The following is a 144,179-nucleotide window of genomic DNA, read 5'->3' on the forward strand; positions in this document are numbered from 1 at the left end:
TGAAGATTCAAATAATGACATGGCATTTTTGGATCTAGATGTCTTTGGCTAAGCATTTGTTAGAGCTATAAAAGCATCCTGATGATTACTGTCATCGAGGTCACTCCACTCAGGGGTTTTTCTCATAAACCCTCATAAACGGGGGAAGATATTTTCCCCCGTGACTGTTTTAGGAATTTCAGTGGCTATGTATCCTTCTAATTTTATCCACTTGCTCAGCATATGTTCCATAATTGGGTTGTTTTACCTTTTGATAAATAGCTAGTGATAGCAACAACTATAAACAAGTTAAAGTACTTCTAATCCAAGTTTATTCATTCTCAAATACTCATGGAGCACCTCTTGTGTATAAAAAATGTTAACTCTATGTTGGAAATGTGTTGAGATAACTAGTAATAATTACTAACATTTATTGGTTGTTTTCTAAGTGCCAGGCACTGTCCTAAGGGCTTTGTAGTCATTATTTTATTAATCCTTATACTCATTCTATAAGGTAGGTATTATTACTCCTATTTTACAGATAAGAAAACTGAACTGTGGAAAAATTAAGTAGCTTGCCAAGTCACATAGTTCTGATGGGGCTGGATAACCAAATAGTGGAATAAGACTCCAAAGTTTATCATTTTGTCCAAATACAATCATTGCCTTTAAAATACTTAAAGTAACAGAAATTAAACAGCAACCCATAATAAAACAAATAATCCAATTTAAAAATGGGCAAAGGATCTGATAGACATTTATTCAAAGAAGATGTACAAACAGCCAGTAAATTCATGAAAAGATGCTCAATATGATTAACAAATGCAAATCAAAACTACAAAGAGATACCTTTCACAACCACTAGGATGGCTAAAACCAAAAAATAATGCATGTGAGTGAGGATGTAGAGAAATTGGAACCCTCCTGCACTGCTGCTGAGGATATAATATGGTGTAATTACTCTGGAAACCAGGCTGGTATTTCCTCAAAAGGTTAATTTAAAAAAAAAAAAAAAAGAATTACCATGTAACCCAGCAGTTCCACTCATAGGTATAGATCCAAGAGAACTGAAAACATGTTCACAAAAAAATTTATACAGAAATGTTCATGGTGGCATTATTTATCATAGCCAAAACATGGAAACAACTCAAAGTTGTATCAACTGATACATAAAATGACAAATAAAATGTGGTTATCCATACAATGGAATTTTACTTGGCAATAAAAATAAATGAAGTGCTAACACGTGTTGTAGCATGGATAAATTTTGAAAACCTTATGAGAACATGTAAGTGAAAGAAACCAGTCACAAAAGACCATATAATGTGTCATTCCATTTATAGGAAGTGTCCAAAATAGGAAAATCTATAAAAACAGAAAATAGATTAGTAGCTGCCAGGAGCTGAGGGAGGAGGGAATGAGGAGTGACTGGTTGACACAGAGTTTCTTTTCAGGGTGATGAAAATGTTCTGAAGTTGAGTGCGATGTTGGTTGTACAACTTGTGAATATACTAAAAAACCATGGAATTATGTACGCTTTAGGTAAACAAATTGTATGGTATATGAATTTTATCTCAATAAAACTATTATAAATCTAAAGTTACTGAAATAGAAAGTAGCATTTGGTAGCTGGCATACAGATGCATAACCAAATACTATGAAAATTCAGAGTAAAGGCAACTTTCCAGGCTGCTGCAATTAGAAAGCTTTTGATAGAAATAGGACGAGACATATGGAATTGGAGGAAAGGAAAAGAAGGTATTTCTTGAGAAAGAATGACAAAAACAAGAAGGAAATGACAGCCTGTGTCTGGGAAATGGTGAAGTGTCTGGTTTGGCCCCTGTGCTTTGTGCCAGTGGTTACAATAGCCAAATGTTGCCACACTTTGGAGAATAATGAAAGTATTTAAAATTGTGACTTTGCCCCCCAAATCTAGAGTGTGCTGTTATGATATGGTGTAAAGGAAGAGTGAAGCTTGAAATGACAAATTGGTCTAGATCATGGTGGGAGAGGTATGAATACAGGTGAGGAGACTATCTCTGATTCTTTTCTTTCTGGAAGCTCTCTATCCCGTTTCCTTATTAGTTCATGTAGATATACATGAAAAGATTACCAGGCTTGGGGCAGTCTGTGGAAAGTAGCACCTCTAGAAAGAACCTTATATTTGAGTACAATGTATTCTTCCTGGTTTCTTGTTACTGTTTCTTGGTAGCGTCAGGATGTTCCTCCTCTGCGTCAGGGGGGTAGTCAAATGTATGTCAAGCCTCAAGCCCTATAGCATGAGTTAGTGATATAAACTGATCACAGTTATTTCACTCATTTATGTTCCCTTTCATAGTTATTTTATTGAGCATGTCATGTAAAAACTAATCTATGCTAGATGTTGTAGGAGCTTAAAAAAAGACATCACTCATGTTAATGGATGTAGTTCTGTTTATTTTGAAACTTCATAGGTGTTTTCTTCACTCAGCCACTAAAGCGATTGGAGGAACTGAGAGGTTCTGAAGATCCAAAGCAAGGAACTAACTGCTTTGTATATGGTCAGGTGGGGTGAGGGATTCAGGGCGAGGCTGTCCCTGGCCCCCATCTCCAGCAGGAGGCCTCCTGTTCCCGTCTTTTTGGCTTTGTTTATCAAGTCTACTTACAAGGAGAAGTGTTCTTTTTTTTTTTTTTTAAGATTTTATTTATTTATTTGACAGAGACACAGCGAGAGAGGGAACACAAGCAGGGAGAGTGGGAGAGGGAGAAGCAGGCCTCCCGCCAAGCCAAACGGAGAGCCCGACACAGGGCTCGATCCCAGGATCCCAGGACCATGACCTGAGCCGAAGGCAGACGCCCAACGACTGAGCCACCCAGGTGCCCCAAGGAGAAGTGTTCTTGAGACTCTGGCCTAGAGTCCACCTGGGCTATGCAGTGAGTGTAAGGACGAGGCAGCCCAATTCAGACCCAGACCCAGTAATCCATATGCTGTGGGGGAAATGCACCCTAATAAAAAGATGGCCACTATAGAACTTGGGCTTACAGGTTAATGGAGATAAAAATCATACTTATCCTTAAGAAGATAGAGACTAAATTTCATTTCCTCTCCTTCCTGTACCTTCACTATCTATACATTATGGATATAAGTTCTATTTCCTTATTTTTCCATTTATAATATATTTATCATAATGTAAATATAAAAGGTCACTATAGAAAACTCAGAAATATGTAATGAAAACTACTAAAATCACACATAATCTCACCATCCAGAAGTAACCAGTGCAAACCTTTTGGCATATTTCTTTCCTTTTCTAGATGCACATATTTTTTTCCCCACAAGGTTGAAATCATACATACGTGTAAACACATATTGTTTTGTATTTTTATTTCTCACTAAAAATTGTATAGTGAGCATTTCTGTGCCATTTAATTCTTTTACAAAAATGTGATTTTTTTTAATGGGCACAGAATGATTCCCCAGTATTGGACATTATGCTGTTCTTTGGGTTTCACTCTTTTCACCATAATGCCTTGCAAACACTTCCTTTTTTAGCCAACAAATGCAGCTATTAGAAATACTAAGTCTCATGGAGATCTTTACTGACCTTTTGCTGCAACAGCTTGGTGGTAACAGTATCACCAAGGCTTCTCCCTGGGGACTACCACACAACTGTTCTTTCGAAGACATGCTGACTCCTCCTCACTTTCTTCATGCCTGGTTGATCAGAGGGACCAGCCACGATACAGGTAAGCTCTTTCAATAAACAGACTATTTAGAGAGGTTGTTGGCTATGATTGTGAACTGGGAGCCAAATGAAGGGTAATGTGACGGAAGCATTTAGCTGTCCACTCCAACTGTATCTGGTTCCTTTACACGTATGTTTCTGAATAGAGCTCATTCATAGACTTCTCATAGTTGCTCTGTAAACAAGAGGTGCAAACGGTAGCAGCCCTAGAAGCAATACTTGCGTACACTGTTGGAGTTCTCTTTTTCAGTATAGTTAATAGTCTTCTTTACTAGGGTGTGAAGTTGCCTTTTTTCTGTGTTTTTTTTTCCTTTCACTTTCCTGTTATATAGTAAACTTTGTAACCCCAGATCCAGTTTAATTTTGATTATGTGTTAAATTACTTATGGGCACCTCAAACATATGGAACACCATAATGGACATATGGAAGACAAAGAGAACCCACCCTTGCCCTTAGGGAACTTACAGTCCAGTAGAGGTGTTAAGGTAAGCATACAAATAATTATATAATAAAGTAAACCAGGTTGTAAGAATATTTTTAGTGATGATTTGACAAATGCTCACAAAAGAGTGTCATACATTTAAGCTGGACACTTAAATGTGTATACAAACTGAGTTCTCTTTAAAAAAGTACACTTTTTCTCTTAAAAAAAGTATATAAAAGATTGAAAGAGAATATTCCAAAATGCTAATAGTGGTTGTCTGGGTGATGGACTTAAAGAAAATTGTAATATTCTTTCAAACATGTTTTTACAGTGAATCTGTATTACTATTATAATGAATCTAATTATTATTAGAGTAAAATATGCTTTATTAAATGAGGGAGTACTGTATAAAAATACAAAATATAATAGAAGTAGGGAAGAACAAAGAGTATATCTACAGGGGTGGGACAATTGAGAAGGCTTTAAGATTTATGTCTTTCCTAATGATGAAAAACTTTCCCTGGAAATAAATATCTTGGAAATAGATAATGAAATTGTATTGAGTTGAAAAGGCATATTGCATTCCTACAACTTTTTTTTTCTCCATGACTTTTGTCTGCAATCTCTCTTTCTCTCTCTCTGTTGACTATAGCTCTGGTAGCTGTTAGCTGCATATTGCCTTTTAAATTTTGTATTACTTTAGATATGTTTTTCAAATTTTTTACTGTGTATACAACAGGGAGATATTTTCTGAATCTAGTCATTCACTAGTCATATTCCTAGTCAGAATATATAAGCTTGGTAAAGAATCTTGCCACTTGTCCCACTGACCCCAGAAGTGTTTTATTTGATCATTGGCTGGTGAGCGCCGTTCCTTTATTCTCTTGTTCTTCTGTATCTGTTAATATTCAAGCCACAGAATGCATATTCTCCAGGACCTAATAAGACTCTAGAAAAGAGACTTACTGTAATACTCCACAATCTACCTGCTTCATCAATGGATGGGCTCTTCTTCTCTTGCTGGATGCTCTGGGTAATAGGACTTCCCACAGAGTGTGGTGAAGTTGCAGAACTTTGTCAGGACAGAATTTAGGTGACATGCAGTTTTCAGCTAACCTGAAAGGTGAGAGTCTTGATTCTGCATGACCTTGGATGAATTATTTACCCTCTCTATGCTTTAGTTTCTTCACTTGTAAATGGGAACAATAATAGCACCTATTTCATGGGCTTATTTTTAAGATTAAATTTATCATTCATAGGCATGCGATATATAGTTGCTATTAGTATGGTGTATCATAGACCTCGAAGACTGTTGTGGATTTTTTTTCCCCTTAATAAATTATAGGAAGAAGAGGAGGCAGGAAAGTATGCTGAAAGGATATGGTCATCTTAATCTTTCTTTCTTTCTCCAAAATAGTAAGGGCCAAAAGAACATGTACAGAAATAATTGCTATATAATGTGATCTATGCAAAGACAAAAGTATATTCAAAATATAGAAGGGGGAATGAGGAACCAGACTGGGATCAGGGAGGACTTTGGGAAGAAGTGCTAGTTGGGCAGAGTTCCGAATGATAAGTGGGTATGGAGAGGGGCAGGTGAGGGTGGTGATGATGGGGAATGTGCCAGTTGAGGAAGGTTGGGTTAGCACCATGACTTAGGGATGGTACTGGTGGAACTTGGACTGTGGGAGCATCTTGAGAGGGAGGGAGATTGGATCTAGCCAGTAAGTAAGATTGACTTCACCCATATGGAGATGTACATTTGTGTCAGGGTTTCTCAAAAGGACTGAGTGCTCCCTGAGCCCTTTCTCCTACCTCTTCCAGAGCTGCCCTAAGCTTGTTAATTCCATTCCTATTAAAATGAAGCCCTGGCTGGGCAGACTGATTTAGTACTGTCTCTTGGTCGTTTTTCTCTGTTTGGGAAGCATCACTCCATAACCTCTCAGACACACCTGCGTATTTACTCTTAAACCTCCTCCACTGCTAACTTTCCCCTGGCAACATCCAGAAGGTCAGCAACAATTGGAAAGCTCTTCCTGACCCCTCAAATATTATCTTGCAGCTTACTCTGATCCAGATGAATTCAAATGTGACTCACCCAGAGAGACAGATTTGGACATTATAGAAATAGAGTTCCGGGTTCATAGAGCAAATCCAACAAATAAGCCTAGTATCGGCCTGAGTGACCTGGACTCAGGGGGTATCCCACGGAGAATGCTGAGGTGTGGCAGCCTGTCTGCTGACAGTACGTGTGGTGGGTGTGCAGCCTGGAGGGGGTGCCCGTGAGGCCTTCCTCACACCCAGCAGGACGTGGCTGGGTTATGCTGGCTAATACTCTTTCTTGGCTCAGACAAATTTTCTACCTTTCTTTTTGTTCCTTACAGAATGTCTTTCTTTTTGGTGATTGTTGACATACTACTGCTTGTTCACGATGCAGGTGAGTCACTTTTCAAAGAAACTTTGTGGATATTTCTGAAACAGTTTTGGGAATAATGAGGAAAATAGTGATTTGGAGATTTAAAAAAGAATAAGCAAATGATTTAATCTCTCTGAACCTCAGTCTTTTCTTTTGTTAAATGGGAATAACAATGCTATATTAGTTTCACAGGTAATAGTGAAGAACAGATGGCAAAATCTAACAGATACAAATTGTAAAACTTTAAAAAAAAAGATTTTACTTATTTATTTGAGAGAGAGAGAGAGACAGAGACAGAGAGATAGAGAGAGAGGGGAGCTCAGCAGGGAGAGGGAGAAGCAGGCTCAACATGGGGCTTGATTCCAGGATCCTGGGATCATGACCTGAGCTGAAGGCAGATCCTTAACTAACTGAGCCACCCAGGTGCCCCAAAAAGTGTTGTTTATTTTTTTTTTTAATGAGAACCACCACCAATTTGGTTTGTCCATTTGAGTCTTTATTAGGTAATTACAGTTATTCACACCCATAATTGGAACTTCTCTAACCAAAACAAAAATTTCTAGATATTCCTCCCCACTTAAAGTGACTTTGACAAGTGTTGGCTAAGGGTACAGTATCACAGAATATTTGAAATCTGGCCTGTCCTGAAAAATCTGGATAGGCAGTCAATGCAGGGTTTTTTGGTAATTCTTCGTTCTCAGTTCTTCAGAAATAGTGGGATGAACAGGGTACAGAAATTGAAACTCTTAATGTAGTTCAACGAACCAAAAGTATCTATGCAAAAATGCTTTATAGAAACACATATGTCCAAAACCTGCAATATAACTAACTCTACAAAGTGATCAAACATATTTACAGATTTCAGGCATAGGCCATCTCTCAGGGACCTGCAGCAGTTCTGCCAAAAGTAGCAGCAGCTTGAAGACGTCCTCAAGCTCCAGAGTTCTACTCAGAGTTAGTGCAAGGCCTGGTCCATCCGAATTACATTTACTGGCTCTTTTCTTTTGATGCTTGATTACTCTGTGTTTGTATGTAAGGAGGCAATCCCCTCATAGCCAAGAAAAACCAACCAGATAAAAGAATGAGGTGTGTATATAGGTGAGAAAGAGAAGGGTGTATTAGTTCTAATAATTTTAAAATTGTTTTTATAGCAATATTGTTAGCCTAATACTGTGTGCTAGGTATTATAGTGAGTGCTCTAGACACAGTACCTTTCTACAGTTTTGAAAGTGTATTCTCACATTATTAGCTGTTTGCTGAGCTTTTGCCTCAATTTCTTAGGCACTGGGACGCTAAAGACACAATGTTCTAGAAATAGCAGATTGAGATAGACAAAAGAGTGATTCAGATTTAAGTAGTACCATCTGCAGACACATCAGTCAGAAGCTGGCCTTTATATTACCAATTACATCATCAGTAGATTGTGTTTCATGATTTTTTGCCCAGAGTCTTCAGATTCCCGAGTCTGAGACCCTTTCCCTTGGGACCAGACCAGAAGGGTTCAGTTGCAGAGGGCTTCCTGGGTATAACCTGAGAAGCTAGAATTAGGGACTCTCATGAGTAAGCTACATATTTTTATGAGAGATTGGGAAGAGGGGCAGCTTGCTAAGGTATCCACCCATCTGGTCCTCTCTTTCTGTCTCTCTGGTAAATGACAGAGCCATCTCATATAAAAACAGCCCCTAAGGTCCTGGGGTATTTTGTAACAGCCCCAGGGGAGGTATTTTTATCATAATTATACACTAGGAAAGTGTAACTCAGAGAGAATAAGTAACTTGCCCATTGCCAAATGACAGTAAGAGGGGCTTAGAACTAGAACATAGGGGGTGCCTGGGTGGCTTAGTCAGTTAAGGATCTGCCTCTCGATCTCAGCTTTGGTCTTGAGCCCAGGGTTGTGAGTTTGAGCCCCACTAAGGGTTCTGCGATGGGCATAGAGCTTATTAAGGAAAAAAAAAAAAAAAAAGAATGAGAACTTAGATTTCAAATCTTCAGACAGGAATTTTTTAATAACTATAATCCACCGTTTCTTGATTATAACCACATCAGAGAAATAACAATTTAATCAAGAAAATATTTCATGTTTTATATGCATATCCATATCCATCCTTCTGAAGGTTATGTAGGTTGTTTCTCCTTGCCTTCTTCTTTCCTTTCTCATCCGTCTTCCTTTATATTCATCCATCTATTTAATTAGACGTTGATTCATTCATCAAGTTTAGGATGGTTGTTTACTGTTAGATGGAAGAACACAGTTCAGATGGAGGCCTGTGGGGCCAGACTGCCTGGGTTTGAATCATAGCTCTACCACTTACTAGCTGTGTGTCCCTAAGCAACTTACTTCATCCCACTGTGCCTTGGTTTTCTCGGTAGTAAATTGGGGATAATAAGAGAACCTACCTTGGTGTTAGTGTACAGATTACATGAATTAAATTCAGGAAAATCTCTTAGAATATGTCTGATGCATTGTAAACACTTAATAAATGTCACCTGCTATATTAGTCAGAATTCTCAGAGCAACAGAACAAATAAAATCTATATGAAGAGATCATGTGATTATGGAGGTGAGAAGTCCCAGGATCTCTGCAGTGGGCAAGCTGAGACCCAGAAAGTGATGATATAGTTCCAGTCCAAGTCTGAAGGCTTAAAACCCGAAAAGAGTCTATCTGTGTTTCAGTTTGAAGTCCAGCTTAAACAGCCAGACTGCAGTTCCCTATTACTCAAGGGAGGGCCAGCCTTTTTGTTTCATTCAGGCCGTTGACTGATTGATTGAGGGCCACCCACCTTAGAGAGGGCCGTCAGCTTAGTTTATCAGCTCAAATATTGATCTCATCCAAAAATACCTTCAAAGACATGCCCAGAATAATGTTTGACCAAATGCCTGGGCACCCTGTGACTCAGTCACATTGGCACAGAAAATCATACTGGGTATTTTTTTTTTTTAACCTTGTCAAGTCCTGTGCTGGGCACTGGTGAAACAGGACGGTTAAGATATGGTCTCTGCACTCTGGGAACTGTCTATGCCCAGCCCCACCAAGAGCCACATGATTGCTGCTGATGAAGGAGCCGATTGCATCTGTCGTTCAGTTGGAATGTACCCTACTGCATATCTCTCTGGCTGTTTCTTCGCTGGGTGGGTGAAACTTCCTTGCCTATGAACTTTCACCATTTGGATTTTCCCTTGGTGCTTCACCTGTTTTTTCTTATATTTCATATTACCTCATTTTATCAGACATTCTCCTCAGAAGCCCAATTTCTAAAGTAAAAATTAGAAAGGGTGGTTCTGATTGTATTGGTGAAGGGGTGGAGGTCTCACTGATTTGGTCTTTCCCTGTCTGTCAGTAACAACTTCTGGTGAGGGCTTTAGAAAAAACGGTTTTGAAAAGATTGAATCAAATGATCTCTAAGCCTTCCTCCAGCTCCAACATATCAGGAATGTATTCCATGTCATGAGTCCATGAATAATACTGAGTGTTTGGCTGTGTTCCTCAAAGCCCTCAGCTCCTACTCATGAATACTCTGCCCAGACCAGTAGATATTTGTGGCAGGTAGAATAGACTGACTTGCTAAAAATCTGTTTCTGCCTTTCTGATTTGCCTTCCTGGCTTGCTGAGACTGGAGAGTAAAAAACTACATTTCCAAGATTGCTTTACAGTTTGGGTTCTGGGGATGGCTTAAACTCTGCCAGTCAGATACATTTGCTCGAGCATTAAACTGCCAAGTGATTAAAGTGGGGGGAATGGTGATGGTGCACCCAGCACACATGCGCTTTCTCTTGCCAATATGAATCTAGCAGAGGCAGTTTGGCTCTGGAGTCCCTACTTGCAGTGATGACTTCCTGATTTGCCAGCTTCCTGGTATGGCAGAGACAGCAGCTGCCCTGGCAGACCAGCTGTGAAATGCTGCCCTGAGCCCAGGATAATGTGAGTCAGGACAGGACACACACACTGCTAGTCTTACCTTCTGTGCCTTACTTTGGGCTTGTTTCTCCAGCTTTCCAATGATTTTGTAAACGTCTAATTTTCTGTACTAAATTTATTCCTGCTTGAAATAGCTAGAATGATTTGTTTTACCTGTTATTAAAGTCTACCTGATACAGCATTCAATGGCCTTTATAAACACTTCACTAACTTCCTCTCCTCTTTGAGATTCTCACTGTGTACAAAAGAGTCACGGGTCCACCCTTCCATGGATGTTACCCTCTCCTGCCATTTCTCCTTTGGGGAGGGCATAGGAAATCTCGAGTTTTCTTGGGAAAGAGAAGACTTCCAAGAGGAATATGAGGTAGAAGAAGATAAAGTCTATTACCACGTTCTCAGGTACTATGATTTTTTTTTGAAGTTTCCCCAAAGTTGGTTTACCAGTTTCATAATAACCAGCAACTAGAGGATAATAATAATAGACTATAGAGGATAATAATGAGGAACTAGAGGATCAGAGCTCCTTGTATGAGGGAAGAGACGCTGTGGGTTGGGCTGAAATTTCTGAGGGGACTCTAGCAGTTTTACTGAGAAATGTGAATTTCATGGATGAAGCTGTTCTGTAAGTGCTCAGCCATCGCACCAAATGGAAGAGGCGAAAGTACAGTTAAGCTAATAGTAGAATGTAAGGGAATTCATTGGATGAACTTGGGTTCAAGCTCTGTCTCTGTTTATAGGGATAAATTTTAAGTTTCCTCTTCTGGTGGTCTCAGTTTTTCCTCTTCTCAAGTTGTTATGGGCTCTTCTCATATCCATCGTAAGATTCGGCTATTTGCCCTGCCTGTTCATCTTAGCTGAGAATACTGTTCTGAACAAAAGTTGCTCTGTCTGCACCCGTCTGTATTACCCGTTCATTCAGACAAGCAAACAAAATATATATACCAAAACACAAACAAACAACAACAAAAAAAAACCCAACCCACAACGCATTGGCCTTATCCCAGACTCACCAAACCATCGTTAACACTGAAAACCTAAAATGTTACATAACGTAATTCTCTGTGAAAACCCTGAGATATGAAATGTGGTTTAGTGAAAATAGCCGTATGCTGGGAGTGAGGAGGCCCAAGTTCTAATTCTGGATGACTCTGACAATTTGTTTAGCTTTTCTAGGCTTCATTTTCTCACTGTTAAAATGTGGGTTGGACCAGTGGATTTCCATAGTGCCCAAGGATGCTCACCCTTCTCAGGATTACACGGAGAGTGGTCTTTTCCCTGCCAGAGATCTGTGGGTAGAGGGAGGTGTGTAGCAGAATCCTTCCGGAGAAAGTGCTGGAGGAGATGAGAAAGTGGCAGTGAGAACCATTTGTTACCATCTGTGATTCTCAGCAGGGTGTCTGAGGTCAGCTTAGAGTCTGCAGTGAAGCTCTGAAGAGGGAATGATTCCACAAGTAAATACAGTGGTGCTAGATGAGACCTGCAGGACTGAGCAGATGTGTATTGTGATTTTCTCTCAATGCCTCAATCAAAAATTTAACTACGGTGAACCTCAATCTGTTGCCTCTAGAAGGATTAATGTAAAAACTCAGGGCAAGATTTCTGCTTGCTTGATCCTCCCCAGGTGGAAATAAAGAAGGAACTAATCGTTTTGTTACTTTATCCTGCCAGACTTTGAAATGCCCCAGGTGGAGTTTGATAGGGTTGATGATGGGGACGTGGCAAGATGCATCTCTAAGGGCTGGTTCCTCATGCCCAGCGTGACCTGGCTTGACCCGGGCAGAGAGGGACGTGAGCAACAACAGTACCAAGGAGGTCCTGGAGGAACAGATGAATGGCTCCTGCATGGTGCTGTCTGGTTCCTCATGCCCAGCGTGACCTGGCTTGACCTGGCAGAGAGGGACGTGAGCAACCACAGTACCATGGAGGTCCTGGAGGAACAGATGAATGGCTCCTGCATGGTGCTGTCTGTCCTGAAATACCTTGTCAAGTTAAATGAGAAATATGTCTGCTGCTAACAGAGACAAATGTGAACAACCAGCCCTTCAGAATCATCCACAAATACCCAAGTAAGTGAGTGAAAGCAGGGTATATTTCACCACAAAGAAAGGAAGTGTAATAATAATAATAATAATAATTAGTAGCAGCAGTAGTAGTAGTAACAATTACTTATTTTTGCACGATAGGATTATAGACAATTTTTATGTTCTTCTTTATACTTGTCTGTCTTATACAACATTCTATAATGAACATACATTATCTTTATAGTCCAAAAAAGCTGTACTTTAAAAATCTTTTTAAACATCTTTATGAAATATAATTCACATGCCATATAATTTACCCATTTAAAATGTACAATTCATCATTTTAGTATATCCACAGTTGTTCATCCATCACCACTATCTAATTTTAGAACATTTTCATTACCCTAAAAAGAAACCCCATATCCATCATCAGTTACTCTCCATTCCTATCATCATTCTGTCCCCTAGTCATAGGCAAACACTAATGTATTTTCTGATGATATAGATTTGCCTATTTGGACCTTTCATGTAAATGGAATGATACAATAAGGGGTAACTGACGTATTTCATTCAGCATGGTGTTTTCAAGGTTTATCATGTCGTAGCATGTACTGGCAGTTCATTTATTTTTATTGCTGAGTAATATTCCATTGTATGGCTATACCATATTCCATTTATCCATTAATCAGGCGATGGAAATTTGGGCTGTTTCTATCTATTGGCTGCAATAAATGATGCTGCTATGAACGTTGGTGTATAAATTTTTGTGTGAATATGTGTTTTCATTTGTCTTGGTTTATTCCTAGGAGTGGAATTGCTAGATCATATGGTAACTATTTTTAACCTTTTGTGGAATTGCTGGGCTATTTTCCAAAGTAGCTGCTCATTTACACTCTGCCAATGAAGGTTCCAATTTCTCAACATTCTTGTCAGCATTCATTATTTTTTTTTTAATTTTAGTTATTCTAATGGATATAGGTAATAGCTCATTGTGATTTTGATTTGCACTTCCCTGATGGCTAATGACGTTGAGCATCTTTCCACATGCTTATTGGTGATTTGTATATCTTCTTTGAAAAAATACCTATTCAAGTCCTTTGCCCATGAAAAAAATGAGTTATCTTTTTTATTATTAAGTTGTAAGATTTCTTTATATATTTTGGATACCAGTCCCTTATCCAATGTATGATTTGCAAATACTTCCTCTGCTTCTGTGAGTCATCTTTTTACTTCTTGATGATGTCCTTTTGAGCAGTAAAATTTCTGATTTTTGTAAAGTCCAATTTATCTATTTTTGTTGTCACTTGTGCTTTTTGATGTCATATCTAAGAAATAATTGCCTAATCCAAGATCACAAGATTTACTGCTATGTTTTCTTCTGAGAGTCTTATGGTTTTAGCTTCTACATTCAGGTCTATGACCCATTTAAGTTAATTTTTATGTATGATATGAGATAGCAGTCCAACATCATTTTTTATGTAGAGATATTCAGTCTTCCCAGGATCACTTATTGAAAAGACTATTCTTTCTCCATCAAATTGTCTTGACTTCCTGGTCAAAAATCACCTGACCATAAATATAGGGTTTATTCCTGGACTCTCAATTCTATTTCACCGAACTATGTGTCTGTCCTTATGCCAGGCCACACTGTCTTGATTGGTATAGTTTTTTTTAGTAAATTCTGACACAGGGAAGTGTCAGTCCTCCAAACTTGTTCTTCTTTTTCAAGATTTTCTCTATCTATTTTTTTTTTAAAGATTTCTTTTTTTAAAAAAATTTGATTTTAAGTAGGCCCCACACCCAGTGTGGGGTTTGAACTCACGACCCTGAGATCAATAGTTCCATGCTTTACCTACTGAGCCAGCCAGGCACCCCTGTTTTGGCTATTCTTGTTTTGATATTTCTTTATGAACTTTAGGATTGACTTCTCAATTTCTGCAAAAAAAGCATCTGGGATTTTAATAAGGAAATGTGTTGAATCTATACATAATTTTTGGAGCACTGCCATCTTAACAATAGTGTCTTCTAACCTATGAACATAGATGTCTTTCCATTTATTTAGGTCTTCTTTAATTTCTTTTCAATGATGTTTTGTAATTTTCAATGTATAATTTTTGTACTTATTTTGTTAAATTTATTCCTAGGTATTTTATTCTTGTTGATGTTTGCAAATGCAGTTGTTTTCTTAATTTTATTTTTGGACTGTTCATTGCTAGCATAAAGAAATACAATTGATTTTTGTTTGCTGATTTTGATTCTTGCAACCTTGTTGAATTTATTTATTAGTTGTAATAGTATTTTTTATGGATTCCTTAGTATTTTCTGTATGCAAATCATGTTATCTATGAATATAGTTTTTTTCATTTCCAATCTTGATTACTTATATTTAATTTTCTTGTCTAAGAGGCCTGACTAGAACACAGTGTTGAACAGAAGTAAGAGTAAAAATTTTTGGTTTGTTCCTGATCTCAGTGACAAAGCGTTCATTCTTTAATAATTAAATGTGGTGGCAGCTGTGGATTTTTTGTTGTTGTTGTTGATGGACTCTTACCAAGTTGAGAATGTTGTCTTTTATTACCAGTTTTGCTGAGTGTTTTCATCATGAAAGAATTTTAGGATTTTGCCAAATGAATTTCTTGCATTTATTCAGATGATTGTGTTATCTTTGTCCTTTTTTCTGTTGAGATGGTATATTACACTGATTTTTGCATATTGAACTAGCCTTGTATTCCTGCAATATATCACATTTAACCATGGCATATAATCTTTCTATGTTACTGGATTCTGTTTGCAGGCATTTTGTTAAAGATTTTTGCATTTATATTTATAAAAGATATTGGCCTGTTTTCTTGTGATGTCTTTGTCTGGTTTTGGTATCAGGATAATACTGGCCTTATAGAATAAGTTGAAATGCCTTCCTTTATCTTCTGTGTTGAGTGGAGGAGAGTTTGTGAAGGATTGGTGTTCTTTAATTCTTCAAATTTGGGGCTTATTTATTTTCCCCATTGCTTTCCTGTTCTCTATTTCATTTATTTCACTCTAGTCTTTATTATTTTCTTCCCTCTGCTTGCTTTGGGTTTAGTTTTGTTTTCTTTTCCTAGTAACTTAAGGTTGAAGGTTAGGTTATTGATTTAAGATCTTTCCTCTTTTTTATGTTTATATTTTTAAAAGATTCATTTATTTGAGAGAGAGAGAACTTGATCAGAGAGAGGGACAGAATGGAGAGGGAAAGGAGAGAGAGAATCTCAGGTAGACTCCCCTCTGAGTGTGGGCCTGGATGCTAGACTAAGTCCCATGACCATGAGATCACAAGCTGGGCTGAAGTCAAGAGTCAGATGCTTAACCAACGGAGCCACCGAGATGCCCTTCTTTCTTCTTTTTAAATATGGGCATTTACAGTAGTAAATACCTTTGAGCACTGATTTAGCTGCATCCCATACATTTTTGGTATATTATGCTTTCATTTTTATTCTTCCCAGAGTATTTTCTAATTTCCTTGAGATTTGTTTTTTGACCTATTGGTAATTTAGGATTGTTCTGTTTAATTTCCATATACATTTTATTTCCTAAATTTCATTCTGTTATTGAGTTCTGATTTCATCACATTCTAATAAGCTTTGAAAATGTGAAGTGTGAATTCTCCAATTTGTTCCTTTCTTTTTTTTAACCCATCCCCCAACCTACCTCCCCTCTGGCAACCACCAGTTTGTTCTCTGTATTTGAGGGGTGGGGTTTTTTTTGGTCTCTTTTTGTCTTTGTTTGTTCATAACTTTGTTCTTGTTTTCAAAGTTGTTTTGGCTATTCTGTAGCCCTTGTCTTTCCATATGAATTTTATAATCAACATGTCAACTTCTAATCAAAAGCAAGGTGAGATTTTGATAGGGATAGCAATGAATCTGTAGATTAATTTGGATAGCATTGTCATTTTAACAATATTAAGATTTTGACCCATGAACATGTGATACCTTACCATTTATTTAAAGGTATACTTTTTTAAAAATGTGGAGTAAAATGTGGAGGCCATGAGGTTAAGTTAACTTGGTGAGAAAAAAGACCGCTATGGGACATACTAGAGAAGTAAAGCAACTTTAATATAATTTTGCTCCTGTTGTACTGCAAGGAAGGAAGAAAGAGAAGAGAAAAAAAAAGAGGAAGAGAAAGAGAGGAATGAAGGGAAGACAAGAGAGAAGGATATAGGTATGGAGAGAGAGAATGCAACATGTATTGACAGGTTAGATAAAGTCAGAAGATGTTTATCTCATTTAGTGGCTTGCAGATCTTTCACGACCTTAGTGAAATGTTCAGTGGAGCAAATACCGAGCAACCAGAGAAGAAAAGATTGAGGATTGATAATAATTGTCTTTTTCCTGGCATTTCTTATGAGGATTAAAAGATTTAATAAAGTTAAACTTCTTAGTATAGTTCCTGGACATAGTACAATAACAATAAATGTTAAGTGTTATTGTCACTAAAAATGTTCTTGTTTTTATTTTTATTACTTCAACATATTAAGAATGTTTTTAAGAGGGTAGGGTTATAGGTTGTATCCTTTATACTTTGCTCCAGAGTCATAAAATCACTAGTAATGGGCAAAATTTAAAGTAAAAATCATGAAAATCTGTTTAAATAAGCTGGTCAGGTGTAATTGTCTGAGTATAAAAAGACAAAAACAAGAAAAGGAAACCCTAAAAAAAAAAAAAACGCATATGTTTATTTTATTTTACATATGTACTGATTATGGAAAATTCAGACAATAATGCAAGAAGAAAGAATAATTTTTCCTTCCTATGAATTTGTAATAATAAATTTGTACTTTCCTAATTAAAGAAAAAATATAATGTGGAGGAATTAGTCATCAGAGAAGAGAAACAGATTCATATAGTAAAAGATCAAATAATTAGAAGCTTACCCTAAGATGAAAAGATTAGGAGATTATTTTATTTAGGCCTTAATTATTTAAAGGACCTTTATAAAATAGATACTGACTTGTTTATGATATTTATGGAAGAGATAATAAAATGACATAGTCATAAAGTAAAATATCAAGATTTTAAAATATCATTTAAAAATTTTTCAAAACTGGAGTAGGTTAATGAAAAAAAGCCATTGAATCTCTAGCCAGTTTGTGTATGTATGTGTGTGTGTTTTCTATGGGTACAATAAACATAATAGCGAATATTTCAATAGAGCTTTTACTTGATTTTGGTTGCTGTTCTAGGATTTTACATATATTTGCTTATTTAATCATTGTGGGAACCAAATGAGATTAAGTCACTTTATTATCCACATATAAATAGGTTTACCAGATTTAGTAAATAAAAATAGAGGATGCCCTGTTAAATGTGAATTTTAGATAAACAACAAATATTGTTACATATGTCAAAATATTATTTGTTATTGATCTAAAATTCAAATTTAACAGTGTCCTGTATTTTATCTGGTAAACCTGTATCTAATAGATGGGAAGGCTGAAGCTCAGGGATGGTGGGGTTGGAACATTCAAACCTCACTGCAAGAACACAAAGAAGAAACTAAAGAACTACCACTCGTTCATGCTTTCTGTGCTTATCTGTAGAAGAGAGGGAGTTGGAACCAAGTTCCTTGAAGGCCCCTTCCTCTCCCATAGTTCTGTGTCTTTGGGAAGCTAATTGGAGCCATCTATTAATTCAACAAATATTAGTAAAATGCTAAGTTGGTGCCAGACATTGGCACTGTACCACGAAGATAAACAAGACTGAAGTAGCTCCTGCCCTTTGGGCTGTGGACAAGTTAGTGGGGAAGACACAGATTAAATGAGTGCCCACTGCAGGAGAAGGGAATTCTGGAGAGAAATTGGGTGCAGCAGGAACAAGCAGAGGGCCTCGTCACCTGGTTCAGGAGGATAGCATTGAGTAGGGTGATGACTCTCAAGCCACGCCCTACACTAGCAACACTGGCACCACCTGGGAGCTTGTTGGAAATGCAGATTTTCAGGCCCCCCCTCCAAGACCCACTGAATCAAAAACTCTGGGGGTAGGCCTAGCTAGCAATTTGTGTTTTAATGAGGCTTCCAGGTGATTCTGACCTACTCTCAGGTTCAAGAACCTCTGATGTAGGGCATGAGCCCCCAGGGATGTTGAAGACACTAAAAGCATCACTGGCCTATCCTTCCCACCACACAAGATGGGGTGTCATCTCCTCAAAGTCATGGACAGCAGGTTAGGAGAGCAGAGCTGCTGGCTCCTTGCTCCATTCCAGTAAAACAAGGATAATTAGATAGACTCAGGGATACAAATGTCCTATTTTGAGTTGTCCTTTCCCTTAAATGGGAAAAAAGTGGGGGTTACTTATTCCCCAGACTATTAAGCCTTTCTGACTATTTCCAGAAATAGAGGTCTCTAACCATTACAGTGGGGGGGGGCATAGACTCTTTCCTGAGACACTACAAAGGATTATTAATAAGCTGACTTCAAAGAAATCCCTGTTTTGTGTCCCCCTAAATGTCAATGCCTAAAAATGCCTAGTGTCCTGGAAATGCCTAGAAGGCCCCTAGATTTTACTTTTCTTCCTTTCTAACTCCATTCAAGGACTTATTTGTATGAAGCCCTTTGAGATCTGGCATCTGCCTATTTTTCTACCCTCATAACTCGCTGGTTTTCAACACATGGCTATTGCCATTGCTTTCAGCTGACTGACTTTTCATGGTTTTTAGACTGTGTTTCGTTTTTCATTCTGCCAAGTCACCGCAGACTCTGCCTATGCTTAGGCCGCTTTCTTTTTTGGACTGCCTCGAGGACTTCAAGTCATCCTTCAGGATTTGGCTTTTAAATCTCCTAGTCTCATTTCCATCTGTTCAGTATTTCATTCATTCATCAAATATTTGCCGGACTGCAACTCTGTGCCTTATACTTTTTTAGGCTTTGGATAAAAAGCAATAAACAAAACAAATCCCTTCCCTCATGGACCTTACCTGTTGGTAGTGAGGTGAAATAGGCAGTAAATAAATAGATCATTAAAATATGTGGCAGGCCACTGTAGGAGTCCACTTATGTGTAATACAAAAACAGGCAGAATCAGTCTGGGCTGTTAGAATAATGCGGGGTGCCTGGGTGGCTCAGTTGGTTAAGGCTCTGCCTTCAGCTCAGGTCATGATCCCAGGGTTCTGGGATCAAGCCCCTCATCAGGCTCTCTGCTCAGTGGGGAGCCTGCTTCCTCCTCTCTCTCTCTCTGCCTGTCTCTCTGCCTACTTGTGATCTCTGTCTGTCAAATAAATAAAATCTTTAAAAAAAAAAAGTTAGAATAATGCATACCCTTGGAGTGTGAGAGGGAATTGTGGCTAGGAGAGAGCACAGGGAGTATCTGGAGGGGTTGGTAATATTCTGTTTATTGGTCTGGTTGCTGGTTACATGGTTGTATTCAGTTTGTGGAGATTATTTGAGGTGGACACTTGCATACACTTTTCTGTGTGTATTTTATATTTCAATATGAAGTACATATGTAGTAAATCAGATGGTGAAGAGTCATATAGAGAAAAATAAAGCAGGGAAGGCAGATTGGAAAAAGGAGAGTGGAGCGGGGAGGGAAGGAGGGTTGTGATTCTACATGGGCTGTCCAGAGAAAGCCTTACTGAGAAACTAAATCTTAACAAGGATTTGTAGGAGGTAAGGAAGCCAGGCCTTGGAATAGGCAAAGACTGATGGATTTGAGGAACAGCAAGGAGGCTACTGGTTGGAATGGAGAGAATATGAGGAGAGTGTTAAGAGATCATATCAGAAAGATAGCAGGAGGCTGGAATGCATGGTGCTTTGAAGGCCACTGTAAGGGTTTTGACTTTTGGTCATACTATGAGAAGAGATGGAAAACTCTTAGCAAGTTTTCAACAGAGGAGTGAAATGACCTGACTTATTTTTTTTTTTTCTGACTTATATTTTTAAAGTATATTTATGGCCACTTTTGAGAGAGCACCCAAGAGAGACAACAGTGAGAGGAGTGCAACCAGTTGGGAGGTTGTTACAATAATCCAGGTAAGAAAAGATGATGACTCGTCCAAGATGGTAGTAGTGGAATTGGTGAGAAGAGAGTGGGTTATGCACATATTTTTGAAGGCAGAGCAGGTAGGATTTGCAAACAGATTAAATGATAGGTGTATGGGGAAAGAGAGAAGTTAATGATGACTAAAGCTTTTGCCTGGAGCAACTGGGAGAATGGAGTCACCATTTATTCTGATCAGGAAGTCCGGAATTTGGTTTGGGATCTGTTAAGTTAGAGATGCCCATTTCAGACAATTGAGGGGCCATGTTAAGTTGAAGGTTGAATATGAAATTGGAGTTTAAGAGGGAAGTCCAGGCTTGAAACAGACAATTGAGAATTGTTAATGTACAGATGGTATTTCAAATTATAAGATTAGATGGGCTTACAAGAGAGCAGTCATCGATGGAAAAGAGTAGAGGTCTAGGGACTGAACCCTGGGGCCCTCCCTCCCAACATGTGTAGAGCAGGCAGATGAAGAGAAACCAGCAAAGGAAAATGAGAAGGAAAGGATAGTAAAATAGAAGGGAAACTAGGAATGTGTTATGACCTGGAAACCAAATGAAGGAGTGATCACTTGTGTCAAAAGCTGCACATAGGTCAATAAGAGGAGGACTAAGAATAGATCATTTGAGAGAAGGAACATGGGTAGCTTTGGAGGGCTAAGAATAGATAACTGGAGAGGTAGCACAGAGGATACTTTGCTTCAGAGGGGAGCAGCAGAGAAATGTGTGTTAACCAAGAGAGTTATATATTTTCAGTTTTTCTTTTTTTAAAAAAAGATTTTATTTATTTATTTATTTATTTATTTATTTATTTATTTATTTGACAGAGAGGGAGATACAGTGAAAGAGGGCACACAAGCAGGGAGAGTGGGAGAAGGAGAAGTAGGCTTCCCACTGAGAAGGGAGGCTCATGGGGGGCTCAGTCCCAGGTTCCTGGGGTCATAACCTGAGCTGAAGACAGATGTTTAACAGCTAAGCCACTTAGGCGCCCCTCACTTTTTCTTTTATTAGATGAGAGGAATAACAGCATGTTTGTATGTTGGTAATGAACAAACGGAGAGGGTAAAGTTGATGTAGGAGAGGAGGAAGAATTACTCAGGAATGTCTCTCAATAGGCAGAGGGATGGGGCCTATGCACAGGTTTTGCCAAGATTATGTAAAGGGGGTAAGGCAGAGTACGTGGGCACTGATGAGAAAGGTGAATAGTGTGGTAGTGGGAGCTTGTAGCAATTCTCTTCTGCTTGCTTCTAATATTAGTGAAATAGGAGACAAATTCTCAGCTGAATATGAAGCTAAGAATGATGGTATTGGACATGTGAGGAGAAAGGATGAAATAGTCATCTAGGAGAGGAGATGAGAGTAACTGAAAAGAAACATAATGGGTTTCCTGAGCAACACAGAAGGTACATTTAAGGTTTATGTTAGTAAATTTAATAAAGTGAGAATACTTAGTGTGGCTGTGTGTTTTTCTCCAGCCACATTCAGTTGTTTGTGTGTAAGCACAGAATGGGAGAAGAGTAGGGTTATCCAGGTGTTGGGGTTTTGCCATGCAGGTATGACGAAGGAAGACAGATACGTGCTAGCAAGTGATGATATACTCAGTTAGGGGATCTAAGCTGGGCTAGAAAGAATAAGGGAAGTGAGGCAGGGGAAAAGACAGTGAGAAAGTGATAGGATCATTGGGTTCCAAGTCCTAATGAGAGCCAAAGCACTTTTAGAGTCAGGTACTAAAGATAGTGAGCAGGAGGGGTAGATGATAATGGCTAAAGAGTTTCAATAGTTGAAATTGAGATAATAGAAAGGTTATGGTTATTGCTAATGACAAAATCTAAGCTCTAACGATGGAGAGGGTGACTAAGGTAGAAAGGAGAACAGGGTGCTTGGAGGAAAGAAGGTCCAGGTCCAAAGAAGGTCAGTCATACGTGGGTCGATCATACATGAGATAGTGATACTAAGAATTATGACGGAAGTAATGTTGGATAGCTTGGCAGGGCCAGCAGCTAAATGGTGGTGGGGAGCAGCAGAAGACTGTAACATGGAAGGGTAGTGAATAGAAAAATCTAATGAGATGAGATTTTAAGCTAGAAGTGTGCAGAGAGGAGGGAGAGAGAATGATCTGGAAGCCACAACGAGAAGGAATTCACTTATGTCATGTATATGAAGGATGTTAGAAAGAAAACTAGCACCTCTTGAAAGGGATTGAGGGAGGAAGTGTCCTCAGAGGAGGGACGGATTTCAGTTAGAGCAGGAAGGTGAAGGAAATGTTAACAAAAGTTGAGAAGAGAAGGGCTTTGCTGATGATTGATAGCAAGTTCCAAAGGGCACAGTTGAAGAGGTTCAGAACTTGAGAATGGGTTGGAAATAGGGTGAGAAAAAGGAGGGTAAGAGCCATATGGGGCTCAGAGTGAGGATATACCGGGGGTCTTGGTCTTCTTATCATGTTAAACAAGAATAGGGAAAAAGATAGGATGAGATTAGATACAATTGTTTCAAGACAGACCCTGGTGGCAAAACAGTGAATGTTGTGGAGGGAAAGAAGGTGAGGGTGTTGTCAGGAACACACAGAGTTCTGAGGTCCCCTCTTCACTCTCTAAGATGAAGGAGTGGAGGCCAGGGTTGAACAGACTTATCTGGAGCATGTGGAAATCTGGGAGTCCCATTCGATTCTTGTGGGTGATGGTGTGGAAGCTGGAAAAAGAGCAGTAAGACAACCATATACAGTAGCTCAGGTTGTGCATATTATAAGTCACGGGTACTTCATTTACATAGACTCTACTGGGACAGACCCTCCTGGAGGAGTGCAGTGTGAGTGCCCTGGAGAAATACACTCTCCACAGCACCTCAAATACATCATATTTGTAAACTTTCAACATTGCTAAGATTTGTTATTATTCATCTTGTCACAAATCCCTCACAAGCAGGAACCATCTCTCTTTTCTGGCCCCTGAAACATAGTAGGCATTTGGAATATGTGTTGTTAGCTCTTAATTCCTGAGTCTTATCATCACGGCTCCAGAGGTGCAAGATAATGGAGCCTTGATATGGAAATATGTGACCTCTTTATTCCATTCCCCAGGTCACATCAGGAGCACCATCCTTCTTTCTCCCTCTGTGGACTCACAAGGTAATAAACAGACCCTACCTGGGAGTCGTTCCCTCCAGAGAATACTGAAACATGCTGGGATTTGCTGAATGGTGACATCAGCTCCTCTTACCTGGGTCTCAGTCCCACAAACTTAACAGAAGCAGTCTTGCAATTTCAAGGCCCTAAGGCCTATTTTGCTTCTGTTTCCCCCTTTCTGAAAGCTGGTAGAAAATATCCCATCTACTTCCCCTTTCTCTTTTTGCTTCTCTAAGTGTTCCCTAAACAATATTGTTGAACTAATGAATGAGTAAATCAAAATTCTGCCTCATAGATTGAAGAGAACTACTATGGTGAATGGGGGTTATTTGAATGCTACTGCTCTCAGGGGGAACAGAGAGCAGAGAAAATTCCTTTTTCTCAACTGTTCTTTCCTCTGAAACTTTCAGAGATGCGTTGTAGCTGAATGGAGGGTTTGCCTCTAGTACAAAACCCCAGCTTACTACATTTTCTTTCTTTTTTTTTAAAATCTTATTTTATTTTTTCAGTGTTCCAAGAGTCATTGTTTACGCACCACACCCAGTGCTCCATGCAATACGTGCCTTCCTTAATACCCACCACCAGGCTTACCATTTTCTTTCTTTTTTATGGAGAGTAAGTATCCCTGTGTGTATGACTACTATTAAGAAATTTGAATAATGTCTGCCTGTGGACCAAACTGCTTTGCCTTTAGCCTGTGGAGCTCCTGTTTTTCTCTTGTGGATGATACTCTTTTCTGTTCCAGGCACCTATCCTAAACAGAGAAAAATCAAGGGGGTAACAGGCCCAGCATGTTGGATGTTGACTGAAACTACAGAGCTCCCCCATTTGTCTCTCTTAGGCCTAAATGTCAAAGTCTTGTTTCTTTATCTCTAATTCTGTTTTATGTATGAGATTTTCTTTCTTTTTTTTTCTTAAGATTTTACTCATTTGAGAGAACGAGAGAGAGAAAGTGCACAAGCAGGAGCAGGGAAGAAGCAGAGGGAGAGGGAGAAGCAGACACCCCGCTGAGCAGGGAGCCCGATGCAGAGCTTGATCCCAGGACCTGGCGATCATGACCTGAGCTGAAGGCAGATGCTCAACCCTCTGAGCACCCTGGCACCTCTCCCTATAAGATTTACTTTCATTTGATCTTATGCCTCTCACATGTTAAATGCTCTGAGTAGAATTTAAAAATCCTAACTGCAAAAAAAAAAAAGATGATTAAAAGCCTGATGAGCTGTCTACATTGTGTATGTTTCGTTGATGTGGTACTTCAGTGACAGTCTGTTGGAGAGTTCAGGGCATAGCGGGTTTCCTCTAAGCCACTTTTTCCTTTTTGGTGATGATATTACACGGGCATTTTGCTGATATAAAGGATACCTGAGTAAGGGAAATCTTGCTAAAACTGGTTATGGTTGAGATCATTATATTTGTAAAATCCTTCTCTGGGCATTACTGGACAAAGGCTATGGAAATCTTGGAAAGTCAAAGAAAGTGAGACTAACTTGAAATTCTCTAACTTGCCCAATTGATTGAAATCAACTCTTTATTTTTCCCACATCTCACCTTCAAATCTCTCCTCTCTCTATGCTCTTTGTACAGATTCTCCCCCTCTGTTCTTTCGGAAGTGGTAGGGGTTGGAGGAGGATATCTTTCCTGGGCCTTGTAGGAATCAAGATTAGGTTATGAGAGAGAGAGGAGGAAAAAGCATGTAAGAGAAAAGCCAACACAGAAAACTGTCTAAGAACCAGGCATTTTAATTGGTGCACAACTCAATTTTTTTGGATCAGTGGATTCAGGTGATAAAATAATTTCAGTGGAGATAAGATGTATATCCGCTTCTAAAACCTCTGTGTAGAATGTCACCAGAAGCAGGCACAGCAAGGAGATTGATATCTGCATTCTGAAGGAATTTTTCACCAGACCAAAACTTTGTTATGTGTGCTGGAGGTCGTGGGGGATAACAATGGCTGGCATGTCTCTTGGATGTATCATCTCTGGGGAGACCAAGTTGGACTGGGGATCATGTTTACAGGAACTTCAGAGGCCTGGCCTGAACTGCACTCACATATCTACTTAAACAAACAAAGTGAAAAGATGTGCAGATAGTTGTTAGAACTAAATGAAGGAACTTACGAATTACCTTTATGTGCTCAGTAATTAAGTAATAGAGAATACTAATTAGGAATTAATGATTCATGCTGATGTGATGGTTTTTAAAATAAACGGAAATATTGCAGCAAGGTAGAATGGGTATGAGAAGGACCCAGGTTTGAATCCTCGACCCTGTTCTTTGCTAGTTGTATGGCCTTTAGACAAGTTCCTGAAATTTTTTAAATGTATGTTCCTTATCTAGCAAACCATTTTTTCACAGGGTCATTGCGAGAATTATAAGGATCTCTAATAGGTGAAAATAATTGGTAATAATAATGATACCTGACACTGACACAGCACTCTCTTTGTGCCAGAGACTATTCAAAAAAATTGTATATTCATTGAATTATATGCTCATTGAATCCTCAAAGAAAAGAAAAAGAATGAGTTATGTACTATTATTGTGCCACTTTAAGGAGGAACAAGATGCAAAAAGGTTAAATAACTTCCAGAAGTATAAAGGGCCTGGTCAAGCTGGGCCAGGATTTAAACCCAGGAAGGCTGGTTTTAAACATACATTACATTGTCTTACAATAGGGTATCAATCACAAGAACGTTGTTTTGATAGGGGTCGATTAGAAAGAAGTTGAAACATGAGAACAAGGATGACTGGCATTTATGAAAGACAGAGAGCATGTGAGAATATAAATATTACTGGCAACCAGCTATAGCTGTGGAGTCTGGTGGAAGAATTTTGGAGCAGACATTTTGTTTTAAGTTATCCCTGCTCCCTGGAAAATAACAAATTCTGCTAACGTGTATAATTTAAAACTAGGCTAGGAACTAGAAGAATAAAGTCCCTTTTCTCTTGAAGGCAAAAAGTTCCTTTCAAACATGTTTCATCCTTTTGACAATTTTATACAAACTTCCTGGTTAAATATTATATTCTTATTCATTAACAATCTTGTCTCTTATTTTCCTGACAATACCTTCTTTTTACGGGCCCTAATTATTGTCCAGTTTCTGCGTGTTTCATATCTGACCACAGCAGGTGAGATAAGACCTGTGCATTCCAGTGCTGCCCAGCAGGCTGCATTTCCTGTTCCATTCTCCTGTACTCACATAGCCTGTTCTCCTCCTGTATTACTTGGTTTCATATGTGTATGGAGCTTCTGTCTCAGTTTCGATCTCTCCATAGAATCCACAGTATCATTTCCCATCTGAATTGTCTACATGTTGTATAAACTTATCTCATATATGAGCCCAGCCCATTATACCTTATTTATAACTTGTGTACACTTTCTGTTAATGATGCCATGAGAAAGCAGAACAAATAGGCAAACCCAAGTTTCTCAAAAGAGCTATCTTTCTTTATGATGGACCCTCTCAACTCAACATTTTTTCCCTTTTTTTCCTCACTTGATACATTTTTCATAGACCATCTTGTCTACACAAAGGAATGCTATCTCTGCACTATTACCCGATCTGTACTTCCAGCCCAGAGCTCTTCCAGAAACCCTCTGTCTACCTTGCTCACAAGGTATCTCCATTTGGATGTCTTTAGGAAACTCAGATTCAACCTGTGCAAAATCTAATTTATCATTTTCCATTCCTTCCTTCCTTCCCCAGCCGTGTGCCTTCTCCTATTCTCTTACCAATCTCAGGAAATAGCATAACTATATACCAAGTTGTCCAAGTTGGAACCTTGGAGTCATTCTTGACTTCTTTAACTCTCTTCTTTAAGTCTTCTTTAACTCTCATATCTAATTAATACACAACTTCTGTTAATGCTACCTCCTGGACCTTCTGTTCATCCCCACTGCCCATCATCTTAATTCAAGTCACCATATTCTCACCTCATTCCTGACCATAATCTTTTATCCAGGCTACCACAGCCATGTCTTGCCACCCTTGTGACAGACAAAGGGCTAATAACAATATATGAAGGATTATTACAAACCACTTAGAAAAAGACCAAAAGGCAATAGAAAAATGAATAAAAGGTATGAAAGAAAAAGGCAAGAACCAATAATCCACAGAAAGTTGAGATTTTCTCACAAAGGGAGTATTAAAATAAATTTAAAATAAAACAAGTTACCACTTTTGCTCTATAAGAGGCCCAAAGTTTAAAGACACCGTGTTTGCAAAAATGTAGGTAAATAGTTATCAGTGTCCATATATTTGGTGGGAATGTAAATGGGTGCAACTTCTTTGAAGGACAATTGGTAATTCCAAGCAATAAATGTACACACCCTCTAAGAGGATGGATCTTTAATTGTATTTTCTTTGACACAACTTTTATTTTTTTTTAACCATGTGCATAGATTACTTTCTCAATAAGAAATGTGTTAAAAAATTGACTTCTGTTGACAGGAAGACCCTCTCATTAGGGCAGCAGCATGATGCTTCCTGTGTTCTAATCATGGCACAGCCCCCAGCAGCACCCTTAGGTTCCTGCCTTCACATCACACATCCATTCTGCATCTCCTCAGGAGCTCTGATGACATCTGCTTGGAGCGATCCACTCATTCATTCTTTTTCTTTCCTCCCACCTCTCCCTTATTTCAGAGATAATTCGAGAGGACTGATAGGGGTTCATACAGGTGCTCTAAAACTAAAGCTAATCAAAGTAATTTGTATTAATTTGCACAATTCATAGTATTACATTTTGATTATAAGAAACCATTTGAAATAAGCTTCTTTCAGGCTATTTTTATTTTTTTTAAGAGATTTTATTTACTTATTTGACAGAGAGAGAGAGCACAAGCAGGGGGAGCTGCAGGCAGAGGGAGAGGGAGAAGCAGACTCCCTGCTGAGCAAGGAGCCCAATGCAGGACTGGATCCCAAGACCCTGAGATCATTACCTGAGCTGAAGGCAGATGCTTACTGGCTGAGCCACCCAAGCACCCCCAGGCTATTTTTAACTCATTTTCACTTGCTAGCACATACATATTGTAATAGGAGTGTTCCCAGAACATGGTGGAAGATTGTGAGAGGGCAGCCAGGATTTATAAGTAGTGGTGGACAAGGTACTCTTCAAATTGGGTTTAAAATTCCCTTATGAGAATAAAAATTTGAAGAACCAAATTGATTAGTGAGACCAGTAATCTGTAGCAATAACAATCAGAGATTCCCTTTTAATATTTGATTAACACTTGAGTGATACCCCAAATCCAATCAAGGTGATCTGACTGTAATTTTAGAGCAACAAGGGTTCTCCACATAGGACTAAAATTAAGAAAGCTTAAGCCTCATCAGCCAGAATGAGCGATTTTGGAAGACAGAATTATTGGGATTATGGAGTGGACGATAGCTGTAAGACTTGCACAGGGAGGTGGAAAGCAAGTATTGATCATGTGTCCCCAAGATGAAGCAGAACAGAAGGTTTTAACCAGCCAACAGTCAGTTCACTTGGAAATGTTTACCCTTATGGGGTATGTATCAGACGAAAGCCATTAAGGCTGTCTGGTCGGAGCCTGGCCCCCTGGGTCACTTTCCCAGGTTTACTTGGCCTCTCAGTTTCACCGGCAGCCAGCCTCACTGCGCATCATTCCAGTCTCACAAGACCTTCAGGGGCTTTAGGAGCCATTTACTTTAACCTCTTCCCAGTATAGGAGTGCTCCCTGACTTCCCTTCCTACTTCAGACCCGAGGTCCAGGATTCATTTAAATAAACTTGTTCTATGGGTCCTTGAGTAAACTTGCCCTCCCAGTGGCAGTCCCACACTTTATTAGGAGAAACTCTTCAGGTCTCTTTTAAGGCTCCTGAAGGCCAAATCCACTTTATGAGGTAAATGGTTAATGTTCTCACAACTTTATTTGGTCTTGACCTGGGGCGGCGGAGGAAAACAATATAATGACTATTTTAATTTCTTTATTTATCAATAGTATCCAAAAAAAAAAAAAAAAGGGAACAACAACAACAAAAAAGAATCAAGAGTTACAAAAACAAGTTAAATGCAATATGGAAGCCTACTAATACAAATACATTTCACAAACACATATGCAACGGAAACCTGTTCAAATTTGCTTCTGGAGATTTGATTATCTAAAAACTTATGTGTAAAGGAAAGACATTCAGATTTGTCCACATGGGCTTATTAGCAGGTGGAGGAGACCTGCTTTCCAAAAAACAGTGATGGAATCCAGAGTCATGGCATGTGAAAAGGTTTCCATGAACACTGAATCTTAACAGATGCTGTAATATGTTAATAAAATCACGTACACACCGAGAAAGCCCTAGGAAGCTTGCAGTCTAAGCCCCGTGCTTGTACAGAGTTGGAGGAACTGAACCTGGTTTAATCCTATTTGCTCCATGCAAAGCTCTATGCAACGCTCCCCAAACTAGGCTACTTAGCAGCTTTCCATGAATGGTCATCAGATAGTGTGATTCTATGGTGCAGACAATAGCGGCCCTATTTACAGGAGGAATGCAGAGTTATTCTTGGCGATTCCATGTTGCAGGGTAGGGTAGTCTTAGATTGCAACCACTGTCCTGAATGTAACTGGGGAGGAGACACTCTGGCTTCTTGCTTTAAACAAATTGGTACTCCTACCCTCGCTCTCAGTGTCCAGGGGCTGGCAAAACTCAGTCAAGGTGTGCTGTTGGGAGTTCTCCGAGGTGACTGGATAGGAAGGTGCATTTCAGCGTGCACAAGTGGGGCTCAAAGAGACTTTTTAAATGGGATGTATATAAAAGCTCAGAATTCTAAACAAAATGGAATGCTGTCCTTTCAAAGGAGAACAAAGAAATTTGTTTAGAAGGAATTCCACATTCAAGCACAACCTTCTCAGAGTTGCCTGGGCAGTGCAATCTACCTAATTTCCCTCTCATAGTCTGTAATCTACTTTCTGAAAATGAGCTCTTAAGTGTTTAATCTTTGTTGTTCCAAGTGCATCTTATATATGGTAAATAGTGAGGTTAATAATCAGGGTCCAAAAGATAGGAATGATGGACTTCTTCCCAATCATGGTTTGAAGACTCCATTTCCATTCCCTCCTGCCTCCTTAAAATGTGAAGCCATCTTTTGTCCTCATCTTGAAAGGAAAAGCTATTTCTGTTTCCAAGAAGGTTAAGAATGGAGTGCAATAGTGAGGGCAAAGTGGAGGGGTTCTCTTTCCCATTCTCTTCCTGGATAGACTTTACCCGAGAGGGCTCTACATCACAGCACAACCCGTACAGCCTCCGAGACAGAGGTCAGATTTGGTCATCTTGTTTTTAGCTGTCAGACCCTTTTAACAGTAAAGTTTCCCTTATCCTAAGGAGAAGAGAAATCATAGGTACCTATATCCTTCTGGACCAACTATCAGAACCACAGAATTTATAATTTATCAGATTGAAAGGTTAATGCATTCCTACTTGCTCACTGAGGAAACTGAGGCCCCAAAATAGGAAGAGACTGGGCCAAAGTCCCCCTCCTAGCTAGTGGTAGATCAAAGAGCATATCGATAGGCTAAGCCTTGCTTGGCTGCACTTGTCTCCATCCTTTGGAACGCTGATTTGCATGAATGTATCAGAATAAAATGGAAACAAATTAGCTTTTTGGACCTCAAAAGCTTTGTATGGAGATGCTCCGTATTCCCCTGGCTTCTGTCTGAGGCACCCACTGGCAGACTGCTGATCCACTGCAAGCTGGGGGACAGAACTTTGGGCTGCGTCTAATATGTGGCAAGGTGGGTGGGGTCTGGGTTATAGCGGTCCCTGCACCAGAAAGAACCCCAAACTCTCCCGCCCCTGAAATGGTAGGACTACTGAAAAATAATTACAAAAGCTTAATTTCTAGTCAAGAAAATAAAATACTAAACAACAACAATAATATAATGATAATAACTGAAGAATGAAGTCAACTTGCCAACAAAAGTTTTACAGAAAAATAGCACCTTTGGTAAAAAGTATTTTAAAAATTTGGTTCGGTCTCTAAGGGGCTCAAAGGTGGACAAGTATCTGCATCATTTGCATGTACCCCCCCAAATTCTCAAGTCTAAGGGACACCGGGTACCTGGAAGGATGGCTGCGTTATCTAGAGGCAGTGGTTGAGGCCGTGAGAAGCACAGATGCTGGAGGTCTGTTAGGCTGATGGCGACAGGAAGGGCTGGATGCAGAATGCCTTCCTCTCCACTGAGCCTCCAAAACCCCCCCTCTGGGGCAGCCTGTGAAGTTCTGGCTGGCATTGCCTGCACTCCCCGTAGTGTGCTTACTGCCGTGGCAGACTGGGGTTCAGATCTGGGTCCACTCCTCTCCCAACCCCGATGCAGTTTCCTTACTTGTCTCCAGCCCCTGAGCACCATTTACAGTTTCTCTCAAAGCACTCCTAGAAATGAAGGCTATGGCCCTGCCCCTCCTAGCCAGCCACCCCCATTTCCTTTATTGCAAAACAAATAGACAAAATAAAAACTCATTGCTACACAAGCATATACTGGTGATTGGGTGATTGTAGCAGACACTTGCATATACTGGACTCAGCGCAGAAGTGGAAGAGAAGGTGCCAGGCTCTGGACACCCTTCCCAGGTGCCTCCTCTTTAGATCTCTTTGGTGCTAATTTTCTTGGTCTTTTCAGCTGTTTCCTTTGAGAAGCAGGAGAAAATAAACATTGTGAATTATAAAAAAAGAATCACTGGTACCTATCTAGTCTTCAAGATTTTATACAGCATTGGCAGAGACATGCTTCTGCTAAATTTTCGTTCTGTTACTTGTCTGTCTCTTCCGTGGATGAGAACAACCTGAGGGCAAAGATCATGTGTTCTTTTTGACATGGTCACACAGGGGCTGTCGTTAAGAGCTGAGCCTATTTGAACACCTGTGAAACCACAGGTCAGACACGATTATCCCCATTTTAAAGATGAAGAAAAGGATGCTAAGTGCAAGTACTACAAGATGTGCCAAAAATCCTAGTCCAGAAAGGGGTTAAGGGCAATTGGCTCTGGAGGCAGACAGTCTGAACTTCAGTCAGGGATGTACTCCTTTCTGGAGGACTTCGGGCAAATTATAAAAACTGTGCCTCAGTGTCTTCATCTACAAGACGAGGGTAATAAAGGACCACCTCTTACAACATGTCACATTCCTCCAAAGAAGACATTCTTACTTATGGTCAGTAAGCACATGAGAAAATGTTCAACATCATTGGTCGTTAGGGGAATACAAGTCAAAACTACAATGATATACCACTTCACACCCACTGGGCTGGCTAAAAGAAAACATAAGGGACAATGACAAATGCGGTAAGTTGTGGAAAAACAGGAACACTGCTGGCGAGGACGTAAATGGTACAGCCGCTTGGAAAACAGTCCAGCGGTTCCTTGAAAGATGATCACCATATGATCCTGCAATTGCACCCTACAGACCCAAGAGCCCTGAAAATGTATGTCCACACAGAGACTTGAACAAGAATGTTCACCGCAGCACTATTCATCATAGCCGAAAAGGGGTAACAACCAAAATATCTGTCAGCTGGTGAACAGACCCACCAAATGTGGCTCATCCACACAATGGAATGTTATGTAGCCATGAAGAGGAGTGAAGTACTGACAGATCAAGGACTGACTGATCAAAACAAGGACAAGCCTTGAACGCATTATGCTGGGTGAAGGAAGTCACATCAAAAATACCATATAGTGTATGATTCCATTTGTCTGTCTACATCCAGAATAGGCAAAGCTGTAGAGCTGGAACGTAGATGAGTGGCTGCCAGGGGCTGGGAGAAGAGAGAATGGGGAGTCACTTCTAATGGGCCCGGGGTTTCTTTCTGGGCTGATGAAAATGTTCCGGAAATAGTAGTGATGGTTGATCATCTAGTGAATATACTAAAAACCACTGGGTTGTATACTTTAAAAGGGTGAATTTTATGGTATATAAATTATATCTCAATAAAAAACTAATTAGGAAATAAAAAACAACAGTGCCTGGCATCTAGCAGACACTGTTGGCTTCCCGTCCGCATTCCCCTTTAGCGTTTCAGTACTGGCATGGCTTCTTCCTGCCAGCACCTGCACCGCTTGGCCTGAGACTTTTTCTGGCTGCTGGAGCCTGCTCTGCCCACACATTCTGGCGGGCCAGAGATGCTCGGGAATTCATGCTGCTGGTGGTGGCCCTCGCCAACGGCAGCTGGGGAGTTTGTGGAGGAATACTCCTGCTCCCTTCCCCCTCAGGCTCGGGAACTCCGGTCTCAGCCCTCCGCAGGAGGACTAAGCGCCACCCGCCCACTGTGGTAACATGCCTGGATACACACTCTTTATTGCTTCCTTCCTTTCCTGGGCTTGCTTCCCAACTCCCCTTCTGATGTCTCCTAGGATTGCTAAATCAACTATTTGTACTCGAGTCCTTGCCTTAGCGTCTACTTTCTGAGAGAACTCACATAAAAGGCATAAAAATGTGAGCTATTATAATTCACTCCCTACTGTCTACTCTGATCATTTCCCCACCCCAGAGGAAAAGAATTCCTATTAAGTTCTTTTTTTGTTTTATGTGGTTGGACTTGTCTGGAGACTCAAGGCTGATGAAATATGGAAAAACAGAAGGTCAGGAGCTTCTGCTTTGGCTTAAAAAACTGACATGAAGTTTCTGTTATCAGTGACAATAGTGACAAAATGCGTGTTAAAAACCACCAATATGAGCAATTATTATTTTTGAGCACTTAATATTAATAATTATTTTCAAGTCAAATACTTCATTGCAACAGCAGTTCTTGTGACTGTTACATTCCCTCAGAACTTAAGTCAGACAGAAGGCTTATATACCAGACCCAGTCTGCAGACAGGTGACCTGCGGCCCAATATCCTTTGTTAACTACTCGGTAAGCCAGAGGGAAAATAGGCCCTTAGAGGCCACATATCCGTGTTTTCCCTCCAGCCCTTACCAAAGTATGTCAGTGAATCCCTATTCTGCCAAGAGCCTTTTTCCCAGGGAGGCCTTCAACTTAATGACATAGCACCTGAGCAGAATTTTTATTTATTATCTTCTCGTCTCCAGGAAGCAGAACCTCTAAGTACTCTGGCCTTGTCAATCCCAGGCTGTTTTCTAACCAGCTTGGCATTTAACTGAAATCCTTTCTGCTGTGGTCCATGTTCACTAATTTCCTGTTCACTGCCCCCAAGGAGCTCCTAGTCTTTGGGTTTGGGCACTGCTCGTGATAGGAAACAGTAATACTGCTCATTTGCAAACCACTGTCGACCAATTTACAGATCACCACCTGCCTAATTCTTACCTATAAAGCAACTTACCAAGTTGTAGCCTCTATCTGCTGAGACCTGCTGGACCCTGGAGGGACTCCACCAGGGAACTATCTAGATCATGGTTTGATACGTGGGTTTCCATTCAGGACTTATTGTAAGGACCAGAGTGGTGCCTTGGTCTCCGGGAGCATTAGGCAGTATCTGAATGGTGGAAGGGCCGAATGGCGGCAGCTGAACCCGAGCCAGCATGGACGCGGCCACTCACCTGGTGCTTTTGGAGCTCCTGGACATATCTGGTCATCTCCTCTTCTGTCTGGCTCTGGGCCCCCTTCTGATTCTTTCCTGTAAGAAGAACCAAAGCTCAGAGCTGGGGACACTGAGGGAAGCGAGTTCAGAATCCCACCAATAGCTACCTTTTAGGGTCTCGATTTCCTCTCCCATTAACCTATGGAAGGAAGGGTGAACTGCCTGCATTTCTGTGAATATGAAGTGTCCCAGTGCAACGGACACCTTCAGAGGAACACTGAACAAATCAATCTCCTTCACTTTCCCCTGGCCTCTGCACCTGGTGTCTCCTTCCCCCACTTCTGGGGCAGTCATGCTGGGGCAGGGCCGGCAGGGAAAGCTATGGGGAGTTAGCTGGGTCCTGACTCAGGAGATCCTCCAGACCAGTGATTCTCAACCATTCCCACACCTGCAAAATGTCCTATAGAACTTTTCAAGATACCATTGTTTAAGTTCTACTTTTAGATTCTGGTTTAACTGTTGTTGGGCACCAGGATTTTATAAAGGCTCTAGGTGATTCTAATGTACAGCTGGGGTTGATAACCACTGTACCGAGCAATGTTTCCCAAATTTACAGGGTGGCTAAAAAAATAAATAAACAATAAATCATAGAATACATCCTAAAAATGTAGGTTCCCAAGCTATCCTTTTGTGGATTCTGATTCACTAGGTTTGGGGTGGAATCTGTACGTTTACTGAGCACAGTGTTTGCTGTGAGGAAACACCACTCCGCCATGCTTCTCGATTCTGGCATTAATCTGCCCCTCGTGGCAGTTTCCCTCTGGCTCCCCCTGGTTTCACATCTCGATGCCACCTTTTTCTTTGCCCCATTGGAATGTGTGGTCTAAGACCAGACTGCCTTTCAGGTACTGACTTTGGAATGCTGCCTCTGCAATGTATGCTCAGATCCATGGCCCACCCACCAAGATAGGCTCACTCTGGGGCACCCCCATTTCCAGGGCTGTTCCACAGAGGGCTGTGAACCTGGGCCATTTGGAGAGGGATGATGAGCTGTCCAGTGTGGCTGTGGAAATGGGCATTGTCCCATGGAGGCCATCATTTGGGTTTTGTCTGATGCATGTGATGGGGCTCATTATCCAGATGATCGAGCTTATTCTGTAAGCCAGCTAGCTATTTAACAATTGCCTGTGTCTTGGAAATGGATGGCTACCCTTCCAAAATCAGACTAGCCGCAGTTAGGTGTTGAGATCTACCGCAGGGGTTTTGGGAAGATAAGTGTGGGTTACTTCTTGATTGAGGCATGTTGGGTAGAGTTTTGAGACATTCTCTCTTGGCTTCAAAGCTATAGTGTGCTTAGCCTGGCTACACTGACTTCGTTTTGACTTCCAGCAACTTCTAGGATTTATAGTTTCTAAACAGCCTCTTCCCACTCTTCCATTAGTCTCTGGAATTGTGTTGGCTTCTCGCCTTCCCACATGGAAGAGGGACTTGATCCCAGGCAGTGACAGACTAGGGCTCTCCTAGTAGGTCTGAGCTCATTTTGCACTGTTGCTGCTGCCTAAGCTTCTTATCTAGAACCACCTTTTCTGGGTCCTTAACCTCTGTCTCCCAGTTACCATCTTTCCTGACCTTTCTGAATATGATCCTAAGACCAGCCTGTTCTTTTTTGTCTCAGTTTTTTAAAGATATAATTTTAAATTCACCCTATCTGGTATAAATTTTGGGCTTGGTTCCTACCAACTGACCTTTCTTCTCAAACCCAGTGTGACTCTCCAGTTTAGAACTGGCTTCAACCTCACTCTCTTTCCTCTAATCTGAATGGTGCTTGTTTTCCCCTATGACCTGGCTCCCATTTAAGTGTTTCTTTTGATCTTTGGCATCATTCCAACATGCCATGGGTTTTCTGCTCTGGTCCCTCAAACTCTCTGATGTCTCTATCTCCTCAACCCACTCTGACCATACTCAACTTTTTTTTCTTAGGGATTACCTAAGTCTGTTAATTCAAAGAGGGCCTGTAAACAGTTCTCCTTTTTCTGCTGGGTGCGGATGGCAAGGAGGAGACATTCTGTCTTCCAACCACATGAGTCTTTTTCACAGAGGATTTCCTAAGCTGTCCTAAGGATTAAGTGGGTTAATATGTAAAGTGCGTAAAAGAGTGCCTGGCGCACAGCTCTCACTAAGTATTTGCTTTCATCATTATTATTATTACTATTTCTACCATGATGAGGCCAGCCTTATATCAACATTTGATCTTGCCCTGCATCTTAAGCCTCTCTGCTGCCACACCTCTGGAGCGAGTACTGGACATAATACATCTAGCAGAAGTGCTTTGCTCTTGATGCTGCCCACGGGGCGCTCGGACACTACAAATGGAGTCTGTTCCTTGCTCCTAGTCCCTGCACTCTTCTCCGTCATCCCCACCCTGACTTCTCCTATGTTGAGTTCACAAAGGAAGCTCTCTCCCCGCCCTGCCTTTCTTCTGCCTGAGGGTCAGCTCACCGTCACAGGTCATGGCTGTGCAGACCCAGTTTCCGCAGGCACAGACACAACGGTTACAGTCCACCTCGGTCTCTGCTCCATCTGCATAGGTCTCATCCTCCAGGGCACACTCTGTTGGGACCGGAATAAGGGGCAACGGTTTAGGGTGAGGATGGAACAGGACATGCTGGCTACTCTCTGTGCACTTTACCCCTTTCCCAGATAAGACCTGCTTCTGCTTATCCTTCAGAGGCAACATATCTGGGTAAATGACGTCATCGATCCAAAGATTTTTGGACCCTGAACTCAGCATGTTGATGATGGGCTAGGGCCCAGTCTAAAATTGTGGGAGGCAAACCATAAAAGACTCAATCTCAAGAAACAGACTGAGGGTTGCTGGGGGGAGGGGGGACGGGAGAGGGTGGTGGGGAAATGGACATTGGGGAGGGTATGTGCTATGATGAGTGCTGTGAAATGTGTAAACCTGGCGATTCACAGACCTGTACCCCTGGGGATAAAAATACATTATATGTTTATTAAAATAAAAAAATTAAAAATTTAAAAAAAAATTTAAAAAAAATTGTGGGAGGGAATTTTCTTAGCAAGCTCTGCAAAATTCCATCAAGTCTCTCTCTCTTGGCCCTCCCCAAGGCCCCCATTCCCTACAGCTTCATATTTCTTAGGTGAAGCATACTCTTCTCTGGAGGATTGAAGGTCGGGTTGAGGCACTTGAGGAACTCTTGGAAGCTGAGTTTCCAGTCAGCATTTTCATCAGACAGTTCGATGAGAGCATCAACACAGAGTCCTCTGGAACAAAACACAGGAGAAATGTGTCAGCAAGACCTCAGCTTCACTCCCACAGAAAGGAACTAAACATCGGGATCACATACTCCTGGGGCCTCCAGAGGAGGCCAAGGGGGCGACTATTAACTGAAGAACTTTCTGCACTGTCTTCCCATAAGCATCACCCATCCTGGCTCCTGTGAGCGTCCAACATTTATTTTGTTATACTTGTCAGATCATTCACATGGTTCAAACGTTCTGCCCAAGAAGACTAAAGTTTGCTGAAAGGTTTTGTCCACTTTGACTGACAAATGTTCTCACTGCCCATGCTTCCATGAGCAACTGCCTTTCCCGCAGTATTGGTTAGGTCAGCCAAACTAGGGAAATCAAAACAGAAGGGAGATGAATAGATGACAGGAATGGAATGTGTGACGGAGTTCAAGTAGGCATCATCACCATCACTACTCTAGAAAAATAAACATATGTTCAGAAAAGTTTTACAGAACTCCAGTTCCCTCATGCTCCCCTTGACCTGGATTTGAGCCCTGGTTCAATCACTTCCTACCCAAATGGCCTTGAGCTAACTCTTCAACTTTTCTGAGCCTGTTTCCTCATCTGTAAAACGAGGACGGGGAGCCCTCCTTCACTGGGATGTTAGAAGATCAAACATTGAACTTTTAAAATATTATCTAATTTCAAGTTATCAAAATCTGAAGGATTTTCAGGTATGATACTGTAAGGTCATGGACTGCTAAGAAAGAATCATTCCAGAATCTGGGCTTCATGTTTCGATTTCTTCTGAACAAAAGAGGTGCTGTTCCTATTTTTAATTCTTGCTGATGTATTGGAACTACACTGGAAGTTTCTGAGGGGTTAATTTTGATTAATATTTAGTCTGGAATAATGTCAGAAAAGGACAAGGACACGCTCTCATTTGTGACAATTAGGGTTCTCTATGTGAAATGGCACCAATTATCTTAAAAGTCAGAACTAAAGCTATTTTAGACTTGGGGTTAAATAATACAGTAATGTAATTCCGTTAGAAAATTAACCATTAAAACATTATGCACGATACTCAGGAACACTTTTGCTCTGATATGACCTTGATAATTTAAGATTACATTCTACTGCTTGCAAGTTCTGGCCAAAAACTAACTACTTGATCAGATACCAGGGGTGCTCAACATGTTAGTTCATAATGTTCACAAAATAGACCAGGACAGAATCCCTATTTTTGCTTTTTACTTTTCATTTGCCCTGGCGGCTCCTTGCAGGTAGGAAAGGGTTCAAATTCCGCTCCTATCCAGCCTTTGCCTCGTGGACCACCCCCTGAGCCCTCAACTCCACTCACCTAAGCAGTTTGTTGTTCTCCTGGTCTGCATACGTGGTGATGTTGACGGCAGTTTCATTCTGCTCCACAAATTTCAGTAATTCGCTAGAGTCCAAACGAGAGTCACCATTATCGACGTTCTAGAAAGGGGAAGAAGAACTCTTTCAGGAACACTTTGTACAACTGTCTCCCATTCAGCTTGACCCATCTTTGGTTCATCCTGCTCATTCCAACCCTGCCCTGGCCTCAGAGCTCCAGCAACACAGGCTTGGAAATGTGAGACGGCACCTGCACCCTAAGATGAGAGAGTGGAGGTGTGCGGACAGAGGCCACTGAGGGCCTTTCAAACCCAGACCCTGCTCAGAGCAGCAGCTGGGACACAGGCCTGTGTTTGCCCAAGCGGACTGGGGTGCTTGAGGGCACTCTGTGGCTCAGCCCTGACACTGTCCTGCAGACATTCTCCAGGGAACATCTGGGTTCAGGCAGCCACCATACCCTGTCCTCAAACCTCAGTGGACATGTAACAACAACGTTCTGAATCAGAATCTGCGGCAGAGCCTAGGACGTGTATTTCTAACCAGCTGCTTGGGAACAGCAATGCAGGTGACCCTCCGAGCTCACTCTGGGAGTCACAAGACCACTTTTTGCTGCTTGATTTCCCTGGCATGCTCTCACACCTAATGTTCACACTGGTACCCCTGACCAAACACATCAGTGAGAAGTCACAAGTAAAGGCCCTGAATTGATAACCTGCAGGCAGAGGTGGTGCAAACCCCTCCCCCACCCCTCTGCTCTGGGCTGGGGGCCCCACTGCAGATGTGTGCAAGGTCCTTGGCTTACAGAGCGCAGGCTGTCCTCATGACCCAGCTGACATCCCACAAGCACAAGGTGAGGGTACAGTGAGCTCAGGTATTACCCCTCTTTGGCAAGATGCTAAACCTAAACCATTTGGGACCATTAAACATGCTCAGGCCCCCACTGCAGGAGGAGGGTGTCAAGGTCAAGGTCTTATCAAATTCTAAGTTGATATTGCTGCTCTCCTAAATAGTTCTGGTGGCGGAAAATTGTTTTTGAAAAATTCTTCTTCTCTAGGCTGTCTTGTCCTGCTGCCTTGGGAAATATTCAGCATTCCCATGTTACTTTAAGGGTGGCTCCCCAGATGGTATAAGGGCTTCTGGAAGAAAAGCCTGTCCAGGCTCCCAGGTAGAAGGGTCTCTCCTCCCATGACTATCATGTGTCACATACAGTCTACTCTAAGGTTGTAAATCTTTCCATAGTATGTATAGTGCCAGGTATGTCTAAAACAAAGCATGCCAGCCCTTGCTTAATGCCTTTTCATCATTCTTGTCTCCATTCCCAGCAACAGGTCTCAGATGTTCTCTAGTCCCTATACATCCACCCTGAGGAAACCGCCATTCACCTTGTAAAGGCTTGATTAACTAATGGAGAGAAAGGAAATAAAGTTGGCCAGGGGTCATTCTTAGCAGTGCAGAACATTCTTGAATCCAAATGTTCCAACCAGTGCTGGACAGACAGAAGCAGCCCTCACAGATCCCAACAGCTTCACAGCCTGATAAGAGAGTGAGCCTGATGAGGAGCTGCACAGCCATGGTGGCAGACCTGGGGCCATGTGGCCCCTGGGGGCACCAGGAACCTGCCACTATGGCCCAGGCAGCTCCCAAAAGGCAGTGCTAAGTGCCCACACTGCCCATTCAGCAGGGCCAGAATCCAGGCCTGAAGCTGAGGGGAGAGCCAGCCAGCCTGAACGCTCATCTCAGGAGGACCAGACAGGCCTCCCAAGCCAGCTCTGCATGTGGATCCAAAGGAAAACAGAGGCTGGTACCTGCCCCAGAACTAGCCTGGACTGCCTGGGGGCCTGCCTCAGAGGCCATGATCTTGGACCATGAACCAAACTAATTTACTTGGCCTCTGTTCAGCCAAGCAGTGACAGAAGGCACAGTACCTCGTGTGCCTGTTGTCCCAGCTTTATGTATACTTTATGTACACTTGAGCACCCTTTTCTTCTGTGTAACTCCAGGGTTCTAGCAAGGCAAGAAGGTGTGTGATACAAAACCCATGTTTGGGGCTTATTGCCAAGTCTGGAAAACGTTCAGAGGATGGGCTAGGACAGGCACTTGCTCACATACAGCTGCTGTGGTGATGGGGGACATGATACCTGGGTAACGGAGGTAAGAAGTCTGGCTTCAGCTGTGGCCCTGGCCACCAGGGGTATGCCACCAGGAGTCCAGCGTGTGTCTATGACGTGGGCCATGACCGGCTCTCTCTACCTGGGTCTGTTACACTTTCACTGGAGAAATCATGAATGAATCACTAGGTGAAGTGAGAGTCTGGTTTTGGTCTTAACCAAATTCTCATTAGATTTTCTTTTCAACTAATTTTGATATTAGGAATACCAGCTGGGCTGGAGGGCAGTTCCTGGTTCAGAAACCGTTTCTGTGAGATAGCCACTCTCTCACCAACAGGCAGTTATGTGCGTAGTGGAAGGCATGTCCCTTTGAAGACTGCACAACACAGGACTCTTACTAGATGGCTATTACCATCAAAAAGTAGATACTGAATCCCCTATTTTCTCAGAGGACACTGCCAGAGTACCTGGGAAAAGCAGGCCTTATTGTGTGTGTCAGTCATGATCAAGCTTTCGTGGTCAGGAGCGAGAATGCCCTAGAGGAAGCTACTTTCTCAAGGGAGCCTACTGGAGAAGTTACTGCCGGGGCAGGTGGAAAGGTGTTGGGGGAAGGGTATGGGACCCAGCTACTCGGGAGTCAAATTAATAGCAGGTGCCATTGATGGACACAAAGGGGCCACTAAGAATGACTACAGGTCCCAAGGGGAACTTTGGAAAGAGTGTTCTGGGTCTCCTAGGCCCTCGTGGCCATGGCCAAGTCACTGCATGCAACGACCTGGCAGGTGTTGCTCACTCAGCTTCTAAAAAATCATTTCCCTCAAGTTAGTTTCTGTTCCTGTGTGACTGTCCTGTCTTTGCACAATTGTGTTTCTCTGGAGATGAGGAGCCCCCCTCTGCCCCAAGGGCCTTGTAATGCTGGCAGATTGAGACAGAGGGTAGACTGAGAAGGGCTGGGCCTTCTCAGCCAGGTGTGATCTCAAACACTTGGAACCCAGAGAGACATACTTTCTGCCAAGGGAGAGACAACTCACTGAAGAAAGAAACACAAGCGAAGTCTTAAATGACCAAATATGCAATCCAGTATTTCTCCATCTGTGGGGTCCATAAAGTCAGTTAGGAAGAGGAATCCCCAGACTAGGCTGGTTTTTACCACCTGTGGTGGCCACAGAGCCACCAAGAAATCCCTCATGTGCCTGGGGTTGCTTCTGAGTCCAGGCTGGTTATGGTCTTGGACAGCAGGCCCTGGAGACATGTGAGAACATGTTCATCTGACAGCATCTACCTAGAGATGTGTGCTTGTCAGTACAGGGGGCTTTCTGCTTAGATGGCAGAGTGAGCATGTGAATGTGTGTCTGGGAGGAGGCTGTGTCTGTGTGGGGTGTGCATCTCTGTATGTGGGATGTGTGTGTGTGGTGTGCATGCTTCTGCTTGTAGTATTTCTCTCTGGGTGTGCTGTACATAGGTGTGTGTCTGTGTTCTTGTCAATTAGCTGGCAGAGTATCTTTAACTGCTTCATTCATGATGTCTCAGGCTCTCTGAAAAATCTCCAAGCCATGGAAGCCCTACTCATCACTAACTACTAATTCCGACCTTTTTCAAGGAAGCATCTCTCCTGTCTCCCATTGGAACAACCTGTCTCTTGAACTAAGTGATGGGACAAGCAATATGTAGACTTCGCAAAGAATCCTGGACCCATGGAACGCCAGTCCATGGATTCTTCTCAGATGCTGAGGAGCTCTACACGCCAGGGACGATCAAGTTAATGACTTAAAGAAATGTCAAACTGGGTGGGAAACGCCTGGATCTGGGTGAGGTCAGAAGGTATACTATATCAACAGCGAGCTCTGCGAGGTAGAGGGTAGGGGATACATACAGGGTAGGGGGATAGAGCCTGGCCATATACATGAGCAGTAGATCCCAAAGCCTCTACTGCTGGAATCTCACTTATCAAACTCATCAGAAAGCAACCATCATAGCTTCATGGGATGATGGGAAGATGTGATCAGGCAATGCAAGAGGAAGTCTCCCCCTTTGAAGAGTATTTGACCCCAACTCTGGATTACCTTAAAGTACTTGTCTAGGATTTCACTGTAGTTGCTGCCTTTAGAGAACCAGCCATCTGGAATAATCTCTGCTTCCAGCCACTGGATGATGCGACGCCGGAGCTCATCACGGTTGGACTGATAGCAAACGACTGCAGGAAGGGGAGGGAGGTCAGCTGAGCGGTGAGGACCCCAATGTCACCCAGCATCCACTACATGGGAGGTTCTGTGCTGGGGGCCCTGCATGCAACGTTGCATTGAATTTTCATAGTGTTCCAGGGACACAGAATTATCACACATATTTTATAGAAGTCAACACAGGGTAGACAACTGGAAAGTGACTAAACCAGGATTCAAGCTTATGTTTCTAAAACACTTAAAAGAATTGAGAATATTGAAAGAGAGAGACTATGTTGCTTAGGTGAGAAAAACAGCAGCAGAAAAATAAAGGACATTTTCATTAACTTTAGGAAGCCGAGGGGGAAAAATCAATCAATCAATAAACAGCTCTTTCGGCTCAAAGATGAGCTGAACTAATAAGAATGAAGGAGCACATTATAATTTTTCATGCCACCAGATCTTAAATTCTCTATAGCTTTTTCCTCTTAACAACTGGGTTTATCAAACTCTCCCACTTAAAATTTTACCCTGTCTGCATTACCCCTTATTCTAAACCACAGAAAACAAGGTCAAGAAAGGGCCATGCTGAAACTCTGCTCTGGACAGCTGTTGCAAGACACATGGCAATACCAGGTGCAGTTGGCAATACCAGTCAGGTAGATGGGGGACAGGGGAGGGAGAGCCTTGGCAAGAGGAAATTCCTGGAAGACAACACACACTGGGATGTGCTAAGGGCCCTGAGCCAGGAGAACGGAAATCTGGGCTGCCACTTCCAAGCTGTGTAATGCAGGGAAATTCACTTAACCTGAACCTCGATTTCATCATCTATGAGGCCATTACAATGAGGTCATTACAATAAGGTTTGCCTCCCAAGATTACTGTAAAGATCTAAGGAAAAGCATACGATAAAGGTTCTGTAACTATAATGATGAAATTTTAATTTCAATTCATAGAAAACCATGGAAAAAGTCCTACTGGCATTTCCATTATCTCCTTTCAAAAAAAGTTGTGCCTTCTGATTCTGTGCCTTCTGTGACATCAGCCTATGTTACAGAGCATTGAAGGAAAGATTCAGTGACTTTCCTGTCCTTTTAATGCAGTCACTACTCAGCAAAAACTGAAAACACAGCCAACATTCGGACCCAACCAGCCACTTCAAATGTCAAGCACCATAAACACACACACACACACACACACACACACACACACACACACACACACACACACACACACAGAGGCAGTTTTGCAGCTTTTCTGAGCTGTGTTGAGGCATGACCAGTTCTGGGTCACAAATTCTGACACACAGATCTTGTGAGCTTCAGCAGGGAATGTGAAACACAAAATTCCGTCACAAAAAGAATTTCTTCCCTAAAAGGCACCCTGGAGAAAAAACAGGTTCTCACCTGGGCTGGCAGATGGACTTACGGATTTCTTCTCTGCAAGACAAAAAGGAGAAAATGCGTAAGGCCAAGTGAGGACCAAAGAACACATCCATGTATCACTGGGATTAAAATCATCCTATGCTGGGCACCTGGGTGGCTCAGTGGGTTAAGCCACTGCCTTCGGCTCAGGTCATGATCTCAGGGTCCTGGAATCGAGTCCCGAATCGGGCTCTCTGCTCGGCAGGGAGCCTGCTTCCCTCTCTCTCTCTCTGCCTGCCTGTCTACTTGTGATCTCTCTCTGACAAATAAATAAATAAAATCTTAAAAAAAAAAAAACTATTCTGAAAGAGAAAAAGAACATTAAAAAAAAAATCATCCTATGCTAAGGGGACCACTCACAATCTTTTCATCATTTTGTCCTAGTTGCCTGTCTCCCTTCCTTCTTCTAGGGCCTAAGAATGGAGATCTCTTCTCCCCTGCTTTATTTGACCTTTTTGGGCTACTAAGTTGCCCTCCTGGTCTCATTCCTTCTCCTTTCAGGTTGAGGGGTGGGGATAGGTTGCTGGGACTTTGAGAATTCCCATGGAATCATTATATAGAAGGTAGTGGAGTGGAGACCCACACGTGGAAAGAGTTTTTTGTTTCACCAGGGCAGTTCAAGGCTGGGAGGGGCTGAGTGGGGCTGCGGCTTGGCAGGGTGCTGGTGTCTAATTAGCAATGAGCTTGGGACCCCCTCCCTCTTATCCTAATGGCAATGGTTTGAGTACAAAATAGAGGAAATATATATACCAAAGCTGAGAGGTGCCCAAATTTAAAAAGTGAAATTCAGGTTGCCTGGGTGGTTCAGTCAGTTAAGTACCTGAGTCTTCGTTTTGGCTCAGGTTGTGGTATCATTCATGAGATCGAGCCCTGCGTGGGGCTCTGTGCTCAGTGGGAGGTCTGCTTGATCTTCTCTTTCTCCCTCTCGCTTTGCCCACACCCCACCGTACTCTCTCTCTAAAATAAATAAATAAATCTTTAAAAAATAAATAAAAAATGAAATTCGCCTGCTTTTTAAAAAGACATAGAGTTCGTTTAAACACTTCCTTATTCTGTTGATTATTGATGTGGTTCCCTACCCACTGCAGACAGTACTGGACGCTCCCCTGGGAGGTTGATGCAGGAAACCCCACGCAAAGCCAGTATCCACGGCAAAGCCAGCAGGCTCATGAGCACCAAGAGGACGCATCTCCAAGTAGCTGGGTGGTGTCCATGACCCTAGTGGAAAGCAGTGTGGGACATCCCCTGGCTCCTCTGCTGGACCTGGGAGATGGTGGTAACAGCACTCTTTACCTTTGCAGTGTCCATCGTAATCCACCTGGATTTTGGACCCAGTGAGGCAGGCGTCTCGATGCAGCTCACAGTGGTTGAGGTAGGTCTTGCCGTTGCTGCCGCACACTGGCCTCTTGTGAGGTTTGCATTGCTGAAACAGACCCGAGGAGGAGATCTGTGCAGTCAGGGTGCCAACCCATGCACACGAGCACGCACATGCACACACGTGCAGCCTGTGGGTACACCCTGGTAGGGAGCCTCAGCTCTGGCCATCAGTGACTCTATCCCGCTCAGCATTGGAGGCACCCCCTCACTTTGCAGCCCTGCACAGACCCCCGTGCTGATGCCAGTTCATGGCCATCTCCTCTATTCAGTGAAGGAATGGACAACCCTGACCCTTTCGAATTAGCAGGAAGAGCATTTTATTAGAAGCCAGGAATCTGGACACTCTGCTTCTTTGGGGAAAGTCACTCGATGTCTTTGGATGATCTCAGATCCCTTAAAACACCAACATTTGGGCGCCTGGGTGGCTCAGTGGGTTAAAGCCTCTGCCTTCAGCTCGGGTCATGATCTCAGGGTCCTGGGATAGAGCCCCGCATCAGGCTCTCTGCTCAGCAGGGAGCCTGCTTCCTCCTCTCTCTCTGCCTGCCTCTCTGCCTACTTGTGATCTCTCTCTGTCAAATAATAAATAAAATCTTAAAAAAAAAAAAACCCACCAACATTCTATGACGCAAGAGCCAGAGCTGAGAGTGGGAGATGTGGAAACTGACAGGCAGGTGCACAGACAGGCACGTGTGCACACACACATACACACACACCCCAATGCTTCAATTCTTCGGGGGCTTAACTAGAAGGATCTTTGCTCTCTTGCTCTGTGTAGTATTTGGGGGCCATTTTGTTTTCCTCTTGATCTTGCAAGGGCTGTTGTGAGGCAAGGCTGGGGATGCTGGGTCTCTGTGAAGTACTGCAGAAAATCGTTATGGACAGGGAAATGGACTTAAGTTCACTTGGCAACTCAGCTCTACAGTGGCTATTTAAAAGGCCATGGTCACAGGCAAGCTCGGTTTCTTTAGAATTTTGTGGATTTTGAAAGGCGGTAAGGGGCAAGCAAGTTCAGCTCAGCCCTAATGAAGGCACCAAAGCCAGAAAGAGCAGATGCGGGAAGAAGAAACACAGAACACTGGAGCTGGAAGGCAGCCCTGCTTCTCCAATTTTAGATAAAAATACCAAAGTCTGGGACGACAAACTATTTAACCAATATTTATTAGGGAGTTCTTACTAAATATTCTACATGCTGGGCAAACATGGTCTCTGTCTTCGCAGCATCCAGCGGCAACTAACTTGTTCGAAATCACACAAATGTATGTGGTTAAGGCGAGACTAGAAATCAGGTTTCCTGACTCTAAGTACAGGCTCACATCACCACACCGTGGCCAGCTACATTCTGGGGAGGGCCTCCTAGGGTTCCCAATGGATTTGGCTATCACATTTCTAAGTTGGGGGACTTCCTTTCTGAGACAATGAATCAGATTCTTCACCTGGGGACTAAATTAGGTGTATTTATTTGCAGAAAGGCAGATATATTTCTAGGCTTGTGTTGGTTTGACAGAAAGGGGAAGGATGGGATTTATGTTTGTCTGAAGAGTGAGAACTTGTCAGAATCCTGCTTACAAAAGAAGTAGTCCTCAAAAGCTCACACTCCTTTTTAAACCTCATTAAAAACAAATAAATGAAAACCCCTAAAAAAAAAATCTTCATTTCATCTAGAAGTTTTCTAAAAATGTGCATATCCTTTGACTTGGCAAGCCTATAGAAATAAAGGCTACAGCATGTAAGGATATTTGCACAAGGGTGTTATTGTTTCCAGTGGCAAACAACTCAGGAAACAACCTAATGTCCACCTATGGGAAAATTATTGCATAAATATGCCATTACAAAATATCTATTATGATCCCATTTTTGTATAAAATGGGGGGGGACCCTGTATGTTTATAGGGGCATAGAAAAGCAAGTGGAATAATATATACCGAACTGTGAACACTGGTCATCTCAGACTAATTAGATTTGAAGGTTATTGGGAAAATGATTAATTTTATGTTTATACAAATGTCTGTATTACTTCACTTATATATAAAGCATTATTAAAATTTTGACTTAAAAACCTTATAAAACTAAACATCTTTTTAAAAAAGAAAGAATATCCCTGCATTTGCATCTGGTTTTTAACTTCTGGGATCAAAATCCCTTGTCCTTCAGATAGACACGGTATGCTTTTATAAAGGTGATGAAATTGTTGGCTCTGCCGTGCTGACTAGTGGCTCCAGCAAGGTCACCATTTAACCTTGGCTATTGTCCTCTGGCTCCTGAGCTCAGGACTTACCTCAATGCAGAGGCAGGTGGGCTCTCCCTTCTCTGTGACTGCACATTCCCGGCCAGCTCCACAAAACACATTGGCACAGATCTTGGATTTGCTCCTTAGTTCTTCCTGAAACACAAAATCATAAAGGAAACCATGTCATGGAGATGAGACTGTCAGGGTGTAAGCCAGTAGTTATGGCAGTTACTTTCCTTACTTAGGTCATGGTCTGGAGTTGCAGCTCAGGGTTCTTGGAGAGTCCTGAAACAGCTAGAAGCCATCCCCAAGAGTCAGCCCCAGACTTGCTGGCACTGCTCCAGCCTAGGACCAGCTATCTCGAAGTCCCTCAGATTGTTTCTCAAAGAGCAAGAGACCCTTTCTTACGTGCTTCCTTTCTCTTAGAAGTGGTTATTGAACACCCCTTCTATGTGAACACTACAGTAAAGAGCCATAAAGGCAGTCTCTGTTCTCAGAAGCTCCATGGCTCCCTGAGGAAGCTCCCAAACAGAGACTTAGAAACATGGAGATGCAGGAACAGGAACACTAGGAGTCAGAGGGGAGAAGGAGGGCAAGAATCAAATGAGGCTTTCTGAAGAGAGGATGCCTTAACTAATTCCTAAAGGATGAGAAGAGTAAACTAGACAGAAATAGAGACATGTGAGAGAAATACGGCTATCTGAAGGACCAAAATCTCACTGAGTAGTGTTCAAGGTCATATCATTTCAAAAGTTAAAAGAAAGAGAGCTAACGCACTGGGAATGTGGATTTGCTATTATTCAGTATGGTCTTATTCAGCCCCCATCTGCCTCTGGCTTCAAGACCAAGAGGGCCAACCCGGCCGACAGAATTATCCTCAAACCACTTGTGGTCACACATTCCTGTTCAGACGTGCTCAGCAGAACCTGCAGGCAGGGAATGGTCCCAGTCTACGCCACTGAAAATGAGAGTGTCTGTAGGCACTAATCTGTTGGTGACACATTCCTTCTCTCACATTAATTGGTGGCTAAAAAGCAGCCCCACCTCATTTGCCACGCAGGCCAACAGCAGTGGTGGTTGAACAAAGGAGAATGTGATTCCTCCAGCCTCTGTCTGACTGCTGAGCAGGCAGTCACCACAGGCCTCCCGCCCCCCCCCCCCCCCCGGGGGTAGCAATGACTGTGACAAAACCAACAAAGATGGCAGGAGCTGAGGGAGGTGTCAGTAAAGGCAGAGGAGGAACCTCAGATTCCACCCTTCAGACCATGCAACTCACACTCACAAAGCTCGTAATACTAAAATTCTTGTGGTCGGTAAATGTTTCATATCTAAGAAGAGGTCAAAGAAAACAAAAAACAAAGTAGATATTGAGAGCTGAGGGCTGTGCCCAATACAGCTGGTCTGCTGCCACCTGGAGGCTGCTTTGCAAACTCCAGGTTATTATTGTCTCCCCTCAGCCATCTTGCCTGTCTTGCAGGGATCCCATTGGTCCAGAAACTCGCGCCATGCTCACATTTCATTGGTTCACAGGCTGTTGCTAAACCCATTCTTTTTTGGATGTTGCTAAGGGGAATTCAATAAAGCTGGCAAGCAGGGAAGAAAAGAGGAAGTAATTCCCAGACTGATGGGATGACTGGAGAGCTGTTGTTTCCTAAACCAGGAGTGGAGATAAAATCAAGCATATTCCCCGGGCAGGCCCTAACTGTGCCTGGGAAGGGAAAGCAGCTCTAAAAAAGGAAGAGGCTATCGCTGACCAGTGTAAAAAATCTCAGATAAGACCACCTTCTCGCTCCTTCATGAAACAACACTCTAACCAAGAGATACAGACAAATAAATTCATAAAAAGGCATGCCCTGACATAGGCCTGCACTCAAAAGACACCAGTATACAGCTCCATGGGCAGACCTTTTACACTCGGCTGCACCTCTGTAACTAGTCGCTTTAATTCTTTGAACCTCAGTTTCCTCATCTGTAAAATAGGGGTAAATACCAGCCCTGCCTTGCGAAGATGAAACCGTGTATTTGGAAGGGCATCATAAACTGAAAAGCAAGCAGCTTCCTGCAGAATAGCCTGCGGCATGCACAAGCTCCTTTTACCTTCTGTTGCTGCTTTTAGTGAATATTAAAGAGAAATGCTTTTCCTTCCAAGTTGAATTCAACCTAAGTCATTTTTTTCAGAAATAGTTCTCTAAAATCATTTGAGGAAACTGATACTCTCTATTTAAAATATAAAGCCTCATATTGAACAGTCCAGTTCAAATTTACAAACTGTTTTCACACATTTGATTTCATCTCACTGAATGAACAACCCTGCAAGAACATGTCTATTATTAACCTCATTTTATAGGGGAGGGAACTGAAGATCAGAAAGGTCAAGTGACTTGCCCAAAGGTCCCAGAGCTATAACTGAGAGGAGCTAGGATTCCAACGTGGAACTTCAGACAACAGATGAGTAAGTTCCCACTTACCAATACCTGGCACTTTGCAGGCTCATTTGGATTACACGTTATCTCACTTAAGCCCTATGGTAACACCATGAGTTAGACATCATAAGGTTCCCCATTTCATAGATGAGGGAACTGAGCCTGAGAGTTTAAATAACTAGAACATGACAGAGCTGAACTCCTACCCAACCAAAGGGAAAGCAGTTCCTTTATATTTGATTGACTTTCACAGCTTGAAAATTTAAGGTTAAGGAGATTGTGATAACGATGTGACTTGCATAATTAGCAAATGTGAGAAAGCACTTACAAGTGCGTCAGAGAGCTAGATTTGAATTCCCACGTCCCACGTCTGCTCCTTCCTTGCGACAGCCATGGGCAAGGTACTTACTTTAGACCTCAGTTTCCTCACTTGTGAAATGGGACCTCTCATCCCCGCGAGGGGTGTGTGAGCAGTAAATGAGAGATACCGCCTGCAGTAGCGTGCCTGCCACATAGCTGAGAGCTGCCATGGTTACTGACTCTCAGACAATTTCCCTGCTGAGTGCTGTTCCCACCTTGGCTGCCATGTCCCCCACCCAGCTGCGGTTACCCTGAAATGATAATACTGAAAGCGGCAGGACTGACTGAATGGAAAAAAACAAGGGCTAACCATCCACCTCCTTGCCCGGTTAAGACCAGAGAGAAGGGGGGGGGGGGGGCCCTGCTAGTCACACAGGCATTCCTCTTTGCAGGTGGCACATCTGTCAATAGGTGGCAATCTCCCTCTTTGTCTTGCAGAAGCCGCCGCCGCAATGCAGAGATGCAGCCTTGGCTCCTGCAGCTCCAGGCTCCCACCCCGGGAGCTCTGGGGCAGGAGGTGGGAGAGTGGGGTGGGGCGAGCACCCTACAGCCCAGGCAGCAGGTACAAAGAGCAGGATTTTTGCCAACTTGGGAAATAAGGTTCTACCTGAAGCCTTCCATCCTCCCCAGTTCTTCCCATTCACAGGCGTGCTTCCACGCAGAAAACAACAATGAAAATTTTCTACCTAGAGGGGGCCTCTTTGTACCATAGAAAGCCCTTCAAGCCCTCTCTTCTGGGGGAACAGGTTTTCAGGAGCACCCCTGAGGCTCCTAGAAAGTCCATTAGCATGGTGGGTGGCCCTACCCCTCTGCTCAGCAGAGGGGAAGAGCATCTTGAGAGGAGATACATATGGCATAAACTGGCTCCCGGGACAGGGCAATCGATGGCTGTCTTTTGGGGAGACGTCTGGTGAGCGACCCAGAAATGAGGCAGGGCAGCAGGTGACAGGGAGAATGTGGTGCTTTGGAACATTAATTTGTGTCTGGTCCCTTCCACCTCAGAAATTCTGACTCAAAGTACAGGGCAGCCTGGATGGAGAGAGGCTGGAGGCAGGGGAAGCTGCCAAGTGGAAAGTTGTGATCTAGTGGGGGTGACAAGGGCCTAAGGTCCAATGCTAATATTAATTACAGCACAAACAACTGAGTGAGACTCTTCATAGTGATCTCTGTCCTCACAATGTCTGTTCAAGTTTCCATATTTTTAGTCCCATCTAACAGATGGGGAGAATTCAAGAGTCAGAAAAGCTCTGTAACATACAGAGGCCACATAATGAGGGAGAGCTGAGTCAGGACCGGAAGGCAGGTCAGCCTGACTCTGGAACCTCAGGGACCAGTCAAGGTAGGGAGCTGTGAGCAGAGGGGACAGCTACAAGGGCTGGCACAGTGAGAGGCCACAGAGCACAAGGCAGTTCCTTTAGAAATTAGGTCCCAAGGCTATATGAGAATTTCATCCTTGACTAGATAACCACATTGGCATATGAATTTGCTCTAGGAATGGGAGGTCACAGGTGTACAAACTCCTAAGTCTGAAAGTACCTGTGAAAACGTGACAGACTGAATGGGGGTGGGGAGGGGGGGCATGTTCTGAAAGTGTGGACACTGATATGTTGAAAAAAAGTCAACAGAATACTTGCTCCAAGTGGAGAAACACTGGATTTCTAGCTTTGACTTTCTGCATCATCGCCCTGACCTGCTTCTGTGTAGTCCCCTTGGTGAAAGACTGACAGAACATTGCTAACTTTCACTAGGTGAAAAACTCGCTCTCTGAGCAACTGTTAGACATTGCATGATAATAATACTTTATACTAGCACAGCAATTTCAACTAGTCTGTAATTTTCACTATCATTTTTAATTCTCAAAACCCTTTAGGGTAGGCGGGCAGGGATTACCTCTAAGGCACTTCCAGACTCAACATCCAACGACGAAGAAGAAACTGAGGCTCGGGGCTACCTGTGACTGGTCCAAGCCCTCACAGTTGCAGAGCTGGGTCCTGGCCTAAGGTCTCCAGACTTTAATTCCAGCCCTCTTTCCACAAACCACTTTGCCTCCTTACAAATCAAAGCTAGAAAAGGTGTTGCTGTGGGTCCAAGGTCTAAAAAAACAAATTAGTTTTGCAATTAAAAAAGATCCTTTGCAAACAAAGTCCAAAGCAACTTATTTGCAAAACCGCCAGAAAAGGTGTTGGTGCGTCTGAGTCGCCGGGCCGACCAGCATTACATCCAAACGCAAACTACACTTGAATGTTTAGAAAAAAAAAAGTCTTCTGAAGTCAAACAGTTTCTGGAAGAACAGTGTGCTTTGGCAGGGGAGGAAGCTTGTAAGCAAAACCATAAAACTGTCAGCCTAATAGATCATCATTTCACTAAAGCGAACTGGGTCAGCTCTGAAACCCCCATCTCTTTCCTCCTTCCCAACTTTCTTTTTGGAGGAAAAAAAAAAAAAGCCCTACTTGCGCCAAGGTGGAATTTTGGCTCCGCTGGCCACTATTTTGTGACAGAGCGGCTTTGTTGACGTGAGAAAGGCTCTCCTTGCTTTGCCAGAATTAGTCATGGAAACTTCACAGGAACACCAGGGCCCCTCGGAGACATTGAGCACCACGGAGTTTGGGACAAAGGAATTCACAGAACTAGGGAGAGCCTGGGGGAGGCCTGGGTGGGGCACAGGGTGGGATGCTGGCTGCTCTCAGGCGTTCTGAAATGGAACCCAGTAGCACAGGCTTGAGAGAGCCAAACCTCTTCAGGACCTTGAAATCTAGCTGGAGCCCCATGTGACCTTGCTCAAGTCTCTCTGATTCTTTTGCTCTGAAAAGGAATATCTTGCTGCATCCCACTTACGCTAAGGAAAGAGGTGGAAGGCGTGTTCTGAAGGCCGGGGCAGGAGCTCTGCATCTGCAGGGACGGTATGCCTCCCCAGACGTGCTCACAACCAGCCCCTCACCTCAAGGTGAATGCACCAGGGCCAGATCTGGGTTTGAGGGATCCTGAAGCTTAAACAATTTGAGGGGCCTTCCCTGAGGAAAAGAATACACAATTATGCAAAATTGGGCTTGGGGACTTGTGAGTAAGGTCTGAAACTAAAGCTTAATTAGCTCACAATAAATCTGACTCTCTACCTACCCTATTATTTTCTTCATAAACAAGAAGGTCTTGGGGCCTTTAGTCTATTAGAACCCTCTTTAATATTTTATACACATATAGCTTATCTCAAGTGAACTCCAAGTGTCTGCACATTTTGGCTTCTGACACACCCACCACAGTGCCCTGCCTGAGAAAATCCACAATAAATGTTTTTTACATTAAATTGCACTGGCAGGGGGGAGGGGTCCAAGTTAGTGCCAATGTCAGCGGCCGGTGACAGTGGCACTCAGGGTATTTGGGGGAAAGTGTGGTTGGCCTTTGTGACATCAAAATAAGGGATGTATCACCCCAAGAGGATTAGCTTTAGGATTAAAAAAAAAATTATGCACCTGTCATTTAAGAACCACTAATTCTCCTTTGTATTAATTTCTTCTTCTTAACAAGATCTTATTTACTCATTTGTCTGAGAGAGAGCATGAGCAGGGTGAGCGGCAGGCAGAGGGAGAAGCAGGCTTCCAGCAGAGCAAGGAGCCCCATGAGGGACTCGATCCCTGGAGACTGGGATCATGACCTGAGCTGAAGGCAAATGCTTAACTGACTGAGCCACCCAGGAGCCCCTTTGTATAATTTCTATGTTTAGCTTCTATCACAGCTTATGGGATTAACATGTTCCTGACATTTTTGTCTCACTATGTGATAATGTATTGTGTGTCCAGAAATTACTACTTTCAAATTTCCAAAGGGACAAGGCTGTTTACCTTAACCATTATCTTACGGATTCTGTCACATTCTCTTGTGTCTGTCTTGTCAGACTCAAGGATCTAAACTGCTCCTAGGGAAGCTCCCTCATTCTCCCAGTGGCACATTCACCATCCCTGGAATGACTCCCACTTCATATACTTAGGTCTTTCTTGACATGGCCCAGCCCCAGCATGGCAGCCTAGATGCTTGGTTTCTATTCAATGCTAAGTTCCATTTTCTGTGATGGCCTTGTTAAGTCCTAGCAGAAGTATAGCAGCATTTAGTAAACACAGAGTTGGAAATATGTTAGGTTCTTTCACCCAGGACTGAGAAAAATCCCACATGGGTCTATGAGGTCTGAGAATTCATCCCTGTTGGCAGTGAGGAGGCTCTGACTCTAGCACTCCAGGAGGGCGCTTCTACTCTCACGCCCTCACAGCATGGGTCACAGTGATGCACTGGGGTGTCCCTGGGGAGTGCCACACTGTCTCCCCAACTTAGGCACATCAGTGACTCCACTCTGACTGACAGGGTCTACCAGGCTCCCCGGTATCCGTCTACGGTTCTCAGAGGGATTCCTGGGAGTTTCCAAGATATCCTGTCAGTCTTCCTAAGAAGTGTTTTTGGTAAGGCCCCTAGTCGTACAATTGTACCCTTCAGTTTCTTTAGAATTCCTTGGTGGGAACTTTTAAGCCAAACCACTTTTTGCCCTGAATTAGTTTGTTAGGTTTGATCATGGTACTCATTTTCCATTCTCCAATCATCCGCCTAGGACCTGTCTACTTTAAAGGACAATGTTTGGGGTATGGATAGTCCTACAGTCTTCTTTAGTAAAGACCAGGGCAAGTAATTCAAATCCACTAGAGAGCATATTTGATAAGTGCCTATTAAAAAACCCACGAATGATAAGAGCCTGTGACCGGTGTGATGCAAGCTCCATGTACTAAACCTGAAAGGAGGGCAGGATGTGGCCTCCACCTTCTCAGGAGTTTCTAACCTTGGTAGGGGTAGTGAAACTCACAAACACAGATCAAAGTGCAGTCCTGAGTAAAGGGGACTGCTGACTCCAGGAGATGGGGCTTCATGGATGAGAGGGGACATGAGCTGAGCCCTAAAAAATGGTAGGATCTAGATGGAAAAACTGTAGGTTTTTTGAGCAAGAGGGTCTTAAGTCTAGTTTGGTAGTGGTACACAGGAGGAAGTGGGTGAGGCGGAATTGGGGGCACAAGGAAACCAGGTAGAAAGTGCCTGGAATGATGAAAGTCTCATGTACGGTGGTGGCATGGATACAGAGAAAGGAGGGAATTCAGGAGAAAGTTCTAAAGAACAGAGATCTGGCAACAAAGCAGATAGAAGAGAGGAAGGTGAGAATCTAGGGAACTGCCAACATCCTTGGCTTTGAGAGGCTGAAGTTTGGCAGCGTGTCTTCCAGAATCAGAGACGAGGCAGAGACTGAGGAGGGGAGGGGTCGGTGAGGATGAGTCAGTTATGGACTTAAGTCTAAGAGGACAATACAGCATCCCACTGACAGCTGAGAATAAAGGATTAGAGAAGCACATCTGGACATGATCCAGGTAGGAGTGAGAAATGGGGCCAAGGGAACAAATGAACTCAGGAAGCAAGGGTGGGCATGGAGGCCTGAGGGTGGCCAAGGAGCAGGAAGAAGAGGCCGCCACCCCAGCTCCCACCTGGGGGGGTTCTGCAAAGAAAAGGTGCCTTCCCACCAAAGCAGATGTGACCCTGGACCAGGTTACAGGGCTCAGCAAGCCACGCAGGTTGGATTTCAGCCCCCTTCCCCTCCTCATGCAGTGAACAGCATGTATGACTGTCAGGAGGACTCTGAGGGCAAAGCAGCCAAGAAGGCAGAGCAGGCACACTGAGAAAACTGGGAGCAAAATCAGGACGTCTAGAGAGCTCCAAGAAATGGATGAGGAATGCCATTGTAGGAGAAATGATTTGGCAAATGTTGGGATGAATCAGCAAAAACAAATCAAAACAAAGCAAACAAAAAACTACAGAACAACTTTGAAACTTCTGTCGAAATCTGAACCAGAAGCCAGACCAGACAGAGGGACGGAGGCGGTGAGGTCCTATGTAAGGAGAGCCTCCACAGGAACCTGGAGAGAGGCCCTGAACATACCTCTCTCTGCCTCCAATAGTGTGTGACTTAGGGCAAGGTGCCCGATTTCTCGGGGCCTCAGTTTCCCCATCCATAAAAGAATTGTAGATGATGCCCAAGTCCCTTAAACTATTAAGATTCTCTTAACTAGAAAACACAGACATTTGCCATTTCAGATATTCTTGAGTCTCAAACTTTAATCTCCTGAAGAAGTTAATCTAGAAGCCCAGACTAGAGACTGGTTATGTACAGAGCCTCCTGTGAGTATTTCAGGGTTTTTGCTGGTTTTCGGTGGTGGAATTAAAGTTGAGTTTGTAGTCAAAGGATTTTCATAAGCAATGTCTTTTTCATTCCCTCCTGGGTCATGACAGAGGAAATTAGAGGAACAGTAATGGGACCCCAACTGAGTGGCCTGATTTCACTCTTAGTTGACTGGTTGAAACCCTCTCCTCCCTTTGAATGCCATTAATGACATTTTTATTCTATTTGTGTTTGCCTTGCAAGAAGAAAAGGGAGAGAATAGCTAAAGGAAATTCACATGAGATTCACAATTCTTCATTCCTGCCAAGAACCTGTCACTGAAGTATGTCTGGGACTGCCAGGGCTCACATTTACTCAGCATCCATGCTCTAATTATTTCCACATGTAGTTCAAGGCAAATGGTTGATTAAAAGTTAAAAAAAAAAACACAAACCCAACAACAACAAACACCCACACACCTAAATCCCAGTACCCTCCACTAAGATGATGGGGGAGGAGCTCCAGGGCAGCTCCAAGAGGTTTCTGAGAGAACGTTTTGGAAGTGTCCCCTGTAGAGCCAGCCACATCACACCAACATCCCCACACATTCCCAGCACTCCATCCCAAGCCAATCCTCCATCTCTCCAAGCTTCCCCAAGCACTGAACTAAACACAATGCATATTCTTTGAACTTCTGAGTGGAATGTAGGATTTATTCCTGCTTTGGTGGAAGGCCTAAGAGATGGACATAGGCTAAGAGCCACAGGTTCTTTTCACCACTTTTGCCCTGGGCTCTACTGAATTTAGGTAGATCCTGGGTAGTTCCTGATATCATATACTAGGGAAGAAATCCAGGGTGTGGAGAACAGTGGTAGCTTCCCCAAGTGTGAGAACAGTCCCCACATCTTCAACTCCTTTCCATGATCCCAATTTGCAAATGGCTTCCGCTAAAACCAACCGGAAGTTAACCCACTGTTTCCCAAGGTGGTTCACGTGAACTGGCACTGATTCAGATGCCTGACACTGTCATCTACTGATATCTACTTGGCCGTATTTAACAAGGCCTTTGGCCGTGACTCAGTCTTCTTCCTGTCTCCTGGGTGATTTCATTGTTTATGTGGCCTCAAGATCCTTGACCTCCTCACCTCCAGTAAGCCTCACTTCTGAGGTCCTCTGGCTATAGGGAGCTTCAGGAAGTGTCTGTGAGTACAGCAGGTAACTGTAGCAGACTAAAATAAAGGGTACAGGGCTCCTGAGGTCCTACATTTTGAAATGAAAATTCATTACCCTTTGAAAATGTCAGCACCGTGAAGTATTGTTAGATGCCTCTCTAACCTTCAAATGGGCAGAGAATGTCCCAAAGGACCAGCTAAAAAAACAATGTCACCATCTGGGAAGTCTGATTTATTGTCTGAATTACACGAATTCTTCCTGTCCTTCAAGGCTCAGCTCAAGTTACACAACTCTATCCTCGGTGACCTTTCCCTCTGAGTGTTATGAGCTCCTCCTTCCATCTCTAAATTTTCATTCTTCTCTGCACAAACTCATTTGATCACTTTCTAAAAAATGTAATTGATTATGCAGACTTTGTCTTCCCAGCTGAACTCTAAGTTCCTAGAGGACAAGGCTTATATTCTAAAGTCTTCCATAGGTCCAGGCATAGTACACGGTGCCATGCCATCAACCTTTGCTGAAAGTATCCAAGAGCAACTGAGCCACGCTGCCCTAAGGACCTAGAGCAGGAGCGGAAAGACAGCCCCTGGGCCAATTCCTCTCTTAGGGCTGCCTCCTTTCAGGATCAGGGGTTTTTTTGGTGGGGGGAGGGGGGAAATAACCTAAAGAACCCACCCTTCTCCACAGGCCATAAATATTCAGCCAGTAATCTCCCTAATGAGAGATTGTTTTTGACCAACCGAAACACACTGGGATATGTGGTGGGGGGGGGGGGGTGGATAGGAGAGCAATGGGGGGTGGAAAAGGCTTTCAGTCATTTCCTTTGTCCACAATTAATGTATAATCTAGGAGTTGTGCTGAGGGAATGAGAATGGGAAAAGGGAAAAGAATGGAAGAGGAGGCAATGTGGGAAGGCAGGGTACTTCTAAGGAAGGCAAAAGTGGGTGGGACTTCAGAGTGTAGGGTAGAGATTGACAGAGAGCTGACTGCCACCTTGGTGACCTATACAAGGGAGAAGCAGAGACAAAGATAAGTAAGAGGGGCCAAGAGAAATTGTGAAAATGGGCCTACTACCCAAGGCAACTGTTTTGTGTTAACGCTTCTCAGGAACACTGCTCTTACATTGTCCTGCGGTAGTAGGGAGGCAAGATGGTCAGTCTGCCTAGACATGAGAAAGAATAAATTGCCATTGTCTTATCCCACCCCTCCCCCATGTGCAGAAGGTTCTGGGCGTCTCCAAGCACTCCCTTCTGGCTCATCTGCTAGGATGACTTTACTGTGGGCTGGAATACACTGAAATGGGAGTGGCCAGGGAATGGCTAGACTTTTGCTGTGCCCAAGCGTTTTATTTTCCAGGGTGCTGGGCATCTTGAAAGGAACTGTGCTGTCCAACCGAGAGCTGAGACCATGTGACAGATGGGCGGGGGTCAAGAGGGAAGATAGCAAGGAGGTGAGGGTTGACTGGAACAAAATGGAGCAGAGAGACCCCAGAGACCAGTGTGAATCTCTACTTTTAAAACACAGACAAAGCCCTGGGACTCCGGGGGCAGTGTGGCTCCAAGGCAGCTGTCAAGTTTCTAGCATCCCGGCAATTATTCTCCAGCCCGTGGAATGCATAAGGGTTAAAACACAGCAAGAAACTCCATGCTAAATGAAGTCACCATATGTGTGGCTCCGTATGGTTCTAGGAGAAGCAGACAGATGTAATTAGAAGTTCTTAAGACACTGTGTTGCCATGGCAACTGTCGGCCAGGAGAACCTGGAGTCCAAGGAATACACTCTTCCAAGGAAATGCCAGAGGCGGGTGGTGGTCATCATCCTCCGGTTCCACAGGCAGGGCCTCTCTACCCCCACCCCCCCGACCCTGTTTCCCTACCCTTGCCCGGTCCTACACTCTTGGGGACCCTCCCTCTCCAATTCCTTTTCATCCCCACTTCCTAGGTCCCAGATAGGCACCCAGAGCAACTTCAAATGCAGACGAAGCACTCCCTTCAGATGGCATCCAAAGGCAGCAATTAAGGAGAAGTTGAATCTTGGGAGAGTTTGTGCAGGTGACATTGTTCTCTGGGCAGTCTCTGGTCCCAGGGGCTTTCTAGATCTGAGTGTGGGGATCACTAAGAGAAGTTGAAAGCTTAATTTACATATCACTCTGGAACCCAGCTCCTCTATGAGGCAGAGGCTGGATGCGTACTACAGGACAAGTAGGGGTATGTGAGTTTGAGCAGGGGAATGTCTGCTCTTAGTAGGCAACCCTGCATTTTATCAGCCAAACTGGAACATTTTGAGAGTAAAGGGGGACCTTTAAAATAGATCTACTTGGACAACAGGCATAGACTGGGACATCTGGTCACCTCAATTAACAGGCTGCCTAAGGGGGAAATTATTACTTTTATTTTACAGAGTGGAAATTTTAACCTGGTGTCTATGAGCCCAGCTATGGATTTTGGGACTGGATTTTCCTACAGCATAACCTAGGAAAGATGAGAAACTCAAAGAAAGTACTACTCTGGGCATGAACTGCCTTAATCTCTCAATTCGACGGCAACAGGATATTCATGGGGTTCTGCTGTTGCAAAGCTGGGGAGCCTGAGCAGACGGGACCACTTTCCTTCAAAATCTCTTTGTCATTACAAATCCTTCTAACTGCTTCTCTAAAGAGAGAAACATTCATTTCACACATTGTTGCCAAAGAGGGACGTTTCTCTACGGATTTATGGCACTAATGTGGTCAGTAGAGTGGGATCATTCCACAGCAGAGAGACCTAATAAATCTCCCCCTGAAGAGTGGAGGTTTCCAGGTGTACATTCTTACACATTCCTTGACAACTGAACCGGAAACAGTGGCTCAGGGATTCTGTGGTAACAAAACCCAAGGAAAGGTTAGACTCTCCCAGGGAACCAGCAGAAATGGCTGTATTTTCGGCACAATATAACCAGCCCAGAAATTATGAGAATGTGGTTCACCCACAAGCTCAGTTACAGAACTGCGGGAGGTTCAGAGGGTAAGGCCCACCCAGGGTGCATCCCCTAGCATTTTCTCAGGGACTGTGGGAATGACAGCCATTCGATAAAAGTTTCTGGCAGTTTCTTGACAACCGTGACTAATAATGGGCCTCTTCTCTCGACCCTGGCTCAAGGTCGGGGAACCACTGGCGCCAACTTGCCTTACTTACCTGCACCTAAATGCAGACAGGTCCTAGACACTGGAGTGCCAAACTCTGAACTTAATGCGGAGTTTCCCCAAGATTTTTGGATGGCAATAAAAGACTCCTTACAACCTGTAATCATCAATTAACACCACTGTTCTCTGCTAGGCGTGTATGGTGGGAAGTCCTGACACCCACTGCACCTCCCCTGCATTTTAATACTCCACTTTAGAGGAACATTAACCTTTCTGGAACAAATTAAGAACTTGATAAAATCAATCCCTTTGGGGGGAAAAAACCCAACAACACTGCAGGTACAAATTAATCTGCATTTCCTTATCACTGTCCAAAGTAGAATTGGACAGAACCTATTTCCAAGCAAGTAATTGAGCAACAGAATACTAACCATCAAGCTAGATGCTGGGGACTCAAGGAAGAATCAAGCACAGTCCATGTCCCTAAGCTGCTGACAGTTTAGTCGAGGAGTTGAGGAGATGGGATACAAATACATGGAAATAAATAAACAAGCAAATAAATAAATAAATAAATAAATAATTTATTCATTCTATTATTTATTTATTTATTTATTGAGAGGGAGAGAGAGGGTAGGAGGGGAATAGGAAGTGGAGGAGGGAGAGAGAAAATCCCAAGCAGGCTCCACACCCAGCATGACTTATGATCTCACAAACCTGAGATCATGACCTGAGCCAAAATCAAGAGTCCATCACTTCACTGACTGAGCCATCCAGGCGCCCCAATATATGAAATTTTATTTTGTTTATTTTTATTTTTGTTTGAGATTTTCTTTATTTGGTTGAGAGGGAGAGAGAGCAGGAGCAGGGGAGGGGCAGAGGGAGAAGCAGACTTCCTGCTGAGCAGGGAGCCTGGCATGGGGCTTGAGCCCGGGATACTGAGATCAGGACCTGAGCGGAAGGCAACTGCTTAAACCAACTGAGCCACCCAGGCGCCCCAATACATGTAATTTTAAATAACAACACAATCTAATAAGCGAAAACTCAAGACATTGTGTAGCTAAATGTAGTTTGTGGTTAAGTGACAAGTGTCTAGAGCCGCACTGTCCAATAGCAATATAATATCAGTTTCACAGAGGATGCGAAAATTTCTAATAACATTTTAGAAAGTCAAAACAAACAATTAATTTAATAATTTGTTTACATAAGCCAATATAGCCAAAATACCACCTTTTTAGCTTGTAACCAATAGCATTAGTGAGACGTTTTACACACTTTTTTCACAGTGAGTATCTGATACCTGGCATGCATTTTTCATTTACAGCACATCTCAATGAGACCAGCCACACTGCAAGAGCTCAATGTCCACTCGTGGCTTGTGGCTTTTCCTACAGAACAGCCCAGCTCTAATAAGTTCTGGATGCTGACACATTACTGAGGGCTGAATTGAGGAGGAGACTTTAGGTAGAAAGAGAAAGACTTTCTTTAACTAGGAATGTCCTATGAGCGTTGTATATAATTGAAGTCAGCAGATATTTGAACACCTCAGTAAGGCAGCATGCTGGGCTGCATGGACAGGGATACTGAGGTAATGAACATCCAGGTCTTTGAAAACAGGCAATTCTGGGCACTTAAGCCTAATTCTGGTTCTGCGGTTAATGCCTGTGGACAAGTCACCCTTCTAGTCTCCTCTATAAGATAAAAGAGGTGCAGCCTCCTTTAGTACTTTGTATGGCTTATCTCATAAAACAATTAAGGGCCTAACTAAACAACATATTTTGAAACTTCTCTTAACTATTTAAATACTTTTACTTTTTTTGCATAAAAGTCAATGGACAAATTTGGCAATGTAGTGAATATTTCTCAAAACCTTTTCTTCCTCCCATTTCTTGGCTCAACTGTTACACTCTCACTGCCAACTTTCAATAATATTACACATACACACACACACATACAAAATTTTAGTGCCTTGAGATTAAAGTCAATGAAAATATGCACATTCTATTCTTCTTGAGACATTCCTGCTTTGCATTCTTTCCTTGGAGTAGCTGGGAAGTCACAGGGGGATGGGGGAAGGAGCTGTAAAACTTACATGGGCTGGCCAATCAGGCCTTATCTGTGTCAGGAGACCCACCAATGAGAGACTACCAGGTATTCTGCTCCACTGCAGTAGCAAAACTCCCTATTTTTGCAAAGATTAAAATCCTGTGAGACCTTCAAACTGTACCAGCAATGCACAAAGACCTCTTTTTCTGTTCAATTTGCTTTCCCCCAAGGACTACATTAGAAACTCTACACAAAAACCTACTAGCTTGGTTGCTACAGACGGATTATCATTTGCAGTAAAAACACTTTCTTAGTATTATGTAGTTGTTTAGTTCTCAAAGCTCTGTTCTTTAACTGACTAAACATTAGGGAAATGCCACATATTGAACCACTTTTTTGACTCCACTGTAAAGTGGAGCAAAATGCTATGGAATCAACAAACTGGTCTATGGGTCAACAGTAAGGGAGTTTTGGAGAATAAGGCTGCAGGAACCCACCCACTGCTGATCACTGGGCCATTGGTGGAACCTTCCCCAGTATGAATGATAGCTCTGAGATCCAATGTGCAAATCTAGTGACACTGTTTTGCCCATTCCGGGGACATCAAAAGTGCTATTCAAATGAACAGGAGAGAGAGCAAGAGCAGAAAGGATCCCCCAAAATAAAGGTCTCAGTATATGGTGATGTCAGAAGACAAAGTAACCAGAGACTTTGAGGCAAAGAATCACCAACAACAGAATTTTTTTTAATATATTTTTTAAAGGTTTTATTTATTTATTTGTCAGAAAGAGAAAGAGAGAGGGAGAGAGAGAATGTACAAGCAGGGGGAGCAGCAGGCAAAGGGAGAAGCAGGTTCCCCTCTGAGAGAGACCAATGTGGGCCTCAGTCCCAAGACCGTGGGATCATGACCTGAGCCTAAGGCAAACGCTTAACCGACTGAGCCACCCAAGTGTCCCTACCAACAACAGAATTTAATTTAGTGCTTTATGTTATATTCCTTTGGATATTAGCTTACTCTGGGAACGATGCCCAGTTAAATCAGAACTGCTGTTCATGGAAGGAAAGAATAAAAATATTTACTATTTAGTAAGCCTCCGCTTAAATTCCAACTTCACCTAGAGCTGAGAGAGGCAGAATCCAGGTGTTGGACAAAGCAAGCTCAGCATTACTACCATGTCCAAGGTTAAGCAAAGTGTTGATGGGCAAATGCTGTCAACCATCTTCCCAGGTACACAAATACTTGCAGAATCTGACATAGAGATCAGAGATTATAGGCAGGATACTGTGCATCTCCTCATATTACATATGAGACACTTGGATTCATTAATTAACCCATTTGACCAGTGGATCAATTCAACAAATAATTTACTGAGCACCTAGTATATGCTAAGCTTAGTTCAAGGTGCTGGGGATTCACTGGTGAATGAGACAATGAAGGACTACATCTTGAAGAAGTACATATTCTAGAGAGAGGAAAGTGAAAATAAATACAATTAACAAGATCATTTCAGAGTATGATGTACATTAGAAGAACATGGCATATGTTTGACAGAGAAATCTGGGAGAGGCGACACCACTTAGACTGAATGAGGGAATGCTCTCTTGAGCTAAGACCCAAGGATGAAAGGAGCAGTTCACACAATTGGAAGAGAAATGCAAAGGCTGTGATACAGGGCAGAATTTGTATGTTCCTGGAACAGGAAAAGGCTAGTGTGGCTGCTACAAAGGGTCTAGCAGGGATAGCAGTGAGAGGTTAGCTGGGAAAAGCAGGCAAGGCATAGGACCTTGTACGCACTGATAAGAAATTTGTATTTTATTCTTACTGAAATGGAACACTAGAGGAGACTGATGTGATCAGATATGTGTCGTGGAGAGAGGCAAGAAGGAAAAGGGGGTGAGCAGCTAAGAGGCTACTGCAATTGCCCAGTGTAAAATGATGGCAGAGATTAGGGTTGTGGTGATGGAAACTGAAAACAGTCAAAGGAGAGATAATATACTCTGTCAGCAGAGCCAGCATGACTTGCTGAAGGACTGGAAATGGATAGAAGAGTGAAAACACCTGAAGAAGATTCCTGGGTACTTTGAGTTGATAACCAAAAAATACCTCAGCCAGTTCTTGGTAGGTATGGACATGGCCATGCCAATGGGCTAGTACGGAGTCACTTCCAGAAGGATCTTCCCTTGGACTGACCCTGAGGTCCAGATATGTCCCATGCCTTCTCAATGAAACTGCATTATTTTAAGTGAGTTCAGCAAGCCCGCTAAGACCCTGGTGTCAGATGTAAATAGACTCTGCTTATGAAAATCTGTCCAGAGTTGACCCGTGTTCCCAACTGTTCCATAGAACACAGCACTGAAGTATTTATAGTATTTTTTGAAATGGTGCCCTATGGTGCAATGTCTGGGAGACACTGTTTATAATACTCTCCTCCTAGAGAAGAAAATAAATGATGCGCACGAACACTGTCGAGTTCTAAAAACTCCTGCAACTAAAGAACCACTTAACCTAGCACATAGATTAACATGACTCACTACAGTTTGAGAAACACGGGTCTAGGCTCTGTATGTCTCTCCCTGTAGTTTTATGTACCCTGGAATTCAAGCAAAAACAAGAAGAGCAGCTCTTGTTTTTACTGAGCACTTACTTTGTGGAAGGTACTGTGTATCAGTATCTCCCTTGCTAAGGACACTATATACAGGTGCCATTTTAATGTATAGCTTTTACATTATCATTTGTTCTTGTGAGTTTCGCTTTACGGACCATGCGTTCACTTAGCAAAAGCAGACATATCGTCTCTGACCATATAGATCAGTAGTGTTCATTCACAGTACTTCCTCCTGCAGTGCTTAATATAAAGACCCGAAATTCTTTACTTTATCGCCCCATCTTTATTTACTTACCCCACGACAATTAAGAGTAAGAATTTCTCACCCTTATCACTGCCTCCCTCTTCCTTCAGCCCTCCTCTTCACTAGTTTCCTTCTTCTTATATATCTCACTTCTTTTTTTTTTTTTTTTAAAGATTTTATTTATTTATTTGACAGACAGAGATCACAAGTAGGCAGAGAGGCAGGCAGAGAGAGAGGAGGAAGCAGGCTCCCTGCCAAGCAGAGAGCCCGATGCAGGGCTCGATCCCAGGACCCTGGGATCATGACCTGAGCCGAAGGCAGAGGCCTTAGCCCATTGAGCCACCCAGGTGCCCCTATCTCACTTATTTCTAAGATAAGAACCATTTGAGGGGCAGTTCATCTGCTTTGAACACCTTTGGGCTTAGTTTTCCCTACTTTCTGTTTCTCTCTCAAAGAAAATGTCATGACTTTCAGAATGTGGCTGTTGTCACATCTTAACCCTCAGACTGGGGGCGCCTGGGTGGCTCAGTCAATTAAGTGTCTGCCTTCCGCTCAGATTATGGATCCCAGGGTCCTGGGATTGAGCTCCACGTGGGGCTCCCTGCTCAGCAGGGGGTCTGTCTCTCTCTCCCCTTGCCCCATAATAACCCTCAACCATCTGGGAAACAAATACCACACACCCAAACACCACACACATTTCACCAACTTCAGCACAAAGACGACCTTTCCTGGACTCAAACAATAGATAATTGGGGAGTGGGGAGGTCTTTACATTCCAGGCTACTGTAACATGAGTCATTATGGTTACTAAATGACAATGCTATTTATTTTACACTGGGCAAAATAATCGTAGCATTACCTAGAAAAATAACCCAACCACCAACTGAAATATAGCCACTGGGGAAGATTGCAGCTTGCTCTAATCCACCAGCAATTCAAGGATGCAGCTTAGGCAGGAAATGAACAGCCTTCTATTTGATCAATGTGTAAAGAGAAATTATGGGGAAATGCCATTTCCTAGCTGTAAAATGACCAACACTGTGGACGAACACTCTTCAGCCTTGGCTGCTCTTAGAGGATTTCAAATATTTATGGTTTCCTTATTTTAGTCTAAGCAAAGGGAATGCCTATATAAGGCATGTAATGAACACACACAAAAACCCAACTTTTATATTTTCTTATTATCCAGGTTCTATTCCCTTCATGGCTGGGGTCCTTATCAGGAGAACCCAGGTAGGGTTTCTGAGGTGGCCCACTCAGCTCACAAAAGCCTGCTTTGGGATGCAGGCAGATGTCACAAATGCTCAGAATGCTCAGCTTCACTCCTCCAAGGGCAGCCTTATCCACAGGTCTTCCCTGTATGCCATCATTATGATGCTACAGTTGATTGGGGGCAGGCTAAGGTCTATGTCAGAAGCAAGAAATTCAGCTGGCTTCCCCTCAGAATCCTAAGAACCATTCTGGAATGTGTCCATTTGTGCTTTGTTCCCTCACCCATCCTCTAGTCTTCTATCCTTGGCATTTTCTGTTTTCTTTCCTTTCTTATCCTGTGTGGCCTTGGCCTTGCTGACAGCCAGATGCAAAGAAGCAGACTTCTTGGTTTAGCTATTTTATTAAGGGTAAAGACTTCTACTTTATGCATTAATTGGTGTTTGCATCATGTTCAACAGAAGCATAATTTTCTGCATGGCATGAACGGCTGGCTAATGATCAAAGAAAACCCCGGCACAAGGACCCCTACTTCAGGTGTAAGTTCATTAGGGGTTTCTCAACGTCCTTTCTTGAGGGGACAGGACTCGAAGGGAGAATGGTTTTGGGAAGTGTTTTGAGTAAAGAGGCCAGACACTGAAGTCTTTGCTAAATGTGGGATATAATAAATTCAGTACTCACTGCAGACTTATTTATTAATAAATTTCCTAAACTACTTGTGGGCCATATTGTTTAAAGAACAAGTACCAAGTTAATACCATTTATGTCTGAGAGATACAACTGGGCAACCGTCCCTTATATGTTACCCATATATATAACAATATATATAGGTAATGAGACTTACTGTAGGGATTATTTCATAATGTACAAAAATATCAAATCACAATAATGTACACCTGAAACTTAAATTATGTGAAATCTAATTCAATTAAGTAATGTCAGTTTAGTTAATTAAGTAGTGAAATTTATGTGTATGTCTGTGTATACAGTCTATTCTGGGGCACAGCCAATTTTAACTCAATTCTGACACCGTACAAGTAGATTTATTAGGAAAGCCACAGGCAACATTGGGCTGGGCCCCCATGCAGGACCAATAATATAGCATACTGGACTCATCCAGCAGGGTTTAGCACTTGGAGTGCAGTTAAGGCACCACGTCTTTCAGTAGGACTAAAACATCTGTGTTGGCCTCTGTTTCCTTACTGAGTTCACCCTCACAGGTCACTTGATTTACCTGGTGAGGTCAATGCCAAAGAGGTCAAGGTCAAGGCCTCAGCTGTAACAGCCTTGAACTGATTTGGAGAAGGGCCTGGGGACCAGGGCAGCAACTTCATCAATACCTAGTCAGGAAACCTAGGATCCTGGTCATGGGCCAGGTGGCATGGTGAGAAGGCAAGATGCATTCCAGAAAAACAAAATTGGGGTCCACACAGCATTTCCAGACAACTATTTTTGTAAGCCACTTCAATACTGCATCATTAGCTTTAAAAGAACATTTACAAAGGTCAGAAGAAAGTGGTTTTTTTTTTTTTTAAATAAGCTCAATAGAAGCTCAAGTTGCACACTTTAGAACTCTGAATTGCTTTCCTTTTTTAAAAAAATTATTTGCTCAACCCCAAGGAGACCCAGCATCCTTTATTTCTTGTCCAGTGATGTTAAGCAGCTGGTTTCTGAAGTGAAAAATCAAGTGATTCCTCTCTATAGGGTAACCAGCATTTGGGATTCCTGGGCACGCAGACTGTTCAGGGGCCGCATGCTGTACTATTCACGCTGCGCTCAGCACATGCAGGAGGAACCAAGAGACAAAAAAGGCCTACTGCTTTTAGTTGCTCTTTTCTTCCCATTCCTGGCCAGCTTCTCTTTTCAAACTGTTCCCCCTTGGGCCATCCGCTAAGACAGGAGCTAATCAAATATCTTAACTCCATTAAGAATACTTTGACAATCCAACCTAACTGTCTGCCTCCTTTCCTATGGATAGGATTTGTGGGCCGGGTTCTAGAGCTCCCTTGCTCCAACTCCCGTATTTTGCAAATGAGGGATCTGGTGACTTGCCCAAGGTCATGCGACCAGCGGAGGACACAAGGCTTCTGACCCATGTGCCACGGTCTGGCGTGAGTCATTCACTCCAGCCCATTTCTAGCCAATAAGAGGAGGCTTGTCTGAAGCCGGCTCACATCAGGAATCTCTGGGAGCTCAGCCACAGCTTTGGCCAGCACTGCTGGCATTTCTGTGACTCCCACCGTCTTAAGACAGCTGAAACCCGACAGTCCCATAAATTCACTTACCTGCTTCTTATGCGTGCAGCTCAGGCCAGTAAGCCCCCTCTCCCCCTGAGACAGTGTGAGACAGACTAAGAAAACTGGGAAAATGAGCGAGGAGAGGCAACACAAGTCAGAGCTACAGAACTGTGCAGATCGTGCTAGAAAGGCGCGGTGCCAAGCAGACACTGTCTAGACTTTAACCGGCCCCTCCAGAGGGGGCTACGGGAGGAGGGGGAGCGGGGCCAGAAATCCTGCTTGCTTTTTGTTCAGCTAATGCAAACACATGACACAGCCTCTGACAGGCTCCGGGCTGGGAGTTCACTCAATCTAAGACATTTCTTCCTCAGGGGCTGGAATTCAGCTGTGGGCTGAAGGAAGTTGTGCTAATCCAGCAATCAGAGAGAAGCTGGGAATGCTTTTCCTGGTTCCTGTGGAATCATAGTTCCCAAACTAGATGGAATTGAGCAGCAGCCCAAAGGAGCACATTTGTGGGTACAAAAGAACAGATTTTTTTAAAAAATTCCCATTTGTATCATCTTAGCCAAATCCATGAGGAAAACCCACAAAGATACAGAACTGGCTTTTGATGGAGGCCTGTTAAAAAAATTTTATGACTACTGATATTGATTTATAAAATGTACAGATGGAGAAATGGCCACCATGGTCCAATAAGCATCACACATCTGAGAGAAAATGCTGGGTTTGGAGAGTCCGAGTATCGGTTAGAAAAAAGGTACCCCCTCCTCTGGGCGTAAAGACAAGCTCTATGCCAGGGCACAGAGAGTGCAGGATGGAGTCACCCCATTCTCCTTGGCCAGCTGCACTGGCCTCAAACGACCATACCCACTGCAGCTCAGTTGGAGCTTTGGAGTGGTCTTGAACTTGGTCTGACTCATGTGGAACACTGGTGAATGCATCTGAAGCACAAAGACATTGTCTTAAAACATCCCCTAAACCACTGAAAACAATGCAGCAGGTGCCCTAACGTTAGAGAAGCCACTGAACCTGAACCAGGTGGAGGTCATACCCTAGCTATGCGGTCCACAGAAGTGTGGATCCGGACACTTACTCGAACAAAAACACAAGGAGGCCTGTGGGGCGCCTGGGCGACTCAGTGGGTTAAGGCCTCTGCCTTCAGCTCAGGTCATGATCTCAGGGTCCCGGGATCGAGCCCCGCATCAGGCTCTCTGCTCAGCGGGGAGCCTGCTTCCTCCTCTCTCTGCCTGCCTTTCTGCCTACTTGTGATCTCTGTCAAATAAATAAATAAAATCTTTTTAAAAAGTTTAAAAACACGAGGAGGCCTGTACAGGTTTTTGGTCTGGGGTTTTGTTGGTTTGTTTTTATCGTGTCCATGTGACCTGGCAAAAAATGTTTTTTGTTTGTTTTCAGAGTCCCTTTCAAAATTAAGACACAATGGGCCTAGCACACAGGGCAACTGCTTCGAGAGCTGAAGTCTGGATTTATATCCTAGCTTTACTCTTTACTAGGTGGCTGATTTTGAGTAACTAACTGAATTCTCTGAGCTACGGTTTCTTCATCGATGAAGTAATGAAGATTATAATATCAGGTTGTGAGAATTAAATAAAACAAGGCTCTTTCCCTCTCCTCCTGCAGTTGTCTGGCTAACCACCACTCATTTTTCAGGGCGCTGCTTTGGGAGACCTTTTCAAGGCCTTCCCACATCCCCCGGTAATGGGGTAGGTTCTCAGGCCCATCCTGGTACTTCCCACACTGGGTCACTCTGAGCTTCTGTCCCTGTCTGTCTTCCCCACTGGACTGCAGGCTCCTGGGGAACACGGTCTACATCTTCGTCACTAGCACTACCCTAGTGTCTGACAGAGAACAGGGTTGTGGTACTTTTTACTTTTTTCCCTTGAGTTAACTTTGTACCTTTGTGAAATTTTACTTTGTCCTGGAGGGGTGAAGCAAAACACTGCAGGAACACTTTGTGCAGGTTTGTCTCTGAATAAAATGTGAACCTGGTGGTCAGTGGATGTTTCGGCAGCTCCCAAGGCAGACTGAACCCTCCAGGATGACCTCTCTGTAACGGTGTTGGAGAAACACGAGAAAGAAGAGGAAAGACAAGGAGGCAGAAGGGAGAGATGAAGAGGAAAGAGTAACACGGGCAGCAATAAAGACCCAGCTCCGGGTCCTGGGATCAGTGGCCATGTGGGGCTGCAGTCAGGGCTCGCTGCCAGACACAGCAGTGCCCGGCAGAGGACTTAAGGTTTGTGTGCAAAACACCTAGAGCGTTGCCTTGGTTCCCAAAGGGACAAATCACAGCCTGTTCCAGGAATACTCTCCTACCCTGTCTTTGAGAGTAGGTATTTATGTTTCGTGCAATGAAAGCTAAAGGGTTCTGGTCCTTTGCCTGATCATATTTTCCAAACCCCAAATTTAGAATTCGTGTCCCGCTAACAGGTGTGCTATCGGGATGACAGCAAGAAAATATGAAAATGACCATCCCACAAAAATTCCAATCTATCAGTGGCCATCTCCATATGTAAGGAGGGACCCAGGGGAGAGAAAAACTGAATGTGGAAAAACTCCAGGAGCTTTAGTCCCTCTTTGCTTTTTCTCCCTCTTCTTCCCTTTCTGCTGTTCTCCCTCATTCACTGTCTTTAGGGAGAACCTGTGCTTGTTGGCACAGGCTACTGCCTGTGCACAGGAGGTGCTCAATGAGCACCTAATTCTTTTCCTGCAGGAAGGATAGGAAATACTATCTAGAAGTCTGAAAGCAAGATTGGCTCAGTAGAAGCAAGGGCTCTGATACAAATTCTGGGCATCAAACCATCCACTGAAATAAATATCCTACTTGTCGTTTATTGTCGTTTAAAAAGCAGGTGATCCTTAATCTCTGGAGAGAGTAAAAGAGGCAAGGAGAGTTTTCTGCAAGCCATGGGCGTGTGCACCTGCACCCACTCCCACACCTCGAGTTCAGAGCTCTTCCAATAAATAGACGCCACAAGAATGGTACTAGTAGCTAACACCACATTCTATGGGCTGAGCCACTCTTCTAACTGCGTTACATGTAAGAGCTTTTTTGATGCTCACGACTAACCTATAGAGTAAAAACTCTCTAGTAAAACCCATTTTATAGATGAGGATACAGGCTGAGAGAGGTTAAGTAACTTCCCCAAGATCATAGGGCTAGTACTGAATTCAGGTAATCTAGCTTCAAGGTCCTAGCACTAAACAATTATGCTGTCCTTCCTCTCAAAGATAAATCAGAAATGAAATACAGTGACCTTGAGCCAGCACACAGGTTGTACAAATACAGACAATGCCTAGTGGATGTTCATATGTAAATTGAGAATTCTCTTACTGAAATCATTACAGAGTCAAAAACAGCTTTTGTCAGTGCGTTGTAGGAGCTGGTAACAGGCACGTATCTCTTGCAGGTGTTTGGTGTTGACTATGTTCCATGAGTAGAGGAAACCTTATCCATTATCTAATTGGATAGATATGCAGAGAGATGGCCATTATCCCCATTTTACAGATGAGCAAAGTGAGCTCATGGAGGTTAAGTAACTTATACAAGGTCTCACAGCTAGACAAGGGCAGCATTCAAACCCAGCGCATTACCCAGAGCTCTTGCTCCTAACTGAAGCTGCAAGTCAGAGATATTAGGTGGCTTAAGAAAGGGGCAGAGCAGGACTTCGAAGTCAAGGACTCTCCTTATTTTATAATGTCCTTCTTAGTGATGAGAAGGAGCTGTAGCTCCGTAGTAAAAGATAGTCCGTGTAAAAGATAAAACTTGGCAACACCCAGATATGTGAACAAGAGAAGACGATGAAGAAAGGGACTCCGTGGAAGGCTTGAGTGATGTGAATGTAAGAGAAAAGCGTCAGCACGCCAGGAATAGACACAATTTCCACACAGAAAGCTGCCACCTACTCGACGGGCTGGTCAAGTAGTCCAGGTGGACAGGCAGCAAATGGCCCCAGTGACTCAAGCAGGGCCTCCCAAGTTCTGAGAAGGCATCCTTCTCAGAAGGATGCAACAGGACTTTCTCAGAAAATTTCTCAGAAAGTCCTGCTGCATTTCAGGGTTTTCCGGACCAGCAGCCAGAGTTGAGGAAGGGCGTGGTACTTTCTGAGAAAGCCATAAATCTGGCCCCTAAATTTGGCCAGATCCAATTGAGCTGCACAGGAGCTATGGTGATAGCAACTCCTTCAGAACAGGGATCTACCCGGTACTGCCTTGTAGTTCCACACTCTTCTCAGTAGAGCCTATGGGCAAAGGGACTGGCATAATGCCCGGCACGCCCATAGATCAATAAATTACATTCATTTACTATGACTGAACGACAGAATCAAAGACTGCGGGGGAAAAGACAAATTTTGCCTCAGACAGAAAAATTTTAAGACTTGAACAAGATAAAAAGTAACAACAAAGAGGCAGTTTCCTTCTTTCAACTGAAGCCAATATCCCATGACACACACATGTATAAACTGGGGCCTGCAACATGTCATGGCTTTTGCCATGTGTCACATGACTTGTTTTGGCACCAGCTGGTCAAAAATAGTGTCCGGGATTATTCAGGGAACATTTTAAGGGTCATAAATTCAAACTTAATCCTGGGAATAGCTTCTTGGTGATGGTTTCCAAATGAGCACATAAAAAGTCTGTGAAGAGATTTCATGGAACTCCTCCAACCACAGCAGAAAATGCAGATTTATAGGGTATATTTTGTACTCCAACTACCCAAAGAGCTTTCTATTAGCAAGTTATTGCCAGATGGCTGCTAATGCAGGAGCTGTTATCTATGACAGCAGCAGCTCGTAGAGCCTTAGCAAGAACAACTGTTTACTCCATCAGAACAGCCAAGAAAATTCTCATTATCATATTCTTGTTGATGGCCAGCATTAGAGGGTTTGGCTCCCTTTAAGGTGTTCAAATTTGTCTTAAGAAGTCAAAAGCTTGGAAAGGAATAAAGTGCCCCCCCCCTTTTTTTGGCATTTTCACCTATTCATTACCCTAGTCACACCATCTATTACCCCATGTTTTCTTTGTTTCACACAGTCCTGACCTCTGCCTTCTAATCACCTTAATTTTGCTTAAAGATATACCAAGGTTTGTCAGATTGGATTGATGTTTCTAGAAGGAATGGCAAGTATCTTTTATATCACACACAGAATAACTAATTGCTAGTGGCAACCCAGAACCTCGCTGAGGATTTTCAAAGCTTCTCCAGACTCAGGAAGACAGTATTCTATGACTGATTAGCAATGTCTGTCATGGGTTAGGGAGAGGGTAGTTATGACATGCATGCCATCTTTGTACCATCACTGCAGGCCATTTATCTCATAGTGTTGTGAGATACTTACTTTTATTGCCGACAGTGTCTAGTAGGCTCACCACATACATCTGTTGATTGACAATTTCTCTGAAAGGAGGTATAAAGGGCTGATTTATCTTTAGGTAGTAGAATCATGGTAATTTCATTCTTTCCTCTAGTCTTCTCTATATTCTCTAAGCTTTTCAGGAGCATATTACATTTTCATATTTTATCAGAAAATAGCTCATTTTTTTATTTAAATAGAATAGCATATATTAGGAGGGTAAATTCCTCCTGAAAAAGAGGGATCACAAGAACACTCAAGATGAATTTTAAAGCACTTTGTTACACTTCTCTATAAATCTATATGCAGTTGTGAGGATAATGCAGAGTGGCAAGTGTTCTGCTTTTTAAATTAAATTGTAATCATTTGCCAGAGCCTTATAAATTTTTGTAAACACAACTTTTAGTGGCACGTATTGTTGTTAACCCTTAACTCTTCTATTGTTGGATATGCAGTAGATTTTAAGGTTTTTGCCATCATAAATAATGTAATGGACATCATATGCGGTCCCTCTGAAAGTAATAATGGCCAGGGCAAAGGGGTCAAAAAGAATTATTTGAGTTACCTTCCTTGATTTAGTTTCTCAGTGTAGATTATATTGAGCCTCGGAATATCCAGCTGCAAAATAGCCAAGTCAGCTCCCCCAAAGCTGATCCAAAGTCTGCTAAAATGGATTCATGTCAATAAAGACTATACTTAACTGTGTTTGCTCTACGCCTGTGTAGTTAACAAGAAAAACAATTTTCTAGTATAAACACTGTTAACTATAAGCTAAAATGCTTACAGTAATATCCAAATTGCAATTATCATATGGAGAGGGTCAATTTACCTTTTCATAATTATTAAAGGGTTTATTGTTAAAACATGAATTAAAAGCTTGCCAAATATTACTAGGGCCAAGCATGAAGAGCCTGGACTAATTAAATGATGAGTGATAAAATGTAACTGATCATATCAACCCCTCACTCTTTTCATTGTAACTTTCCACATACCTTGAGTTCACACCTGCTTTCTGCACCTACTCCCTCAGTCTTGATTGGGTGGTGGCTACTTGGATGTATCTATCTGTAAAATTCATCAAGCCGTACCTTTTGTGCATTATACTAACCTTAAATTTGTGCGTTATACTAATGTTAAAACAAACAAACAAACAAACAAACAAAACCACAAAACTTTAAAAACCAGGGAAGCCCTACATTACTGTAAAACAAAAGAGCAATAATTACAATTTTAAAGATATTTGTTCATCTTGTAGGTATAACATTATAGCTGCCACAGTTTAAAGCATCTGGCCCATCTTTAGACTGAAAGCAACCTGAGGGCAGAGACCATGTCTGCACTTCAGGCATGACTCTGCCCTGTGTGCAGGGCGTGCTCAGCCCGTGGCAGGAATACTGCCTGATGGGCCCTGTGAAGTCCTGTGGTGGTAATGACTCGCTCCCACAGAAAGCACCCCAAGCCAAAGTCACAGGCACCTTAGAGAAGGTGCCTTAGACAGCAACCTTAGAGAAAATTATGCAGTGACTTGCATAACATTAACCACCTGGCTTACAAAATTAATCCATCTAAGTATAAGGTTTTTTTCAATCCTATAATATCTGGTGTCATTACATTCATCCTGTTTATGGCTACTAGGAATTTTATCTTGATGTCCAGTTATTCGAAGAGGAGTAGGAAAATGACACTGACATTTTCAATTCATGGTGTGTGACCACTGGTATTTACAGTTTATTGTTCTCTCTGTTTTCCCAGAAACACATCTTTCTGACCCATGGACTTTGAAGACTTTATTTTCTTCTTCAGGACATCACATCCATCGCAGCCCATGCCCACTAATTGCCACCTCACCGCTCCTTCCCAACTAGTTCCTTTGAGGTTGGAAACTGACTCCTGCTTTCCATCACTCAATCCAGAGGCTTGCATGGGAACTGTAACATTTCCTTTCTCTGAAGACAGCATCAGTGGCTAGGCCTCAGTGTGCAGGGTGCTTGTCCTTCCGTTCTGGTTATTCAGCAGAGGCCCTGCTTGTTTTAACATTCTGATTTCCAATAATGGTCTTTAGAATCACAGCAAGTAGTTTATTTGCGAATGGATAAACAAGGTATTATTTTAGAGGCTAATGTACAAGATGAATATTAAAATCCTAGTTCTGCTGTGGCTCTAAGGAGGAGTCAGAGAAAGTGGGTCAGACTCTGGCCCTCCATGAATCCACCATTAGAATAATTCTGAAGGATATAGAGAAGATCCCACATCAGCCAATAAAACCCCACTAGTGGTTGATTAGCTTGTACGTTGATAATGGGCTATAAATGAGAAATCTGGCTTCAACAGGACAAGGACCTAATAATCGCCTCATTTCTCTGGGTAATTATTATTGTTACTATTATCTGAAGTGATGCACTCACAGTTCATGGGTCAAGTTATGCCTTAATGGAGTGAGTGTTCTGATTGGTGCATCACTCCCTTGCACATGTGACTTATCATGGTGATTTTATAGACCTGGGATGCTGGCAATCAGAGCACTAGCAGACACAACCGCTGAGGGAGAGCGGAAGTGTGCTTGGGTGCTCGCCAAGGCTGTCTTTCAGAAGCAGGCAGTTGGGCCACAGGGTCCCTTCCAGCCTGTCATGTTAGAGTGGACTTGGATCCACCCACTGAGACCCAAGGGCACATGTTCTCAGGCCTGGACTGTCCAACTTTCCTAGCCTCTGTCCACACCTCTCACTTAACGACAGTAATTCTCTGTGGGAGGGGAATGGGTGAAGGAGAATGAGTAAGCCCACACAGCCCCCTCCCAACAGAATCTAGAAAAAGGGTAGCCTTGTCATTGTTAGTTGAAGCATTCCCTCAAGCTGCTGCACCCCCCCTCCATTCCTCATCCATACAGATGCTAATATATGCTCTTTAGCAGACCTGTGCCATCCTTGCCTATATCCCCTCTCAAGCATAGACTGCAAAGGGGCCTAAGAGTGAGCTCAGGTGGAGGGAGCAGAATGTGGGGGAGGCTGCCAGAAAGCATACATTGGTGTTAAGAGTATTAAGAAAAGAGAAAGTAAAAAAGAGAGGAAGCAATCAAAAAAGCAAGTAGTACCAAGTGAGTAAGAGACCATGGAAAACATTTGAAATAGAACACTTCCCTTAATGAGATTTGTTAATAGTTTCCCGAATCTAACCAAACAGGATTTACAGACTGGCATTAATAATGACGACAACCACCTTTTCCCAAGCTTGGGACACCTCTGATTCTGAAGGTCTACTATAGCAAAGCCTTGGCTCCTTCCAATAGCAACATGATTTGTCAAGGAATCACATTTTTAAAAAATATGTTGAGTTAAATACTTGTACTTGTATTAAACCAAAAAGCACCGAGAAAACTAAGTTTATTTTCTAAATTTCATTTTTTGAAAAAATTCAACAATATTTGTACACCTTTAGCCCTAAAGTCTACTAACAGGGATTCATGTCGATAAAGGCTGTAAATATCATTATTTGGATTTGTTTTACTGTAAGTTCTTATAGCTGGTAAGGAAAAAAGTTCTATCCCAAGCACAATTATAAAAGACTTAATATACAAATTGCTAACATGAATTAAAAACTTGCCACATGTTACTCATGCCAGACATCAAGGGACTGGATTGATTAAAAGATCACTTGGGGCACCTGGGTGGCTCAGTCAGTTAAGTGTCCAACTCTTGGTTTCAGTTCAGGTCATGACTTGTGATGGTGGGATCGAGCCCCACGTCACGCTCTGTACTCGGCGCGGGGTCTGCTTCAGATTCTCTCTCCCTCTCCCTACTGCTTACTCTCTCCGCCCTCTCAAATAAATACATAAAATCTTAAAAAAAAAAAAAAGGATAATCCTTAATAATCTGGAGCCATGAAATGTAACCAGGATCATACCCACTCCTCCTTATTACTCAGGTACTCTGAGTTCGTAGCCTACTTTCTGCACCAACTCTCTCAGTTTTCATGCCTTGGCAACTCTTGATTTTGTCTGGGAATTTGGTGGGAGAACTCTCTGGTCTTCTACCCAAAGCAGGAAATTGCTGCTGGGGGAGCTTCCTATGAGAACAAAACTTTTCCCTGCAATGCTAGGCAATGCTAGTCGGTGGGGGTGGGGGGGGGTGGAGGGGGTACTAGTGCAGGCTGCCTAGAATAGATCCTGGACCTTGGGTCACAGGGCCTCCAGCCTTCAGTCTCCTGGTGCAGGAACCAACAGCTTCCTTGTACCTCACATCTGCATTCCAGTTCACTGAGTGATTTCACACACTAGCTGGCAATTCCTAAGCCTGCCGTAAAACCAACCAGGGATTCACCTCATCCATCATTGGACTACAGCTGCCTTTGAAGGCCACAGCAGGGATGGAAGGGTGTTCCCTAGCTAGGGCTAAATCAGCCAGTGAAGAGCAATCCTCTCTCAAATTCAAACCCTGGAAAACAAAAGGCATGAGAAGCAGATCTGGAGTTCAAGATGGGCCCCAAACACTGAGGGAGCTGGATTCAGATCCTTTTTTGGAACTAATTAGCTGTGTGACCCTGGGCACGTTATCTAATTGCCTAAATGTGTTTCCTCTTCTGTAAAATGGGGATAAAAAAACTGACCTCATAAGGTTGGTGAAGATTTAAAAGAAATGACACATGCAGTCCAATGTCTGCTATGTAAGAAATGCCCCAAATGTGAACTCCTTCGGTGGGGTAGTGGTTAAGAACCGGGGGTATGATGCCAGACTGTTGGGTTCAGATCCCTATCCCTACCATGTAACAGCTTAGGGCACTGGATAAAATACATAACCTCTGACTCAGTTTCCCCATCATTAAAATGGGGTTTCATTACAACACAAAGTAGATATCCAGTAAATATTAACTATTTTAAAAATTTCATTGTGAGCTTCTGTTTCCAGTGCAACCAATAACACGGTAATGAATTAAGTGAGAGTTTATGTATGAATTAAGTGAGAGTAATAGATGTGTATTTTTTTTTTTAACTCATGAAGACCTTGCATGCTTTTATGATTTTTTTGCTGGGCAGAGTCAAGCTGTGATGCAAAGGGTGGGGCTAAACTGTAACTCGAAGAAAAAATTCAAAGAGGGGGAATAACCACCCACCAGGGAGCTATTTCTTTTGTAATGTACATTCCATTTCTTCTCCCTCATGCTTTTTAATTCCTTCCACATTTCCTGCCATAATTATCAAATGTTTGGTTTCTGACCTCACTCTTCTGGAGACTAGAGCCCAGGGAATTTGGAATTGTTTATTTTCGGTCCATAAACCTTTGAGTTAATGGAGGGGCTTGTGAGTGAAGGGTTTGTTGGTTTGTTTGTAGTGTCTCAGGAAGGTCACTGGAGTTGAAAGGAAAACATTACCAAAAAAGCGCTGAAATACTTTGACTGGAAACGTGGAGCCCCCAAAGAGCAGAGCGACGGATCTCTTACACTTGCGCAACGCTGGATTAAGGGGAAATTGAGCTTTTAAAAGACTGTTATATGGCCCTGATATTAACACAAAATCCGAGGGCACTTTACAAAGAAAGAAAAAAAAATGGGCTGGGAATCACAATCTTACTTTATAAAAAAAGAAAAAAAGCATTCCGCCCTAAAAGAGAATCTTTCCCCTCCCCTTTCCCCGAGGAGTTAGCCTTGGAAGGAAAAAGCCCCCAACTATTTTTAATTTCCTCTTAAGGAAAGGAAAGAACTCAAAGTCGCCTTTTTGAACGCAGGGGCTGCTCTCGTCGCCGCCTCCGTCCCAATCCGCCCAGCCCGTCCTATTTCCCCCTCCTCACTCTCCCTCCATATTAGGCGCGGTGGGGCTCCCGCTTATGGCCCAAACTACTTTTCCTGATTTGGAGGTTTAAGTTTCGCAAGTAGCATTTCTGCTCCGAGCGCCCCCTCGCCCCACGCATGGAAACTCCCAGTCCCACCCGGGGAGAACATCCCCAGGACGCACTCCCCGCCCGTCCGGCGCGCACACCCAAGTGGCCCCGGAGCCGGAGTTCGGACCTCCTCGGCCGCTCACCTACCTCGGCGTGGACCCAGGCTACCGCCACCAGCGCGAGCGCGAGCCAGCGTGTCCACATCTGCGGAAGAGGGAAGAGCGAGACTGAAGGCGCCGGGCCCCGCGCCCACCCGGGAAACTTCGCGGGGTCCCGCGGACTCGCCCCCTCCGCCCGGTCACCCTTGTCCGCCCGAAGGGGTTGGACCACCGCGCCCCGCGCCGCTCTTCCAGCTCTCACCATGGTCCGGTCCCGGTCTCCGGGGGCGCGGGGCAGGGCGGCCGCAGCGAGCTCTGAGGGAAGGTGGGAGCTCCGCCGCTCGGCAGCCTCCGAGGAAATCCGACCTGCGCTCACCGCCCCTTAAGACCCCTCCTTCCCCGACTGCCTGGCCCCCAGCTCCTCCCCATTCTCCTCCCCTTCTGCAGCAGCGGCCCCCGCGGCTCGCGGCTTCGCTCGGTCCTCCCCGCCCCTCGCTCTGGGGAGCCCGCGTGCGTCCTGGCACCGCCCGAACAAACCCCTCTCTCCTCAGGCCGCCAGGACCTGGAAGCAGAGGCAGAGAAGGGGTGTCCGGGGGGCGCTGCAACAAAGGCGTAGAGGGATGGGGGGCTGCAACCCCACCCCGGAAGGGCCCTCCGGCTTGCTGCAGCTCTGGTGGGCCGTGGCCGCGGGTTGCGGCGACGGCCAGGTGGGCGGTGCTGCAGGGGGCTCCTGGCCGGGTCTGGGGTGGCAGTGTGCAGGAAAGGGCTCCCTGCGGCCTGGGGAGCCGGAGCCGAAGCTGCCCCCCACTACTGATGGAAAGAGGGCTGGAGGTGCAAGAGGGACCCTCACGGCCCAGGGACCAGGGCGTCACGTCAGAGAGAGTGCGAGGAAGTGGGTGCAGAGGCCGGGAGACCAGCCAGCCAGGGGAAGGCTGCTTTGGGTTCAACCGTCAATTTCCTTGGGGGAGAGGTGGGAGCCGGCCCCTTCTGCTAAGAAGATCTTGACTCCAGCGTTTGCCAGCAACCTCATCCCATCCTTTCCTCTGGTCCAAGAGTGGTCTCCCCCCTTCTTTCTTCTGCCTACCCCCCATTACCTGTGTCCTTACTCCCAACCCCGTCATCCCAGGTCCCCTCCCTTGCTTCCCATCTCCACCAACTTCTTCCCAGGGGCCTTCAAAGGTATGCTGCCTCTTTGAAAGCGTTAACTCCCCAAACTCCTGGCTGCAGCGTCTTTCCTACCTTGTGCCTGGTGTCCCTGGTACCGAAACAAATCCCCTTGACACCTCACAGATTTATCATGCCTGAGGCTGAGCCCCCCTTCTCATCAGCTCCCAGGCCTGCTCACCTACTTCTTTCAGAGGAGTGGAGTGCCATCAAAACGTTTCCCCATTCCCTAGACCGTGGTTTCAACGCGTTCTGGCAGTTTTCCCTTTGAGATCTCACGTGCATCTCTTCACTGCCATTCACATTTCCACTTCCTTAGGCCAGACCTTCATCCTCCCTCGTTCGGGAATTCTGGAAACCACCTCTGGCTGCTTTCTGGCTCCAGACTCTCCTCCCCCAGTCTCCACTGCAACCCATTGCCGTGTTTTCACTACCTGATTTCAACTGTCCTCCTCAGGCTCTTCCTCTCCTCAGAAACTTTTAGCACTCTTCTTCCACATCGCATTCAAACTCTCCCCCTTTCCTGAAAGTCTCCCATTACTGGGGCCAACCTATTTATCTAACTGTACTTCAGCTACTTAATACAGTCCCTTTGCTCAAATCAGGCCAGTATTGTCACTGACCTCTGAACTTTTCCTATACATCAGTTTCTTGATTGCCTACTGTTGTGGTTCTAGGGGGTTTCAGATAGCACCCATGTTCCCCATGCAGGTTCACAATTCATTGAGATAGCCATTGGAGTCAGACTCACCGAAGGGAAAATATCAGCTTTGTCCTGGGGGCAGGCACTGGAAGGGTGGCCATGGCTTGGATCTGGGAGGACAATGAATCTGCATGTACTTTGCCCCAGAATTAAATAAGATAAAACATGTTAAATGGATCTCATAGTACCTGGCAGTCCCAAGAGGGATTGGACAATTTGCTGTGTAACATTGGGAAGCTAGAACTGCCCCCCCAACTCCCTCATGACTGATAGAAGCCTGGAGATGCAGAGGAACCCCTTTTGTGAAGATCTGCTCTTTTAAAATTGACTGCAGTTTTGCAGTTTTTGGAAAAGCAGAAAACACATGATTTCTAGGGCAGGCGATCTCCCCAAACTTGAGGGGTCAGAGCAACACATATTTAGTTTCTCTTTCAAGCTCACCAGTCAGACAACTCATTCCGCTTCCTTGACACGGAAAAAAGAGAGGTAGGGAATAGATGTCCTCCCAGCCCTCTGCCCCAGTCTCTGTGCTAGGATTGAAGGCAAATGTGATGTGTAAGGTTTTGCTCCTGCCCTCTAATAACTCAAAATACTTTTTATCCCTCACACATCAACTGCACCCCCTCAGAATCTAGCATGATCTCCTTTCCTCTCTTTCTCCTTGTGTCTACTCAAAGTCAAAGTCTGTCTTTCTCTCCCCAGGACCCAGGTGAAGTTTCTTTACTTCTCTAGCACCATTTCTGACAATAACTTGGCCACAGTAGACATGAGGTTTAAAGTCTAACAAACCTGGCTTTCAATGTGGTCACTACCACTTACTAGCTGTGTGACCTTCATCAAATTACTTAAACTCTCTGAACCTAGGTTTCTGCATCTGACAGATAGCAATGATAATGTCTTGCAGAGGATTGTGAAATGTAAATGTGGTAGGTTCCAGACAGTGCCTGGCAAGTTATAGACCTCTATAAATGGTAGCCATTATTTCATTGACCCTGTTTTGCATCTGAGTTGCAGCTGGTACTGTGTACTAGGTACTACAGAGCCATTCAACACATCTTATTTTATTTAATCATCACAACAAACAGAAACACATTTTTTTCATTGCTTCCACTTCCCAAATAAGGAAACTGAAACTCAGAAAAATTTGTATACTTTTCCAAGGTTAACAGTTGGTTATATAGCGTTACAACTTGGCATTTTATAGTATACTGTTATGCAATGTTTAACACTTGTTCACATAATTATTGTTCTTGATTCTCCAGCTAGATTTTAAGATGCTTAGGGCATAAACAAGTTTTTTGTTTGTTTGTTTGTTTTATCTTTATTCTCTCTACATTTGAGGCACAAACAATGGATCTGGTTTTATCAAAATTATAGATTCCTGTTTAATCAAGGGCACCATAAAAAAATGATAAATTAGAAGGAGTTACTCAATATCTAAAACTGACATGGAACTCCTAAGAACAATATACATGTAACTCCTGCAAATCAGTAAGAAAAAGACTGGAACCCCAAGAGAAAAATGGACAGAGGGTATGAATAGGCAGTTCCCAAGAAAAGGAATCCCAAATGATCAACAAGTAGAGAAAAGATGCAAAAAATCACTGGTATTACTTAAACTGCCAATGATCCTATGAAATCAATATTATTTTATTACCTCCATTTTACAGGTAAGGAAATTGAGACACAGAGGTTTTATGTAATTTTTCCAAGGTTATATATTAAGTGATAAATATTATTTTATAATCATCATAGAGGCAAAAATTGGACAGTTGGACAATGCTAAATGTTAGTTTGTGAGTAGTACAGTCTTTCTGGTGTATTGTTGATTAAGAGCATGGATTTAGAAGCCAGATTGCCTTGGTAGTAAATCTTGGCTTACCTACTTACTATGTAACCTTGGGCAAGCTATGTACTCTCTCTGCATCTCCGTTTTTTCACTTGTGAAGTGGGGATAACAATAATACTGATTCCATAAAGTAGGGTTATTGTACAGATTAAATGTGTAAATATATGTTACTTTAATAGTGTCTCATATATAATCATTGCGTGCTACTAAGGGAGCGATTCAATAGAATCAGTACCTTGCAGGTACTGATAATTCTGTGCTACAGAATGGTTAGTGTAACTCTCTACAACAAACAAAGAGCAGAATAAACAATAACAACAAAACAAACTTCATGAAGGACTTGACAGTTATAACTGAGGAATTTTTTTGGTTACAGGTAATAGAGAAGCTGACTTAAATAAATGGAATTTATTGGCCATATAGCTAAAAAAATCCAGGGGGTAGTTTTCCCTTCAGGAAAGACTTTATCTAGGAGCTCAAATAAAGTCGCCAAGGATCAGGTTTCTTGCCACCTCTCACCTTAACCTTAAGCAATCTTATTTCATCCCTGGGTTTCACACAGTGGCTCCTGGGAGTTCCAATCTATTCTCTGAGGGTGGGAAACTGGTGTAGTCCTGGCCTCCTCATGCCCTTGGACCACACCATCTGGGTGAAGGAGAGACCCTCTTCTGGGAGCTGTTACAAAAGTCTTAGGATTTGTGTTTTTTAAAGCCTAAATCCAGTTTCTTGACATCCTCACACTGATGACTGTGACTGGGGGGCTGGGCTGGGCTTGATAGGCTTAAGCCAATAAGAATGACGCAAAAGAAAATCAGTCTTATGTCAGGAAAAGAAGGGACTGAATGCTGGGACTAGCCAAACAATGTCTACTGCAGCAACAAACCACCAACCTACACTATGAAACCAGTAGGCTCCTAAGTGGGGTGTAGGTTCCCCAGAGGGCATGAGAAAAGAATATTAGAACTTCTATTTTTACTTATTTCCAGTCCAAAAATAGAAACTAGAGTTTCTATTCTATAGTCAAATAGATTTGACTTTGCAAATAAGTAGATAGACTCCAGTGCTCATATTTAATCCATATGTCAGACAGTCATGAGTTACACTCCATTGCCAAGTACCATGAGGAGAGTGGGCGTTCTCCCACACAAAGGGACTGACAGCAGTTAGCTCCTTTTAACATATTGTAATATACTGCAGTATGCCCACTTAAATGGTTTCACATATTATACTATTTAGTTTTAATTAGATTAGATTAAAAACATTTCAGCTTTGAAACCATAAATTGAGGCTAAAGCTTTTTCCTATTAATAAGAAAAGGGCAGAACTGACATGTGTACTACTTCTGGGAAGAGCTGTCTTTCACATAAACAAGGTAAAAGTAATAACTTGACCATATCTGAGAGTAAGTCAGTCAAAAACCTCAGAAGTAACAATAAGACTATTTGAAATATTGGTTCACATTCATTGTTACTAGTAAAAAACTTCATCCTAAGTATGTTTTGAGATATCAGTTAAAAATACTTAGGATTGACAAGAACTTTAGAAACTATCCAGAATATAAAAACAAATAGCTACTTTTTTTTCTTGATGATATCTGAAGATATGCAACACACAGTTAAATTCTTTAGAAAATTTCTCTCAATTTTTCACAAATAAGTAAATAAACCACTGGAACTCCTTGTTGGAAGATTTTTGAACAGACTAAAAATTTTTGTTGAAGTTTTAAAAATGTGCATATATGATAGTTTTTATGGATGCCACATCTTTATTGTTTTAGACAACAAAATCACCTGATGAAATATTTCCAAACATGCAATTTGAGAATGTTTTCTCCACAGCACAAGTTTGTTTTAAAAAGCAATTACCTTGTCAGTCATTATTAGCATAACAAATTTTCCTTTAAGTGGTAGATTGTGTGTGGATTATTAAAAAAAATCTGATAGATAAAAAAAAATTTGATAGGTAGCATTCTACTTGTCACACAAAAAGACAACAAATTTGGAAACACTGTTTTATGTCAAAGATTTGTCTTCAACTTCAATAACATTTATGGCCTCTGCTCCAAGGTAATCTGTGAGCCTCAGTGTGGTAAAAAATATTTTCATATCCCATAGCATTTCACTTCCCATATCGTTTTTCCCATATGTAATTTTTAAAAGATGTATTTATTTATTTATTTGAGAGAGGAGGGGGGAGAGCATGCATGCAAGTGGGGGGAGGGACAGAGGGAGAGAACTTCAAGCAGACTTCCAGCTGAACACAGAGCCTACATGGGGCTTGACTCCAGAACCCAGAAATCATTACCTTGAGCTCATGAACCTGAGCCACAATAAAGATTCAGACGCTTAACCGACTGAGCCACCCAGGGGCTCCTCACTTCCCATATGATCTTTAAGTATACAAATATTCGCTAGATGTTAATTTATAAAATTAACCACATCAGTGTCTTCCTGTAGGATGGTCTGCAGCTCTGCCCCAGGTGTCCTTGCTGTAGTAGCTCAGTTGTGAATGGTGCAGCAAAACATGCCAGGTGGAGAGGCAAGATGGCGGAGGAATAGTGGACTGAAATGACATCAGGTTCAGCTAGATAGTTATCAAACCACTCCAAACACCTACAAACTCAACAGGAGATCAAAGAGAAGAAGAGCAGCAATTCCAGGAACAGAAAATCGACCACTTTCTGAAAGGTAAGATGTGCGGAGAAGTGAATCTGAGGTGATGGGAGGATAGACCGGGGGGGTGGGGGTGGGGGCTGGCTCCCAGCAAGCCGTGGAGTAGTGGAGCACAAAATCCGAATTTTTAGAAGTCTGCTCCACTGAGGGATATTGTTCCAGAGGCTAAGCAGGGGTGGAGCCCTCACACGGACAGTGTGGTCTCAGGTCCTGCAGGGTCACTGAAAGATTGGAGGTGTCTGAGTGTGGCAGATTTTCCAGGTATCAGAGCAGGAGGCTGACTACAGAGACAGAGCTGAGGAGTGAGCTCTCAGCTCGGGGTTACCTTAAACTGTTACCGTGGCACAGTCAGACCACTGCTCTTTGAGCAGGGACCCCACAAGTGGCAGATTCAGGGAGTCTCACCTTCCTCCTCTGGAGGCAGGAATCTGCTCGGTTTGGAGATTCCAAATGGCACTGTGTGCTAGAGACAAAAACACTTGGTCACAGGCCGGGTGAGCCCAGAGTGTGGCTGGAGACCAGGGAGATGGGAGTGATTGACTCCTTTTCTCTGAAAGTGCACTGAGGAGTGGGGCCCTGAGCACTCAGTTCCTCTCGGCTGGAGATTGGGAGGCCGCCATTTTCATTCCCATCCTCCAGAGCTCTACGGAAAGCATTCAGGGAACAGAAACTCCCAAGAGTGAACTCAAGCAGATTTCGTAGCCTGGCCCCTGCAAGGGCAGTGCAATTCCACCTGGGCAAAGACATTTGAGAATCACAACAACAGGCCCCTCCTCCAGAAAATCAGCAAGAACATTCAGCCAAGGCCAAGCTCATTGATCAAGGAGAACAGCAGAACTCCAGAGCTAGGGGAAATCAATGCATGGAATTCATGGCTTTCTCCCCATGATCCTTTAGTCTTACAAAGTTAAATTAATTTTTTTTAATTACTTTTTTTTTGTATTCTAACTTTTTAACTTTTTCTCTTTCCTCTTTTAACGTTTTTTAACTAGTTTATCTTAACAATACCTTTCTTAAAAAAATCTTTTTAAACCTTCATTATTATAGTCATATTTTACCCTTCATTGTATTTAACCTTATTTTTTGTACACATATAGGGTTTTTTTTTCCTAAAACATTTTGGGATACAATTTCTTCTAATAGATCAAAATATACCCTAAACCTAGCACAGGGCTTTGGTCTAGTCTCCAGCCTGAGCACATTCTCTCCTCTATCTTTTTTTTTTTTTTCTTTCTTCTTTCTTTTCCAACCAACTTATCAATTCCTTTTTTAGAACTTTTTAAAAATTTTCACCTTTACAGTCATATTCCATCCCTTCATCGTATTTACCCTTATTTTTGTATATCTATAAGTTTTTCTTTCTTTAAAATTTAAAATAAGGTAGTTTTTTCTAAGAGACCAAGATACACCCCAAAACAAGTGGGTGGTCCTGTTCTATGCACCAGTCTAATATACATATATAGTATATGTATATGTATATATATATATTTTTTTTTTTTTTTAATTTCTTTTTACTCCCTTCCTTCTCCGCCTGGTTTGGGGTCTCTTCTGATTTGGTTAGTGCACATTTTTCTGGGGTTGTTACCACCCTTTTAGTATTTTATGCTCTCGTTCATATATTCTTTTTTTTTAAGATTTTATTTATTTATTTGAGAGAGAGACAGTGAGAGAAAGTATGAGAGAGGAAAAGATCAGAGGGAGAAGCAGACTCCGCATGGAGCTGGGAGACCGATGGTACTCCAGGATCATGACCCGAGCCAAAGCAGTAGCTCAACCAACTGAGCTACCCAGGTGCCCGTGTTCATATATTCTTATCTGGATAAAAATGACAAGGCAGAAAAACTCACCACAAAAAAACAAAACAAAACAAAACAAAACAAAAAAACACCAAAAAAAACCCCAAAAAAACACCAAAAAAAAACCCCCCAAAAAACAAACAAACAACAACAACAACAAAAACAAGAGGCAGTACCAATGGCTAGGGACCTAGTCAATACAGACATGGGTAATATGTCAGATCTAGAGTTCAGAATGGCGATCCTCAAGGTGCTAGGTGGACTTGAAAAAGGCAGGGAGGATATTACAGAAACGCTGTCTGGAGAAATAAAATCCCTTTCTGGAGAAAGAAAAGAACTAAAATCGAATCAAATTGAAATAAAAAAAGGTATTAATGAGGTGCAATCAAGAATGGAGGCTCTTACTGCTAGGATAAATGAGGCAGAAGAGATAATTAGTGATATAGATGACCAAATGATGAGGACCAAAGAAGCTGAACAAAAGAGAGACAAATAACTACTGGACCATGAGGGGAGAATTCGAGAGATAAGTGATACCTTAAGATGAAACAACATTAGAATAATTGGGATTCCAGAAGAAGTTAAACAGAGAGAGGGGCAGAAGGTATATTGGAGCAAATTATAATAGAGAATTTCCCTAATATGGCGAAGGGAACAAGCATCAAAATCCAGGAGGTGCAGAGAACCCCCCTCAAAATCAATAAAAATAGGTCCACACGTCGTCACCTGATAGTAAAATTTACAAGTCATAGTGACAAAGAGAAAATCCTGAAAGCAGCTCAGGACAAGAAGTCTGTAACATACAATGGTAGAAATATTAGATTGGCAGCAGACTTATCCACAGAGACCTGGCAGGCCAGAAAGAACGGACGTGATATATTCAGAGCACTAAATGAGAAAAATATGCAGCCAAGAATACTATATCCAGCTAGGCTATCATTGAAAATAGAAAGAGAGATAACAAGTTTCCAGGACAAACAAAAATTAAAAGAATTTGCAAACACCAAACCATCCTACAGGAAATATTGAAAGGGATCCTCTAAGCAAAGGGAGAGCCTTAAAGTAGTAGACCAGAAAGGAACAGAGACAATATACAGTAACAGTCACCTTGCAGGAAATACAATGGCACTAAATTCTTTCAATAGTTACCCTGTATGTAAATGGGCTAAATGCCCCCAATCAAAAGACACAGGGTATCAGAATGGATAAAAAACCAAAACCCATCAATATGCTGTCTATAAGAAACTCATTTTAGACCCAAAGACACCCCCAGATTTAAAGTGAGGGGGTGGGAAACAATTTACCATGCTAATGGACATCAAGAGAAAGTTGGGGTGGCAATCTTTATATCAGATAAATTAGACTTTAAGCCAAAGACTATAATAAGAGATGAGGAAGGATACTATATCATATTCAAAGGGTCTGTCCAACAAGAAGACCTAACAATTTTAAATAACTATGCCCTTAACTTGGGAGCAATATAAAACAATTAACAAAATAGCAACATAAAATACAAAATATAAAGTAGCAATATAAAATACAAAAATACAAAAAACACACAAAAAAACCAAAATAGCAATATAAACCAGTTAATAACAAAATCAAAGAAACACATCAACAATAACACAATAATAGTAGGGGACTTTAACACCCCCTTCACTGAAATGGTCAGATCATCCAAGCAAAAGATCAACAAGGAAATAAAGGCCTTAAATGACACACTGGACCAGAAGGACATCACAGGTATATTCAGAACATTCCATCCCAAAGCAACAGAATATACATTCTTCTCTAGTGCACATGGAACATTCTCCAGAAGAGATCACATCCTGGGTCACAAATCAGGTCTCAACTGGTACCAAAAGATTGGGATCATTCCCTGCATATTTTCAGACCACAATGCTCTGAAGCTAGAACTCAATCACAAGAGGGAAGTTGCAAAGAACTCAAATATATGGAGGCTAAAGAGCATCCTACTAAAGAATGAATGGGTCGATCAGGAAATTAAAGAAGAATTGAAAAAATTCATGGAAAGAAATGATAATGAAAACACAACGGTTCAAAATCTGTGGGACACAGCAAAGGTGGTCCTGAGAGGAAAGTATATAGCAATACAAGCCTTTCTCAAGAAACAAGAGAAGTCTCAAGTACACAACCTAACCCTACACCTAAAGGAGCTGGAGAAAGAACAGCAAAGAAAGCCTAAACCCAGCAGTAGAAGAGACATAATAAAGACCAGATCAGAAATCAATAAAATAGAAACCAAAAGAACAGTAGAACAAATCAACGAAACTAGAAGCTGGTTCTTTGAAAGAATTAATAAGATTGATAACCCCCTGGCCAGACTTATCAGAAAGAAAAGAGAAAGGATGCAAATAAATAAAATCATGAATGATAGAGGAGAGATCCCAACCAACACCACTGAAATATAAACAATTATAAGAACATATTATGAGCAACTATACGCCAGCAAATTTGACAATCTGGAAGAAATGGATGCATTCCTAGAGAAATATAAACTACCAAAACTGAACTAGGAAGAAATAGAAAAACGAACAGACCCATAACCAGTAAGGAGATTGAAACAGTCATCAAAAATCTCCCAATAAACAAGATGCTTTCCCAGGGGAATTCTACCAAAGATTTAAAGAAGAATTAATACCTATTCTCCTGACACTGTTCCAAAAAATAGAAATGGAAGGAAAACTGCCAAACTCATTTTATGAAGCCAGCATTACCTTGATCCCAAAACCAGACAAAGACCCCATCAAAAAAGAGAATTACAGACCAATATCCTGGATGAACACAGATGCGAAAATTCTCACCAAAATACTAGCCAATAGGATCCAACAGTATATTAAAAGGATTATCACCAAGACCAAGTGGGATTTATTCCTGGGCTGCAAGTTTGGTTCAATATCCACAAATCAATCAATGTGATACAATACATTAATAAAAGAAAGAACAAGAACCATATGGTACTCTCAGTAGACGCTGAAAAAACATTTGACAAAGCACAGTATCCTTTCTTGATCAAAACTCTTCAAAGTGTAGGGATAGGGGGTACGTTCCTCAATATCATCAAAGCCAACTATGAAAAACCCACAGTGGATATCATTCTCAGTGGGGAAAAAAACAGAGCTTTTCTGCTAAGATCAGGAACACGACAGGGATTTCCACTATCACCACTGCTATTCAACATAGAACTAGAAGTCCTAGCCTCAGCAATCAGACAACAAAAAGAAATTAAAGGCATCCAAATCGGCAAAGAAGTCAAACTATCACTCTTTGCAGATGATATGATACTTTATGTGGAAAACCCAAAAGACTCTACTCTAAAACTGCTAGAACTTGTACAGGAATTCAGTAAAGTGTCAGGATATAAAATCAAAGCACAGAAATCAGTTGTATTTCTATACACAAACAACAAGACAGAAGAAAGAGAAGTTAAGGAGTCGATCCCACTTACAATTGCACCCAGAACCATAAGATATCTAGGAATAAATGTAACCAAAGAGGCAAAGAATCTGTACTCAGAAAACTATAAAGTACTCATGAAAGAAATTGAGGAAAACACAAAGAAATGGAAAAAATGTTCCATGCTCATGGATTGGAAGAACAAATATTGTGAAAATGTCTATGCTACCTAAAGCAATCTACATACTTAAGGCAATCCCTATCAAAATCCCACCCATTTTTTTCAAAGAAATGGAACAAATAATCCTAAAATTTATATGGAATCAGAAAAGACCTCAAATAGCCAGAGGAATGTTGAAAAAGAAAGCCAAAGTTGGTGGCATCAAAATTCCAGACTTCACGCTCTATTACAAAGCTGTCATCATCAAGACAGGATGGTACTGGCACAAAAACAGACACATAGATCAGTGGAACAGAATAGAGAGCCCAGAAATAGACCCTCAACTCTATGGTCAACTAATCTTCGACAAAGCAGGAAAGAACGTCCAATAGAAAAAAGATAAATCTCTTCAACAAATGGTGTTGGGAAAATTGGACAGCCACATGTAGAAAAATGAAACTGGACCATTTCCTTACACCACAAACAAAAATAGACCCAAAATGATGAAAGACCTCCATGTAAGACAGGAATCTGTCATAATCCTTGAGGAGAACACAGGCAGCAATCTCTTTGACCTATCCACAGCAACTTCTTCCTAGAAACATTGCCAAAGGCAAGGGAAGCAAGGGCAAAAATGAACTATTGGGACTTCATCAAGATCAAAATCTTTTGCACAGCAAAGGAAACAGTCAACAAAACCAAAAGACAACTGACGGATTGGGAGAAGATATTCGCAAACGACATATCAGATAAAGGACTAGTATCCAAAATCTATAAAAACTTATCAAACTCAACACCCAAAGAACAAAGAATCTAATCAAGAAATGGGCAGAGGACATGAACAGACATTTCTGCAAAGAAGACATCCAGATGGCCAGCAGACACATGAAAAAATGTTCAACATCACTGGGCACCAGGGAAATGTAAATCAAAACCACAATGAGATACCACCTCATACCAGTCAGAATGGATAAAATTAACAAGTCAGGAAATGACAGATGTTGGAGAAGATGTGGAGAAAGAGGAAACCTCCTACACTTTGGTGGGAATGCAAGCTGGTGCAGCATTCCAGCATTGCATTTCCAGTGCAAGCTAGAAAATAGCATGGAGGTTCCTCCTCCTTTCAACTCAAAAAGTTGAAAATAGAGCTACCCTATGACCCAGCAATCGCACTACTGGGTATTTATCCTAAAGATACAAATGTAGTGATCTGAAAGGGCATGTGCACCTGAATGTTTATAGCAGCAATGTCTGCAATAGCCAAGCTATGGAAAGAACCTAGATGTCCATCAACAGATGAATAGAGAAACAGATGAATAGATAAAGAAGATGTGGCATATATATATATATATATATATATATATATATATATATATATATATAATGCAGCCATCAAAAGAAGTGAAATCTTGCCATTTGCAATGACATGGATGCAATTAGAGGGTAATATGCTGAGCAAAATAAGTCAATCAGAGAAAGACAATTATCATATGATCTCCCTGATATGAGGAATTTGAGAGGCAGAGTGGGGGGCTTGGGGGCTAGGGAAGGAAAAAATGAAACAAGATGGGAATGGGAGGGAGACAAACCATAAGAGACTCTTAATCTCACAAAACAAACTGAGGGTTGTTGGAAGGAGGGGGATATGGAGAGAGTGGTTGGGTTATGGACATTGGAGAGGGTATGTGATATGGTGATTGTTGTGAAGTGTGTAAGCCTGATGATTCACAGACCTGTATCCCTGGGGCAAATAATACGTTATATGTTAATAAAAATAATTAATAAAAAAACTAAGTTCAAAAAAAAGGCATGCCATGTGTGAGCATAGCCCTGGAACTTACCCTGAATCTTTCTGTTCCATTCAAAGAAACCATTCCTCTATAGCTTCACTTACATGGTTCTTGCAGAAAATACTGCTTTCACTACAGAAGTCATTTATTAGTTAGAATGTATCTTTCCTAGTTTAGGTTTCTGTAGTTGCTCACAAAAAAGTTAGTTCTTGCTTTATTTCATTATTGAAACAGAATGGATGATGAGAAACATTTGAAACATGTATGTTTTCACTTACTATATAGCAAATCTGCATGAATTTGCTCAAATACTTGTTTTCCCTGCTCATCTTCATATATATAGATATATGAAGATTATATATACACATATATATAGTTTATTGAATTTTTTACTAATTCCAATGGTATAGGCTGACCAAGGGATACACTTGAGCTTGTCACCATATCAGTTTCCCTGCACTATTTCTACTATTCCTGGTTAGAACAGGAAGACAATTTTTCCCCCTAAGGCATGTCTTTTGCCATTAAGTCAGAAACTTAAAAGAAAGTCTTAGACATTTAATATAAATTTTGACAAAATTTCTATGTGTATTTGGCATGTATTGGTCTGCTAGGACTGCCATAAGAGAATACCACAGACTGGTTGGCTACACAACAGCAATTTATTTTTCAGACAGTTCTGAAGGCTGGAAGTCTAAGATCAAGGCGCTAGCCGGGTTGGTTTCGGGTAAGCTCCCTTTCCTAGGCTTGCAGATGTCCTCCTCCTGGCTGTGTCCTCACATGACCTTTTCTCTGTGTGCATGCATCTCTGGTATTGCTTCTTCTTCCCGTAGGGACACCAGTCCTGTGGGATTAGGATTCTACCTTTCCCAACTCATTTAACCGTAATTGCCTTCTTTAAGGCCCTGTTTTCAAATACAGCCACATTGAGGGTTAAGGCTTTGACATATAAATTTTGAGGAAAAGCAATTCAATCCATCACAGTGAGTTAACTTTTTTACCTCTGACAGTTGTAAAACCAAATGTCAAAATAAACTGGACTTAAACCTTCGATTCTCTCTGTCACAAAATGTTAAGTAAATGATTCCATGTGAAATAAAAACAGCACTCTCACTAAATCTTTTATTTTTTCTAGTGAGACAAAAAAGGTTTCTTGATCATTAATAAGCAAAATGAAGTGCTTTTAAAATGTTGATTATTTTATCTTTAACTAAGTTTGTTATTTTATATTTTGTGTATGTTTTATGGTATGGATATTATATTTGCTCATTGTTACTGGTGGAGGTATGTGACCCTCAAGTTTGAATACCATTGCCACAGAAAACCAAATTTCACACTTAGGCCAAAAGAACAATTCTAGAATTGAGTACAGTATTTGTTACTTTTAATCACATTTATTGTGACAATCAAATTCACTGTGACATTTTGTTTAATCATCGAGAACACCTGTGACAAGATGCTTTCATCAGTAACTTAGGGAAATAAAGTATTTATCAAATATTTACATGTTTATCTACATATACAGAATGATGTGTAATTTAAATGTATGCCTATTCTGCTCTGTCTAAAGGTGCTAGATCCACACAATCTCCTTCCAGTTAATTTCTGAAAATTCCATAATTGATAGTAAAAAATTTCATGTTTTATGATGTATGATAATCAATCTACTTGTCATGAGCTTGACAGGCCTATTCATTTGGATAAATATGAAAATTATATATGATGAAATCCTCATGATACACTGCACATATCTACTCCTTTTGCAGTTAGCATGTTTTCACTTCACTTCAGGTAACCCTATAGTTTTCCTCTAAAATCCCATTCCTCTTCTACTCTCGAGCTGCGTGTTCTCCTCCACTCCATAGGTAAAGCAGTGATCTAGAGTAAGCCAATCAGTGCCTTTCATTCCCTTGGTCTCAGTTCAGAAGTCAAGCTAAATCTCACACACCAAAAGAGCTCTTCTAGAATTGAGTACAGTATTTATTATTGTTAATCACATTCATTGTGACATTAATCAAATTCATTGTGACATTTTTGTCTAATCATTGAGAGTACCTGTGACAAGATGCTTTCCTTACCAACCTGGGGGAGTAAAGTTTTTGTAAAATATTTGTGTGTTTATTGACCTACGAGCCAATGAGATCCAATTCCAAGATTTTTGTGCTATCCAACAGGCAAACTAACCCACTGTTCCACTGGCTCAAATACAAGGCAATGTGAGTCTGAAGTTGTAGGAGGTCCCTTCCTGGGGCCAGAGATACTGCCAACCCTAAAGAGGCAGAACCTAGAGATGGGGCCCAATAATATCATCAAGGCCTCAAACCGAGCTATTTTTTGATTGGTATCAGACTCTTTCACTTTGTTGTCTGCTTGTTTTTGCTCAAGTCTCTTAAGCTGTTTTTCGTTTGTTTGTTTGTTTGTTTTGGGTCACAATTGAAAAAAATCCCAACTGATCATTGAGCCAATAATATAATTACAGAGTGTTTAAAACAATAATATAATTAGCATGAATGACAGTCCTTTAAGTCTAGTATTTAAAAGAGTTATCAAACATCAAAGAGTTATCAAACATGAGGCTGCCTCCTCCATTCCCCAGCCTGCTGCAGACAGGAGCATGTGTATTATTTTAGACATCCTTAATGCAAGTTACTAAACTCATACTGCCTAAGCCAAGAGGGAACTTACTGGCTGGTGAGGATACATGGGGTTAAAGGAAGAGCTGCAGGAACTAAGGTCTGAGGGACTTTAATGGGACTTATGGTAGGATAAAAAAGGGCTCCCTGCATCCTTGCCAAGATATTCACTTCCTAATCTCTGGAACCTACAAATGTTACCTTACATGCAAAAACGGAGAATATTATATGGCACATCTTGTAAGGAACTTGACAGGAGAAACTTCTCCTTGATTATCCAGAAGGGCCCTAAATGCAATCGCATGCATCCTTATAGGAGACAGGCAGAAGGGTATTAGTCACAGACAGAACAAGGGAGGAGACATGCACAGAGAAGGCAACATGAAGACTGAGGCAGAGACCCGAGTGGTGTAGCCACGAGCCAAGGAACTCCTGAGAATGCTGGCAGCCACCGGAAGCAAGAAAGGGCGAGAAACAGATTCTGCCTCAGAGTCTGCAGAGGGAGTGCTGCCCTACCGACATCTTAATTTGAGTCTCCTGGCCTCCAGAACCGGGAGCGAAGAAATTTCTGGTGTTGTAAGCCACTGGGTTGTGGTACTATTTCTTGGCAGCCCCAGGAAATGAATACGGGACTCAATGCTATAAGTTCTCTCTCTCTCTGTCTCTGTCTTTGTCTCGTTAGACTCTCAGCTTATTCTGCAGGTGCCGTTTCTCCATATGGCTGAGGAGATGGCTATTGCAAGTCCCAAAATTGCATCCTCCTAGCTTTGGAACCTTGGCAAGAAGAGAGCATTTACTTTCCCAAGGTCCATACATCCAAGCCAGGGACAGATTCTGATTGGTCCTCTTTTATGTCCTATGCTCCCCACCCTCCTTGGACAAAGCATATGGATGAGGGGGAGGTCCTGTGGTTGGCTGAGTGTGGGTCATGTTACCATCCCTCTAACAAGCAGCATACTCTTATTGATAGCTTCACAAGCCACATGGCACGAGGGAGGAGGTTTTTCCAAAGGGACACTGGGCAGGCTAAAACAACAAATATCCACTGCAAGGCAGTCAGCCAGATTCCTGGGCTTTTTCCCAGCCTGGGACACCATGAGGACATGTAAGGTCGTGAACAAAAGAACAATAGACTTGTCCCTGAGTTGTGGAACATTGGATATTCCCTCCTCTAATCCAGACATAGAAGAAAACACCTGCCTTTGGAATTTATGTGGAGACTGCAAGAGCTGCATGTTTGATCAAAATGATGGGCCCATCCTCTATAGGTTCTAGTCAGAGTGGAACTTGTCTAGGCTGGAGAAGAGGGTGGCCTCCGTGGCCTCATGAAGCACCATGAAGTTAATTGGCAACATCAGGTGATGGAGAGTTTGGGGGCTCTCCTGAGATGATCCCTGGGGAAAGGGGTTTTCATGGCCAGAGCCCAAGTCTGGAGAGTCGTTCCTCATTCTCTGGCCACTTCATGTCCCTTTCTTTCTCCCTTCTCGTCTCCCAGTCTCTAATTCTCTCCCCCCCCTTTTTCTCTTCTTTTCTTCCCTCTCATCTCCCACCCTTGGGAAAAGAAGCAGCAGGCTTATGCATCAGCCATGGGCTTTGCAGAAAGCAATTTGTGCTTTTTAATTTTTTTTTATCCTTTGAAAAGAAAATGCCTTCTCCTGACTAGTTTTGGTGAAACACTCTATTATCAGCATAATCACTGACATTTATCATAAAACTTCACTGACTGAAATTCTCACAGGGCCTGGGCTAGTCCTTGGGAGTAAATCAAGCACTTTTGAGCAATGACTGGGCTTCTTTCAGACCTTTAGGTATTACTTTTAATGTACCAGCAAAAGCTAAAAATGGAAGTGAATAAATGCAGCTGTTTAAAGGAACTGACCTGCACATGAAGGTCATGCAGTAGAATAATTTGGCTCATTAAGAATGTGTGAACGTGGCAGAAAATGCTTATTTTTACTGACTTTTCATGGTAAATAGAAATGCTGCCATTAACTTGCCAAATACCACTCAGATTGAGCCTACCAGAGATGTTGCTTGGACACCCCCTCCAGCTGGATCTGCCCCCTCAATGTCTCCTCTCTGCCCTCATTAAATTTTTATTCACTTATGGCTACTTTCAAAGAAAGCTGACTCTTTCAACTTATGGACTTAAATAGCTGTAATGGATGTATGAGGGAAGAGGATGTAATATCTTTGCAAGGATGAGACTTAATGTTTCTTTTTTTTCCCCTTATGTGAGGAAATGGTGTCACTGCAATGTGAATGAAAATCTCTGGACATGATTGCACGTTGGGGATCCCCAAGACCACTCCCAGATTCCAGGATTTGCTAGAAGGTCTCAGACGACTGGGCACATACATGTGTTCATGACTATGAATTGTTACAGGGAGATAATTCAAAGCAACAACAGTAAAAAGAAAAGGGCACGTGGGGCAGAGACCAGAGGAAACCAGGCAGGAGCTTCCAAGAGTCCACTCCAGTCACCCAGTGGAGTCACACAGGATGCCCTTAATTATTCCGGTTACTGCCTGAGACAATATGTGTGAAAAGTTGTCTACCAGGGAAGTTCATTATACACTTGGAACCTATGGTTTTTATTGGGGTGATCATGTAGGTACTTTCTGCCTTGTACGTACAGAAATCCAGACTCCTAGAAGGAAAGCAAGTGTTTGGCATAAGCCGTAGTCTTTACACAGTTTAGGCACAATGAACCAGGCTCATTATTTCTAGGGATGGTGAGATTCCTCCTGAAATCCAACTGTTGTGATGCCAGCCATGGACCACCCTTACAGTCAGGAATTTCTAAGGATAGAAGTCTTTGGCTTGTTATGCAAACTCTTTAATCTGCATGGTTTACCAATGGCCATAGCATTTTCACATTAGAAGAAAGTGAAGTTATAGAGCAGAACTTATTAATATAAATTACAGACCATGCAGACTCAAATGTCTTCCATGTGTCCAGCTTTCTTTCAAATGGTAGTTATATGCCATGTGTCTATCCTGCTGTCCTGGCCATAAATAATGGAATAAGGGATTTCTCCTTGAGTCAAAAGCTAAGAGGTATAGCTGGACATAATGGAGACCAAGTTCACAGAGTCTGACCAGTAGGGGAGCTCCATAATGTGGGGTGACAAAAATGACCCAAGCCACTGTTTTTAGAATAATAAATGCTAGATAGAGAAAGAGAAGGTGAGTGACTAATGCTCAGACTGAGTGAGAACAAATGTTGGGTTACTGCTCCAGGTCTCTGTGAAGCCTAGTGTGCTCCTCAGTCTTGGAAGTCTATGGTCAAGACAGGTGATGGTACACCGTCAAGATGGATGATTCTACCATATCTTTGCAATGAACACATTTCCTTCACGAATAGGAGTGTGTCTTTTCTAAGCAGTCTGAATGAAACTAGCTAACTCCAGGGTAAACATTCCCTCTACAAAAGGATTTGGCAACTAAAATGACAATAGTTGTGCTTAGAGGGCATCCAGGGACACTTGGAAGAGTATAGTTTAGGTCAACAACAAGAAGTAGCACCTTACGCTGCAAAAAGGAAGTTTCAGAACACACCCCACTCTCTCAAAAATAGAAAACACAAGTAGGCTTAAGAAACACTTTAAAAATTATCTGTGTGGTTGGGTCACAAGGAGTCATTGGGAAAGGTCGATATATTGGGACTATTTCCTTTCCCACGAGATGGATGTCAAGACAGCAATGATCTTTGATGGCATAACTCTCATGCCCTTGGCACATACAATGCCGGGCAGGATGAACCCAGGATGGTCTGGAGCAACGGTTCCTCCTGACAAGACTGCCAACAGAGGCTGTGAAGTTGAGAATAGCCCCTGAAAATGTGAGCCGTGGAAGCCCCAAACCCAGACTTGAAAGGTGAGCTGAAGCATTCTGATGCGTTCGGTGGGAGGCAATACTCAACCCCTGCATCCAAATCAGGCTCAGGGGCAGGAGTAGAGTGTATTTATCAACTTGTCTGTAGATTAAATATATTTTGAGTCAACATTTTGCGACTCTGCAAAGATGAGGGTGATCAGAAGTGTATTCCATGGACATTGTTTAGTCCGGATGTTCTTGTAGCAGGCCCCTCGGAACACACAGGTGGTGTCAGGGAACACATCACCTGCCATCTGGCTAAACACTTCAGAGACTCCCATTTACATGCCCTTGGCTGAGGCAGGAACTGTGATTAGAAATGAGGGTTTCACTCCAGCACCGTCACCTTCTTGAGGAAAGGATAACCTTTCTTTATCTGGCATGTGACCTTTCAGTTGTACGTGAAGTATTTGGGGCTGTTCAGAAAATAGTACCAAGTGGCATGAGAATACTTACTCTGGAATGATTGTTCCCTAGTGAGCTTCCTGTAGTAAAAGTGATAAGCGTTGTCTGAGACTATCAGTTTTAGTGTTGGGACAATTTCAAGCCTTCGTTATTAAGAATGGGCTGAAGTTTTCCTTCTTTTAAGGGGGAGGGGAAAATGAATAGCTTCCTTAAGCATTCAGGGCAAAGTTATGCTCTTACATACAGAATAATGATTAAGACTGCAAATGGGGTATCAGAGTCCTGCAACCGTCGGATGGCAGACTGGATCACAGAGCCCTGGAATTCTTCTCAATCTACTGTTTATGGCAACTCTCCTTTTAAAACAGTGTTTTGGCTTTCCTATATTCTATTTTCTTTAATTACAAGATAACCAGAACTAACAGACTTTCTTTATAGCTCTTTTAGAAGCATGAAATTTACAATTTAATAATTTATAATATGGTATGATTTTTATGCCCTGAATCTTTTGGGGTATTAGCTTTCACTATCTAAAGACCAAGCTTTTGGATCTCAAAATGCTTTTATCTTGCAAAGCCTATTTTGAAACACAAAAGCTAAGAACTGACAGTGTTACTTGCATTTTGTTGAACAAACCTACCCTGAGGCAATGACAACTTCAGGTCTAGGTCAAATGGAGACTGGTCAAGGGAAATAAAAAAGTGTGGGGAGTGGATAAGAGGAGAACAATCAGGTTATATTATCTACTCTATATGCCAAAGTGGTATCCATGAGTTGGGGGATTTAAGTAGATCCCAGAGTTTCCTTTGCCAATGTCAAGGTTTTCCTCTATGGAAAGGTAAAAGATTTTCCCTTGCAGAGATTTTACTATATGGTAACATCTCATCTACTTGAAACTTGGGTTGGATGGGGTGACCTACACAATCTAAACACCACTGGAGAGAGAAGACAGCAAGCAAAACGTCTAAGTTACCAAAACAGATTTCACAGAAGCCACACATCAAAGAGTTCATTCATAGGCAAGCCCTTAAGCCCTCAAATAAAGCCTATTTGTTTTTACTTACATATTCAAACACTCCAGTTACCAAGTTTATAGGCTGGATTGGAGTTAGTAAATGACAGTGGGGTGCAAACAGTAAGTGACAGTTAATTGCAAACAGCAGGGGAAAAAACTGCCATAGCATGATAGCAAAGGAGGAGTCACAGTACAGTAAAAATCAGGTACAGACACTTCAAACATCAATGCCATCTTGGGACTTTAGTGTAAAGATAACATGTCTGAAATTTCTCATTTCTTCCTGTAACTGGGACTGTGATTGATAAGTGTCATAATGCTCAGTGGGAATTCAGAGGAATCTAATCCAAATGTGAAATATGGTGTTCATAATTTAATAATGTGACTTAATTATAATAGTGTGACATGATTTTATGCCTTTTGGGAGCATTAACTTTACAAAACTAAAAGTCAAGCTTTTTGATCTCAAAACTTTTTTTTTTTTTTTTGCAAAGACTGTTATGAGGTGAATTACATCTCCCTAAAACTCATGTTAAAGTCCTAATCTCCTGTACCTCAGAATGTAATTGCATTTGAGGATAGAGTCTGTGAAGAGGTGATTCAGTTAAAATGAGGCTATTAAGGTGGGCTCGAATCCAATCTGTCTAGTGTTCTTATGATAAGAGATTAGGACACACAGGGAAAACTAGGGATGTGCACACACTGAGAAAAGACCATGTGGAACCACAGTGAGAAGAGAGCCATCTGGGTGATAAAGAGCAAGGCCTCAGAAGAAACCAAACCTGCTGACACCTTGATCTTGGACTTCGAGCCTCCAGAATGGTGAGGAAATAATTTTCTGCCTGCCGCTGAAGCTGTCCAGCCTGTGGTATCCTCTTATGGAAGCCCATAATGCCAAGAATCAACTTCTTTGTTACTTGCATTCTACTGAAAAACAAACAAACAAACAAACAAAAAACCCCACCCGAGGCTATATAATTTAGTCAAAGAGCAGTCCAGAAGATTTTCCAAGGTCTCCAGGAAGACACAGAACTGACCCCAGTGTTCTTCTCTCTGAGCGTGTGGCTTAGGATAGCAGAAAGAACATAAGCCTTTAGGTTCAAATCTAGGCCTCTGCACTTTAGAAGATGGGCTATAGTTTAAAATCTCCTTCACTTTTCTATGCCTCAGTTTGATTATTTATAAAACACAGATGAGTTGTAAAAATTATATGAGGTTACATTTAGGCTGCATATGTAAAATTCCCATCACAGGTCTGGCACATAATAGGCAGATATCAAATATGGGTCTATTACTATTTCTAATCACCTTATCGCAACCTTGTCATGACCTTGGTATTCTCTGTTGAGAAAGGGCAGGGGAAACATGTTATTTTTAAAATAGATTTTTAGCCTTAAGTATTAAGATTCAAATATCTGGGTGGCTAAAGGGATGAGCATTAGGTGTTCAGAATCCTGGATTATCCTGAACTGTTCTCCAAAGGCTGTCAGGAGTTGAGATTATGGCATAAATATTTTATGTCCTCTGAACTGTTTTCAAACTCTATTCTCCTTTTTTAGGAGAATATCGTTTTTTATCCCCCCCCCTTTTTTTTACTATATTTTATTCTTGTTGGTATTTTCCAAAATGTCTATAATGGCTTAAACCAAGAAAAAAATGTATCAAGATGCCAGGTAAGAGAGTCCATGATGAATCTGGTAGCCTGAGATTTGAACAGAGTGACAGTGAGTGGCTGATGCCAGAGCGCACAGGGGGAAGGAGTGACAGAGAAGCGAGATGGACACACGTGGTTGAGTGTGGGAAGGGAGCTAGATTGGGGGGAGTGCTGTCTCCTGTAGGAGCAGACTGGGATGTATTTATGGGTGGAAGGAAGGAGCTCCTAGAGAGGGTAATGATAAAACTAAAGACAAGAGAGCAAGGACTGGGGGAGGCAGGAGGAATTGGGTTTGAGACCCACAGAAGTGAGGAGGCTAGCCTAGCACAGAAGGGCTGCAAGCTCTTCCTCTGGGACAGGCAGGGAGGAGGAACATTAGGGATATAATAGTAAGGTTAGAGGAAGAGGGAGGAGGAATTGCAGGGTTTCTGTCTGATAGCTCATTTTCTTTGTGACACATGATCTCAACTGCTGAGATTGAGGGGATCGGACTGGATAAAGGGCTTATAGAGAGGGTGTGGAGTTATCAACACAGAGTGAGAAAAGATGATTGATAGGGTGAGTGAAACCATTGCTAGTCAGGACTGAGATCAAGGTTGAAAGAAAATAGGGTTGTAGAGACAGCTGTGAGTCACTAACAGTTTTTGAGGAGAGGAATGTGATATAAATGTATTTTAGGAAACATTTAAGTGCTGGTATACCAGATGTTGCCGGTAAGCTTGGCCAAATTTGGGGGTGACTGGTAATGGAACCAAAGAAAGGATGGTAAGCAGGGTCCTTTTAAAGGAAGTCCATCTAGACCTTTATAAAGAGGAAGATGTCATTTCTCCTTGGCCAGCAGGCTCCCTGGGACACTCTGAGTATCAGGGATGCTAAAGGGAGACTGGAAGGCTGGAAGAGATTCTTGGGACTGTTTTACTTTCTGTTCCTCTCAGTGCCACCCCAGGGAACAATCTTCACCCTGTTGATGATAATTGCTTCTAGTTTCCATTTTTTTTCTTACACTTCCAAGCCAACCTCATAGCATCCCTTTGGAGATACCAGCCCTAACCAGCTGGCTTCCTCTCAGAGAGGTGAGTTGCAGCTTAGAGGGTCCCTCCTCTGAGCTCAAGAGACACGAACACTGACAGGCAACCCCCAGGTCTGGTCCCCAGCTCAGCAGACCTGTCCTTTAAGTTTCTAGTCTTTGATAACCCGGACCTTTTCCCTTTTGCTCTTAGCCCTAGGGATAGTAGCTGCTTCCTGCAATTCTGTGTTCCCTTAGTATTCTCCCTTTGGCTTCCAGTCCCCAACACCTGCCTAACCAGTTTCTTCAGGTAATTTCTTTCTGTTTTTTGTTTTCTTGATTAAATCCTTAGTACAAAGTCACTGCATTCGTTTGCCAGTGATGCTGTAACAAATTACTCCAAATTGGGTAGCTTAAGCAACAGAACCTTATTGTCTCACAGTTCTGGAGAATAGAAGTCTGAGATCAAGGTCTTGGCAGGGTTGGCTCCTTCTGAGGCCTGGGAGGGAAGGTTGTAAATGGCTATCTTCATACGTCGCTATACCATCTTCTCTCTGTGTCTGTCTCCAAATTTCCCCTTTCTATAGACACTGATCAAATCAGATGAGAGCTCACTCTAATGACCTCACTTTAACTTGATTGCCACTGTAAAGATCCTATCTCCAAATAAATAAAGTTAGAGGTACTGGGGGTGAGGACTCCACCATACAGATACTGTAGAATGTGGCAGGAGGACACAATTCACTCTGGAGCAGTGGCCTTCGGCATAAAGAATAGCAATTAGAAAACACTGTGTGTTTAGCTTTTGGTTAACCCACTTCTAGCTCCATGTCCTTGAGCAAGTAGCTTAATCTCTCAAGACCTCAATTTTTATCCTTTTTGAAATGGATATAGTATTTCCTACATCAAAAATTAAATGAGATTTTTAAAAAAGATTTTATTTATTTATTTGACAGAGAGAGATCACAAGTAGGCAGAGAGGCAGGCAGAGAGAGAGAGGAGGAAGCAGGCTCCCTGCTGAGCAGAGAGCCCGATGTGGGACTCGATCCCAGGACCCTGAGATCGTGACCTGAGCCGAAGGCAGAGGCTTAACCCACTGAGCCACCCAGGCGCCCCTAAATGAGATATTTTTAAAAATCTCAAATTATCCTCTCCCTCCTTCTCTTTCTTTCTCTCTCTTCTTTCTTTCTTTCTTTTTTTTCCCCCTTTTTGTATTTTTCTCAGAGAAGATAAACATGTTGCTTCTTCATCTTGCCCTGCTCACTCTATTATTCTTACCCTATTGAGATGAAAAGAGAGAGTGAGGGCTGTACTCAGTCCTGAAAAGCCACACCTCCATTAACAGCTCTGTGCAACTCTTATTCTAACTCAGGGGGTATCACAAGTTCTCCCTCCTGGCCCCCTTTTGCTCCATAACTCATTTCTCTGTTCCCTTTAAGTTGATCTGGGTGTGTCCCTGTTAGAGACCCTACTTTCCCAAACAAATCTTGGCCAAGTATTTTGCTGCTAACCACACCCCACCTCTCAGGGGAGAGTGCTTTTCCACACACCACTTTGTTTAGAAATCCTTGTTCCTGGAAACTGACAAGCTGTGAGTTTCTTAAAATGTAACCATTACCTATGAACAGCACAGCTAAATATAGTCATCAAAATGCAATATTTTGAAACAGAAGAACATTGTTTAAACAAGATTTTGTATAGTTTTCTACCATGTGGGGATACAGTGAAATGTCTCTGTGAAGTTTGTATTATATAACGTTTTGAAAAGAAATGGAATTTTTAGAGTGGTATGTATCAACTTGACAGGGCTGTAGGGTACCTAGATATTTGGTCAAGCATTATTCGGGTTGTTTCTGTGAGGGTGTTTTTGGATGAGATTAACATTTAAATCAGTATATTGGGTAAAGTAGATGGCCCTTCTTAATGTGGGTGGGCCTCACCCAATTATTTGAAGGTCTGCCTAGAACAAAAACGCTGACATTTTCAAGTAAGAGAATTCCGAGTCTGGGACCGCCTTTGAACTGGGATAGCAACTTTTTCCTGACTTTGGACTCAAAATGAAACATCAGCTCTTTCTGGGTGTTGAGACTGCTGACCCTCAGACTGGAACAGCACCACTGGCTTTCCTGATTCTCAGGCCTTCAGACTCCTACTAAAATGACACCTTTGGTTCTCCTGGATCTCTAGTTGGCTTACTCACTCTGCAGATCTTGGGACCTGTCAGTCTCCATAACCATGTGAACCAAGCTTGATATTAAATCAATCTCTCTCTCTCTCTCCCTCCCTCCCTCTCTCTCTATATATCCTACTCAGTCTGTTTTTCTGGAGAACACTGTTTCAGGCTGGGAAGAATTTTAGCAGTGCTTCTCAAACTCCAATGTGAATACAAACCACATGGCATTTTGTTAAAAATGCACGTTCTGATTCAAGACGTCTGGGGTGGGGACTAAGATTCTGCACTTCTTAAAAGTTCCTAGGGGATGCTGATACCTTTTGTCCACTGACCATACTGAATACCAAAGCTTAACAGATCATAGAGCAGAGATTCTCAACTTGGCTGCACATTGGAATTATCTGGAGTGCTTTTAACAAATATTCGTGCCTGGTTCCCAGCCCCAAGAAGTTTAAATGTTTTAACTGGTCTGTGTTTGGGCTCAAGCAGCAGTGTCTTTTTTAAAAGCATCCCAGGTGATTCCATTGTGCAGCCAGGGTTGAGAATCGGTACTCTCAACAATCGGTACTCAACAACCGTCCTTTGGTACTTTGGTTTAGCTATGTTCTTGGGGGACAATAATGTGCATGAGAAATGTGGTGCCACCTGATGTTCCACAGCTGGCAAGTGGTGGAGTAAGGATAAGGACACAAGCAGATTGTATGTAGGTGATCCAGCCACAGGGTGCTGGGGACCTCACCAGCAGGGCAGGGCACTGGAAAGAGAAGAAAGCTAGGAATATCGAGGGCCAGGGCTGAGAGTGAGAGTGAGGATAGATATCCAAAATCATGGCATCCAGAGAAATTGGGTGAATTTATACTTGTGCTGGACTTAAGGTCAATATCCATAAAACAAGGGAAAGTTTCCAGGAACCCGTGAACTACCAGAGCCTTCATGAGTTTAACTTTCCCTGGTATTCAGGGCATATCTCGGGGAGATACTTCCTGAATCCTCCCTCAACCTCCAAGCCCGAGTTAGAGCTTCCCTTTTAAAGCACTTACTAGGGGCACCTGGGTGGCTCAGTGGGTTAAAGCCTCTGCTTTTGGCTCAGGTCATGGTCCCAGGGTCCTGGGATCGAGCCCCACATCGGGCTCTCTGCTCAGCAGGGAGCGTGCTTCCCTCTCTCTCTGCCTGCCTCTCTGCCTACTTGTGATCTCTGTCTGTCAAATAAATAAAATCTTTAAAAAAAAAATAAAGCGCTTACTAGCTTGCCATATTTAATCCTTTGTTCTGTGGTATGATGGTTAAATGATTCTGCATGCCCCCAGGCTAAAAGTGGTTTATGTAAAAGCAATGCTATGTCTCCTGTGTAGAATCTCTTTATTATTTTATAGCCTGTGGATAATGCAAAAAAGTGCCATTTATGGCAGAGTAAGAAAGAATATCTTGAACCTTGATGTTAAGGAAAAGGAAAAACGGAATTACAACCAGTGTAAGTAATTAACCTAAAGTTTCAGGGTAATGTGCTCAAGGGCCTTTCTTTATGCTGATAGGACCTCACTTCCCAACTCCCACCCCAGGCTTGCCATTACCACCACCAGAGAGTGTGTGTCAGGAATGTCTAGATGAGATCCTAGAATTTGTGCCTACCAAGCATCTCCAGTTGATAGTGAGTATCCTTTTCCAACAGCTCTAGCCTTTAAGCCTGCAACAGCCAGGTAAAATTTGCATATAATCTATTTGAGTGTTAGTTCTTAGCTATTCTAAAACTGTCTTCTGTTGGACTAGTGACCGCTTTTTACTCAACGTTATACTTGTCTGTTTAATGGCTTAAACCTTCCACCAAACTAGAATTTTTAAGGTGACTGAGAACTCTATCTTCTTTACTCCTATATTTTCATCATGAGTATAGCCTGTCATACAGTAAGTGCTTATTCATGTTTATTGAATGACTGAGAATGAAAATGAGTTCTTGGCCTGTTGAGTTTGAGGAGCCTTTGAGACCCAACCTCAAGGTAAAGACACCTGCTAAGCAGTGGGTTGTGTAAGGCAGAAGCTCAGGAGGTTGTTCTAAACTGGAGTTAGGGAAGATGGTTAATCCATGAACAGGAATGAGGTCACTAAGTCAAAATGCCTAGAACAGGGCATTATTGACATTTTGGGCTGGGTAATTCTTCATTATGGGAGGCTGTCCTATGCCCTGTAGGATGTTTAGTAGCTTGGCTAAACTCTACTTACTAGATGCCAGTAGCACCTCCCAACTTGTGACAACCAAAAATTTCCCCAGATTTTGCTGCTTGGAGGGCAAAACTGCTCCTGGCCCAGGGAGACAAAAACATTGGAAGGACCTCACTTATTTGTATGCACGTCCCCAAACACTTGGCTGTGGAGAGTCAGATGAGAGGCTCTTCCTCTTTGCCTCATGATCTCACCTCTGCTTCCATCCCCTTATTCCAACCCAGACACTCACTTTGATATTGGAAGTAGCAATGTGACATCAGCAGAAGCAGTAATTATGACTATGCTGCGTAGTATTAAAAAAAGAGAGAAAGTCATGTTTTCAGTCTTATAAAACTGGGGCTCTCTTCCCTAGCCTCATTTCATGAAAGAAGAATGCCTCCTCGCTGAGTGGTATTCCCTTCCCGAGGTGCTTCACAGCTCCTTTAAACCCTTGGGTCTCTGGATAGGGGCTGAGACTTCTGAGAGAATGTAGGTCTACCTGGGGCAGGAGTGGTTCTGAGGAAGGAGGTGGAGCCGGTGCCAAATAAGATATTTCTTCGGAGTCTCCATACATCAACCCTTTCCTTTCATGCTTGGAAATATATGCTGAGCTACACACACAATAGCCTCAGTGAAGCCAGAGAGTGATGTTTCCCAAGATGGATTTAATCACTGGAATACTGCGTATAAGTTCAAGTCTCAAAATGAATTCACTCTGCTTCTCAAATGATAGGACGATGAGAAATAAAGTCACATGACAACTCAGAGAAGGTGGATGTATTTTATTCTATAGCAAAATTGGTAGGATGTTTAGAAAGCTTCCCTTTAGGGTCTATTGGGAGCAGGACAGGAAGGGGTTGGCTTTCCTCCCTATATCCCTTCCTGTACCTCCCAGAACATTTGCCATGTTTGGAAAAACCTCATTTTGGTATTTTGGGACAAAAAAAATATCAAGCTTATCTAAGAAAACACTGCCTCTTTGCTGTTTATGGTACTAAGCATCTCATTTTTCACTATGCCTCCTGATGAAATATTCATTATAACATGAAAGGAATCACAGTTTGAAAGTAAGAAACATAGAAGGAGCCAGTGGTCTCTGTCAAAAGAGCAGTATAATGAGGATGGGTAAACAGGGCACTTGACCCAGAGTATCATTCAATATTTATGGGGCTTCTAATATGGTCAATGCTTGTGCTGGGCATAGGAGATGCAGGTGGAAAAGATACAGCTTGGAACAGGTTGGCAAATAGCTGACTGCCAGCCAGTATAATAACCCTAATGATAAGTAAGGGGAGCTGTGGGTACACATGAGAGGTACTCTAGATGAGATGGAGTCAGGGAAAGAGTCCCAGAGGAGATATCATGTATGCAGGTGGGAGCTATCAAGGTAAATGGTACGATTGGTGGGATGGGCGGGGAGTGGGGATTCCAAGCCAAAGGCAATTCAGAGGCCCAAGGAGGAAAGAGACTACGGACTGGAAGCAATTTAGTCTCGTTGGAGTAGATAGTGTCAAGTGTGTGGGTGCGAGATGTTAGCAGAAGAGGTTAGAGAGGTGTGACTGGAAGAATCCATGTAAGAAATTCTCTGGTTCGGAGCAGGAACGGCTGGAAGGCAGGTTTAGAGATAGAGGTCTCCAGCATGGGAGCCAATATGGCCATAGCAAGAAAGCCCCTTGGGCTTCCTGCTGATGTCAATCTAGAGATCAGGCTCAGTAAGTAGCTAGCAGGCCTCCAGAGTAGGGTTTTGATCTTGGCAGATGGTAGAGTTGGATTCTCTGGGCTCTGCATGGGCACAGATGCGTCGAGTCACACTGCAGTTCCAGAGCCAGGCCGAACTTTGCTCCAGGGCTGGTAGGAAGTGCTCTGAAGGAATACATATGTAGAACGAACGGAGCAACATGATTCATTTCAAAAGAGGAAGGAATTCATAAATTATTGATGCTAATTAGAGGTAAGTGACAATTTAGCAGGAGTTTCTGTCAGTCATCAGTGATAAGGGGATAGTGCCAGCTTACAGGTGGAATGTAAGGGTGAGCCCTCCTCCATGCCACCTGTCAAAATTTCCTCTCCAGTTGGGCCGGGTCCGTGATCTCACCCGACCACTTAAGAGATCCCAACTCAGTACTCTGAGCCTCCCCCCTGCAGCAGCCTTGCCTATAGCACTGCCACTCCTTAGGATCCCTCCCCACACCCGCCACACGGAACTCCTATTAGAATTCCATTCAATTTAAGAGGAATACTTATTTTATAAAGTCATGGAGATGTAATGCAGAGCATAGAGAATAATCAGTAATATTATAATAACTTTGTATGGTGACAGATGGTAGAGACACTTATCATGGGGATAATTTTGTAATGTATAAAAATATCGAATCACTATGATGTACACCTGGAACCAATAGGATACGGTATGTCAGTTATGCCTCAATAAAAAGAATTCAGAGCCAGAGGGAGTTTGCAAAGCAAGGTATCCAGCTTCTTCATTTAACAGCTGAGGAGACACAATTTACAGCTGAGAGCTGAGAGCTATTGGAGGTAACCATTACCTACTATGCAGGCAGAGTGACAGAGAAAGCCAGCCTGCAGCAAGAGAGGCCGTGAAGCAGAGAGATGCTCAGAAAGGAGCAGAGATGAGAGATGGCGAAAGATGATGCTCAGATTGCCTGGTTCCTGGCTTTGATGTCCAGCCGCTTTCCTGCCTTTGAGCTCCTTGAGGTCCCTTGGACCCTAATGACAAATTCCCTTTTCCTTTATGGTAACTAAAGACAGTTTCTGTTACATGTATGGCTGTTACTTCACATATATAATGAGTCAGGATTCAGGCACGTAAAGTCACCTATAAGAGAAAAATATGACTTTCCAGCTGAAATTAAGTATTGGTGTTAGTTTCTTGTGGCTGCTGTAAAAAATGACCAGAGTCTTTGTGGCTTAAAACTAGAAAAACGTATTATCTCACAGTTCTGGAGCCAAAGGTCCAAAATCAGTATCACTGGGCTGAAGTCATAATACTTACTCTAGGACCATGCTTCTTCCAGAGGCTCTAGGAGATAATTGATTTCTTGTCTCTTCAGCCTCTAGTGGTTGCAACCATTCCTTGACTTGTGGTCTCTGCCTTTTGTCTTCTGTCTGTGCACTGAATCCCCCCACTCTTATAAGGACACTGTGATTGCATTTAAGGTATAGCCAGATAATCCAGAACAATCCTTCATCACAAGGTATTTAATGTAATTCCGATGGCAAAGACCTCTTTTGTCACATAAGGTACCATTCACAGATTCTACAAATGAGGATGTGGATATCTTTCAGGGGAACATTATTCAACCTACCACATTTGGGATATTTAAAAAACAAATGCCAGTTTAAAAGGGTGATAGCTTATAGTGGAATGGTAAAGAAAGGTAGAGTCAATGAAAGCACCAGGTCATATAAAGACACCCAGACCCAAAGAACACAGGATCTGACCCTCCAGGTTGGCATAGGCCCCTGGAGGAGATGGATGCCTCATATTAGATCCTGGTCCAGGCACCAGCCATCACAAACCCTCAGCTAGCATCGTTTGTTCTGATTTCAAGGAACTTTCTAAAAATTTGTCTGCTTATGTAGATTAACCAACAGTGACAGAATGGGCTGATCTCTATGCCAAAGTACCTAGTTTGTGAGATCATTATATTTCTTATTATAAATGTAAAAATCAGAATTCTGTTGTTGTTTTGTTTTATTTTCTGCTCACTAATTCCTATGAGTTTGGGTAACATGTATCAGTCTCTGAGATGCAAACTGTCTAGTTTATAAGCTCAGAAATAATATCATTTGCCAGTATACTAATAGTAAATCTGTCCCTGAAGGGGCAGTCAAACTGAGTTGTAATAGATTGGTCCTAATTCCAAATTCCTAAGGAGTTAGTTTTTTAAAAAAAAGTTAATTTCCTACCCTGGAACAATCAACTGTGGCTAGGGAAGGAGGCTCCTTTGAATATACTGCTTTTATTTTGTGCCTATTAGGGAGGGATAGGTTAAAAGTTGGAGAATATGGCAAACAAAGGACATAATTGTCCCCTGCAGTCTGTGTCATACTTAAATTCTTGGAGGGCATTCTATTTCCAAATGCTTCCTGTACCATCTACTAAGTCTTCTTCATGATTATGTATTTGTGTATATTCTCAGGATTCATGGTAAAACTACAGTTTCTCCTTCCTCCCATGTATTCTTACTTTTTCCTAATCAATCTCTATGAAATGCCTTTGATTTATAACCTGCAATGACTATTACTCACATACAATCTCTGTGTTTTAGTCTTATCTATGTATTGCCTGTATATCATTGCTTAATATTTTGAAAAAAATCAGCTCACTCTATAATTAAATACATTAATTAAAAGCATAAACTCTCCAGCATTAATGAGAAACTCATATCACTTTCCTTAATAGAAGGTAATCATACAAATAAATGTCGCAGGATATTAGAATACAGCTTCCCACCACTGTTTTGACTGAAGCCCCAGTGCAATACACAATATACAATAGTTACATTACCAGAGTTAGTGTAGGTGGGCTCCTCCCATGCAAGTTTACCAAGGAAAATGTGGAGAACTGGTTCCTTGGTTTTTGCTTCACTTAGTCAGATCTATGGTATTTAAAATGAGTGGGAGAGGAGAGAGAGAGGAAGATCTGCAAAGGATCTCCTAGGAGGCATCTGGTGCCAGAGACCCAAGGGGAGGACTGCCTTCTCTTCCAGGCTACCGTGGCAAGCTTCTAAGGACCACACAGAGACCTATAGAAGGTGTTTCCTGCAGCTTGGGGACGTAGAGTAAAAACAACTGACTCTACTTAAGAAAGGGTGGAAGTGGCCATGTTAGAAAGTTAGGATTGGGCTGTACTGGTAGAGTTTAGGGGACAAGGAAGGTGTGACCATTTCCTGTGGACCAGATGTAGGCCACTTGGGAGAAAGACAGTTTGGAGTATAGTCAGATCATCTTGGGCATTTCCGATTGAATGGCCAGGAGGAACTCCAGCAAGAAGAGCTAGGGGAAATGCTGGCTTCTGAGGGTCTATGAAAGAGTCATCAGTGACCACTTAGACTAGAGATGCTTGAGTTAAGTGCCCCTCAACAGGAAGTGATAGTAATCTCTGTGAAAAACCCAGGCGAAAAGGAGTCCTTTAGCCTGAAGAATGCCTCAGCAGAGGTGCTTTCTGATCACTTTCCCCAACTCTTCAATGATGGCCAGCAGCTCCACATTTTTATTTGCTTCAAGGCACCTGGCTATTGCCAGTTTCCTGGGTGTAGCCTAGGGAGGGTGGCCTATAGTCACTCAATAGCCACCAGTACCATAAGGACACTGCCATGAAGGTAAAAGTTGAGTGGTTGTTCTAGCCTTGTTGAAGGTGGTCATGGTCATTTGCGCAGTCAAATTTAGTTTGTGTGACATGCCTCCCCTCCCCTACCAGTGGCAGATAACACCTAGGTGAAGCTGAGGGCCGACCTATGCGTGTAGCAGCGGTGAGGCTGGGCCAGCGGGCAGACAGAAGTGGCAGCTTAGTGGCCCTGGCATTTGTGTGCTGGTTTGTATGCTCGTGTGTGCACCTACCAAGCCCTGAGCACTTCTTATTGTTACCATTTTGTTTCCTATATTCTGTTTTCTCTCTCTGATTTTCACTTCTCTGTTTTTTTTTTCTTGCCTCCATATGGACCACTTTAATATTTTTTAGAATTCTAGATATACTATTCTATACTCAAAATTTAATAATTTTGAGTATATCTCTTTGCATAGCTTTTTTAGTAGTTGCTCTACTACATTATAGATATCTACGTGTCAGTCTGTTGGTGTCATCAGTTTGCCAGTTTGAGAAATGTTAGAGAAGCCATATCTCCCTTGATATCCCTTTACACTTCCCCATTTATAATTGTCTTAAATATTTTACATTTTTAAAAAAGATTTTATTTATTTACAAGAGAGAGGGGAGAGAGAACATGAGCAGGGTGTGTGGTAGAGGGAAAGGGACAAGCAGGCTCTCTCAAGCAGGGAGCCCGATGCAGGGCTCTATCCCAGGACCCTGAGATCATGACCTAAGCTGAAGACCAACATTTAACTGACTGAGCCACCCAGGAACACCTTAAATATTTTACTTCCAGGACTGTATCAGTGTTACAACTTTTGTTGCACTTGTCAAACATAATTTTGAAAAGTCAAGAAAACTCTATTGTATTTACCCATTTTTCCTCTTTGCTGATGTCCCAAGCTTTCTTCTTTTATTGTTTCCTTTCTGGTTTGAGAACTCTGTTTAGCCATTCTTTTAGTGTGGTTCTTCTGGTGACAAATTCTCTTAGTTTCCCTTCACCTTCACCTAAGAATGTCTCGATCTCCCCTTAATTCCTGAAAGATATTTTTGTTGTGTATAGGACTCTGGAATTGAAAATTCTTTTCTTTCAGCCCTTAAAAATACTGTTCCACCTCTTTTGGACTTTATGACTTCAGATGAGAAATCTGTTGCTATACAAATTGTTTTTCTGCTACAGAAATCATTTTTTTCTCTGGCTGCTTTCAAGAATTTTTCTTTGTCTTTAGTTTTGCAAAGGTTAATTGTGATATGTCTTGGCATGGCTTCCTTTGGGTTCATTCTATTTGGAGCTTCCTAAGCTTCTTGAATCTGGAGGTATGTGTATCTTGCCAAATTTGGGATGTTTCTGATTCTTATGTCTTTGAATAATTTTTTAGCCCCATCCTTTTTCTTCTCTTCTGGGACTCTGATGATACAAATGTTACATCTTTTCTTATGATTCCACAAGTCTAAGATTCTGTTCAACTTTTCCAGTCTATTCTTTTCCCTCTTTTGTGAAGGTTGGGTAATTTCTATTTTTCTATCTTTTATGTTATTGCTTCTCTCCTACCCCCCACCCACCACCCCCCACCCTCCGTTCTGCTGTTAAGCCCATCAACGAGATTTCTATTTTGGTTTTTGTATTTTCAGTTCAAAAGTTTCCATTTGGTTCTTCTTAATGTCATCTGTTTCTTTGCTGAGACTTTCTATTGTTTGCCTGAAATTTTCTAGTTTTCATTTGTTTCAAATATATTTCTAGTTGCTCACTGAAGCATTTTTATCATGGCTACTTAGAAGTCTTTGTCAGATAATTCTAACATCTCTGTTATCCCAGTGTTGACATGTATTGTCTTTTTTTCATTCAGATTGAGATATTCCAGGTTCTTGGTATGATGAGTGGTTTTTTTATTGATATCTGGACCTTTTCATATTATGTTATGAGTCTCTTGATCTTACTCAAACCTATTTTGTCTGGCTTTTTAGGACACTGCTCTGGTAAGAGAAGGGGACTGCCACCTTGTTACTACCAGGTGGAGGTAGACATCCAGGTTCCTCACTCAGTTTCCATGGATACCCAAGGTAGTTGCCCTTCTTGCTACTATGGGACAGAGTCGGGAGCTCTGATTCTCCATGTGTTTCCACCATCACTGTGGTGGAGGTGTCTTGATTACCATAGAACAGGGTGATGGTGACAGTCCTATTCACACTAGGCCTTCTATGATTACCACCCACGCAGCGAAGTTGAGAGATGTCTGATTACTGCTGAGTGGGAATGGAAGGCAGACTCCCCACATGGTCTCCACTGACTGTTGTACTACCCCAGCAAAGGGGTTGGGATGACTCATTACAGCTTGCTAAGGGTATAAGTTTAAGTTCCCCACCAGGACTTTGCTGGTATGAGAGAGTTTGAGGCATGATTTTTCCTTTGGTGTTTCCTTGGAGTAGAGGGTATTTTGCCCCAAAACTGTCTTGCTACAATGCCCATTTTCTGGTCCTTTGGCTAAGAGAGCAGGCTTTTGTTAAGGGTTTATTTGTTTGCTTTGTCTGCAACTCTTTGGCATTTCTGAGTTGCATGCTTCTTCAACTCCATGTCTGAGTTGTATGAGGCAAAAAGAAAACCCAGGGAGTTCACCACCATGCCATTCCTTAGATCTCAAAGTCCTTTATTCTGCCCACCTTTCAGAATCTTCTTATGTTTGTTTTATATTTTATGTTCTGGGTTTTCAGTTGTGCTTACTGGGAGCAATAGGGAAAAGTATATCTATCTCCTCAGTCTTCCTGGAAACAAAAGTCACAGAATATCTTTTTAATGTTAATAAACACTTGGTGATTTGACTTGGGTATATCATTTCCTCCCTCCTTACTCCTACCCTTGACACAAATACGAAAGAAGAAAAACACCAAATTAGTAGTATATCTTTAATTAATTAATAATATAAATATTTTAATTAACCAAAAGGTGACTTAAAGAAATAAGTAAGTAAAATAAAGATATAATTTAAGACATATGTCTATCTACCTATGTAGATATTTTTATGCATGTAGTTATATGAAAGTTAACAGATTAAAAAATGTATGCACACTGATGCTGCAAACTGGTGAACCCTGGGTATCTTCTAGAGGCTGTCAGGCCTTAGGGATAGAAGCTGATAGTTAAACTGGACCAAAAACTCTGGGCGGAATCAAGAGTAATATGTTCCCTATTCTGCACACGGACAGTAGATCCTGGCACCTTGGCTTTTGGTTTCCTAATTCATATATTCTTACCCGACTGTCTTCCAGGACAGACATAGCAGTATAGTCAGACAGACAGACACACGTACTTCCTGTGACACACTTGAACTAGACTAATAGAAAAGTGACTAAAGTGGTTTTAATATAAGAAAAGAGTATGTGAACAATTAATTAGGAAGCATGGTGTGGAACAACACCAACACTTGTCGGTCTTATACTATGAATTGGATACTCTGTAAGTATTATCTCATTTAATTCTTAAAGGTTGATATTATTACTCCCTTTTAACAAATAAGTAAACCGAGACTTAGAGAAGTTAAATAACTTGCTTAAGACCACATCTAATAATTGCAAAGCCCAAATTCAAACACAAATTTGTTGGATTTGAAAATATGCTTTGCTCCCTATCTCCCATGAAAGAAGGTAGGGTTTTGGGGAAAGCCATGTTGGGTAGTAGTGATGGCTGATCAGTCCATGAGGTGACCACAGAGGATCTATTGATGTGGCTGGACTTCACTGCATTTTTCAGTCTCTTATATTCTCACGACTGAGCTGTGCATTGTCTTAGAGTCTCCAGCCTTCTTTTCCCAGGATGCACTTTTATTTCAAGGGGAAAGTTTGGGCTGGTTCTGCTCTCCTCTCAGATTTGAGTGAGCTGGCCAGGTCTTCTCTTCCTGTGTGTATATGACTAAGGGAGATGGGAGGGGGCCCACAGCACAGAGACCCATTGCCAAGAACATCTCAGGGTGGAGAGACCTCTGCAACATTTTTTCCACTCTGCATCAGACAGGGTAAAACTGATTAGCATTTAATTGGTTTCAGCTGTTCTTAACGTGTTGCCTAGAAAACGTCGGTGTACTTTGCTAAATTCAATATTCCTTATGGTTAACAGATTAAAAGCCAAAAGCACTCTTGAAGATCCTTGCTTTGGATCACACTGAGTTCTCTGCTATTGTTCACCCATTTGGAATGCTCTAGGAATGCTAAATACTTTGGATTGAGTATAAAAAAGGAAACAAATTTATGTCTGTTAAGACTCTTGGGCAGACAGCTTCCTAGGAATCAAGATATCTAGACTGCAGTCCCAGCTTTCCTTGTATAGCCCGTGACTTTGGCAAACCTCTTCACCTCACTGGATTGCACTCAGGCTCCTCATCTAGAGAATGAGGCGATTGAGCTCAATGATTGCAAAAGTTGCTTCTATCTTTCAGGTTCCGTAATTGTTTTCATTGTTCTGATGTTTCAGTATAATTCTGAAAAAAACAATAATATGATGGTTTCTGATTAAGAAGGGTGCAGAAAAGCAATGGCAAGTTGAACCTGGGAGCACACTAAGAGAGAGATTTCAAAGAACATAAAATGGATAAGGCTTTATCAATAGGCATTTTACTCTTCAAAGGCCAAAGGAAAAATGAAGGGCTGGGAAGATCTCTGACTGTTTCACTGTGTGTTCTTGAACAAGGACACTTCAGTCCCCACCTTCATGTCTCCATCTATGAAATGCAAATAAGGACACCAACATGTTAATGCAAACATTTTTGTTAAGAGGTTTAGTCAAAAGGTCGGATGAAAATAGTGTGTATCAGACACTGAGGACCAGAGCGGGGGCTTAACCCCAAGTCCTCGGTAACTCCTGCCCCATCTCCTGCAGACCCAGGAACTTCCTCACTTACTTACCCTCAGGGCTGTGAGACTGAATGTGGACTTAAGTTTGAGCTTAGAGAAAGATGTGAGGCACCTGCATAGAATGCCTTCCCCATCCCCTGAAGCTAAGGACCACTCTAGTCTCCACAAATGAGTTAACACTTGAAATAGCTCAGATTGTTGGACGCATAGTTGGTGCTGTTGCATCCATGGTCCAGGACAGTTTAGGGTCACAGGGTTTCATAAAGGGGGAAAGAACAAAGCTGGCTCTGACAAATGCTAGAGCCTTGCTGCAGGTAGTAACATTGAAGAGCTGTTGGCTTTGGATGAGATAGTTCTCCAGGAGTTCATGCCTCTCATAGGTGGAGTAGATTGTGTTAGCCACACACAGAGCTATGAAACTGAAGGCAAGACTAGATATTGTTAAGTTGTAGTCTGCTTATAAATCTTCATGAGGGGGACCGTACCAATGTGGAAACTTCTTTCCTAGGGACTAACCATGCCCTGGGAGTCTAAAGTGTGGGAGAGAGTTTAGTCCTGGTCATTGACTCACCTACTTGGGAATGTCAACCTTACTAGATTGGAAAATGGATGAATAGTATTTTCTTCTGGAAATGTTACCTGTCCACCTGGGAGAGGAAGGAGGGCTTGAGACATCAAAGTTTTCCAAGTTCCATCTGGCGGCTCTTTACCATATTCTGGGTAGGACTAGCCTGCATGTGCTCTTCTCCATAAATGGTGGAACATTCTAGCTCTCTGAACACCCCCAAGGGAGCAGAACTGAACTGAGCCTACTGAGTGAGGCCACCAGTGCAGCAAGTCTGCAACAGTGTGCGCTAACTACCTCCTCAGAACCTGGGCCTCACTTGATTTTCCGTAGAACCCCTTACTGAACCTTGCCCTTGCAACTTAGAAATTAAACTCTATTTCAGACATCACTTCTCTTAAGAGTTTACCCACAGTTGGAAATGTGAAGAATCCATGGAATAAAAATGAAAACAAAAGAAGATGAAAGTTCTTTGTGTATTATTGTTGTTGCCCTAGAAAACCCCGTGGCCCTGCACCCCGTGGTTCCTATATGCTGTGTGCTGAGTCAGGAAGCAGGGCCCTGTCAGCTGGCGACTTATATGCTCAAATTCCCTGCGGAGAAGCCCAATCTGATCCTTGCAGCCGGGCCAGCCTTGGCAGGAGGCCCAGGCTCATTAGGTCCTGATTGTGCTTTTCCTTCTCATAGTCTTAGCAAAGCCCATGCACATTGACCCCAGGCACTTTCCCTCATTTCCCAACCTGGATTCACCTTGAGTTACACACGGATGATGGGTGAGCACATAGTTTTCTTCTGTTTGATTATGAAGAGAGAACACGAGGGAGCATTTATTATTGCAGTCCCTCTGTGCTCCCCACTCGTGCTGGCTCAGGTGTTGGAGAGGTGGATGTGGTTGGAATCAGGCCCCAAGGCACTCCCAGCTCTCAGCACAGCCTCTGTTTCTCCTCTGAGTCCCCTCCCCCAGCCCTTCTGAAGGCTTCTTTTTCTTTCTCTGGCACCCTTTCAGTTTGAACTTATGTAAACTATTAATGAGCCAGACAGCATTATCTGATTTTTATAAACTGTACGATAGACGTTTGTAAGAAAACAAGCCAGAGTTGTGAAAGTTGCCATGCACATCAAGTTCTCATACGGCTGCTTTAGAATTGGCCCTTATTAGAAACCGATTATAATTCTTCTGGGGTAAGGACTGCTAAAAATTGGCTTGGAAATTCTCTGCTTTCATTATGCCCGTTTCCCCCAGTTATTTGTTCACAGCCAGAAAATCTGACATATCTTAAGATAGGTTGCTTGCCTTTCCCACAGACCGTAAACTTAATTTTCAGCCGCAGCACCTCAGAAACCCGAGGCACTTAGACCGTTGTTATTTATTTTCAGAAAAAAATTTTTTTTAATCAATCAGATTTACTTTGCCAGTAATTAGGTCAGCTGGGATAAACCTGCATTTTCCCCCCTCTTTTTATAGTGGTGATGAAATTATGAGAACTATTGTATCCCATGATTATGCATTTAGATATTGTGCTATCAAAAGACAACAACAAAAGAGAAACAATGGAATGAAACAGGAGAAAACTCTATCCCCCTCTTCCTCCCCACACCCCTTTTTGGCTATTTGAACATAAACAGTTTTATTAATGTTCAGGGGAGTTTAACTTCTTCTTGTTAGGATGACTATTATGAACTCTTCCCTAAGTGAAGATTTGTGTTCTGAAGTCATTGTATTCTTGGGCTTTAGTCCAAAGTGACTTCATTTTCCGCCTGCTGGGATTTCAGAGAGACTGCTAATGTAAGGGCGGCAGATTTGTGAGCCAAAGATGTCTTTTTTTTTTCTGACTCATGTTAAGTAAAACTGAACTGTGTGTTAAGATGCTACCAAGTTTCTCCAAAATTTCAATTAAGTATGGCAGACTTCTACTTGGCCCAACTATGGAGTTAATTAGAACGTACATTATAGATCTGATAAACTTAACAATAAATAGGCATTGGGAAGGCATAGGAACAGCAACTAGAACTCTAAAAATAAAGAGTTCTCAGAGAACAGTTCTCAACCTCATATTAAACACATTAAAATTAATTTCAGTTGCATCAAAAAATTGGCATGTGAGTCAGTCCAGGATTTTTTTTTAAATTGGTTTGAATAGAATGGCAAAATAATTCTAGGGTTTCAAGATGGAAATGAAGAGTTTACTATTCATGAGCGCACTTATTAGGAATGATGCAGCCATCTTAGCCAGTAACATCAAGCCTTCCAGTATTTGATACCACTGTGAACCAGAAGGTCAACGCTGCTGGGAGAGCCTGAGCTAGAAAAAATGGTCACTTAAAATTTCTCTCTCTCGTGCTTGCTTTGGCAGCACATATACTGAAAGTTCTCTCCCAAGTCAGTTACTCCAGCCTTCTGGAGGAAGAAAAGTTTCAGAAGTCACCTTAAAAGATAATCCAAGATGGCAGAAACAATTTTTGTAGGACGGTGTTCATTGCAACATTATTTGTCATAGTGAGATATTGGAAACAGCCAAATAGCCAGAAAGAGGATTGGTTAAACAAATTATGATACATTTACACAATGGAATATAACAAAATCATAAAATAATGTTATGTTGTAGTAATATTAAAATTCATAAGAAAACTACAGTTTATTAAACTAATTTTTATATATGTTAAGAGAAAAAAGGCAGGCTAAAAAGCAATAGACTCCAAAAGTTAATTGTAGCTATCTCTCAGACATGCCAAAAAAACTGAATTTTTTTCTCTGTCCTTTTCTATAAGTCTTTTGTATTCAAAGGAAACAGAAATAAGTGCCATAAAAAGATATTTTGTTTGCAAAATCTGCTGAGAGATGGTACATATTTTAATCTCTTATTTTTAAACTAGAACTCCCAAATTACTTGGCTTTTTAGAGATTCATCTACTTTTTATATTTCTCATCAATTTTTAAAAATATCTGTCACTTCCTATCATATTTGGAGGTTTTCTGCTCTCCATTTATGTAATGCTTTGGGGAAATTAAATTTGATTGTGTCAAAGTCATCAGAAAACCTTTAATTTTGTTTCTGTGAAGGCTCTTTAGAAGTTGTTAGGTGGTGTTAATAGGTTGTTAAATTGGTCGAGAGGCCACCAGCACTGAAATAAAGTGGTTCTTCATCACTGCAAAAACCTCCACGGATAAACTCCCCCCTCAAAGCTACATGGAAACCCCAGAATCTGAAAAGAAGACACACGCTAAGTCAGGTGCCCCGGCAAGCAGAGCACAGATCAAACTACTTATCTGAAGATGGAGGACTGCGGCTTCTGCCAGTAAGACCATGAGCCGGGGAAAGATCAGGACTTAGGTCAAAACACTCCTGTGTGGGAGAATCCCTGTCTGCTACGATTTCACCGCACATATGAGAATAACTCTTGGCTAGATGGGAAATTCTATGAAACTCTATTACCCAAGATCGTCAGGAAACTACAGTGTTATTGTATTAGTAGCTCTTGATTTGAGACACATATTTTTACAAAACTACAAAATACCTGCCTTCTCCCAAAGCAGCACAAAGAGGGACATCCTAAGATCATGACTCATTAGAGCAATGGTTGGAGTGCTCAGTGTTCCACCACAGCTCTCTACCCATGACTTGGAGGTCCTCCTTTTTCCCTGGCACTCATGTTTCTTACCTCCACTCCACCCATTGTACAAAGTTGCTGCATGAAGGGTGATGGGGCAGCTTTTCTCTATGCTTCCAGCCTAGGGTGGCTGCACGCTCTAGGGGAGGAGAGAGCAGAAACTCCAGACCTCAGAGGCAGGGCAGGCTGGCTCAGTGTGGTGGGATGCAGGAGGACATAGTTGCCTGGTGCCTGTACCATGGGGTTAAGGAAACCCAGTTTGGAGGAGAGGAAGAGTAAATTGAAGAAGAGCAGAGGGAGACCGGAGAGAAGGGGTGAATAACGTGGGCAAGGTCAGGGCACCACGCATGCCTTTGGCAGGGTTAGGGGTGTGGGGGGGTGTGGGAGGGGAGGGGGGAAGGAGGGAGGCATGGTTGGTTAAACGGATGTTCTTTCAAAGGGAGTCTGTGTGGGGCGCCTGGGTGGCTCAGTGGGTTAAGGCCTCTGCCTTCGGCTCAGGTCATGATCTCAGGGTCCTGGGATCGAGCCCCGCATCGGGCTCTCTGCTCAGTGGGGAGCCTGCTTCCTCCTCTCTCTCTGCCTGCCTCTCTGCCTACTTGTGATCTCTGTCTGTCAAATAAATAGATAAAATCTTAAAAAAAAAAAAAAAAAGACTTGCTTTGTTAAAAAAAAAAAAGGGAGTCTGTGGATTATAGTTTAACTTCGTGTGTTTGAAAATATCTTTACTTTTCTCCATCTCTCAATTATGCTTTAGCTGGATATAGCAGTCTAAGTTGAGAGTTTTGTTCACCTTAAACATTGCTTTTTCATCCTTCTGTGGCATTTAATGTTGCGCTGAGAAGTCTGGTAGTATTGTGTTTGTTGTGCGATAATCTGTATTTTCGTTCTGACACATTAAAGATTTCCTTTTATTCTTTATGTTCTAAGTGTCATTACAATGTTCCAAGGTGGGAATTTATTTTTATTTATCCTTTTGTCACCTAGAGCCAACTTTCAATCTGATGACCTATGGTTTTCTTTTGCTCTGGGGAATTCTTAGCCGTTACTTTCATGCTAAGCAACTTACACTGCTTCTCTGTTGTTCTTTTCATTCTCTTTTTTTGGGTCTCGTGTTATATGCACATAATCATTCTTTTATGTATTTAAGCGCTTTGTCTCTGTGTTGAATTTGAGGTGAGCATCTTGGTTTGATCTTACCAGACACCAGCACTTCCTTTAGTGAGTCCAAAGCTCATTCCAACTATTAGGTGTTTTTTGTTCTTTGTTTTTTTTTTTTTTTTAAATTCTGAGGAGTACCTTTTCATTTCCAAGAGTTCTCTTGGTTATTTTGCACATGCATCTATTCTTGCTTCATTTATGCCTGATTTTGTTCCATATGGCTAGTTCTATTTATCACTGTTATTCCCTTATCCTTTCAGGCTTCCTTGTTTTAACCGATTTGTTATACTACTCATTAAAGTTAATTTTTTTCTGCAGTGAATTCATGTTTTGATTTGGTGCTTTATGTGTATTTTTTAAGGATAGGATTTCATGGATTTTAGAATTTTGATTTGCAAGCTTATTTTGAATTGGAATGTTTTTTATTGTTTCATTTTAATCTTCTCTCTCTCTCTCCTGTTTGTCTAAATCCACTGGTTTTGTGGTTGTCTCTTTACTTGGCCCCTTGGAATTCCATTTCAGAACCAGATGCTATAAAGGCAGTTCAAGGCTCTTGGCCAAGGTGATGTCAGAGATAACTTGGGTCCAGTCACTGGCCAATCACATGGCTTGGTTCTTTTCCTGGATTCACGGCTGGATCTCTTTTTATCTCTCCAGGTACACAGACTCTTCTAACTCATAGCTCAGGCAGCCTAAGTTGATCACCCCAATTTAGGGCCCTTGTTGCGAGTGGCATAAGTTCCCTGCTATGTGGCCACCACTACCTAATTCTGGGCCTGGAGACTAGCAGGTCCATGGCTTCAGCCTGGTTCACTCTTTGGCATTCTGTTGCTTTTACTCATCGATGGAGATGAGCATGATGGAGATAGCAGTCTTTTCCCCCTTTAACGATGCAATGTCATTTTTGTGTCCTTTTTAATGGTTTATCTTTGCCATATGTTTAGGGGAAGAACAGCAATGCAGGAATCTGCTGTGCTTGGATATGTCTAATTGATGTACTCTAGCTCATATGCTAATAAGCTAGCTGTAAATGAGGGGCTGGGGAAGCAAGTTTCTTTTCTGCTGTCTCACAGAGCCAGGGCTCTGAATATGGACATTTCTCCAAATTTAGCAATAATGTTCAGGTACAAGGCAGCCAGAAATTTGCCAACATTTACTACATTTAATAAAATACAGTTTCCAAAAAAATAAAGCAGTTGAAGTGCCCGTGAGGTTGCATATGGGGCAAGAACATCCATTGTGCTAAATATTTTCCATTTACTCCTCTGAATCCACTTCTCCACCCTGTGCTGTGCTCCCTGGAGGCTGATTTTCATAGACCGCATCAACCAGCTTCCTTGCCCTCTGCTTCCTGTTGGGTTGGGCCAGTGGGAGGGGCTGGCAGGAGATGGGAAGGTAACAAAAGGGTGAGGTTTGGGTATTTAGTCCACCAATTCCCTCCTGGCTGGACTGCAGGTTGTTTCTCTCCTGAAAGGTCTCTGTTGGGTGAACTTCTTTTACAGCTGGGGTTCTGGCTACCACTCCTTTTTCCTGCCCCATGAGCTTCCCACTACTGCTAGCCCTGGGGACTTACCTAACACTCTGTCTTCCCTTTCCCCTCTCCACACCTTATAAATAGCTTCATTTAAACTCTCCTCGATTTAAAAAGAATAAAAAAATAAAAAACAAATAAACTCTCCTTGATTATCCCATTAGCTTGTTCTATTTCCCTGCCAGGATCCTGAATAATACCTACATCCCCACCATGACATATGATGGGATCTTATTTTCTCATCTTGCTGATCAAAGTGCTAGAATATATTTTCTTTTGTTTCTATCTCAAACCCAAATCACAGATTAATTGCTTTCCGTGAAAACAATATTTTGAAATATGACAGTGGGAGAAATCTGTCATTAAGTTTTCAAAATATATTTTCTAGAGCTATAGCTTGGCCATGCATCATAAAAAGTGCCCCTCCACACCCAAAGTCATGAACTTGGGACTCCACTTCAGACCACGAGGGAGACTGAGTCATACATATCTTTTTTAAAAAGCGTTATTAGCTGGTGCTGAGGCAAACAGATAGATGCTCAAGAAGGATTCACAGAAACAATACAAAATGATAAATACTGCTCTTACCTTTCCACAGATCCCCATGGACATATTGCTTCCTTCACAAGTATCACAACTATGAGTAGGCTAAAATGAATACCCTGAGTGGATTTTCTTTTACAGAGAGAAAAATTTAGGTGTCTGAATTCTCATAAAGCTCTACAAAGGACTTCCTTGCTGAAATAGCTTCTGATTGATGTATAATTTCCTCTTACAGTCTAACAGATGTCTTAGCTGTTTCTGACACCTGTCACATGAAATCCTCTGCTCATAAAACCTTTACTAATTTGATACAGTAATGAATCAATTAAAAATTACTCTACTTTGCTTTAAAAAATTTCAAGAAAAGAAGGTCACATAAAGATGACAAATAAAAAAAAAAATCAACTGTTACTATAGGTTCAACCCCTTCCCCATCTACTCGCAGAGTTATGTATGTGATCACAGATCTTCAGAATGATGGATGAGGGAACTCCATTATCTCTCATCTCAAAACATTGTTTGATGATATTTAATATTTACTGAGTGCCTTTTTATAATCCTAGCTCTTCTCCAAACTTTATGAGCGATGAAGAAATACAATATGTGGCACTTACACACAAGAGCATTCAATGTAATGGGAACGACAGTGAAAATTATTGAAACCATATTAAATGCTTAATTATGTGTCGTTCAATGGAGAGAAGTTCAGAGAAGTCTGGTATGTTCCTGCATAACATATTTCATTGTTCCTAATTGGTCAACCAGCTTAGACCAGTCAATCTTGGTTGATGACCCAGTTAATAACAGTGACCACATGGCTCTTCCCAAGCAATCTCTTTGTATGGCTTGAAATTGTGTTCCATTTTTCACATTCATATCAGATGACCGTTTCTAAAAAGTTCTACAATGATGATTCTAACACTAGGTTTCTTAAATCTTGTATTTATGCAGCCAATTTTCTGAACCTGTAAATAAAACTTCATACTCATCTCTATTCCATTATGCTAGTTCTTTGAGGCCCATTGTTCCAATTCATTAGACTAATTTGCATCTTGTTCTGATCATTCAGCTTGTAAAAAGTTTCCTCTCCAAACATTGGTCACATGAAGTTTCATATTAGATGTATCTTATATCTAAGGAATTTTAGTGTACTATGGAGCTTGAAAACCTTGTTGTTTACATTATCTCATTTTATCATCAATGTCTCCAGGCAGTACTTATTCTCTTTCTTACAGGTGTGGATGCTCTGAAGCAGCAAGTGCAGAGCTGGGACAAGGATACATGTCCTCAGACTAGTGCCTGGGTGCCCTTTCTTTCTTTAAAATATATTTTTTAAAAGAGGCCTTTCATTTATTTCTAATATTACAGGTAATATGTTTGTACACTAACATTGCATAAAACCAAACACAATAGATTAAGTGAACACCCCCTTGGTCCTTCCTGCAACCCCTTGTCCCCCTACAGAGTAAGCCAACTCAACTTGGAATGTATTCTTCAGGAAGTTTCCCATGTACTTCTTCACTCTTGGAAGTAGTTCATTTTGTGGAGCATCATATTATACTTGTTTTTTGAAATTTGTCCTTTCCACTTCATAACATGTTTTACAGCCCTTTCCATGTCAGCATTTACAAATATTCTCACCTCTTTACCTGATGCACCGTGCTCCACTGTAGAGATGTGTACAACTTATTTAACTTTCCCTTTGTTGATAGACATTAAGATTATTTTATTGTATTAAATATCTTGGACATGATTCTTAGGGTAAATGTGTAGGAACTTTTCTAGACTAGATATCTAAAAGTGGAATTGCTGCTTGAAAGGATATGAATGTAAAATCTTGATAGCAAAGGCCAAACTTGTCTTCCAAAAAGGTCTACCGTGTGTATTCCTGCCAATGTGTACAAGGGTAGTATTTCCTCACATTTCAGTAATATTGATTGGTACTAATTACTTTAGGTTATACTAATCTGAATTGCTCTAATTACTGAATTGAGCATCTTATATTTTTTCTATGAATTATTTATTTTTATTCTTTTCATTATTATGAATGTTATTATCATTATTATGATAATATTATTATTATCTCTCAACTATCCCTTATATTGTCTTCATGTACACCTCAAAAAAAAAGTATTGAGTAAGATAAGGACATGTACAGAGCTATAAAGAGCCTTAGAGGCCTTTCTCTATGATTGAACATTGACCCACTAACAGATATTTGAATGCAATTTTCTGGCAGGCAGTGGACCCCTCTAACCAGCTTACAAACTGGGCAACACCCTTCCATCTTGCTCAAATAAATATTATGAGCATCTTTGCAAAACACTGTGTTGAGAGAAAGATTGTGCCTGGTACTCTTGTACTATATCTTTTATAATAATATGAAGTTAATTTAACCTGTCTTCATTGTTAGCTCACTAATGTTTATGTAATATGCATTCCAGAATATTGCAGAATGTAATGCTAAACTTGTTCACTCTGTAGACTCCATAATCCATTTTTTTTTCTCCTTTGAGAAAATCTGTATTTTTGTCTGGCTTAGATTTCTGGCACCTGTCCTATTTTCTATCTCCCTGAGACAAGGAACAGTGTTTTTGAGACTTATAATCTTTATCTATTTTGCAAAGCCTGTATCCTGGGTTCTCTCTGCCTCTCCTCATTTAGGTTGGGCCCCAATTTATTCTCTGTGGCATCTGTTCTACCCTTCTCAGTTGGAAGATCGTGTTCCTTGCTGGAGAAGAAAGAAGCAATTGAGTAGCTCTGCCTTTTCCCTGTTATCATTCAACAGGATCTTCTCTAAGCAGTTAGCTTATACTTGCCTTCATCTTCTTGTCTTACACTGTGCGTGTGTCTTCAAACCCTCTCTGTGGCTCCTATCATCCAGCATTCTGCATGACCTTCTGTCACCTTCTGACAGGGCTTGTATAATTTCCTTATTCACCTTGATTGATGTCTTTTCTTTCATCTTTTGTGTATGTCATTTCAAAATATAGACTCATTTGAAAACTTCAAATTGGGTCATATTTGTTTCTGCAGGTAATGATTACAACACAAAGTTTAATTTTTCAGAGTTTCATTATTAAAAAAACCCCAATGTATTCTCTTTTATTGCCTCTGGTTTTGGGGTTTTATTTATATTTCCATGAGCTTTTGGAAATTTACTTTTCTAAAGCCTCAATTACATGTCTACTATAACCAGAGGTTCTTCATTTTTTTCTCTGCTACAGAATCTAGGATGGCATGACTGCTTTCTTTCATCTTCAGGAAGGCACAGACCGCATTTTACTTCATATGTTCACTGAAATATTTTTATCATATGAACATCACCACCAAATCCTTCCTCTCTGGTCAGAACTGAGGCTAATGTAGCACTTCCTCCTTCCTTGTACTTTTTGAAAGATAAAATTATCAGGAAGGCAAGTCAAGAATGTATTCAATTCTGAGACTGTTGTAGAGATTTTGAACAGATGTCTAAGTACTTGAAAGAACACATCAATATTACAACTTGCCTCTGTGACATTTTTATCATTTGATTTAGGAAAGCTCCTCCAGCTCTTCCATTTAGCCTGGCATTCCTAGCACGCTCCCACAAATAGCAGTAATCTCTCACTCATGTTTTAGTCTTCTCCATATGCTGTATGCTGTACTTGTGGATTCCATAGATTTGCAGTTTTGACACATGGTGGTACTATATATCCATTTTTATCAGATCTGTTTATATTCCAAAACACATACCATTTCATTGCTTAAACTGGTTCTATTTCCCCAAGTTTCAGGGACATCTAGGAAATCATAGTTATAAGTGGGGTGCAGCCACACATGATGTGTCGCCCGTCTCCCTTCAGAAATAAAGGAATTATCTCCCAGTCAACCAAACTCAGATTGAGAGACATTGTATAGTACGCCCAAGTAGTCCTCAAAAATGTCAAGGTCATCAAAAACAAGGAAAGTCTGAGAAATTGTCACAGCCAGACGGGTCTTAAGGACATACAATTGGGACTTAATGTGATATCTTAGATAGGGTCCTGGAACAGCAAAAAGGAAACTAATGAAATACAAATAAGGCATGGTGCTTAGTAATAACGTATTCTATCGCTTCATTTGTTGTGACCAAGGTGGGATAGTGTTATAGATGTTGACCAGGGGGGCAACTGGATGTGGGATATACAGGAACTTGGTATTAACTTTGCGACTTTTTCTGTAAATCTCTAACTATTCTAAAATAAAAATGTTTATATAAAAATAATAAAGGAATTTTTACTCCAGGTCCTGGGAGCTCCACCAAAGCTGGTCTCTGCCTGTCCATCTCTGCCAGGACTGTCTCAGCTGAAGAGCACTGTCTCATCTCCCAAGGTCATATCCCTTCCAGGGTGGCCTGCGTCCAGTGACTGATTGACGTGGGTATAAAAGGTTGGGCCCTCTTGTCCCAGTTTAGGCTGACTCTAAAGGGTTATCACATCCTCAGAACACCTCACCAGCCCTCAGAATGCCACTTCTCCCTCTGCTTAGTCCTACTTCTTCCTTCCCATCTCAGGTGTTCATACCAAGAGTGCTCGCAGATAAACTTCCTGCAAGCTAATCTCCATCTCAGGGTTGGCTTCCTGAGAAATCCAACCTGGAGCAATCCGCTTGTTTTAAGATCTCAGTTACATTGTATTATCTTGTGTGTTGAAACATGAGCAATTGAGCCTTAAATATTATTCCTGGTCTAGTTCTCCGTTATCTCCTTAGAGTTACTGGCCTTCTCTTTCTTTCACTGTGAATCTTCTTTCTATGCCATTCAGGTTAACTTCCATTTATGTGATTTTAGAAGTTTCTTCTGAGCCTTTTTCTCTCTTCCCTTCAAACTTTACATGAAGCCCTTTGACTAGGAACCTTTGTCCCTAAAACACTTTTTTTCTAATCTTCTTAACATGCATTTCTTGCTTTGCCAAGAGTCTATTATTTTGGTATTATGAATCAGAGCTGAGAAGAAAAATATTGACACCATCTTCTGAAACACCTTTTTACTTCCAGTAATCTTCTTAATTGTGCAAAGGCAGAGCTTTCAGCCAGAAAAGCCAAGATGGTGTTGTGCAGTCTGTTCCTCTGCCTGTCAGCACCCCCGACCCGCCCACTCACCAGCAGCTCCGAAGCCTCTGTCCGAGGGTCTTCCACCGAGAGGACTTAGTGTGAGGCACTGCCTCTCAAGGGAGGGCCCACTGTGTTCATATCCTTGGCGGAGTCCTTGGGCACCGATGCACTCTGTGTGTCAGTTTGGGCCCCCTGGGGAGAAGGATGGGGCGGGGTCTGGAGTCAAGCTAAAAAGGGAAGAAGCAGCTAGGGTGTGGGGAAAGTTCCAGGTCGGTGAAGTGGTCTGCACCTGTGAAAAGGGAGTAGGACAGATGCAGAATTGAGCAGGCAGAGCTTCAGGCTATGCTGTAGATCTAGCAGAGTCTCAGTCTGTCCGCTGGGAGAGATTTGGAGCAAAGCCTGCTTATTATTAGGGTTAACCTGTAATGGGCAGAAGCGCTCCGGATGCTCCACCATTGACTGGGGACTGCCGGTGAAGCGTAGGGCCCCAGCTTCCAACTTGAGGCACATGCCGAAGGCGCTGTGGTTGGAGACCCTCAGGGACCACACTCCTTGCAGCTGAGTGGCACCTTCTTTCTTGAGGAGAGATCCAAGTGGTGCACCCACATGGCTGCCATAGTCCTCTCTGTGCCATTAGGGTCTCATTCTCTATACGTGTTCAGAGAGCAGTCCCTCCAGGATTCCAACGTTTCTCTCTGCCTGAGGGTAAATGTAGAAGAGGGTGGTTAGTAGAAGAGCCACAGTCCCCATGGCACACAATACTGTTCAGAATGGGGTTCTCATTTCTGGGGAGACAGTAAGGATCCAGGCACAGCACCTCATCTTATCATCTGCTTTCTTGAACCATTGTCTACATTGCCTAGGACAGTTGGGTCCTGCAGGAAGCAGCTACTGAGACAGGACTGGAAGTGCAAGGCATTGATGGGAGTGAGTGGACAATGCCCGAGAAAGGTAAAAGGAACGAGGAAAGACAAGGTAGGGGAAGCCTTTAGATAATGACGCAGATCTGACATTTGTGAAATGAAAGAGGGAAGGAAGTAGAATTAGGAAGCAAGAGCATCGGACTGCAGTGTGGGTCTGACTGTCTCAGCCAGCCCTTGGGAGCTCTGCATCAAAGACGGTCTGTTGGAGGAGTCCTGCATGGACTGCATGGTCGGAGTGACCAGGTCCTGGCCCTGCCATGCTCAGCCCTTGACTGGGGCTGCCTGGCACAAACATGGCCGTGGCACTGTAGCTGCAGGCAGTGGTACGTTCTTTGTGGAAGGAAGAATCTGATCAGAAGGTCTCTACGCCCCCCATGTTGCTGGAGCGTGCTAACTCCGGCTCCGTGGCATTAGGGAGCCAGCTCTCACCCCTTCTGATGGCACAGTCACACATCCTGGCTTGACCATGGCTTTACAAGGTAATGGGTCATCAGGGGGCCCAAAAATCTAGTTTGAGGTGGAGGGAGGAAACTCTTGTCTGTAAAATAAAGGATTTAATCTTATAAGGAAGCTATCTTTCTAGGATGTGAAGAGAACATGTGCTACTCACTATTCAGTGAGGGAAGATGTACTGCTGCTGCTTTTTTTTTTTTTTCTTTTCTTTTAAAAAAGTTGAGGGGCGCTTGGGTGGCTCAGTGGATTAAGCATCTGACTTTGGCTCAGGTCATAATCCCAGGGTCCTGAGACAGAGCTCCGAGTTGGGCTCTGCACTCAGCACTAAGTCTGCTTCTCTCTCTCTCCTTCTGCCTCTCCCCCTGGCTCATTCTCTCTCTCAAATAAATAAATAAATAATCTCTAAAAAATTGATAAATTAGACGTTTAACATTATATAAGTTTAAGGTGTATGGCATGTTATTTTTGGTACATTTATATATTATAATATGATTACTAATGTAGCAATATTTATCATGTTACACAATTATAATACAGTATTACTGTCTATATTCACAATACTGTGCATTAGATCTCTATGACTTATTTACTATGAAGAGTGCCTTTGGTATTTCAATGGGGATTATGCCAAACCTATAGATGGCTTCGATAGTATGGCCATTTTAACAACATTAATTCTACTGATCTATGAACACAGGATGCCTTTCTATTTGTCCCTTCTTCAATTTCTGTCAGCAAAGTTTTGTAGTTTTCACTGGATAGATCTTTCACATCCCCGGTTAAGTTTATTCCTAAATATTTTATTGTTTTGATGCTATTGTGAATGGGATGGTTTTATTTCTTTTTCTGATGCTTCATTACTAATATAAAGGAATGCAATTGATTTCTGCATGTTGATTTTGTACCCTGCCTTTTTACTGAAGTCATTGATTATTTCTAACAGTTTTTCAACTGGTTCTTTGGGATTCTCTACATACAGGATCTTACCATTAGCAAATAATGACAGTTTTACTTCATCCTTTCCAATTTGGATGCCTTTTATTTCTCTGTCTCTCCTAATTGCCCTAGCTAGGGCTTCCAGTACTATAATGAATAGGAGCAGTGAGGGTGGGCTTCCTTGCCTTGTTTCTAATCTTAGGGGAAATGCTTTCAATTTCTCTCCACTGAGTATGTTAGCATGGGTTTGTCTTATATGGTCTTTGTTATGTTGAGGTATGTTCTTTCTATACATGTCCATTAAGGTTTTTATCATGAAAAGATATTGTTTTGTTAATAATTTTTCTGCATATATTGAGATAATCATGTGATTTTTATCCTTCATTTTATTGGCATGACGCATTACATTTATTGATTTGCATATGTCAGATCATCCTTACAGCCCATGGATAAATCCCTCTTGGTTGTAATAGTATATAATCCTTTTAAGATATTCTTGTATTCGGTTTACTAATTTTTTTTGAGAATTTCTGTGTCTGTATTTATCAAGGATGTTGGTCTGTGTAATTTTTTCTTGTGGTATTCTTATCTGGTTTTGGTTTCAAAGTAATGCTGGCCTCGTAGAATGAGTTTGGACATATTCCCCTCTCCTCGATATTTTAGAAGAGTTTGAGGAGGAGAGATGTTAATTTTTAAATGTTGATAGAATTCTCCAGTGAAGCCATCTGGTCCTAGAGTTTTCTGTGTTGGGAGTTTTTTGATTACTGAGTCAATCTCTCTACTTGTTATCAATCTGTTCAGATTTTCTACTCCTGATTTAGTCTTGGTAAGTTGTGTTTCTAGAAATGTATCCATTTCATCTAGGTTATGTAATTTTTTTGGCCTATAGTTGTTTATAGTAGTCTCTTATGATTCTATATATTTCTGTAGTATCAGTTGTAAGCTCTCCTCTTTAGTTTCTAATTTTGTTTATTTGAGTCTCCTCTTTTTTTTTCTTAGTTAAGTCTAGCTAAAGGTTTGCCAATTTCATTTATCTTTTCAAAGCTCTAACTCTTAGTTCTGTTGACACTTTCTATTGTTTTTCAGGTCTCTATTAAATTATTACTACTCTGATCCTATTATTTTCTTCCTTCTGCTAGCTTAGGGCTTATTTTGTTCTTTCCTTTTTTTTTTTCAAGTTCCTTAAGGTGCAAAGTTAGGTGTTTGTCTGAGATCTTTCTGGTTTCTTAACATATGCATTTATCTCTATAAACTTTCTTCTCAGAACTGCTTTTGCTACATCCCACAATATTTTATAGGTTGTGTTTTCATTTTCATTTGTTTTGAGATAATTATTTCCTTTTTGATTTCTGCTTTGGCCCAATGGTTGTTTAAAAGTACGTTGTTTAGTTTTCATGTATTTGTAGAGCTCACTTCCCTCAACAGCTCTTGTTGTTGATTTCTTGTTTCATACCATTGTGGTCAGAAAAGATGGTTGGTATGATTGCGATCTTAAATTTGCTAAGATTTATTTTGTGGCCTATCATATGATCTATTCTGGAGAATGTTCCATGTGCACTCGAAAAGAATGTGTATTCTTTCTTTTTTTTTTTTTTTAAAGATTTTATTTATTTGTCAGAGAGAGAGAGAGTACACACAAGCTGGCAGAGAGGCAGGCAGAGAGAGAGGAGGAAGCAGGCTCCCCGCTGAGCAAGGAGTCCAACGCGGAACTCAATCCCAGGACCCCAGGATCATGACCTGAGCCGAAGGCAGTGGCTTAACCAACTGAGCCACCCAGGCGTCCCATATTCTTTCTTTTTAATCACCATTTTTAAGTCTTTATTAATTTGTTTTTGCAATGTTTTGCAGTTTTTGTTTTGTTTTTTATCTTTTTAAAATTAACATATAAAGTATTATTTGTTTCAGAGGTACAGGTCTGTGATTCATCAGTCTTACACAATTCACAGCACTTACCATCACACATACCCTCCCCAATGTCCATCATCAAGGCACCCCATGCCTCCTACCCCTCCCCCCCAGCTACCCTCAGTTTGTTTCCTGAGATTAAGAGTTTCTTATGGTTTATCTCCCTCTCTGGTTTTGTCTTGTTTCATTTTTCCTTCCCTTCCCCTGTGGTCTTTTGTCTTGTTTCTCAAATTCTTCATATTGGTGAGATCATATAATAATTGTCTTTCTCTGATTGACTTACTATTAGCATAATACCCTCTAGTTCCATTCACATCATTACAAATGGCAAGAGTTTGGGTTTTCTGATGGCTGCATAATATTCCATTGTATATATGTTTATAGCAACAATGTCCACAATAGCCAAACTATGGAAAGAGCCTAGATGTCCATCAACAAAAGAATCAGAAGAATGAATAAAGATGTGATATATATACATATATATATGTGTATATATACACACACACACACACACACACACACAGGAATGTGTATTTTGGTGCTGTTAGATGCGAGGTTCTGTATATGTCTATTAAGTCCATTTACTCTAAAGTCTGATTCAATTCTATATCAATTCTTTGTTGATTTCCTGCCTGGATGACCTATCTATTGCTGATAGTGGAGTCCTGAGGTCCTCTATGATTTTGCACTGTTGTCTATTACTTTCTTGATATCTGTTATTAATTGCTTAATATATTTCAGTGCTCAGGTGTTAGGAGTGTATATATTTACAACTGTTATATCTTTTTGATGTATGGACCTCTTTATCACTATATAATCACCTGCTTTGTCTTTTGTTACCCTTTCTGGCTTGCAGTCTATTTTGTCTGATACAAGTATGGCTATAGCTACCTTCTTTTTGTTTCTGTTTGCTTGGAATGTCATCTGCCATCTTTTTACTTTAAGCTTCTATGTGTCTCTAGATCTGAAATGAGTCTCCTACAGGCAGCATACAGTTGGGTCTTCTTTTTTATACATCCAGCTGCTTTGTGACTTTTGATTAGTGAGTTCAATCCATTTACTGTTGTTCCCCCCATTTTTCAGATAGTGAAGCTGAGGAATAGGAAGTGCAGTGACTTTTCCAAGGTCATATTGTGAGCAGGCAGTGAAGACAGGGTGTAGATCAAAGCAGCCTGGCTCTGAGTCCACCTAGGAACTCCTAGACTACATTGCCCATCAAAACATTCAACAAGCCTCCCTGTGGTGCCTCAAGAAATCCTACAGGAAGATTCAAGAGTAGGTGGCTACTTGATAAAATTTTAGCCAAAGAAGGGTCCTTTGCCAGGGGGAATCACTCTCTTGTTTCTCCCAATGGTGGCCAATATTTCCATATGCCAGCCTACTTCATGAAGGCTGTTGATTCTAGTACTGTGGAGACAGCTCTTTCCATTCTGAAGGTTGGTCTCCCTCTAAATTGTTACTCTCCACTCCCCGTTATATGTAGCCATGGCCTATCGGCAAAGCAATTAACATCTGTAAAGGAGCTTATTTCCCTGGTGGCATTCTAGAATAATTTATTAATTTCTTCCCATCTGTTTGCCAGGACCATTCATTCAGGGATCCTCTTGGTCTAAGGGCCTGTGAGAAGCCTCTCAAATTCACTTTGGTCTTCTCTATATTGTTATTTCCTACCCTTAGGAAACAAGCAAGGCAATGAATGCTTAATAATAAATTAACATGGAACATACACTAATTCATTTTAGAAAGATTTTCTACTGGAAGGTTTTTCCAGTTAACCTTCCATCTCTTATTACATAGAAAATTAAATTAACAAGAATGTCCAATTCCCAGAGCAAGCCGGTCAATCCATATTTCAATGTAAAACAAAGTTAATATTTATGATCATTAATCTAATTTTTCTCAAGAGTCTATTCATTTGATTGATGTTTTTCCTTGTAACTCTCTTCCTTAGCTTGTACATCTTTCCAATCTAGTTTCTCCTTGTTCAAAAATTGTTTAAGAATTTAAGAAAATGTTCATGGAATTACTCCATGGGATAAATATCACAGAAGAGCTACTTATGGGACATGGAAAACCACATCATTTTTCTCATCACCTAAATGACAGTAAGACACCTTTGAGGTTCTGTTTTGTGTTTCGACACAGGCTTGACAATACCAATCAGCCATAATACTGTATGATGTATATTATCAGGTGTTAGATTTAACTGTGAACCCAATGCCATATCCTTTCACCAAATTTGTGGATGTAATATTTTTAAGATTCTCCAAAGCCTGTGGACAATTTCCTAGGTTCTGGAAATCCAGAACCATATTTCTCAAATCATGATCCATGACCATGTATATTGGATCATCTCATGGACAGTGTCAAAAATGCAAATGCCCAGGCCCTTGGCAGAAATACCAAATGAGTATTTTTATAATTTTTATTTTTATAATTCTGAAGCACACTGAAGTTTGAGAACTACAGGTCAGCCCAAGTAAACAGTTTAGGTTAAGAATCAACGGAGGGTAGAACTTTTTGTGGATATTCACAATCTGATTCTAAAATGTACCTGGAAAGGCAAAGGAATTAGAATGGTCAAAACAGTTCTGGAAAAGAACAAGTTTGGAAGAGTCATACTACTTGGCTTCAAGGCTTACTAAAAAGTATAGTAATCAAACCTGTATGGTATTGTGAAAAGATAGATACATAGATTGGTAGAACAGAAATAGAGAACCCAGACTCACACAAATATAGTCAATTGGGTTTTAACAAAAGTGCAAGTGCATTTCAACAAATCTATGGGAACAATTGGATGCCAGTAAGCATAAAAGTGAACCTCAAACTATACTTTAAACCTTACACAAAAATTAGCTCAAAATGGATCACAGAACTGACTATAAAATGTAAAACTATAAAACTTTTAGAAGAAATAATAGGTGGAAATCTTTATGAGCTTGAGTTAGGCAGAGTTCTTTAAACAGTGTTAGCATGATCCCTAAAAGAAAAATTAAGAAATAGGACTTGACCAAAATTTAAAATTTTGCTTTGTACAGACATTGTTAAGAAAATGAAAGATAAGTTACAGACTGGAGTAAGATATTTGCACATCACATAGCTGACAAAGGACTATTATCCAAAACATATAAAACTCTCAAAACTCCCACAGTAAGGAAACAACTCAATTAAAAAAAAATAGGTAGGGGCAGCTGGGTGGCTCAATCTGGGGTCATGGCATCAAGCCCTGCGATGGGCTCCATGCTCAGTATGGAGTTGACTCATCCCTCTCCCTCTGCTTCTCCCCCCGACTGCTCTCTCTCTCATTCTTGAATAAATAAACAGATAAAATCTTTAAAAAATTTTAAAAAGTAGGTAAAAGATTTGAACACATATTTTGTCAAAGAAGATAATACATAGATGGCAAATAAATACATGAAAAGATAATCAGTATGTCATTATTTATTAGGGAAATGCCAATTAATGTTGTGATGAAGTAACATTAAATTCCTACCAGAATATCTAAAACAAAATAAACTGACAATTCTAAGAGCTGATGAGGAATGCAGAGTAACTGAAACTCATATATTGCTGATAAGAATACTATGAAAGGGTACAGCTCCTCTATAAGAAAATTTAAAAGTTTCTTATAAAATTATATATACATTTATCATAACATGCAAAAATCCCACTCTTAGGTATTCAAAAGAAATGAAAATTTATGTTCACATAAAACCCCATATGCAAATATTTACAACAGCTTTGTTCATAATTGCCAAAGATTGGAAACAACCTAAATAACTTTCAACTGGTGAATGAATAAAAAAACAGTTGGACAGTCATACAATGGGATATTTCTCAGCGATAAAGAATAAATTACTGATACATGTACCAAAATGGGTGACTTTCATATGCAGTTTTCTAAGAGGAACAAGACAAATCCGAAGGCTACATATGATCACCTTTACACGACATTCAGGAAAGAACAAAGCTACAGGGACAAAGAACTGACCGGTGGTTGCCAGGGACTAAGGGGAAGGGGAATTTTTGACTATAAAGGGGCAGCATGTACGAAGAAGTTTATTTAGGGTAATAGAACTCTTCCGTATTTTAATTGTGGTAGTGGTTACATGTCTTCATGATTCAGAAATATGCCAAAAAGTATGAATTTCACTCATATGATTAAAAAAGAATCAGCTAAGGAGTATCTGATTTAAAACTGCCAGTGAATCTAAATCTATATTTATCGAGCATCTATTATGAGCAGGGCCTGGGCTGGTGGTATAAGGAAAACAAATCTTTATAATGAGATCCTTCTCTCCATAGACACCAATCCACTGGAAGACATAAACCAATACACAAATAACTACCATAGGGCAGGGGTGGGATATGTGCCCAACAAGGGAACAAAGAAGGTATAACTGGAGAACGTTGCATTTTTACAAGGAGAACTGTAAGCTTGGAAAACTGTCTGGCTGAGTCACAGTAGAAATAAATCAGACTGTACACTGACCCAAAATTAGATAGGATAAAGTTATGAGCATGGAAAAAGTGACTATTGATCAGGAAGGGTAAGGTAATAAAAAGCAAACCGTTGATATCATGAAACTCAATCAATGCATGAATGCTGTTTTTCAAAAAGGCAAGTCAAATAATTCCGTATTGATTCCTCCCAAGGAAGGGAAATGAAAAGATATGGGTATGAGGTTGTGGTGTAAGTTGTGTTGACTTGGGATTCCATGAGCAATTTCGTCATTCCTCCTGCCCCATAAAAATAGTTCTTTCCTCTGAGAACTTTTCCATAAGCAGAATATGAAGGTTATTATCAGTAGAGACCTCTGTCTGTCTTGGGTGTGAGGGAGTCATCTGGTAGTCAGATCTTAAAGAAGAGGTTGCTGTCAAGGAAGTTTAAAATTAGAACTGCCCCCTTTCAAGCATTATGTATGTGGGATAGTCATTCTCAAAACATGGACCCTGGACCAGCTGCAAAGCTTCATTTGGGAGCTTGTTAGAAATGCAGATTCTAAGACTGTATGCTAAACCTACTGAATCAGAAACTGTGGTTGGGTCCAGCAATCTGTTTCAGCAAGCCGTTGGTGTGATTCTGATGAATGCCTGAGATGTTTGGAAGTTTGAGATGTCAACCTTAATGCTATGCCTACCTATTATGATCGGCTGGAGTGAAAAAGAAATCTCAGCTTCTAGTGACCCCCGCCTCCCATCCAGACCCTTACTGGGCCCAGCTGAAGGCTCTCCAGACCAATGATGTTTTAACCAATCATGTAAGACCTTTGGACTGGCTCCATTCTATCTAGAACATTCATTTTCAATGCTTGATTAGCATAAATACCTTGAATGTCTTCTACTTTTCTAAAGCACTTACAAAATTTTGACTGTTCCCCCTCAGCAATCTAGTCACTGAATTTCTTTTTACTGATGAGTGTCTTCTTGTCAGGTAAATAAAGAAATTCTAAAGTCTGCTTTCTTTTTCCTGGGTGAAACTCGGGTGGTCTTGTCTTAGTCCTTTACAGACAGCAGGCAGTCAGCATGTTACTCTAGAAGGGAAGGTTACCTTTTCATTCTGGACAAGTACATTAGAATCAGAAGACCTACATTCTAACCCTTGTGCCAACCCAAATTGTGGAAGGTCTTAGGCAAACTACTTAATGTCTCAGAGTGTCAGTTTTCTCATCTATAAAAAGCAAGGAGGTAAACATCAATTAACATGAGAAGTTGCTTGGTAAAGTGGAAAGTGGGTATAGATGTAAGTAAGACTTATCATTTTGTAAGCCTTTCTCAATATTTCACTCAATAGTCTCCATTTTTTCCCTTGTCATCAGAGCACCCCACAAGAGAAGCCTGCACCCTGGTCATGGTCCAGACTCCTCTGGAGGCCTTGCCAGCAGGACAACCATCATTGTTTGGGAATTAATCTGGGTGAATGGAATAGCAGAAAATATGCCAGCTTGAGAGATCATAGATAAAAACGTCAGATGACTATAGAAATACATTATAGACTTTCCATCAGAACTTGGAAATGGCACTGCAAATTGGTATGCAATTTACAACAAAAAAATGCTCTTCTAATCCTTGGAACGAACAATTGGCTTACAGCAAATCTTCTGAGCCTCCCCAAATGAAAGTGTTCTGCATGCAGAGCTTCTCATTACCTGACACAAACAAATAGGGGACAGCTGATGTCAGTGTCTGGCAGTACTAGGAAATAAACTGCTGCTTCTGGTAAATAAGTGGGAATCTATTTTGAGTTATTTGCTAAGGGCCAAATTAGTCCCTTGTAGTATATGCAACTTTTCTCAAGAATAAAAAATGTTTCTCTGCCTAAATTACCCTGACCAAGGCAATTATTACTATAACGTATTTGACATAGGAATGATCCTGACACTTCCCTAGGGTCTTTAGGAATAAGAGGATTTTTCTAAAGCATGCTAATACTGAAAGGAAGGTAGATCTCTAGGCAAGCAGAGAATATATTTAATGAAGAAGGGAAGGTGATGTCATTTGTCTAGCTTGTACTGTGCTTGGAGCACTGCACTAAATGTTACAAGTCTTAACCTGATCCTCACAATAACTGAGAGGTAGGCATAGTCCCCTCATCTGAACAGAATAGGACAAAGTGGCTCAGAGCAGTTAAGTGGCGTCCACAAAGTCCCATGGCACATAGTTTATGGCAGAACCAAGATTGAAAGTCAACGGGTGGTTTTTATCCAGACAGTTGCAGCAGCTTCCTGTGTTAGATAGCTTCCCTATGTCCATCCAGGTGCCCTCTCCACTCTTCTCCATCTTACTCTGCACTTGGAGAGGCTGTCCCAACGTGCCTTCTGGTTTCCAGCTGT

The 144,179-nt window shown here is 41.9% G+C and overlaps 2 protein-coding genes across 2 annotated transcripts; one reads left to right on the forward strand and one right to left on the reverse strand.

Moving 5' to 3' along the window:
- The first annotated feature begins 3,620 nt into the window (after nt 1-3,620).
- Nucleotides 3,621-24,840, forward strand: LOC308347191 (uncharacterized protein). The gene is made up of 7 exons (XM_080810340.1): nt 3,621-3,705; nt 6,514-6,566; nt 12,131-12,528; nt 20,399-20,486; nt 23,572-23,619; nt 24,126-24,231; nt 24,536-24,840. The coding sequence occupies exons 2-3, from the start codon at nt 6,515-6,517 to the stop codon at nt 12,475-12,477; spliced, it is 399 nt and encodes a 132-aa protein (XP_080666466.1). The 5' UTR covers nt 3,621-3,705; nt 6,514; the 3' UTR covers nt 12,478-12,528; nt 20,399-20,486; nt 23,572-23,619; nt 24,126-24,231; nt 24,536-24,840.
- A 4,708-nt stretch (nt 24,841-29,548) lies between these two features.
- On the reverse strand, nt 29,549-82,510 carry FSTL1 (follistatin like 1). Its single transcript, XM_080826160.1, has 11 exons — nt 82,224-82,510; nt 82,011-82,067; nt 49,079-49,183; nt 46,720-46,849; nt 45,409-45,441; nt 43,907-44,037; nt 39,719-39,837; nt 38,279-38,391; nt 37,606-37,716; nt 35,126-35,202; nt 29,549-32,256 (listed from the first exon to the last, which is right to left on the reverse strand). The coding sequence occupies exons 1-11, from the start codon at nt 82,224-82,226 to the stop codon at nt 32,212-32,214; spliced, it is 924 nt and encodes a 307-aa protein (XP_080682286.1). The 5' UTR covers nt 82,227-82,510; the 3' UTR covers nt 29,549-32,211.
- Nucleotides 82,511-144,179: the final 61,669 nt, after the last annotated feature.

This window comes from Martes martes (genome assembly GCF_963455335.1).
Source record: "Martes martes genome assembly, chromosome: 1".
Lineage (NCBI taxonomy): Eukaryota > Metazoa > Chordata > Mammalia > Carnivora > Mustelidae > Martes > Martes martes.

Excerpts from the sequence above, each read along its gene's own strand:
- LOC308347191 (XM_080810340.1), top strand. The coding sequence starts at position 6,515 with ATGTCTTTCTTTTTGGTGATTGTTGACATACTACTGCTTGTTCACGAT. Across the intron at positions 6,567-12,130 it reads ACTGCTTGTTCACGATGCAG|ACTTTGAAATGCCCCAGGTG; the intron begins GTGAGTCACTTT and ends TTATCCTGCCAG.
- FSTL1 (XM_080826160.1), bottom strand. Across the intron at positions 44,038-45,408 it reads AAGTCCATCTGCCAGCCCAG|TCGTTTGCTATCAGTCCAAC; the intron begins GTGAGAACCTGT and ends CCCTTCCTGCAG. Across the intron at positions 37,717-38,278 it reads CTTCAATCCTCCAGAGAAGA|AGTGTGCCCTGGAGGATGAG; the intron begins GTATGCTTCACC and ends CGGTCCCAACAG.